This window comes from Natrix helvetica, assembly GCF_964273705.1.
Source record: "Natrix helvetica genome assembly, chromosome: 5".
Taxonomy (NCBI): Eukaryota; Metazoa; Chordata; class Lepidosauria; order Squamata; family Natricidae; genus Natrix; species Natrix helvetica.
Window position 1 is genome coordinate 29,166,814 of NC_138551.1, and position 126,396 is coordinate 29,293,209.

The 126,396-nt window shown below is 39.5% G+C and overlaps 1 protein-coding gene across 2 annotated transcripts; it reads right to left on the reverse strand.

Moving 5' to 3' along the window:
* Positions 1-1,364: 1,364 nt before the first annotated feature.
* On the reverse strand, positions 1,365-81,281 carry SUCNR1 (succinate receptor 1). Of its 2 annotated transcripts, XR_014175508.1 has the most exons (3): positions 81,128-81,281; positions 58,308-58,557; positions 1,365-4,308 (listed from the first exon to the last, which is right to left on the reverse strand). XR_014175508.1 is itself a non-coding variant. In XM_081954425.1 (2 exons), exons 1-2 carry the CDS (start codon positions 81,128-81,130, stop codon positions 77,690-77,692), a joined length of 948 nt encoding a protein of 315 aa, XP_081810551.1. In that variant the 5' UTR covers positions 81,131-81,281; the 3' UTR covers positions 75,902-77,689. The 2 variants fall into 2 exon arrangements, 1 of the variants encoding a protein (XP_081810551.1); XM_081954425.1 differs by lacking the exons at positions 1,365-4,308; positions 58,308-58,557 and adding an exon at positions 75,902-78,634.
* Between the last annotated feature and the right edge of the window lie 45,115 nt (positions 81,282-126,396).

Genomic DNA, 126,396 nt, shown 5'->3' on the forward strand with positions numbered 1-126,396 from the left:
CTAGAAGAATGATGTAACTTTCCACAGCAGTAGAATAATCAATGCTCTTGCATGAACGTAGCATTTATTAAAGTAGAACATTTGCTTTCAATCTGTTATTTTTCTCTAATAATGTTAATATTGCCATTTTGTCCACAACACTTTTATTCACATCCAGCTATTTTGAGAGTGTGCATAACATAAAGTTTTGCCTTGTGGCAGATAAGATAATGATAAATCATTCTGCACTACTAGAGGTGGGATTTTTTGAAGTTTATAAATGTTTATTCAATTTTATTTTAAGAAAATGTTTTAAGATGTGCTAAGAATCTCCTCTGGCTTATACATATTTTCTCGTTTGCCCACCTATGGAATAAAATACTGATTATAGAAATAGATTGTAGAATAATAATATAGATTATATTATAGAATGGAACTCATCACTGCAATCATGGGTTTATATTGCATAGTTTATTTTGCTCATGCGTTTTCTTGCTATGTCCTTGCTGACCATTCTCAAATGGAATAGAGGGGAGAGATAAATATTCAGAGTAAAAAAAATATTTAAATCATGATGCCATATTCATTTTAATTTCTCCTTTAATTTGTTCTAATAACAGGAACCATATTAGCTGACCATACTCAGCTCTTGATCCTGGGATGAGTATTTTAAGTAATTCAGTCCATATAGAGAAAATTATCTTTAAATACAGAATTCTTTGAATACAGAATTATTAATCACTTTTATAGCTGAAAAAAGTACCATAGTCTATTATGGTTACAATGGCCAGGCCACACAATAGGAAGGCAAATGACTATGCACAATATTAATTAATTGCCTGTAGTGTCTAATGATACAGCTTCTGGGGATTGGGATCCAAGTAACAACACACTTTTCTTTACACATTTGTGACTTGACCTCAAATTTCTGAATTGCCTTCGCTTCAGTGCAGTTGCCATTTTCCATTTCTCCCAAACAGAATTGGCTGTTGTAGAAGCCTTTCAGGAAATGGTTAATTCCTCTTGTTGCCTGAGTGCTTAGTATGTATACAAACTGTCTTAGATTACATACCCTTAAATAGGAAAAAAAACATTAGATTAGTTTCCTGTAATAGTTTTATGTAGCTTTTTCCAATGTAGTCCCTGATCAATCCAATGACTTGCAATTCTCATAATTTGCCTATAAAGGTTGGCTTTCTGTATTACTTCAGGCGTGGACTTGTTTATGTGGAATGGTAACGCATGTGGAATGATAACACAAATACATATAATAATGCAAAGAATTCCAAATTCAAATGAAACTAGAACTGTTTTTACTAGGAATTACGTATAATCAATTAGACACAACCTAAATCCAGAAGAAGACAAAGTTTATTTTTAAAGTATCACTGACAAGGGAAGTAGAGAAGAATGTTTACTTGATCATATTATAATTTCCTCTATCATGATTGACATAGAAACATTACTGCAGTTTATTCCCTTTTGAAAATTCTGGTCTGCTCATTATTTATCACAGGTACATTTTTGGCAAGATAAAGAAGAGAACAGAAAAGAGATTCTTATTTTTTAAAAAACACATCAAGACAAAATAAGGTAGAGTAAATGGTACCAAAAAAGGTTTTGCCCATTTTTTTAGGGAATCCATTTCACTGTCTCTAGGGTATGTGGCTTTGATGGGGCATCCTAGCACTGTTTGCACTAATCCAAAGATACAGATTAGTTGTCAATATTAACCGAACAGCCATTGTTCAAGTAAAATAAATAAGTAAATGAGTGAACTAAAAACAGAAGCATTTCCTTATGTTTTCAAACTTACAGTAATATGATATTCCTCCATTAATTTAATCAGAGCGTATAAAACTGCAGCAACAAAAATATCTTCAAGAACTGTGAAGTTCTAGTGTTCTTTCCAAGTTTCAGCTATGAGTATCCTAGTCATATATCTGTCTCCTATTTATGTTGTTTTGCTCCAGCATTGGGAAAACAGCCCTTGTAGGAAACGTGTTACCTCTTAAGCTGAAGAAGTTACTGAATACAACTCTTGTCCAAGTGTTTCAAAAAGGGCAACAGTACTACTGGTGGCATCTCTGTAGCCCAGTGTGACCTTAGGACAGAGAAGCCTTATTATTAAGTTCCTCATATTTTTCTCTGCTATGTTTCAAATGGAAATATTATACAAACATGTGTCTTATATTGTCCTCTCTTTTTGATAATGCACAGATGGTGTTAACCAAAAATAATTTGCATTGATCATCCAAGGAGCCTGAACATTTAAAGGTAAAAAAAGGGAAAGAAACAGGACTCTGTAGGTCCTATGAGGACATTTTTCAGAGAAAATGTTTGCTTAGAAAATGTCCTACACATAATACATACAGAGGGTTTAGTGTTGTTAAACTTCAACTATTTATTTGGACAAACATGGAATGGGAATTGAACTGCAGCAAATCACATTCCCAATTATAGCAAGAGAGGAATTTTTAAATGCTCTTAGTACAATCCAAAGCATGTAAACCCAGTAAGGTCATTTCAGTTCAGTGGGATTCACTCCCAAGTAATTGTGCTATTAGGGTTTAAAACTGTCATTTCTTATTCTTATAGAAAGTTATATCAGTGGCAGCATGTTTGTTTGCGTGTAAAAGTCTGTGACTTAGTCCCTGGGATTGCCAACAAAAAATATCAAGGCTTAGGTGGCAGATTTTTTTTTTAAAAAAATGTGGTTTAAAAGGCAGAGCCAATTTTACCCAATGGTTGAAGCACCAGTCTAGAAAATTGAAGACTCTGAGCTCTAGTGAGTGGTGGGAGAACCTGTTGTTAACTTTCTGAGCTGGTTGGTGAACTGGTTGTTGGAAGAAATCACTAAGGCAGAGAACTGGTTGTTAAATTATTTGAATCCCACCACTGGTTCTAGTTCTGCCTTAGCAATGAAAGTCAGCTGGGTGACCTTGGGCCAGTCACTCTTTCTCTCACCCAACTCACCTCACATGATTGTCATGGGGAAAAATAGGAAGAGGAAGGAGTATTAGGTATGTTTGCCACCTTAACTTATTTGTAAAAATAATAAAGATGGGGTATAAACAAACAAACAAGCAAACCAAGCAAGCAAAAGAATTGAAACCCATGAGCGAACTCTGATTCTTGTGGGTAGGGCCACAATTTAAGGTGGTAGGAATTGTAGCCTAATAAAATCGGGAGAGCCACAAATTCCCTATTTTACTCCATGTGGATGGATATACATACCGTCCTTTTAGTGAATCCAAAAGCCAACCAAACAGCACTTCTCTGTGTGTTGGAGAGGAGCTGTGAGTAAATATACCACTGTTTTTGATGACACAGTTTGTCTTTAGCTACAGGAAAGATATAATTTAATTGTCAGATCTGCTGACATCTTGATAACTTGCTTTTAAAATATTGGGTAGGAGAAAATATAAGTCCAATCTTATTGACACCTGGAAAGATTTAAACACAGTAGAATAAACCTTGTCAGATGACAGCATTATTTACTTTAATGGGTAAGCTCAGAGGGAAAGGGAGGAGCAATATTATTCATATCAAAATTATCTGTCTGTCCAATGATAAATTACGCAAAGTCACTCTGAAATAAATGAAAGTATGATTAAAGAAAAACTAAGTTTCTCTCTCCAAAAACAGACTTTGTGATCACTGCATTTGTAAAGAGTTGATATAATATTATGCATACATTTAAGGACTGTCTGAATTTACTGAGAAATAGGAACTTTAAGTCTAGATTAGCGCCATTTGATGTACATCATCTTTTTAAAAAACCACATGCATAAACTGCTTTTTATCTTGCATTTTTAAGGTAAGCAGGCAAACAATCTAAAGGGAATATTTCTAAGAGGCTAACAGGTAAAACAGTATCACAAAACCTTTTTACAACTCTCTGCATTAGTGAACTCTGGATAGCTCTTATAAAGTATTACATATCAAAAGACATCTTGTAGAATTGGAGAAAATTATACAAAAGGGCAAAGAAGATAAGGAAGGAGCTGAATCAATATGCTTTCTGTATTAAAGAGGGCACCATTGCAATTTACTAAGATATGTTAAACTAGAAAATCATGTTAACATGTCCAGATAATGCTTAATCTGAACACACAAAGCAACACCAATCTTTTGGAACACTGTAGTAGTTAAGATGTTGGTCTAGAAAGTTCAGGTTCAAGACTACTCTCAGCCATGAAAACACACCGAGTGTCTCATCCAGGCAGTCATCAGAAGTCGACATTGAAATGAAGGTACCAAAAAAGTACAAACATATTTTTATATCGTCCTTCTTGCTAGAAGCTGGCCAAGGGACATGGAAGATTCCTAAAATAAAACCATAAAAATATAGGAATGAAACCACTAAAAGCATGAAAAAGTATAATTACCAAAAATAATTTTGCACTGTATGCTTTTTGTAGAAAGCATTTTAGAACACATCTATAGGATTGACTGTAACAACTCTATTATATAATAATAATAATAATTATATAGCTATATTCTAAAACCCTATAATACTATAAACCTCACTCTAGCTTAGTGTTTCCCAAGCTTTTTTTCTTTCATTACCCAAAACCACTTATCAAAATGTCCTTTATTACCCAATGTACGTAAACCACTTTAAGTCAATTTAAATGTCCCTGTTGTGAATGGGTAATGGGTTTGTGTGCCCTAACCCAAAGAAAAAACACTTTTACCCAATTGTGAGTAATTTACCCAAGTTTGGGAAGTGCTGCTATAGCTCAAGGTCTCAATCTGTAGCACAATGCAGGTGCATGTTTATCATGGTCACCTGTCTGCTAGCAGCACTCCACTATAAGTGTCACAACTAGAAATAAGATCAGTTTTCCTTGTAGCTACTGGGATCACAGTCATTTGACATATAGGAAGTATTTCATTCTGTAATCAAAACAGCCAAAAACAGTGCGAGCCTATGTAAAAGTTGAATCACTGGTTTCAACTATTAAAATCCAGACTCACCTTCATGACTTGGATAGTATATTTGATAAAATCAACAAACTAGCCTAACAAAATAATATGCAAGACATTATTTTTTAAAGAATTATTAATTAGGGCGATACTCAAGAGAAAACTGGTGGTTGCAGGTAATTATGTATTAAGTGAAAAAGGCCCCTTACCAATAAGTATAGACAGAATTCAACTAAATAACAGGTGTCAAAAGGCCAGGGGACTGGATTTGGCCTATGAGTGCTTAGATCGCGGGGCCACCCTGGAAACAGTGACGGACTGGCCCGGGGTGCCTCTGCCAGTGAAAACGGGGCTCGGGAAAACTTCTGAACGCCATTTTCACTGGCAGATGGTTGCAGGAGGCCATCACAGCCAAAAACTGAGCTTGGGAGCTCATTTTTTCTGACAGAACACTTGTGGTGCCCCGACACAAGTGACATCAAGCTCCCTGGGCCACCCTGGCCAAACACCCTCTGGGCTCCAAGGTCACAGCCCTCAAGAATACATAATGATGGTTAAACATAAAGTTCATTCTCAAGTCTGAAAGGACAAGGAAATGTATCTCTTTCAAGAATGTCCACCAAGAGAGGAAAATAGAGAAATTGAGACGCTTTGTACAAAAATTAGAAAAACCACACAAAAAAATACAGTTTAAGTGGGAACAAACAAAGGTAATCCTGGCAATGTTCATTGTAGAAAATGTTCCTATAGAAAAAAAATAGGTAAAGCGAGTTGGAAGTCAATACATAAAAAAATTCTATATAGAGCCATTATATTCAGGAACCACAGAAATTATGGTACAACAAGCAATAGGCCAGCTATTAAACAGAAAACTATCAGACTCAGATGAAATGGCTATTGAACTGCTAAAGCTGCAGAAGAATAGGTATTAAAGTTTGAATGTCTTTATGTCACAAATATGGAAGAAAATTGGTCCAGGGACTGGGAAACACTAGTCTAAATACCTAATCTGAGGAAGGGAAATGTGAGAAAATTACTGGAAATTACTGTAAAATAGCACAAATTTCTCGTGCAAGCAAAGTTTTGCTTAACATCTTACACAGAAAAAAATGAGCTATACATGACAAGAACAAATGAATCAGTTTCATAAGAGGGAGAAGACCTTAATCAAATATCTAATATAAGGTGGATGTGATTCCCATTACTAGACAACCTAAGAAGTGTTTTAGAAGGATTGGCTGTCAGTCTTATTATGCTTGAAGTGTAAGCTGCATAAGGAATCTCTGGCGTATACTGTAAGCTTCTCCCACTATCAGCATATGTTGTATAGCATATCTATACATTTGTTAATACCATGTTACGAAGATCAATATGACTTAACAGTGCAAATATACAGCATTTTGCATTACTTAGCAAATGCTTGGAGTGCATCACTACAGAAAGAATTATAGATTTATCGAGCATGAGCAGCAAAAATATTACTCTTCATTGCTGAGAACATAATGCAGTTAAAAATCTTGGACTGACAATATGCAATTGTTTTTGTGAACTAGCTCTCTATTGATATGATTGGAAATCTGATCAATATTTTTCCTTATGGGCAAAGTTTAATGATGTACTGTACATGAATGTTCTTGTTTCCTTTTCTTTCTGTATTTACATTTTCTCCCTCCCTCTCTTCTCCCCTCCTCCTCTTCCTCCTCTTCCAAACAAGGCCTAGGATTGTGCAAGTGGAAGATGGCAGTGGTATTAGAAGGAATAAGAGGATACTGTTAGAGTTGAATTTGGTCAAAATATTTCAGAATAGATAAGAAAGTGAAGCAAGGATTATACCATGTCTGTATTTTATAAAGAACTGTAGGAATGGAAAATATGACAGTTGGAATCCAAAATGGAGCCTAAAATAATGTATGGACTTGAAAACAGTATGAACTCTATGGGATACAAGAAGAGCCAATTAATCAATTTTGGGCAAAATAAAGACTGTTGATTGATTATCTTTTTGGACAGTACTTTCCAAACCTGGGTGTTTTTTCTTTGGGTAATGATACACAAACCCATTACCTATGTTTGCTCCATTTGAATAGGGATTTGGCTAACTTGTGCAGGAGTTACCTCTGATTGTCTAAGAGTGGACTTGGAGAGGCGGCCATGGAGTTGGGCAATATGCCTTCTCCAATTCCTAACGTCCTCGAGCTCTAGAAGGTAAGAGCAAGGGCCGGTGACGCCTATCACTGTGCAGGAATCCACAGAGTTCCCCCTGTGTAGTTGTGGGTGTATACCAAATCCCCTATGCTAAATGTCCGAATCTTGCTTATGGAGTCTGGGGCCAATGAGGCAGAATAATTGGGGTATAGCTGGTCTAAGTGGGACCTCAGCCGGTGACCCATGAGAAGCTCGGACGGGCTTCTCCCTGTAGTGGCACTGGGTGTGATGTGCTGAATTAGCAAGAAATGGTCAACCTGTGTTTGCCAATCTCCTGGGCTAATCCTAGAGAGGGCCTCTTTTGCAGATCTCACCATTCTCTCCACCTGACCATTGGAGGCCGGATGGAATGGCGTGACCAGGGCATCCCTGAGCTGCTAGGAAGGTCTCAAATTGCATGGCTGTGAATTGGGGTCCGTTGTCAGAGACCAAGACGTCGTGCAGGCCGTGTGTGGAGAAAAGTCTCTGTAGCACCTTGATGACCGCTTCTGCCGTAGTTGAGGTCATCAGTACTACCTCTAAGCATTTCGAGTAGGCGTCCACAACTACGAGAAATGTCTGGCCATGAACTGGGCTACCAAAGTCAATGTGCACCCTAGACCATGGTGTTTGAGGTCGCTCCCACTCCTTAGCGGGCACCTCTGGGGGAGTTGGTCTGGACTCCTGGCACGGTGTGCAGGTAGCCACCCATTCTTCGATCTCCCTGTCCATGTTAGGCCACCACACGAAACTCCTAGCCAAAGACTTCATCCTGACAATTCCAGGATGCCCTATGTGTAAAGCATATAATACTGCAATGTGCAGTTTGGGTGGAACAACGACCTGGTCCCACACAGTAAACAGCCATTTACAACCGATAGAGCATTCTGCTTTAGGCAAAACAAACACAGGACTAGAAAAAAATACTATATTAGGGGGAATATAAGAAGAGGAAGAAATTGGACCAGATCAGGTGAAATCTACTTACTTCGCAACCAGTTTGCAAATGTGAGCATGCATACACCACCTGGCGCATGCGCAAGACCTTCCACGTATGCACAGAACATCAAAAACAACATGATGATGGGACGACTTCCGGTATCCGAGGGCGACGGACGCACGAGTCTGCTGTTCGCTTTTTTGGTGGGCTCCCCTTAAGCCTAGGGGGAGCACAGGGTGCCTTGGAGGGGCGCCTTGCCGTAGGGGCGGCTTGCTGGGACTCCCTGGAATGGCGGCGGCCACCGGGGGGTCTCCAGCTTTGCCCTAGGAGCCGGAAAGCATGGGGGGTATGCGGAATGCCACTGCGCGCCTTCGCCGAATGGAGCCTGGAAGGAAACGATCAATTTGAAAGACACAGCTGAAGTGCGGTGAGGTGGGAAGTCTCCCCAAGTCTTTTACTGTTTTACTCAATTGATGAACTGCAGCTTTCTTAGAATTTTGTTTCAACCCTTGGAAGAGTTAAGATTGGAAGGGGGGAATTTCCACCCCCCTCGGAAAAGCGGCACTTGCAAAATCTCTCCCTCTCACAGGAGAGAGAGAGAGTTAAAACCTTACTTTCACTTCCCCTAAACAATGGAAAAATAATTTTTGACCACAATTGCGAGAGAAAGGATGGTTGAACTGACTCTTCTCTAAACTATGTATGGGAACTTTGGACTTGTTGTTTCCTGACCACCTGTAAAGGCTGAGCCAAGATGGCCAACTTCCTCCTTCTTCTTCATCTTTATGAATGAGATTCCTTCCTTGCAAGATTTTATGGCTCTGAACTAGTCTCCACCCCAGAGATCTCCAGGAGCCTCCCTAAATACGTTTTTCCCTTGGATTTGGAATATTTTGATTTATCTAATTGATCTGCTGTTCCACTAGAAGATCTATTCTCCTTTGGATTTGCCTGCCTTGTGATCTCTACCAGCTGTGTTCTTCCACAGATGCCATTTCTTTGTACAGACTTATAACTATCTCTGAGCTTCATGATGGGTCCTAAAAAATTACCGCCTGGCAAGGCCTCTTTGGCTCCAACATCTTCTACATCCAGTCCGATTACTCATCAGTCACAATTGGAGTCTTTTTTACAACCTAAAGCCCCCGAAGAGAGTTCAAAGGACTTATCTATTCACCAGATGCTTTAATCTCTCTTAAAGGGACAGGACGAACTGAAAAAACAACTGACAGACCTAAATGATCAGCTCAGAGAAACACAACAACAAGCCACATGAAATGAGCAGAGAATAGGTGTACTGGAGGAGGGTGTGGTTGGGATGAGGGAGGAGGTTAAGACAATCCAAAGGGGGAGCGTAGAATTTGAAAACCACATTATAAAAATGGAATTTGAAAGGATGTCTTTTTTCCTTAGGTTTCAAAATTTGCCAGAAATTGAGAATGAAGATCTTAAGGAGATTATGACCACAATATTAGCAGAATACATCAATAGAGATAAACAACAACTCTGGTGGGATATTGACCTGATTTATAGGATTAACTCAGCATATGCAAGAACACACAATGTCCCAAGGGAAGTTCATAAATTTCTCAGAAAGACCACAAGAGATGAGGTTCTACGAGCTCAAAGGGGGGATGACTAAAATATAAAGATAAAGAAATAACCATTCTTAAACAGATTCCAAAGAAAGTAAGAGATAAGAGGAAGAAATATTCCTCTTTAGCAAAAAAATTATATAATAAAGGGGTCTGGTTTAGGTGGTTATTACCAGAAGGCATGTTGATTTTCTGGGAGGGCAGCAGAATTAGAATTAACACAGTTGTGGAGGCGGAGGCTTTCACTAAAAAACATAATGCTCTCCTAGATGAAATGGGGGATGTTACACAAGAGATGAAGGAGGGAGGAGCTGAGGCTCTTCCAGTAGAGGGGGGGGAGGATGCAACAACCAGAAGACTCAGGTCACAAAAGTGATTTGAAACATTATTGCAATTGTGGTTATAATGTACCTTCACGGAAGTGATACAAAAAAAATGATTGAAATATATTGATGATTTAGTGTTAAATTCAAAACTGCTAATATCTATTCAAATGCTGATGTTTTTCTATTTTTTTCTTTATTGTAAAAGTTGCGAGATTTGGGGGGGCTGCTTTCCCTCGCACGATGTAGCTATAAAATTTTTCTATAGCCTTTTTAACCGTTTTTCCCTGAAAAAAATTGTAAAAACCAATAAAACTTATTATAAAAAACAACAACAACAACATGATGATGTCCTGCTATCGAGCGGGCCCGAAAGGTAAGTAGAACAGCAAGGAAAGGGAATCCGCTGTGCCACGCGATTTAGATTAGTTAGAAAGCAGGATAACATGCTTTCTAGCTAATATAAATCGTGCATGACAGTTGATCATCAGAAATGACAGTTCACCCGAACCGGTAACATTTTTTACTATCAGTTCGGGCAAACCGGTCCAAACTGATAGCATTTCATCCCTGGACCAGATGAATGGAAAGAATTAAGGAGCTATGGCCTTAGAAGAGCTACAGATTGGAGATAGTTGAAGAGATTTATACAGGATGGACTGACATGATGGCACCTAATTAATTGAAATACTTTTTGCTTGCAATAAAGGAAGACTGAGGCTCAGAATTGCATCATTAGTTCCCAAACAGCTGGATCTCATTATTACCTGCAATAATTTTAAAGTTTTGGGGTTATGTTATTAATATTATAATAAACATTGGAACAGAATGATATCATACTTGTTTTATAAAATAAACCATTAAAATTGATTCAAAATTTGTAAGGCTCTGAGGGCCCCATAATACTGCCATCTAGTGATCGAAATGGGTGGAGATAGGCAATGTCATTGCCAGTATAAGCCTTATAGTTGGGTAAGTCTCACAATCGTAGCTAGTTAAAATTTCCATTTGCTTTAGTCATAAGCTATCAGTATCCTTTGCAAATAAATTCAGAGGGAAAAATGTAGGGAGAATTACTCAATTTATGAATGGCTGTAGATCGGCGGCACTAGGGATTTGAACCGCTGAACTGCCAACCTTTCTGATCAACAAGCTCAGCATCTTAGCCACTAAGCCACCACATCCCTTCTGAGCTCTTACATATGGGTATAAGTATAGTATAAATCTTTATTACGGTCAGATACCAGCAATACACATTACTTTTTACAATAAGTTAAAAAGTACTGGCATTAAGATATAATTAAAAGGTATTGACTTTAAAAATGGAAAATAACATACATGTTCTCAAATTGTTCGGGTTACTCCCTGGTTTACCTGGGTGCAAAGCCGATAAGTATGGGAGTAAATACAATGGTCCAGAAATTGTTAGAGATATGTCCAGATAATTGGTACAAGGTGACAACTATACTTCTATAACCAATTTTTTTCTTGCGGACATTGCAGCAGCACAGAACTTTGCCATGACATACGTGGTAGCCGAGTTTGTGTCCTGGAGGAGAAAGCCTAGATAAAAATTGTCTGCCCTCGCTGGCAATCTCTCTAATAAGTGCAGACCTACAAGCTCTGTATACTCACAGTGTAATAGAACACGTAAGATATCTTCCGCTTCTCCTTCACCACATATACAAACCCATTCTGCTATGGGTGTTCTCTTATACCTGCCCTGGAGGTGTGCTGAAGGAAGAATGTCTTACATATGGGCAAATTCAGATTTAATTTTTAATTAATTATTTAATATTTAGTTCTACAAGGTTTGCTGAAATCTCATATGATTTCTTTCTTTGAAAATAATTTACTTATAAGTTATTTACAGAATTACTGGAACGATATCTCAAATTTAATTGTACTCAGACCTCCTCAGGCCATGGTTTAAGCAACTTTGTTAATTCTGTAGCACCAGTCCTGTGAAAATATGTCATGACTAAAAAGACTCATTGGAAAATTTAAGTGTTATTCTGTTACTCTTAGTGGGAACAAGGATTTAATAATTCCATCTTGGATTTCTCAAATGAAATTAAAGTGCTAATTTCATATTGGTTGAGACAATGACTCATTCTGCCTTCTTATCAATTTCCCTTTAACAAGGCAGCCTAATTATCGTAAAAAGAAGCAGGGACAATTTAGGTAAGCTACAATTGCTTAATTGAGCAATCATTTGCACCAAATGGTCACAAATAAACAAAAGCATTAGATCACTGTAACCTGAGTCTTTTTTCATTAAAATAATAAGAATGAAAATTATCTCAGTGATGATATTGGACTGCATGAACTAAGAAAGTCCAAATTAAACAGAAAAACTGGACTACTTTATTTTTAAAACTGTTTTCTCATTTCTATATTTTATATCTTATTAGAACAAGGGTAACTTTGGACCCATATCTTTCATCTAAAGTTATATTTCTTAATGTTGCTTATGAAAATTATTTTTATATTAATAAAATATGACATTCTCATGAGATTTAAGGCTACTGTGTGCAGCTGCAAAAAGTTTGGATGATCAGTAGTTGGAAACAAAAACAATGAGTAGTTGAAAACAACTCCCTAGGGGAGAGGGAGCGGTTAACAAATCCAATAAATAAATAAAAATAAAATAAATAAAAAATAATTCAAACATTTAATTGAAAATATATATTTCACATAATAATAATATGATTCACATTAATAATATGATTATTAAAGTTAAAGTTTCTTTCAACAAACAGATCTGCATAGAATAATTTAGACTGTTCTTTATCTCCATTACAGTAAAATAAAAAAAATTGTATGTTGGAAACAATTCCATGAGTTTAATTTCTGAAGCATATAAATAAATACAAATACAATAGCAGAGTTGGAAGGGACATTGGAGGTCTTCCAGTTCAACCCCCTGCCTAGGCAGGAAACCCTATACCATTTCAGACAAATGGCTATCCAACATCTTCTTAAAGATTTCCAGTGTTGGGGCATATGCTTTGCAATGCAGCATTTTCAGATGTTTCAGTTTTAGTATGAATGCTGCCAAAGTGGGCACCATTTTCAGACATGAGAAATATTTCCTGATGACATTTATTGCGGCTTTCTAAGAATTAAAAAAAAAATCTCTAGATCCATAACAATGATTAATACTTCTGAACTGATCTCCAAATGCTAACTGAAAGGGAAAAATCCAGATGTTAAGTTTCTTTTGAATGTATTACCCTAAAATTGCTATGACAGTTACATTACACATAATGCTAAATAATTGGCATGTAATTTTATAAAAGATTTCCCATTCAGAGATTTTGTAAACCAAACCATTAAATTAAGAAATTAGTGTTGTAACCATTGCCTAAATAATGTTATCTCTCTGAACAACAGAACCTCATAGCATTCCTGTTGTTTAAAAGTATAACTGTGACACACTGTATACAATTTATAATCTGATAATTATAAAAAAACAATTTATACACTCATGCCATCATAAAACTCACTTAATTGGTAATGCCAGGTTATAATTTAACATTAGTTTAACTTATTTAGTTGTTCTGCCCATTTTGAAGAATAGCAGGGTGACAATCCTTTTACCCTCACTCATGCATGTGGGCTTGGCATAAATGTGCTGCAGTGCAGGTCAGTTGAACACCCTGACCCTATCTTTATTTCTCCTGTCACTCAGCATGGTCTTTCTATGTGATGGGTATGTAGGCTGAGATGCCTGACATTGGTTTTTGCCAGCTTTTAAGTTGCCCCGAAATGCTTTGTACAAGAAAAGCTGTCGTGGGTTATTTTTGAACATACATTTACAATCTTCTCAAAAATTGGTAGATTGCTATTTCAAAATACCAGGTCAGTAAGGCAATTGTATACATATTGAAGGGGTTTGATCCATCCCTTTGCCTGTCATTTCAGCTATTTACAGATACAGGTTTGTTGGTTTTGGAAGATAGATAGAGCTCTGTGCAAAATAACTGATAGATCAACGCAGTTGACAGGTCTGGGATGAAGCAAAGAGAGGCTGGAATATGGTGTATTAAGAGGATGTTTACCTCATCTGAGATTTTTCTCTTACCCACTGACCTATCACCTATCACAATTTTTGGATGCAGATTTACTCATCATCATAGGCCTGTATCCTAAAATATATCCAGGAACAAGTTATAGCTACAGTACAAAGATTGTGAAAAGCATTGGAATACTGCTTCTCACTACCTTGTACCCCATTGAAGGTAGAAGCAGAAACTAGCAAAACTCTTATCATTTTCCCTACCAGTCCCTAAACCTATAAATGTTGCAAACAAACAGCAGTTTTGGAAATGACTGCCAGCAGATGAGAGTACGCAGAGCAGAAATGTCCCATAAAAATACCAAAAATAAAGGTTGGATTAGGCAAAACGCCACTGCCTACCCTCCTGGAGTAATTGAGAGAGCATATCTTTGACCACTGGAAGCCTGTAACTTTCCCTCTTGGTTTCTTCAGACAGTAAGGAGGAAGGGAGGAAGAAAGAGATTAATGTCAGCAGCCTTTAAATAGCAATTGGTCTGTTCCCCTTAAGAGGTCATCCCTGGATCCAGAAGTATTAAACAATTACTACCTAGTCTCTAAGCTTCCTTTCCTTATTAAAATTTATTATAGAATAAAATACAAAGAAAAATTAAGAAAGAGAGAAGAAGAAAAATAAATAAAGATCCATTTGGATTAAGGTTTTTATTTATTTCTGTACCTTATTCTGATAGTTCATGCTAGAAAAGCACACTTCCCAACATATCAGTACCCTTGCAAGACAGAAATATCTAAGATCATGCTCATTGAAATCTGTGACTTTACAAGGGCATTCATTTGCATTCTGAGACAAGCAGAATACTTATTGCCTTGCAAGTTCTATCCTTTATTATATATGAAATGTTGATAGATACAAGCCTCAATGATTGGTACATATCACAGTTCAGTGCACATCATGTAGGGCACTGATGGCAAACCTTTTTTGGCTCACATGGCAAAAAGGGGGGAAGCGCAGGGGGATTGCGCATGGGCATTCCACATTCATAAAGGAATGTGTGACCCCCAGCACGCATGCGTGCATGACCAGCACTCCCTCCCATTTTTTGCATGCTTTTTTCGTCCTTTCCAGACTCCAGAGCCTTTATAGGAGCCTGGGGAGGGCGAAAACAGCCTCCCCGGTCCCCACCCAGAGGCCCTCCGGAGGCTTCAGGAGCTTCCATAAAGCCTCTAGAGCACAAGAAACCAGCCCTACAGGCAAACCAGAAGTTCAGGAATGGACTTCCGGTTTGTTCGTAGGGCCGGTTTTAGTCCTTTGGAGTCTTTAGGGGCCTTCAGGAGGCTTCCCTGAAGGCTCTGAAGGACGAAAAATGACCTACGAGCAAACCAGAAGTCACTTCCAGTTTGCTCATAGGGCTGTTTTTAGTCCTCTGGAGCCTTCAGGGAAGCCTCCTGAAGGCCCCTAAAGGCTCCAAAGGACTAAAAACGGCCCTATGAGCAAACCGGAAGTACGTTCCTGAACTTCCGGTTTGCCTGTAGGGCTGGTTTTTTGCACTCCAGAGGCTTCAGGGAAGCTCCTGAAGCCTCCGGAGGGCCTCCGCTTGGGGGGGGGAGAGCGGGGGGGGGCAGGCGGGTGGGGGGCTGTTTTCGCTCTTCCCAGGTTCCTATAAAGCTTCTGGAGCCTGGGAAGGGTGAAAAATGGCTTTAAAAAAGGCTGAACTCAGCTGCCTGCCTAGGTAGGGGGTTGGACTAAAAGACCTCCAAGATACCTTCCAACTCTGCTATTCTATTCTATTCTATTCTATTCTATTCTATTCTATTCTATTCTATTCTATTCTTATGGAGAAGCCATTTCCCCAAGTTCAGGATCTAAGGCAAAATGATCCTCAAGTATAAATGCCAAATTTTATTGAAGTGAAAAGAAGATAGTGCTGGAGGATTAAATGGCTTTGCAATGCAAGTCTTCTTGATTATTTTTCCAGAACCTGTTGAGAAGGTAAGTAATAGTTGATTGTTTGCTGATGACTTAAAGACTTAATTGGTTTGGAAGACACCAGAAAATAAATTGAACTGCAATCTGTTTCTGACCTCTTTACCAAAGATTGGGATATTTTAGGCTACCAGTATCTGTTTTCCTTTGCTTTCTTCCAGGCACTTAATGAGTATTCTGAATCCTTCTTAAAGTATGCTGTTTAGAATAATAGGCAAGTACTATCCTCAAAGGCAACATCAATTCTTATCTTTGAAGCCATACTGAATCAAGGAAATGTGTCCTCGATATCATAATTCTGAAAGTCACTTCATTATGAAAGTAATGTTTGCATTTTTCCTATAAGAACCATTGGAGACAATTGGATTCCCAGCTTATTTCTCTTTTTATGTCAGTTCCATCTCCTAATTGTCAAACTGACATTTCACTTATAACTTTGAAGAAAAGATGATAGATATGTTTGCAACAATAAGCCTTTTAAATTGAAATTCACATCTGTACAAAGGTCAGTTATCTATCATAGAATTTTTATGAGTGAAATAATGAAGTTTATTGAGGCAATTCCCCATTTTCTGCTTAGCACTGTGCTAGATTAAAATATTGGATAGTTGTCTAACATCTACTGTAGTTGAAAAAAATGATTATATCTTACCATATCCCTCAGCTTTCTCTAAACATACCCAGTTCCTTCAATCTCATTTCATATGATTTACTTTCTAATCTCCTGGCCATTGTTTTTGCCATTTGTTTAACTTGTTCAAGCTTATCTTAATCCGTTTTAAGTATTCTAGCTATGGACATAATACTGAAGATAAAATCTGACAATGCAGAAGAAAGTGAAATGATTGCCTCCTAAAGTCTGGGAATTAGAGAAGCAGATAAAACCTACCAGTAACATTGCATTTGCTATTTTAGAAGCCTATTATTAAGCCTAGCTATATTTACTTTGCTATAAGCCAGTGGTTCTCAACCTTCCCAATACCATGACCCTTTAATACAGTTCCTCATGTTATGGTGATTCCCAACCATAAAATTGGTATCTCGGTTCCCAACACCATCGAAAATATGTGTTTTCTGATGGTCTTAGGCGACCCCTGTGAAAGGGTCATTCGACCCCCAAAGGGGTCCCGACCCACAGGTTGAGAACCACTGCTATAAGTGCTACTCCAAAACACACACACACACACACACACACACACACACACACACAGATATAGATATAGATATTTGCTACACTAGAGATCTGATTTCTGGCTTCTGTTAATTACTGAATTTTGTTCAAGGTGCTTACAAATCAATAACTTTATAATCACTCACACTATATTGCCAGGATACTGTTAGAATATATACAGAAAAAAGGTACTAAAATTAAATCTAACCTGAAGCAAGTGTTGCTTATCTATCAAGATGCTCTACATGGTTGCTGCTTCTGAAGGAATTAAGTTGGTAACTTATATCCTTCTGGACTCATGTGTAGGAAAAACCATGACTCTGACAAGGGGAACCTTTTTCCTAATTTTGTGTACCTTTTCTAGGAATCATGTGGTAATTGTGGAGAAAGGTCATGTGCTACATAAAAAAGGCAGCCTCTTTAAAGAATTGCAGGTATATGGGTGCCTCCATGTACTCTGAAACACTATGGGGGCTCACACTCAAAGTACTGCCTAGTAATAGCAATAGCACTTAGAGTTACATACTACTCCATGGTGCTTTACAGCACTATCTGAGTGGTTTACAACGTCAGCATATTTTCCCCCAACAATGTCATTTTACTGACCTCTGAAGGATGGAAGAATGAGTCAACCTTGAGTAAATCAGGATCGAACTCCAGGCTGTGGAAGAGTTTTCGTGCAATAGTGCATTCTAACTACTGTGCCACCAAGGTTCCTGCATTAATGTTAGATTGGCTAGCTAGTCTGTTGTTTATCTTGCTTTTTCTTTGGTTTGGACGTAGAGTACATTTCTTCTCCAATTATTTGACACTTTGCTATTCTCTGGGACTTCTCAAAACTAATACATAGAGTTTCAGCCCAAGTAGCAGCACAGTTCCTCCGGTATACTGAAATAAAATTAATTTAGTCCTGAAAATCAATTTTGAGATTGATAGGTGTTTCCAGGTGATATTTTAAATCTGGCTGTTTACCTCTGATGTTCATAATCAACTGGTTGAATGCATTTCCTCAAAATAAGAATTTGAAGAGCTTTTTCTTTATTATCTGTTAGCCTTTTGCTGTCTACACTGAGCAGTTGCCCTATCGATTCTTTTATTTGTACAAGTAGTTCTTGACTTTCAACCTTTCATTTCGTGACTGTTTGAAGATACAACAGCACTGAAAAAAGTGACTGACCATTTTCCTCAATTATGACTATTGTAGTGTTCCATTGTCACATGATCAAAATTTGGACACTTGGCAATTGGTATGTATTTATGATTGTTGTAGTGTCATGGGATCATGGGATCAACTTTTGAGACTTCTGACAAGCAAAATCCCTGGGGAAGACAGAAGACAATGGTGTAACTATCTTAGCAGCTGTAGCGTTTCATTTTGTTTAGCAATATAAATTTTGGGCTCAATTGTGGTCATAGGTCAAGGACTACCTTAAAGTTAGTCCTTTTGTTTTACTTAGAATCTTTCAGTAGCTATAGCTCATTCTGTGTCTCCCCAATAGCATCAAAACCACAAGAACTACCAAGAAGGGCTTCTTGAAAGAAGAGCAGCACTGAATAGATTTCACCACTGCTCATCTTTCAGTCAAAATCTGCAAAATAAATAAATATGCACGGGGATACAGTATATCCTACAAAGGACATATGATTTTGAAAGCTGAGAGTGGAGAAAAGTCATTCTATCTTAAAAAGGAGTTTTATGTTTGGAATTTTGCAATGGGAAAATTATACTGTGTATAAAACAAAACATTTGGAAAAAGAATCATTAAAAAAAATCTGAAAGCTTTTACATTAAAAATGACATTGGAAAAAGTTGTATGGAAGCAGATTTTTCAAATAAATTTTAAAAAATGCATTAAAATGAAGGCAGCCTGGAATTCTTTCCTGCTATATTGACAGGAAAATGAATAGATTTTATATTGACCCAGACATCCATAATTAATAGATGCTAGTTGGCTATCTTCTTTTGCAGTTCAATACAAGTAAAGGTTTTTGCCAATCCTGGCCCCAAACATTTTGCTTCCAAAAGCAGAATCTAATGCACAGATTGTCCTTGTCATTAAGTAGCTGAAAGATGCCCTATGAAAGAAGATTTCTTAAAGATAAATGGAAACCATTAAATTTTAAAAAAATAACTTCATCAGTAGGAATAATCCTAGGTCAGGAAATCAAGGAGAAACACTCAGTTAAGTTGCACTCTTTTTTTCTTCCAAAGAAACTTTTTATGTTCTTTCTTTTTTCCCCCAGTGATGATCATTACTTGCAGTTTTGAAAGGTCACTTAAGAAGTATGTGTTAGCAATGACTATATTTCAGTAAAGTAATAGTTATACAGCACACTGGTAACTCATAATTACCATCTTGGATATACAAAACTCTATCTTTACCAATAAATTGAAAACCCCAATGGAAGAATATATTTGTATCAGAGCCAAAGCCAAAAATTATTCCACTTAAGTCCCAATATTTATATTTTAATTCTTTTAAATTAACTAGGTTTTATATATAGGAGTGAAAAATCAAGTAAGCTGTGGTTATATGATGTTTTATCTTTAAAGCGCTCCATGGCTCAGGACCTAGTTACTTGCGGGATCGTATTCTGCCCCATACATCCCTGCGACCAATCCGCTCGCACAGAGAGGGTCTCCTCCAGGTGCCGTCCACCAGACAGTGCCGAGGGGCGGCACCTAGGAGTAGAGCCTTCTCTGTGGCGGGCCCAGCCCTTTGGAATGACCTCCCTCCGGATATTAGGAATACCTCTGACCTCCGCTCCTTCCGTGTAAAGCTCAAGACCCACCTATTCCAAGTAGCCGGCCTAGCTCAACTATGATCTAACTATATCGCTCCTGACGGGTTTTTATTTGGGTAATTTAATTGTATTCATTTATTTAGGGGTTTTTAAACATTGTGATTTTAATTGTTTTTATTCATCAGCCCACCTCCTCCTTGTACACGTCTTGGTATACGTCTTTGTTATATGTATGTCTTGTCTAGATATTTATTTTATGTGTTTTATTGTACGCCGCCCCGAGTCCTTCGGGAGAGGGTGCAGCTAAGAAATAAATATTTATTATTATTATTATTATTTTATATCTGTTCTAGACAATTCTAATCAGATTGGGCAAGGACTTTTTTGAAGATCTAAATAAAATAGTTTTGAAGTTTATTTGGCAAGGAAAAAAAGCAAGAATAAAACTCAAGTTGCTACAAGATGCTAGAACAAGAGGAGGATTGGGCTTACCTGATTGGGAGTTACATTATCAAGCAACAAACCTGATGTGGATTAAGGAGTGGATAACACTAAAAAACTCTAGATTATTAAATGTAGAGGGTCATGATTTACTGTTGGGATGGCCTGCTTTTTAATAAGGGAATAAGGGAACTAAAGCACATGGTTATTTTAGAAGACATTATATAAGGGAGGCTTTGCTATTAAATTGGGAAAAGGTTAAAAGATTACATTACTTAAAAACGCCAGTCTGGATATCAACCATTGATGCTCTTTCATATCCAATAATATATAAAAAGGAACAAACAGTCAGGTATGTTGAAATATTGAATGCAGAGGGTGAACTCAAATCTATCCAAGAGTTGAAACAAGAAGGAATAGAAATGAATTGGTACTCATATGTGCAGATGCACTCTAGATATAATGAAGATAGAAAATCAAAAGGTCTTTATAACAAAATGACTGAATTAGACAAAATTTTAACAGGTACTGATGAAAAAGTAATTAAAAAAATATATGGATATTTATTAGAGGTTAAACTACAAGAGGAACAAGTTAAAGAAACTATGATAGCTTGGGGGGAAATTTTGGACATGGGATTGATTTAGAGAAATGGCAGAAATTGTAGTCACAAAATTATAAAATGATGATGTCAACTGCATACAGAGAATATTTGTATAAGATGTTTTATAGGTGGCATTTACCCTAACGAAAATTGCAAGAATGTCTAAGGATAAATCCGAAAAGTGTTAGAAATGTCATCAGATACCGGGTTCCTACTGCCACATGTGGTGGACTTGCATTGAAGCTAAAAGATACTGGACTAAGATTCACATGTGGTTGGAGAAAATGATACACAAACACATAGACCTAAAACCAGAGATTTTTTTTATTGGTAATTATACCAGAAACATACAATAAAGACTTGAAATATTTGATTATAAACGTTCTAACAGCAGCTAGAATCGTATTTGCAAACAAATGGAAAAATGAAACAATACCAAAATATGAGGAAGTTATTCGAAAGATAATGGAGTGTGTTGAAATGAGCAAATTGACATTTGAAATCAGAGAACAAGAAGATGAGCAATTTTATAAGATATGGGACTTGTTTTATCAGTGGTTGGACAAAAAAAAAACTGGAAATGAAAAATGTTTTATGTATGTTTTAATTGAAGGAGATAAGTAATAATACAATTATGTTGTAACATAATACAATTATGTTGTTAAATAGATTAATAATGATACAATGGAAGACCGACTTACATATGAATTGAATAATTTAGAATACTTTGCTTTAAAATGAAGGAAAAGGATAATAATGAATCTGTGTACATTTAATAGATGATTGGTAATATTATGTATAACCCTAGGTAGTGATGTATATTACAAAGATATTTTGTTGTTGATAAATAGTTTAATAAGGAAGTAATGAAAGATTGGTATATTTATGAAGCTAGCATTTAGAATACTTTATTTAAAAATGAAGGAACAATATTTTTGTTGGAATGTATGATATACAAGGACAACAATCAACATAAACATACTTGATGGATGATTAGTGGGACTATGAATAATTGAAAGTAGTGATGTATAAACATAAATAGTTTGAAAATTCTTTTACATTGTAAAAATAATTAGAATGAGATAAGTGATTACATAAAGGTATATTGTTATTAAATAGATAATTAAGAATGCAAGGGAATTAGGTTTGCTGAAATGAAAGAAATATTAACTGTAATTGAAGCACTTTTTATTAATGTCTACACTTCAGACAGACTTTTTTTAGACCTGGGAACTTGTATCACAAAGTACAGTTAAGAACAAACAGGGAAGGATATTTGCATCCCATTTTACATTTATAGTTACAGTCCGGAAAGTGCAAATTTGTCTATATTTACATTTCACAGTCAAATACAATATGAACATTTCCCCCCATTCCTTCTACTGCTGCAGCTACAACCCAATCAGAATAAATGATGCTCCATATAGACATTATATGACTTGTAGCTGTAATTTGGGATATACTTTTATCAAGGCTTTCCTTTTATATTCTTTTCATTTACTGTGATTTCAGGAGAAACCTTCAGTGTAGGCTTGCCAGAGTGCTATGAGAGACTAAACTTACTGTTTCTCTAATTGATGTCTCAGCTTTAGAAAAGTGCAATCTAATCTCTTGTTTCTTTCTCTACCTACTCACCTACAACAAGATTTGTACCGAATTTGAATTAACACTGAATATTGTTCAAGGTTCTGCTGATCAGCAGCTTTTTTAAAACTCAGGCTTGGCTAGATTTGAGCAAAGCAATGTCATCTGCAGCAGCTCATAGCCAAGTTGTTTTAGGATGGTGCCCCTTCTGTGTAAGCTTGCCATTGTTTCCTCTTCCACCTCCCCTCCTTCTCCTCTCCCCTCTTCTTGATGAGACAAGACTCTTGTCTTTCAGGATTGCATTTTGGGACATTGAAGATTGATTTATCTCCATTGGATAGGACTATTAGAGGATATTTGGTTTATATTATATTATAGCAATAGCACTTCATAGTGCTTTACAGCCCTCTCTAAGTGGTTTACAGTGTCAGCATATCACTCCCCAACAACTTGGGACTTCATTTTACCGACCTCAGAAGGATAGAAGGCTGAGTCAACCTTGAGCTGGTGAGAATTGAACTGCTGGCAGTAAGCAGAGTTAGCCTGTAATACTGCATTCTAACTATCGTGCCACCACAGTTCCTGTTTATGTTATTTAGATTATTATTATTTTATTATTTGTTTTTGTTGTTTAATATAATGTGTGTGCATGCGTATGTGTCAGTGGTGGGATTATTTTTTTTTACTACCAGTTCTGTGGGCATGGTATGTCTTGGTCGCCGTGGCAGGGGAAGGTTACTGCAAAATCCCCATTTCCTCCCAATCAGCTGGCACTTGGGAGGCAGAAAATAGATGGGGGCAGGGCCATTCACAGGTGGTATTTATCGGTTCCCCGAACTACTCAAAATTTCTGCTACCAGTTCTCCAGAACTGATCAGAACCTGCTGAATACCACCTTTGGTGTGTGTGTGTGTGTCTGTGTGTGCGCGCACGCACGCGCTGTTCCCAAGCTAGCAGAGGGATTGTACTAATGTAAATGTGGGTAATAATAATAATAACCAAAAAAACTCCGAAGAACAATGGATATTTTTTTAAAATTAGCATATGATAAAACAGTTTAATGAATTTTAAAAATGGTAGATATACATAAAACATTTAAAACTCAAGCTTATTATTATTAAAGACCTTATGTTTATGTTTTGTTTTGTTTTCTAGCCATGGTTAAAAATGCGTCTGTGATCCCTCTTTTTATCTGAAAATATTTTAACATATTCCACCAATTCAAAATTTCTTAAAATAGGCCCAATAATATCTGCCAAAAAATTCTAGTAAAACTCAGGGTAATTAAATATGACCCATAGTTTCAAGGTCAATGCCAGGGAAAATATCTTTGAGAGATGACCATCTTCTGTATAACATATTGGAGGGCAACATTGCCTTTTGCAAATGCTATCCTATATTTACTTAAATGTAAAGTGCTAAGGTATATAAAATGTGAAAACAATAGTTATAATTCATCCCAAAAATGAGGGCAAAACACAACACTTTGGCTTAATTCCTGTAATGGGCTGTCCCATAATCTTCGTTTCAAATAAAATAATGCCAGAGTCTATTCCTGGAAAATAAATGGTTGGCATCAATATCAATCTGACCAATCTTTTGAGTAACCAGGTTAAACCTTGTATCTGCAAATCAGTCATTTGGAATGCTATTTAGTAATTCTTCCTTGTTTTAGAAAATATATATATTTGTTTCAGAATATGTATGTATGTATGTATGTATGTATGTATGTATGTATGTATGTATGTATGTATGTATGTATTTCAAGCCAAGTGTTTGTTTCTAGAGAACTTTGCCCCATTTCTAGAAGAATAACAAAAATTAGAATATTTAAAAGAGCTCTTATTATTTTTACCGACAATTAGATTATGTTATTGACCACTGTGACACAAATTGGAGGCCTGTATAAGAATAGGGATAGACCATGTTCTTTCTCTTTTGAGTCAAAATGTCAAAGCATAGCCATCAAAGAAGCATTTGCTTTCAGAAGAATTGGCTTTAAATTTCTATGCCAGGACAGGGCATGTTATCCTAAGGATATCTACTTGAATATTTAATTCAAAGAAATAGATTGAAGAGATTCATCATCTTAGTTTAGCAATGTATTTTATGTAATAATAGTGATTGTATATATTCTACTTTTCTGAAGTAATAGAGTTCTATTAAAATGAACGTGTATTATTCAGTTGGGAGAATGAAAAATGCAATTATTGCAGATTTCTCCAAAAATAATTTAAATTCCAGTTGTTTTTTCCTCTTTCTTTTATATGCCACTTAGCTGACATTTTATTTCTCCCAACTGGAGTTAAAAAGAAATGTCATTATACCTATTTTCACTTTGTAAATGTAATTTTACACCCCCCCCCACCTCAATAGATGGAATAAAATGTCAAATTAATGATGCTATCGGAGCTGGGAGACAGGATTGATGGTACTTTAGTATCTATGCATAACATTTCGTTACACTGATGGGAGTGACAATATTGTCATTTTCTTGATGTCCCTCTTGAGGATAGGTCTGCAGAAAAGCAGAATGTCCTGGCAATTCTGTTAAAATACTAACAGGTTGCCTCAGGAGATATTCCTGATGGTAAACTTATTTTCGTAGTGGATCATGCAACAAAAGTATATGCAAAGAGATGAGCTAAGGAAAAGTTATATTTGAAATGAGTTTCATCTTTCATTGTTCAAGAACTTTCTTTAATCTCTGAAAATATAGGTTCAGTTAATCAAACACTTCTAGATTGTCTTATTGCTCTAGAAAGCAATCAGTTTGGATTTCCAGATCCTGTCATGAAATTTCTGGAGGAAATGTATCCTTCCTTAAACTATCAAACAAAATTAGAAGTCAGGACCTCATGCTAAATCCAGGATCAAGGAGCTGAAAATTGGAACAAAAAACAACCAAATGATATAGGATGGGACATATTGAAATTTGGAAATATTTTGATGTTCAAGTAAGGCTTACTTAGAACAGGAAGCATCTGCTTAAATAGATTGGATATTTGATTTGAATTAATGAGGCCTATAGAGACTGCAGTGTGCAGGTCAGAGGTTCACCACATAGGATAGTTATGTTCAAGCACCAGGAGATTTTAAAATCTTCACCACTATTTCATTTCACTTCACTTCACTTCACTTCTTTTCTTTTCTTTTCTTTTCTTTTCTTCTCTCTTCTCTTTTCTTTTGTAGGCATCAAAGTGGACTTTATTCATCTCAAAACTGCTAGAATAGCAGTTATCCCGTTAGCCTAGGAATTTGCCAATGCAGCTGAGCTGTAGACTAGACTCTGGGTGCTGATTCTAATCCAGAATGAACCAATTTGGATTTTTCTTCTGATCTATAAAAGAGGTTTTGTACCATCCAGTGCTGACTCTAAAACTTTGGAAATTATGGAAATTATGTCCATGTAATATATTAATCTTAAGTGTGATGCTCACTTTGGCAGCAGAGACACAAACCTAACTATAAATTTCTTCAGTTTCAGTAATGTGGGCAGTCCAACTGTGAGATATTTACTTGTAACAGGTTGCAGAAAATGACACAGACTAAACCATTTTACTCAGTAGTCCTTTCCAATTCTGTTATTCTATTCTATTTCCGCAGATAGATAAACAGAGATTTTATTAAACACTTTTCTAAAATTTAAAGCTTGAAGACATTAGAATACAATACATAGGGAGCACCTGAAAAATCAAAAAAGTGATCTTGACAGAGAAAGTGGTCTGTTGGTAACCTTTAAAAAAAGCTTTTTAATTTACTGTCATTTTACTCTTCTTGATTAATGTCTGTATAATGAAATGAAAGAAAACTGAAAAGCTAGAAACAATTAGCAACAGAAAATTAAACTAGATATTCTAAGAGGAGAGTGTAATAATTACATTTTAGTTGGAAATGAGTCAATTAGGGAAACACATTAAAATATATGAAATAACACGATGTCAGGTTTTTAGGCATGGGTGAGCAACCTTGTCAATTTTCATCCATTTTTAATCTTTTTTCTAGGCTTCTGAAAGTCTTCATGATAGTTGACATGAAAATATCACTATTCACATTTATTCACATATTTTGTAATGTTCTTAAAAGAGAAACAATATATAGACAAATAGAAGCTTTTTTTTTACATATAAAATTTCTGGCCCTGATATAATCACCTTGGATTGGGGAAACTTTGAAATCCTGACAAACAACTGTCAGTAGTAGCAATAGACCCAACCAATTACGCTATTATTCAGTCATTATTATTATGGTTGATCACACAGTCAGTCAGATGTTTAGACTGGATTTGACATTTTTCTCCATCTTTTCCCAAGAACCTGGGCTAGGCATATGTTGCTTAACAACAGGTGACAGAGAAGGCACCTGCTATATAAAACCCTTTAAATATATGAAGCCTGCTGTCATATGTTTGCAAGTCTTTTCTTCTGCAGGGTAGACATATCCACCACAAACTTGATCGAGTTTGTCAAATTCCTTTGTAGAGTTTTGTGTCACAAACTGGTCTCAGTAATCTAAGTATGATCTGACCAAGGCAGAATACAGCAGGACAATAAATTCTTATAAGCTGGACTCCATTCTCTCTTTAATATACTCAAAATAACATTTGCCTTTTAAATAACTGTTGCTTCGTGCATTTAATTAGGATTCTTAGATCTTTCACATTAAACAAATAATTTCATTTGTTTTCTTCACAGATGCATAGTTTCTGTTAGTTTAACCCATTCTTCAAGATCTTATCCAGCTATTTTAGAATATCCTGACTGAATTTTTATCTTCTAAAATACTTGTCACTCCATCTGGTTTTGTGTCATCTGCAAATTTGATAACATTCTCAACTTCTTCATTTAAGTCATTAATAAAAATACTGATCAACTCAGAGTCCAGATATCATCCTGTGGGAGCTCTACTCAGTTCTGTTTTCCAAACTGATATAGAACCATTTATAAGTACTCTCGGCAAAGCAATTCTGGCATAGTTGAAGATCCTTGTATATGTAAAGCTTAACCTTTATAATTGAGGCGTGACTCTTTCTTGAACATAAAATGTGAAATGTTTCCATGGATAACAGTGTGTGTGTGTGAGTGTGTGTTTGTGCGTGCGTGCATTGGACACATAACCAAACATACTCAAACAAGAATATAACTGTGCTCTTACTATTTATTTATTTATTTATTTATTTATTTATTTATTTATTATTTATTTATTTATTTATTTATTTATTTATTTATTTATTTATTTATTTATTTATTTATTTATTTATTTATTTATTTATTTAGAAAATAATCTGGGCACCCATTTTAAGCAAGTAACTCTGATGTTATCATGAAGGCTTCTCTTAAAGGAATTTTGTTCTTGGCAAATATTTTGATTTCAAAAATGAAGAAAGGTCCATGAGCTTCTAAAGATTTCATTTTCAAAGATTTCACACAATATTTAAACATTACCTTGATGTAGAATTTGATATCCTTTTTATTGCAGATCATTAAATTAATTAATCTTTGACCGATAATTGAATAACAGACATATCCTACACACACAATAATTCTTAAAGGAAATATTCTTTTAATAGATGGATACAATGGATAGCTTTTAATCAGTGGTGGGATTCAAATTTTTTTACTACCGATTCTGGGGGCGTGGCTTGGTGGGCATAGCAAACTTGACATGGCATGGCTTGGTGGGCATGGCAGGGGAAGGATACTGTAAAATCTCCATTCCCACCTCACTCTACGGGAAGGTTACTACAAAATTCCCATTTCCTCCTGATCAACTGGGACTTGGGAGGCAGAGAATAGATGGGGGCAGGGCCATTCAGAGGTGGTATTTAACAGTTCTCTGAAGTACTCAAAATTTCTGCTCCTGGTTCTCCAGAACTGGTCAGAACCTGTGAATACCACCTCTTCTTTTAATATGCTTTTTAACATACTGATGAATCTACATATATACAAAAAGGCACATACATCATGCTATATCCATATATTGTACATAAATCCCTTTCTATAAACTTATTCTAATAAGACACATTCTACAAATATTTCCTTACATATAAAAAGAGTCTCTCATATAATCTGGAGCCTTGATGTAGTGATATACTTCACTATTGATTCGTGTGAAATCTAAGACTGGAAACATTTGTCATATAATACAAATTATAAAGCTATAACACAATCAGAAGGTAAAACTATTTTTGAATTACTGAAGTGATAGATCCATAATTAGATTAAGATATTCAAATATTTAAGACATTTAAAAATTCTACAATGGAATATCAGAAATAAAGAAACCAAATGTCCAGAAATTCTGTCAGTCATATAGAACTCTTTATATTTATATAGAATTCTTTTTAGTTGAAGATAAGGAGAAAATGAAAATATAACGTATGACATCATGCAGCTATCTGAGCATTCTGGTGTTTGATTTAATAATAGATGACTTTTAGCTTTATTTTCTTGCATGTTGCCTTGAGAACTACTGCTGTTGAGTGATTAATGAATTAATGAATGTCAGAGCTAGAAAAAGGCCCTCAATTTATCTTAAATTGCCATTCAGTATGAAATAAATATACTTTCCATTTGTAGGTGTACAATTAGCTGACCTTGGTTCAGATCAGAAAAGAGGAGATCAGCAATTTCACAGTTGAGTTATTTTAGAACCCTTGGATGGATCCATCATGATCTGGTGATTTGTTACTGTGTAGACTTTCAAAATGTTCCTGAATATCTTGTCTTGTTATCTAAGTTTGCTTCAATTGTTCTGATTCTGTCTGTAAGAAAGTCAATATTGGTTCTATAGTAAAGACAAATGCAAAGAATTCATTGAGTTTTTTTGCAGTCTGCAGATCTTCCTTTTACTCCTTTGTCATTAACAACCCAAATACTTAATGATTTTTGTCAAATACTAAATGATTTTTGCAATAGTTTATTCCAGTCCTTTCTCATTTTTTCATTTTTTTCTAAAATTGCATTCTTTAAGAATTGTGTGCTTTATTTTGCTCATCTACTTAGATTGACTTTTTAGTTCATGAAGAAAAGCTTCTTACCTTTTTAAGCCATGCCAGCCATTTTTTATTGGACTTGTTTGATTTTACTTATTCATTCATCTGTTAAATTAATATGTTGTCCATGCCACTATCAAGCATCTCTTGGTGGCTTACAGTAACATATATATTACAATTAGATGGATCCCATCTCAAGAGGCATAATGTTCCAGTGTGCAATACTTGAGATTGTTATGACTTTTTCCTTACTTAAGTCGAGGAAAAATATGGAAGAGTTATGCTGGGACAGATTTCATGAAGGTATGGGAAAAAAATAGAGGTTGCCTGGCATGTTCATGCTGAGGTTACTCAGGTGTAGAAAAACCCTCACTCAGACATTACTACTGACTAAGCTGCAACAATCCAGACCACAAGCTAAAGCATGAGTTTAATGTTTGCAGTGTTAAGTGAATTTTCTGATTTACAACTGTCCAGCAGATTTATTTTCTGTTAGAGCCTATATAGGCTGTGAAAACTTGTTTCCCTTCCAAACAAAAACACAGGTTACAGGGACAAGCACACAAACACACAAACACAAACACACACACACACACACACCAAATGTGATCAGCACTAAGGTTATAGGTCATCCAATGAAGCTGATTGGAAAGAGATTTAGAACAGAGGAAACAAATTCTTCCTTGGGTAATTAATTAACCTATGGAATTCATGATCACAGACTGTTGTGATGGCCACTAAACTGGATAGTTTTAAAGGCATTTGGTTTCTCTTGGAAGCTAAGGCTATCAAGGTCTAGTAGTCTTGTTGACCAATGCCAACTTTGAATTTATTGATATCATGTGTCCAAATGCAAGAGGTGCAATAGTATGAGAAGAGCAGCTTATGATCATCCCAGACATCTAGATGGCCAAATGAGACTCAAAATGAGACTCATCTGGTGTAGCATTTTGTGTGCTTCATTAATAAGTATGTCATTAATGTGTGCTATGTTCTAATGGTAAACTACTTTCGTTACTTGAAATCATCAGTAGTTGAGCTTGACTTGAGGACTATTGTTATTTTAAAATATAACCCTAGACAAAGGAAGCTTTTAAGTGTGGAAGCCGCCAAGATTATAACATAGAACATTAAATAAGAGTTGGAATGGACGGTGGAGATCTTCTGGCCTATCTAAGTTACTATCTTTGATAAGTAACTTTTTAAAAAGTTCCCATCAGCTGTTCCATAGAAATGTAGTTTTCCTTCTTGAATTCAGAATGATTGAACAAATAAAACATTGCTGAACATTTCTAAAGTGGAGATTTTAGCAGGACAATTACATTGCCATATTCCTGTATTTCATTTCTCAGAATGTCAGACTGAAATAAGAAAGAATTTCAAGAAGCATAATCACTGGAATGGTTAGAGAAACTATAGTGCATAAGAGATCATGTGTTATATTTTGCATTAGCTACCTACCTCAGAAGCATTTTATTTCTGGAAAGTATATATCATTGCATCTAGCTTATTTCTACACACAGGATTTCTATACATAAGAACACATGTAATGAATTCTTGGTACCTTGAATAAAGCAAGGATGGGCCATGTGGTGTCCATTATGTTCACAGACATATCTCTTAAATTTTCTTGGATTTCCTGACCATTTGTAATAATTTAATTTTTGAAACTAGAAATCTGCCATACTGCAAAGGAAAGCAGTGCCAGTCTCTAGTAGCATGTTTATTTCCAAGAATGCCTTTGCTGCCCCTCACAGGCACTCATCAAAAATAAAAAGAGTAGCTTGCTTAAGTCTATCAGCCCAGGAAAATATATATAAATAAATTGAAGTGGTAGGAAGCCCTGGAAGAAGTGTTAAAAAAAAACAATCTCAGTTTTATTTATGACTAATGGCTGCTCCTGGTCACACCTAATACAATATCATTTTGGTATTCATAGGTCCCATATTAGACAATGATTTTGTTATGTGTACCCACAAGTGTGCCCACCTATTTAAAATGAATCTCAGCCACTCAAGAAGAGGATAAGAAACAACAAATGATTGGCTGGAGGAATGGAAGGATGATAGAAGATAGATAGATAGATAGATAGATAGATAGATAGATGATAGATAGATAGATAGATAGATAGATAGATAGATAGATAGATAGATGATATAGGTACTTAGATACATCGTAGTCAGATATACTATAATATTAAGCATTTATAAGCTGAAAATTATGAATAAAGTACAATGTAAATATAACCATTTATTCCTGCTTTGCTCCTCTCATCCTAGCCATAAGATTAACCATAAAAACATACACATGATTCTAAACAGATAAAACCTGTGATGACATAATAACCTTTGATGAATATTAAATTTGAATATTACACTTAGGCAAAAACAACAACAACAACCCAAGCACATAGAATAGGCAATATCTAGCTCAAAATCAGTAACTGTGAAAGGGATCTACAAGTGCTAGTGCAGAACCACTTATGTATGAACCAACAATGCACTGCAGTTGTCATAAAAGCCAACACAGTTCTAGAGTGCATAAACAAAGGAGTAACATCAAGATCACATGAAGTATTAGTAGCCTTTTATATTGCCTTGCTAAGATCTTAGAATACTGTGTCTAGTTCTGGTTACCACGATACAAAAAAAGATATTGATGGCAGAGAAGAGTAACAAATATTATTAGGGGTTTGGAAGCTAAAACATAGGATGCACAGTTGCAGAAAGTGGTATGTGTAATCCAATGAGGAGAAGGACTAGAGAGTCTCGATAGCAATCTTCCAATATTTGAGAGGCAAGAACAGGGATACAATCTATTTTCCAAAGCATCTGAAGATAAGACAAGAAATAACAGATGGAAACTTATCAAAGTGAAATCCAACCTAAAACTAAGGAGAAGTTTCCTAGCAGTGAGAACATGTAACTAGTAGAATGGCTTGCCTTTGGGAGTTATGAGTGCTCTATCACTGGAAGTTTTAAAGAAGAGATTGGACAGCCATTTGTCCAGAATGGTATAGGGAGTTGGGAAGGGTTGGACTAGAAAATCTCCAAGAGTCCTTTCTGTTCAGAGTGAAACGGACTGCTTTCACATGATGGTAAACTCTTCTTCTCTAGAGGTATTTGAACAAAAGCTGGATAGCCTTCTGTGAGGGATGTAGTAATCAATAGTAATTGATTCATGGGTGCAGAGAATAGGATGATAACCAAGAGATCTTCAAACCCATGCATTTTATGAATCCATGATAACATTGTTGAAGCCACTATTTTCCATATGACTAACCATTATAAACATGTCCTCAGTCCATTTTAAAGCAATGTAAACTATTCCCCATGACCATGCATTAATTATGTGCTAAGAGAAGACAGTTTATTTCAAAGCCAGTGCTATCATTAAGCATATATCTCAACAAACAGATGCTAAGTTGTATAGGGCAACAGCAGTGATTGGTCTCCAAACTGCTCCTTCTGAGCTACTCAGGCATGTTTCTCTATTAGATTAGTGAACTGTGTTCCATACAAATTGCCTTGAATCCCCAAGGATCCTGTCCTCACATCTGTGACTGCTGTATTGTTCCCAAAATGTAATACCATTGAATTAAGATATAACTTACAAATCCAATTGGCTTATTTGTTTAGAAGCAGAGCAGCAAAATATCCTCAGCCAGCCCTACTTTCTTTACCAGTTTTTTCCATTATATGATAACACATAATTAATAAATAGGAATGAATACTATAGATTTGGAATGTTGCCCCTTGGCAATCAGTACAAACAAAATATTATTTTTTAAAGTATTTTGTTTACTAGATTTAGAGGATACTTGATTGTCAGCAATTCTGGGCAGCTTACACATCTAAAAAGTAGGAAGCAGCTAAGTGAAAGAAAAAAGACTTGTACTGTACATTTGGAATAAAAAACCCAATACACCAAAAGAGAACTAACTGAGGCTGAATAATCACATTCATCCCAAGTCTGGGTGGGAAGCCAGGTTTTAGAGGTTTGAGGTATAGCTGCAGAATAGGATTCTTCAAATCTGCTAAGGAATGATATTCCAGAAGCAGCATCATGGCATAGAAGAATTCTTAGGTCCCTAGACCAGAATGGGACAACTTGCTGTGGCCAACTTCCCATGGGTGTCTCACTGCCACCCATCTCGTCATGCCCAACTTGCTGCAAGACAGTTGGTGTGGCCAACTTGTCATGGGGCAACTCACCACAGAATAATTCAATGCAATACATTTTACCCACCACTGTTTCTTTGACATTATTTTCATTGACAAGATGGAGATGGCTGCAGCAGGTTGATTGTAGTGAAATGGCCATTGTGAGTTGGCTGTAGCAAGTTGGCCACAAAGGGATGGCCAAGGTGAATTGGTCACAGTCCTAGACCCTTCCAAGATATGGTGTTATTTGATTGAAGAGATTGAAGCAAGCCCACTGTATTCAAGCATAGTGGCATGCAGAAACTATTAGAGAGAGGTAGTCTCTTAAATAACCAGGTCCTTTGCCATGATAGACAGTAACCAGCTACTGGATTCAGGTAATAACCAGCATCCTGAATTCTACTTAGCAGCCAACCAGCTATCAGAAAAACAGCAGTGATACATATTGTCTCATGATGTACCCATCATTGCCTGTGCTTTCCAGACCAGCTATAGCTTCAAAGCAGTCTTCAACGGCAGTTGCATGTAAAGCACATAGAAGTAGTTCAGTGTGAGTTGACTAGGGCATGAATGACTGTCTAAAGTGCCTTCTTTTCTAAGAATGAGTATAATTGGATTTGTGCAAGGCATTCCTGGTCCATGGTTGAGATGTACAAATAGGTATCATCTATGTACTGATCATACTGTCAAGATTTGAAGCATGCTTTTGCAACCATTATGACTACTCAGCTTGCCAACAAACCGGGGTGGGTGGGGAATGTAGACTCCAGACATCAAGAAGATGAGCATGAGAACCAAGGACACTCCAGCAGGTGTTTGCCAAAAGCCAGCCTTTTCTCACTACAATATTGTGAGGTGCTCAATTGGACAGTGTGACCTGCACTAATAAGGGGAGAGAGAATTCTATACTTTTATTTTGTGGGTTTGCATGGAAATTAGTTCAATCTGGTTTTGACATAATCAGTGCTGAAATAATGTACTCAATAAAGTTTTGCATTCAGAGATTGGATGGTCTTGCTTGTGCTTGCTTGGTTGGGTTCGTCAGTCAGAACGTTCACAGATACTGGACTTTGAACTGATGAATGATCTCACCCAATAGCTTCATATATATGTTTAAAAAGAGGGGCAAGATCATAGAATGATGATGTCACAATAACATCTTCCCCTTACCCCATTATCACAGACTGAAACCAACCACATAGGAAGAATCATCACAACACAAGGCCCTTTCTTTCCTAAGACCCATGGACAGTCCTGTATCTACTTTTCAAAAAGGTTCACATCCTCAACCTGTTTTAAAAAATATTAATTCTAAATCTGCCAGTCAATCAACAAATAACCCAGAGCCTTACTACTGTCAGACGATAAGAAAGAGTTCTTCCTAACCTCTTTGTCACTCCTTCCCTTGACTATTATTTCCCCTAAAGCTGTTTTTACAGAAGAAAGCACAACCCTCCTATCATTTTGGTTGCTCACAATGATCTGTTTTGAAATGAGGCAACCAGAACTTCCCACGGTGTTCCAAATACAGCCATACCACAAGTTTACATAAATATATTGTAATTTTGAAACTTTAAGTGCAGTGCTTCTCAACCTCAGCAATTTTAAGATGCATAGACTTTACACTCTGGGGAATTCTGGCAGCTGGAGTCTACACAGGTTGCTGAGGTTAAAAAACACTGCCCTAGCATATTTTCTTTTTCTTTTTTTTTATAGCAGCTATTTTAACAGCTAAGGTAAGATATCCTTTAATGTTATTGTCTTTAGAGTCCAATAGTTTTCATTAGGCCTAAATGCCATTTCTTTCCCATTCAGAGCAAAAGAATTAAGACCACTTGGAGAATGTTCTCATGTCTCCATTTACAGCAGAGGTGGGGGAGCTATGCCCCTTCTATGATTTGTGGCCTTCAACTCCCAGAATTCCTGAGCCACAGAGATGGTATTCAGCCAGTTCTGACCAGTTCTAGTGAACTGATAGTGGAAATTTTGAGTAGTTCAGAGAACTGGCAAATACCACCTCTGGATGGCCCCACCCCATCTATTAAATGCCTCCCAAGTCCCAGCTGATTGGCTGGGTCCTCTTTTGTTGCCCTGCAGAAGAGAACAGAGCTGGAAAGCAGGTTAGTGGGATGGGGAGGGAATGGGGATTTTGCAATAACCTTCCCCCAGGAGTGGTGAGGAAATGGAGATTTTGCAGTATCCTTCTTCTGCCATGCCCACCAAACCATGCTCACCAAGCCACACCCACAGAACTGGTAGTAAAAAAAAATTGAATCCCACCACAGCTGAACCAGCTCAGGAGTTCTGGGAGTTGGCTCAGGAATTCTGGAAGTTGAAGTCCACCAATCATAAAAGGGTGGTAATTCCTCACCTCTGATTTACAAAATGCCTGTGAATGTGCTATGGGGAAGACAGAATTAAAGTATTTCTAAGGAAAATATATGATTGTCTTATTGTGGGACTCCAAAACCTTCTATAAATTGGAGGCATGAAAAGTTATAAAATGCAAAATGTTAGATATTCACCATAAAAAGGAGTCTCTGTGGATTTTACTCTGGTAGCCATTGCTGACTGTAATGGGCGGTGTTCACCTCCATTTCACTTCACCATAAATACACCCCAAACTATTTTCAAAGTTATATCTCAAATCTCCACAGATTTTTGAACCCTCTGGGGCCAAAACTAGAAAAGACAAGACATTTTTTTTTTTTTTGGTAGTAGCATAAAGCACAAAACATGCAATTTTTTTAATGGCACCGTGTGTATTAATGAAAGATTAGCCAATGATAAATGGATACAAAACACACACATTATCCCATCTCAAGTGACTGAACACAGTATTAAATCATTGCAAGCCCAGCAATGGTCAAATGTGGCTATATAGTTGACATTTTAATAGGGGTAAGGAATCCGTAATTACAAAGTCAATGACACAGTCAATTAAAAACGATTGTTTTCCATTCCAAGCAATCTTATATAAGCAAGAGTGCAGATATATTGATGAAAACAAATTTGCTAATGCTGGCAGGGACACAGTATAAGAGACTATGACTAAATGTTTATAAAGGTAGTAGGTTAAATATATTTATATATCATTAGTTAGTCTTCTAAAACATAGCAACCCGAGAAAATATAATTATTATTTCCAAGAAGAAAGCAGTAATATTTCACAAGTTTTCTAAACAGGAGTATGAAAAACTAACATCTTAACCCAAGTTTCATCTAAACATAAAAATGATTGCTTCTATAATTTCAACATCACCAAACATTTCACCTCTTGTGGTGTTAACCCAGAGATGTCATGCCTTCCTTTAAATGAAAGCTAATATAGGTACATAAAAACTTACAAAAACAAACATAATTAAAGCCAGAGCTGTATTATGAATATTCCAAATATTTTTTACCCATTCACATTCAACTCCACATGAAAAAAGTGTTCAGTTAAGAAGAATATTGGTTGAACTTTTTTTTAAAGGACTCTACTTGTTCATCTGCTTTATTCCTAGCAGCAAACTGTAACGTCGGCCCTATGGTAGCAAAAGCAACTTTTTAAGACTGTTGCACCATACAGGTAGTCCTCCACTTATGACCTTAACTGTGCCCAAAAATTCTGTTGCTGGGTAAGACAGTTGTTCAGTGAGTTTTGTCCCATTTTATGACCTTTCTGGTCACAGTTGTTAAGTGAATCACTGCAGTTATTATGTTAGTAACATGGTTGTTATGTGAACCTAGCTTTTCCATAGATTTTGCTTGTCAGAAGCTCGCAAAAGGTGATCACATGACCCCGGGAACACTGCAACTGTCGTAACTACGAGTCTGTTGCCAAATCTCTGGATTTTGATCACATGAACATGGGGATGCTGCAATGGTCATAAGTGTGAAGTAAGTCACTTTTTTCAATGACATTTTATTTTTGAACCGTCACTATATGAACTGTTGTAAGTCAAGAACTACCTGTACTACCCATTGAAGCATACAGTTTATGAAAAGCAAAACAAAACAAAACATTTTGAAATAATTCTTGATATCAAATAGGCACTCAAGATATCAGTTCATGAAAGCTGAAAAAGAGAAGGAAACTATTATAAATGCAAGCTCTGCAAATAAATTAACTTGGTGCATTGTTTTTCTATATAACATCTGGATATGTATTCAGTTTAAATCAATGCTGTAGATTTAATTTTCACAGTTTTTAAAGTTCCTGCATATGTTTTTTTTTTTTTTTTTGCCTCTTGAGGAATGTACTGCAAAAGATAACACTTGTTTTCCATGGCTCCTGCTTACTCTGGAGAAATTAAGAACCATTGTGTGCTTTCAGAAGGAGGATTTCCTCTGTTAAATTTCCAAATAGAAAACAATTGTTCATTTTGATTTCTTTATTTGGATATGAACACGGTAACCTCCTTAAGCAGTTTGAGCAGAAGGACTGGGATTAAGTAGTTTGGAGGCTAATACAAAAAGTGCTACAGACATTTTTGTGGAGATGCATAATGGTTAAAGAAAGGACATGATGGCTCAATGGTTAAAGAAGCTTGAGCTCTGTGCAACAGGGTGAATGCTTGTTCCTTGCCCCAGGTCCTGCTCACTTAGTAGTTAGAAAGCATGGAGATCAAGCAGATTAACAAGTACGGCTTTAGTGGAAAGTAACAGCATTCTGTGTGCCTTTGATGTATAGCCATGGTGGCCACATGACCACAGAAATTGTCTTCAGACAACATTGTGTCCTTCCACCAAGAAATGGAGCTGAATCCCATGCCCTAGAGCCATGATGGTGAACCTATGACACGCATGCCACAGCTGACATACGGAGCCATATTTGGTGGCATGCCAACCGTCAGTTCTGGCGTGCATGAGCGCCAGCCAGCTGATTTTTTGCCCTTCTGGAGGGCCGTTGGGGCTGTTTTCCCCTCTCTCCAGGCCTCAAGAAAGCCTCTGGGGGCTGGGGAGGATGAAAAATGGCCCCAATGGGTCACCAGAAGTTTGGAACTGATCCATTTCCTGCTTCCGGAGAGCCTTTGGGATCCCAGGGAGGCTAATTTCACCCTCCCCAGGCTTCAGGAAAGCCTCTGAAGCCTGGAGAGGGGTCACACACAAATGTGGGGGGGGGGATTGCATGCAGATGTGCAGGTGGGTGGGGAGATTGAGTGGGCACGTGCATGCGATAGCACATTCACACGCAATTTAGGCACATCATAAGAAAAAGGTTCACCATCACTGCCCTAGAGTCACACACAACTGACAGCGGAGCATGTCCTTCTATTTTGCCCTATGTATACCGCGGACAGATCTAGGTTACTGTCTCTTCCTGAAATTGTCCCTTCTGGTCCTGATGGCTGTGATTTGTTTGTGCATTGCCTTGGGGATGTCTCCTCGTACATCACCTCTCAGGTTTCCAGGTTTTTCTTGAGAGCTGTGACCATTAGAGGAGAGAGCTGTAACCTCCCTTAGTTGGGCTTTTGGTGACTGGCTGCTGTGTCTCTTTTGTAGTGGTCGTGTTTTGGTCTGTGACTGTAAATAAAGTATTATTATAACTGACAGAGCAACCTTGACTTTTTAATAAAAAGATGTAAGTAGACATTTGATGACCGTATTAATACAAACACTTCACCAGGTTAAATAAAGGTCTAGTCATGGTATTCACACAACATAGTAAGCTTGATGAGTGTTCATCTGGATGTAATTGCTTTTCCAGGTTTAGTGTGTTGGGCAAAGTTTAGCAATTTAGTAAATCTAGAGTTCCGTGTATTGAAAAAGGGTAAATTCAGCAACATAAGCATGTTAAGCCAGCCAAAAGTTATTTTATCCCCATCATTAACTCAATCTAAAGCCAATTCCAAATAGATAAAATACTGAATTTCAATATTCCTTGGTACGTATATCCCCAACTGTGTACGGATATAGTGCCTCAAATCTATTTCAGTAAAAGCTGTGAACTTGCAAGATGATAGGTAGGATTTAAGAATATGCCACTGATGGCAAATTAAGGCACACAGTTTAACAGCAGTAGGTATAATTGAGGATACTTGACTTTATCTCCCAATAATTTTGTACTGGAGGATTTCTAAGTTGTACCTTCTGCTTTTAATTATAATCTTACAGATTTATGTAAAGCTATCAGGGGGTTCCAAATCATCCAAAATACCCGTAGCACAGTCTCCGTGTTTTTCTCTTTTCACCTGAATTTTATTAAAGTGTTTAAAATAAAGTTAACAAGTTTTTTTATAGGATAAAAAGCAAAAACAACGAAGTTGGAAAACTAAGAGGGAGAGAGAATGAAAAAAGAAATAAAGGAAGTAATGACTTTTTTTTCAATGCAACAGAATACCCAAAACAAAAAAGGAAATTACAATCTCAACCGTTCGCTTTACAGTTTACAACATTTCAAGCCATTTCTAATCATTTAATCATCAATACCTAAAATCAAAGTTTCACTTTTTTTCCTTTTAAGCAAAAAGTCCAGAAGCGGTTTCCAAGTAGAAAAAAACCAAGATAAGTTCTTCTCTTTAATCAAAACAGTCAATTTTATCATATCTACCAACTCTATCACCTTTACCACCCATTCTTCCATTGTGGGATTAATGTGCATTTTTTTCTCTTTTCATTATGTGCCAAGAGGTGTGCGCAAAGATTTGCCATTTCCATTGGAAAAAAAAAGGCCTTGCCTATCTCCACAGACAAGTCTAGTGGATGTAAAAATAACTGGAGTCTATAGGGCTGTGATGGCTAATCTTTTCCGGAGCGAGTGCCCAAAGTGCACACACGAACCCACAAAATGCAATGTGTGTGTGGCCCCCTCGCAATTGCCCTGTCCCTATGCATGCAGCCCCCCCCCCGTGCCCTATCTCCATGCATGTGTGTGTCAACCCCCCCCCCCCTGCATGCTCCCATCCCCACACATGCATGGCAGAGACCCGACGACCAGCTCGCCAGCGGGAGGTGTGCGCACTTGCACAGTGGAGCTGAACTAGGACAATGGCTCATGAGCCCACAGAGAGGGTGCTGCATGCCATATGCCATAGGATCACCATCACGGCTTTAGGGTTTTAAAATTGGTACTACCTTTTGGCTCACCAATCAAATGCAAATAAATAATTGCAGAATTTGAAAAAAAAATATTCGTGCAACATTGTAGAGAAAAAGTTTTCCAGACCCATTCAGGTTTTTGTTCCTTTTGGTGAATAGAATTCTGTGGCAATACTTCCACCAAGTGTTTGGCTTATGACACAAAAGCGTAACTTCATTACCGAAATAACCATTTTCTGTTTTACACAATACATTAAAGAATAAATGAAAGAAATGGCTAGGCTGGCTCAACACACTACCATTAAAAAATAAAACTCTGCCCAAGCTTACCATACAGATAGTCCCTGACTTACAACCTTACTTATTTAGTGACTGTTCAAAGTTACAACGGCACTAAAAAAAGTGACTTATGACTATTTTTCACACTTGTGATCTTTGCAGCATCCCTATAATCACATGATCAAAATTCAGACAGTTGGTAAGGGGCTCATATTTATGATGTGTTCCAGGATCATGTGATCACTTTTTGCGCGTTCCTGCTATGCGAAAGCTACATTTGCTTTATAACCATGTTACTAACTCAACAACTGTGGTAAGAAAGATCATAAATGTGGAAAAACTAACTTAAAAATTGTCTCACTTAGTAACAGAAATTTTGGGTTAAATTGTGGTTGTAAGTCAAGGACCACCTGCATTGTGTCAGTGCAAGTGTTAGCATGTGAACTTACCCAAATTTCATCAAGGCTGTTTTCAGCATGACTAAAACAGCTATGCATATTTTGTTTATTAAAAGATATGACAAATTTTATCTGTTTGCCATACAAGATTAATGAATAAAATAGGGCATTATTCTGTTTCATTTGATCTTCTGTGTGCAATGGACTAGATCCTAACTGTCAGACCATAAAGGTATGAAATTCATTGGGATCTAATTTGTAGACAACAGGCAATAAATGCATACTTTAAAAATGATTTTAAAATGGTTCTATGCATATTGAAGTGATAGTTTTGTTATTTTGTAGCAGAAAAATCTAATATCTGATACTATCAATTTAAATAACCAGAAATGAGTAGAATTTTTAATCCATATTTACGCATGATAAGAAGTAATAACTTGGATTCTTTATTACACTAACAAACCAATTTGTTTCTACTTGATGTTCCCTACTTAATATTGCTACAATTTGAACAGCTTGCTAATCATTAGCATAACTTTGCTTCAAAAAATCCTATTATGTTGCTTTGAAAACCTTTTTCTTATACTCTTTTATTCATATACAAGCTAGAAATAAGCAATTTTATTAATTGGCTGTGGCTGCACTACATCTTAATACAGCAAAAATCAATGTGTGGAGAAGAAATAAGCATGCTGCCTACTTACTGTTGCTTTTTTAATTAATTTTTGAAATGCAGCTTCCTCAAGAGACATCCAGCTTTATAGCATTTGAACTTTTTAAATGAACAGAACAAACTCTCTAAAGATTACAATAATTTGTATTTGTCTTTATCTACAAGGGGATACAATTAGATATTCCAAACTTTTAGATAATCACATCAATATAACAGACAGCATTTAACAATACATGCAAACTTAATTTGGTTCACTCATGTAAGCTGTAAAGAATTTCAGTATGCATGTATTAATCTAAATAAACAAAACTAAAATTATGTAGAAGTAGGAAAACTGGGACCAAGAGTATTAGATCAAAACAACTACCACAAAGTGCTTTAGAGATTTCATGGCTCATTAATGAACTTTTATATTGGGACTCATCATTCTTCTATTTTGACCTCATCATTACATACTAAAATTAGGATAATATAATAAAGAACAATATAGGAGGTTGAGAAAGCTTGTTGATCTGTTGGATCTGTTTAGATGTCAGGCAAGAGGATCCTGCAACAGTTACCATCTTTTAGAACTCTAGAGGGCACCCTAATGGTTCTGATCTATTCTACAAGATCACAATACATTTAGCTTTATGTGATATATTGTATTATGTTTATCAATCTGTCCTCCTGATAAACTGCTGGCGTCCAAGAAAAAGAAATGAAAAGGGGTAGAAAAAGAGAAAGGAGAATAATTTAGGATTTGGCCCCACTCTCCTCTGGTTTGTGCTTCACCTAATTTATCACAAAGGTATGTTGATTTTTCCTTAGCAATTGAAACAGTGACAGATTTGGCTGCTGAGTTCCAAGAAACCTCCCATCAATAGGGACGAGGACATTCACAATGAGAGGTGGAACTAGCAGCTAAAAAATGATCACAAGATCAAAAAGATGGGATGCACTTCTTTGGCTATACAGATGGATAGTTTCAATGGAAAGAGAAATCAGGTTCTCCATCTTTGCCAAGGAGTCAAGTTGTCTCTTAGCAGATCTCTTGCCAGGGAACGATGACTTAAGAGAGCCCAACAATGCTATCATTACTGTTAGCATATCTATCTGGGAGAAGTAAACTATATCAACTTGATTAAAATAAAAAGTATACCAGCAAACACTCTGTAGTGCAATAGGATACTGAAAGATACAATTCTAAAATACAGATAGGTTCCAATATGCAACTTCTTAAAAATTGCTTGTTTGTTTTATGTATTTATTTCCATATTTCATCCAGGAATATAAGCATGTGGTACATTGTATCACATAACAATGTGTAAAAAAAAAAAGTTAAGTAGCTGTAAACATTCAGCGTTTTGCAAATATCAATGTAGGGGATAGTAAAATATATACTCTGTCCTCTTCCTAAAATGGTTATTTACCTTGAAGTTAAACTTAGTTTAATTCACATATATGGATAAACGCTAGTGAGCAAAATTAAAAGGGAATCAAAAACATTATAATTACCCCTGCCTTTTCTGATATAGATCATTCATTAAGGTAGCTTGGGTTGTCTTCATAACAAAGCCCAGCCCAAGTGCAGTTTAAATTTGATGTTATGTCTGGACCATGATCATTCTCTTCTGTATCTTGTCTCACATCAGAAATCTGCAATGATGATAATTATTTTCTAATTTTGCTTTGTCCAGAATCCCCCATCCCATTCTCAGTGATATAGAATAAAATAGAATAGAATAACAGACTTGGAAGGGACCTTGATGGTCTTCTAGTCCAACCCCCTGCTTAGGCAGGAAACCCTACATATATAAGTAACAACCTTAGAAAGCTCCTTCACTTTCCTTTGGTACAATATAAGAAACAATAATGGGCAAGAGTTAGGCACACAAAATACTTACTTGAGTATTAAATATGATTCTGCATTTAAACTAATATTTAGCTTCTCCTACAATGTTTTTGGAAAACACTAAAGTAACAGAAACAATGATAACTAGAATTTATTCAGCCATTGCTTTCTCTTTTTCAAGAAAAAGTATGTCTGAGTTAGTATTCCCCTATATCTAATGTAGAATGTTATTCAAATACTTTTATATTCATAAATATGACCAAAGAAAAGCACTTCAATAGAATATAATAAATCCCTTGAAAAATCACATCAGAAGCTCTGTATAGTCATTTTCATTTATAAACATGCCGCAGTTTCCAAGAATTATATTTTCAGTTCAATGACATAGCTTTAAAAAACCATTTTCATTGTCATTATTACAATCAAAAGTGTTTTATTAATGGCGGTTGTCCGACAGACTCTGCCAGCAGGGCAAAAAGGACTTTTTGATTAATAGAATGGGTTCAATCAGTATACACCATAATATTTAAAAGTGATTTAGACAAAAATGAAGCCATCCTATCACTTACTAGTAAACTGCTGAGACTTTCTAGTTTCATTCCCTGAAGTACTTTAATTTTCTCTGCTATGTGTATTGATAGCCAAAGCTATCAATAGGACATAATTTTAACCCTGTGACTCCTATGTTCAATCCCATGTGTGCATCTGAGAGTGGGTATATTTTTAGCCTATAGATTGCTTTTTTATCCCCAAATCCTTAGTGTAGAAATGATGCCTAGGAAAGGATTTAGACAGAACATAAAAAGTTATCACAGGCTTTTTGTTTTCAGTGGGAGTCATGGCTGACTGAAGATACAGAGATGAAGACCGTTGTGAAGAATGAATGATCAGCGAATAGGCTGGTCCTTCACAACTCTCCAGAGATTTGCTGATGAATGCTCTGAATGACAGCTACTCATGAGTAGACCATTTAAGCAAACCTCTTACATGGATAGCAGCAGTCTCTCATGGGTTTGAATGCCAGTAGCCAAGGGAGATGGCATCTTTATTCTCAGCAATGGAGGAACCTTTCATGATGACACTAAGCCAAATGAATTCACTTTCTAATACATTTGGAAATGTTATGGATATTAGAAACCATTAAAGCTGTTAGTTTAATTTGAAAACTGGTAAGTTTTACGATCTTTCAATTTAAGAAATTTTAACAGAATAACAGAGTTGGTCTTCTAGTCAAATCCTGCTTAGGTAGGAAACCCTATATCATTTCAGACAAAAAGTTCTCTAAAAATTCTTTAAAAATTCCAGTATTGGAGCATTCACAACTTCTGGAGGAATTCGTTCCATTGATTAATTGTTCTGTCTAGAAATTTCTCTTTCGTTCTAGATTGCTTCCCTCCTTGATTCGTTTCTATCCATCACTTCTTGTCCTGCCTTCAGGTGCTCTGGATAATAGGTTGACTGCCTCTTCTTTATGGCAAACCCTTAGATGTTGGAATACTGCTATCATGTCATCCCTAGTCTTTCTTTTCATTAAACTAGACATTCCCAATTCCAGTAACTGTTCTTTATATGTTTTCGCCTACAGTCCCCAAATAAACAGAAATGTAAGAATTTAAAATACTATACCATTGGCAAAAAACAACAAAAAAGGAGTTTTGCTTTTAGAAAGTATTAAATAGATTGAGAGACCAGAAAAAATTAAGTATTGGTTCTTTTTGGTGTAAGATTAAAAAAAAGAAGCAGGTATATAATTAAGTCAAATACTTGTGTGAAATGACTGAAACAGAACTCAACCCATATTTTGAACTGAGGTTTGATTAACGTTGCAAGTATAAACTAGAGGGAACTAAAGGATGAGGCAGAAAAGAATGAAAGAATGGCTAAGTTGGCTATAATTTTCTCTTACTTTAAAGAGTGTTTTTAAACATGGACCGAACTATTAATAAGTAATATCTCAGACAGGATACAGATTTAAATCGATAAACTTATAGAAGATGAGAAAAACGTTTAAAAAAATTACCTGAAAGGGAGTTATAGAGCTCGATGGCATGAAAGACAATAAAATGGCAGTTACCAGAATGAGACTAGATAAGGCAAATCAAGAAAAGGATTTGGCCATGGAGCCACTGCGGCAAGAAATTCTGGAAGAAACATTTTTTATGATATTTACAAAATAGTTAGTGAAAGCTTTGAAAATTCATTTCAAATGCTGAACATGCTGGCATTCAGATCAAACCCTGGGATGTCAGATGAATGATTTAAAGATTGTACAGAAAGGAAACAATATAAAGTTGGACTATTTGACCAGGGATAAATCATTTGTTCAATATTTCTGGTAACTCCTGTTGGGTTTTTGCTGCATTAGGATTGGAAAAAATCATTTCTGAATTGTGTATAGATAAAAGTTAATGTATGGGGAGAAGAGGATTTTTTTTTTTGGTTGTAAATTTTAAAAAGTATGAAAAATTAGATTATGTTCAGTGTGATCAATGTTGAAAACCACTTCTTTATTATAGTCTCTGTTGTCTTTTATCCTCTTCTATCTTTTTTTCTTTTCTTTCCCCTGCTTCTTCTAGTTGAGCGCGCTTCAGTTTTCATTGTATTTGTTAAAAACTTCAATAAAATTATTTTAAAGAGTTATTGCAGGATAACAGTGCATTTATTTATAATTATCTCTAAAGCTACCCAGGTTCTTGGCAACTCAATCACAATGCACCAGAAATCTTTTCTTTCAGTCTACTGTTCATGTTAAAGCCTCTTGTTATGGCTCATGCAGCTGATACCGGTGGGTGGTAATGGAATAGGTAGGTGGGAGAATCTTATCAAAAGTCCCTTGCTGCTTTTGCAATTAAGACCTGTCCCACATCTTTACAGGCAGAATGTCCTAATCAGAATGTCTGGAGGGAGCCATCTTTGAGAAGGGAAGCAGACACTGCAGCTGTTATAAAAGTGACATTCAGAAATGTATCTTTACTGTAGCCAAATTTCTGTTTCCCCATCACATTTCAGTTCATTAATTACATAGCTCAGGGAGGCCTCATAATAGGCCTCTCCATGCATAGAACTGAAGCATGAATGAAACAAGTGGGATGGTACACAATGTCCTTCATTCCCATTTGTATTTGGTTTCCTGCTGGCCAGAAGTTGAATAGACGTTTCATCAAAGGAACTTATATTCATAAAATTACATCTGCATAATTTTTAATACCAGCAGAAATCCTCCACAAAATTTCGTGCTGCTATAAGCATAACAGTTGCTTTCCAACTCAGAAAATTAAAAACATAGATGTCCAGTAAAAACCACGACAATCTTATGTGCATTTGTGACATAATCATCACATCACACCAAGGTTGTCATAATGCAAAGGATCTGAAGCAGAGGTGGTATTCAGCAGGTTCTGACCAGTTCTGGAGAACTGTTAGCGGAACTTTTGAATAGTTCAGAAAACTGGTAAATACCACCTCTGAATGACCCCACCTATTCTCTGTCTCCCGAGTCCCAGCTGATTGGGAGGGAATGGGGATTTTGCAGTACCCTTCCCCTGGAGTGGGGACTGAATGGAGATTTTATAGTATCCTTTCCCTGCCATGCCCACCAAGCCAAGCCACGCTTACAGAACCGGTAGTAAAAAAATTGAATCCCACCAATGATCTGAAGTATATAATTAATATGATTTGTGTGATGACATAACAATACATATCATGGGTTCCTCTTTGTGCTTGCTGAAGATGCTCATGTACATGGATGGAGAATGGAGTAGACTCAGCAGGTGTAAAGATAGTTTTAAACTTACAAATTTGTTTAGTAATTGTTCAAAGTTACAACAGCACTGAAAAAGTGACATGACAAGTTTTCACACCAAAGCAGTATCAAAATTCAGATGCTTGACTACTGACTCATATTTATGATGATTGCATATTTATGATGTCCCAGGCTCATGTGATCACCCTTTGCGTCCTTCAGACAAGCAAAGTCAAAGGGAAATCCAGATTCACTTAATAATCGTGTTACTAATAACTGGAAGTGATCCACTTAACAACTATGGCAAGAAAGATCGTAAAATCAGACAAAACTCACTTAACAACTGTCTCGCTTAGTAACAGAAATTTGGGCTCAATTGTAGCCATAAGTTGAAGATTCTCTGTACTACGGTATATTGATCTTTGCCAGCATTGACCTTAGACATGAAAAGATATACAGTATCTTGCTACGGTATCAAATCATGCATTTTCTTACATGAGTCAATAGCAGCCAATACTTGCCAGATAGGGATATATAAATACAACACAATCCACATTTTTGTAAGCAAGGATACTTTTTTTAATTTAAAAAGAGACAGAAGAAAAAGAATTATTGCTAAGAACATAAGGAAATATAGGCTATTAATAATGCCTTAATCTCTTATTGTCCATAATAAGATGGCTTTCCTGAACAAGGTCAGGGGCTGGATTACCATTCATTTGGCAATCTATTCTTGGAATTGTAATATAAATGTACTGGGAGAAATCAGTGTCAAATAAGACTGATATAGCAGCCAAACTTTAGATCTTGAAAATATATCTCAAATACCTTTAGTGATAAAATACATGTCTATGTCTATGTTTAAGGATAAACATTTGTCAATAAATCTACCATATGTGGCCACTTATTGAACTGTACCATATTAGTAATGGAAGCAAGTGCAGTAAATATAAATCACTTGCAACATTTAAATAACTATCTGATGCAAGAACTCATGGGAGGCTGTCAGAAGAATAATTCTTAATGAGAGAGCAGTCTGCTAAACAAACATTTTCCAATGAAGATTTACAAGCTGTTCTGCTGGCTGTTGTTATTTATTATTTGTTTACTTAACAAAATTTCTCAATTGCCCCAGTCGAATGTCTCTAAGCAGCGTACGAAAGAATATCAACATAAAAGCAATTCTGAAAATTACAAGAACAGTCGTTAAATAATAAGGAAGATAGTTTCATCTTTCAATTAGGACTCAAAATCATTCAAGGGACATTTGAAAAAGAAAGTTTGGAGCGGTTTCTAGTTCCAGGGACAAGAGAGGCAGTCACAAGGAGAAGCATATTCCACAATGTTGGGGCTGCTATGAAAATTACTTTCTGGCCATAGCCATTTATTTCCCAAGGGGGCAGGATTTTGAGCAGACTCTTTCTAGGTGATTTGAAAGGTTGTGCAAAATAATTTGGAACAAGGTTTTCCCCAAGGAAGCTAAGAACCACATTGTAGATTTTGATATACATAACTGGAAGAAGCTGCGACAGTCTGCTCCTTGATTACAATAATCCATATTCAGATTAGCATTGCATGAGTCATCAAACTGAGGCCTGTCTTTCAGTTAAAGATGAAAGAGCCATCTCTTCCCAGTTACATCCGCTCATCCCACCAGGTCTGTCAGGAGAGGCATGTTGTGGAAATAACAACAACAAGAAACAAGTTTCTTCTCCCTCACTTAGTCCTTATATCTTTATTTCCTTTCCTTTCCTTTCCTTTCCTTTCCTTTCCTTTCCTTTCCTTTCCTTTCCTTTCCTTTCCTTTCCTTTCCTTTATTTATTTCATCAAGCATGAATTAGATAACAGATATATGTATAAACATGATTATGAATACATTCCTGCAAAAATATGAAGAACGGTTGCAGGAACTGGGTATGTCTAGTTTAATAGAAAGAAGGACTAGGGGAGACATGATAGCAGTGTTCCAATATCTCAGGGGTTGCCACAAAGAAGAGGGAGTCAAACTATTTTCCAAGGCACCTGAGGGTAGAACAAGAAGCAATGGGTGGAAACTAATCAAGGAGAGAAGCAACTTAGAACTGAGGAGAAATTTCCTGACAGTTAGAGCAATTAATCAATGGAACAACTTGCCTCCAGAAGTTGTGAATGCCCCAACACTGGAAGTCTTTAAAAGGTGTTGGATAGCCATTTGTCTGAAACGGTATAGGGTTTCCTGCCTAGGCAGGGGGTTGGACTAGAAGACCTCCAGGTCCCTTCCAACTCTGCTATTGTATTGTATTGTATTATTGTATTATGAAATGGATACAAATACAAGGGAATATTAGGACAGGGATGGTAGGCATTCTGGTGCGCTTATGCATGCCCCTTTTGTTATCTATATTATAGCTGGATGTTGCACGTCTGCAACATGCAGAGACCCTGGAGACATTGGAAGGAAGGAAGGAAGAAAAGAAGGAAGGAAGGAAGGAAAGAAGAAATAAAAGAGGAAGGGAGAGAATGAGGAAGTAAGTAAGTAAATAAGGAAGGAAGGAGGGAAGGATGGTCTCAGAATTATATCTGTTTATAAATTTTGTTTAAAGTCTTCAAAAATCTTTTCCCCCTCTTGCCTTCAATTCAGTTTTTATTTTATTAAATAGAACTAGATCCCCCCCCATTCAATCTTGTTCAGTTGTCTGCAGTTTTCTACACATGGTTTTTCAGAAAATTGCCACTACAACCTTCCTAGGATTGAGATAAAGCAACTGAACCAAGGCCACTAGATGGCTTCATAGCTAAGATGGGACTAGAATTTATGGTCTGCTAGTGTCTAGCCTGATGCCTTAGCTATTACTTCTGAACTGACAAAACTGAACAGTGCCCCACACAGATGTTAAGCAGCATACAGATTTGAAACATTTAGAAAACGTTCTTGTGCTAAGGGCCTTCTGTCATCTTAGGTATCTGTCAGCTCCGGCCAGCTCAGAGGCCTAGAGCTGCCATTCAGGGGAGAAGACTGGGCCAGCTGCCAAGACTCACCGTCCCACCTACACAAGCTGAAGAAACTCCTGCTAACAACCCATGATTAATTGCCGGGTGGTTTCGCTCTGGGTCTCAAGGTGATGGGTGTGCGCACACGTGGGGTGCGACTTATCTTAATGACCAATGTAGCTATAAAAGGTAGTGGGAAGCACAGAATGGCAGCTCTGACAATTTATTCATTGCCTTAGTGCTTTAACACTGACTAGTGTTAGTCCGTTCCCGCTGAAGGAAGAATGCAAACTGCATTTACAAACCATTTCTGTGTCTGGCTGGTTTCATTAACCCTTCGGAACCTGACAGCATCAGGTTCTGAAATATAGTCAATTCTAGGCCTTGATTGCTAGTTTACTACAGCTGGCCAGTTCTATCTTTGCTACTTTTCCATAACAGAAGGGTTTAATTTTGAGATATTAGATATGCCCATTTTACTGCTAGACCTCAAGTGTCTGCATTGAAACTAAAATGACTTGTAGCAGCAAAAGGCAAGAAGTGAATATGTTTCCCCTGATGAAAAGGTCAGAGAAAGAGAATTTTTCAAATTCTCATCTGCTGCCTTTAATTTTAGAACCATGTAAGAAATGTTTAGGATAAAATTACAATTATAATTACAATAGCAGAGTTGGAAGGGACTAGAAGAGGTCTTCTAGTCCAACCCCCTGCCTAGGCAGGAAACCCTATACCATTTCAGACAAATGGCTATCCAACATCTTCTTAAAGACATCCAGTGTTGTGGCATTCACAACTTCTGGAGGCAAGCTGTTCCACTGATTAATTGTTCTAACTGTCAGGAAATTTCTCCTCAGTTCTAAGTTGCTTCTCTCCTTGATTAGTTTCCACCCATTGCTTCTTGTTCTACCCTCAGGTGCCTTGGAGAATAGTTTGACTCCCTCTTCTTTGTGGCAACTCCTGAGATATTGGAACACTGCTATCATGTCTCCCCTAGTTCTTCTTTTCATTAAACTAGACATACCCACTTCCTGCAAACATTCTTCATGTTTTAGTCTTCAGTCCCCTAATCATCTTTGTTGCTCTTCTCTGCACTCTTTCTAGAGTCTCCACATCTTTTCTACATCGTGGCGACCAAAACTGAATGCAGTATTCCAAGTGTGGCCTTACCAAGGCATTATAAAGTGGTATTAACACTTCATGTGTTCTTGATTCTATCCTTCTGTTTATGTAGTCTAGAACTGTGTTGGCTTTTTTGGCAGCTGCTGCACACTGCTGGGTCATATTTAAATGGTTGTCCACTAGGACTCCAAGATCCCTCTCACAGTTACTACTATTGAGCAAGGTATCACCTATACTGTACCTGTGCATTTTGTTTTTCTTGCCTAAATGTAGAACCTTACTCTTTTCACCATTGAATTTCATTTTATTAGATAGTGCCCAATGTTCAAGTTTGTCAAGATCCTTCTGTATCTTAAGCCTATCTTCTGGAGTGTTGGCTATTCCTGCCAGCTTGGTGTCATCTGCAAATTGGATGAGTTCCCCATTTATTCCCTCATCCAAATCATTGATGAAGATGTTGAAGAGTACTGGGCCTAAAACTGAGCCTTGGGGTACTCTACTGCCAGTGACATGCGGTGAGGTTTATAGCTGGTGAGGCAGCAATTTTTTTAGACTTGTGGACTTCAACTCCCAGAATTCCACAGTCAGGCATGCTCAGTTGCGACCTGCCGCCCTCCGCCCTGGGATTTGGCCACGGCACCGCCTGCCAGAGCTGCGCGGAATCCGGGGTGCACTTCTCGGGCGAGGGCAGCACAGATGGGGAGCGGACGGAGCGGAGGAAGCCTCTCCCCCCCGCTTCCTGCACCCGAAAGAACAAAGGGAACATCTGCCGCCGCCCGGGCAATCTGGCCGGCCTCTCTCGCGGTGGCTCTCTGGCGCTCTCTGGCGGGGGCTGCAAGCACCGCAGGCTGGACTGGAGCCTCGAGTCTAGGGCAGCGAGTCATTCGATAGGAAACTTGCCTCTTGGAAGAAATGACTCGGCTTGGCTCCTGCTTTGTCTCTCCTGCCTCTTCACTTCTCCATTCGGTCGTTGGGCAGCAGATCGAAAGCGGGAGCCAAGCCGGGTCATTCCTCCCAAAAGGCAAGTTTCCCATCGAATGACTCGCTGCCCTGATGATGAGAGGTTAGGCTGTGCCTCACTTGCCTCACCTGACTGCATGTCACTGTGACCACTGCATACCTCCCTCCATGAAGATGCAGTTCCATTGAGGACTACACGTTGAGTGCGGTTGGTCAGCCAGTTACGAATCCCTCTGGTGGTGATGCTGTCTAACCCACATTCTTCTACTTTATCTAGTAGTAGGTTATGGTCTACCTTATCAAAAGCCTTACTGAAATCCAAGTAAACTATATCAACGGCATTCCTCTGGTCCACTAATTTTGTCACATTATCAAAGAATGCAATAAGATTAGTCTGGCATGATCTGTTTTTGACAAATCCATGTTGGCTTTTGGCTATTACTTTGTTTGCTTCTAGGTGTTCGCAAATTCGTTGCTTGATTATTTTTTCCAGAATCTTTCCTGGTATTGAGGTTAGGCTGATAGGTCTGTAGTTTCCTGGATCTAATTTTTTCCCTTTTTTGAAGATGGGAACCACATCAGCTCTTTTCCAGTCCTCTGGTAGTTCCCCGGTGTTCCAGGATCTCTGAAAGATATAATTCAGTGGTTCTGAGATCTCATCTGCTAGTTCCTTCAGAACTCTGGGGTGTAATCCATCCGGTCCTGGTGATTTGAACTCGTCTAGGGTAGACAGGTGCTCACTTACCATTTTCTTCCCCATTTCAATTTGTGTTCCTAATTTTGTGGTGCTGCTTTTGATAGGTTGGACCAGTGGTGGGTTCCTCCCGGATCGCACCGGATCGCGCGCGCTCCCTTTCAGCGCTCCACCTGGCTTGTGCGCTCCCTTTCAGCGCTCCACCTGGCTTGCGCGCTCCCTTTCAGCGCTCCACCTGGCTTGCGCGCTCCCTTTCAGCGCTCCACCTGACTCTCGCGCTCCCTTCCGGCGCTGAAACCGGAAGTACAGTTTTGCCCGGCCCTGGCGAAGCAACGACGCCTGTCTGCGCTCCCCCAGCTCGGCTGGGAACGGAGATGTTTCCTCAGCGGAGCGGAGCGCCTGAAAAGTCTTTTCAGGCGCTCCGCTGCGCTGAGGAAACATCTCCGTTCCCAGCCGAGCTGGTGGAGCGCAGGCAGGCGTCGTTGCTTCGCCAGGGGCGGGGCAAGACTGTACTTCCGGTTTCAGCGCCGGAAGGGAGCGCGAGAGCCAGGTGGAGCGCTGAAAGGGAGCGTGCAAGCCAGGTGGAGCGCTGAAAGGGAGCGCGCGCGATCCGGTGCGATCCAGCAGGAACCCACCACTGGGTTGGACTGTTTTATCCCTTTGTGTAAAGACAGATGCAAAACATGAGTTAAATAGTTCTGCTTTCTCCCTGTTGCTTGTCACCTTCTTGCCACTTTCTCCTAGCAATGGACCAATTGTTTCCTTAACTTTTTTCTTGTTTTTAACATGTTGGAAGAAGCTTTTTTTGTTAATTTTTACTTTTGTGGCAAGCCTTTCTTCATTGTGAGCCTTAGCTTTCCTCACTTCATCTTTACAGGCTCGGGCTATTTGCTGATATTCTGCCTTAGTTATGTCCCCCTCCTTCCACTTTTTATACTTACTTTTTTTGTCTTTCAGTTTGTCAGATAGTTGTTTATTCTACTTTATCTAGTAGTAGATTATGGTCTATCTTATCAAATGCCTTACTGAAGTCCAAGTAAACTATATCAATGGCATTCCTCTGGTCCACTAATTTTGTCACTTTGTCAAAGAATGCAATAAGATTAGTCTGGGATGTTTTTGACAAACCCATGTTGGCTTTTGTCTATTACTTGGTTTACTTCTAGGTGTTCGCTAATTAGTTGCTTGATTATCTTTTCCAGAATCTTTCCTGGTATTGAGGTCAGACTGATAGGCCTGTTGTTTCCTGGATCTATTTTTTTCCTTTTTTGAAGATGGGAACCACATCAGCTTTTTTCCAGTTCTCTGGCCGTTCCTCAGTGCTCCAGGATCTCTGAAAGATATAGTTCAGCGGTTCTGACATCTTGTCTGCCAGTTCCTTCAGAACCCTGGGATGTAATCCATCCGGTTCTGGTGATTTGAACTTGTCTAGGGTAGACAGGTTCTCACTTACCATTTTCTTCCCTATTTCAACTAGTGTTCCTAATATGATTTTTGTGGTGCTGTTTTTGATAGGTTGGACTGTTTTATCCCTTTGTGTAAAGACATATGCAAAAAATGAGTTAAATAGTTCTGCTTTCTCATTGTTGCTTGTCACCTTCTTGCCACTTTCTCCCAGCAATGGACCAACTGTTTCCTTAACTTTTTTCTTGTTTTTAACATGTTGGAAGACACTTTTTTGTTATTTTTCACTTTTGAGTTCTTTATGCAGCCATGCTGGGTTTTGGGGGGAGTTGTTATTTTTCTTCTTTATTGGTATTGTGCTAGACTGGGCTTTTGTAATCTCATTTTTCAAAATTTCCCAAGTTTCTTGAGTTGTTTTCCCCTTGATGATTCTCATCCATGGAATTCTTCCCAAGCTCTCTCTAAGTTTATTGAAATTAGCTCTCTTAAAGTCCAAGACTCTAGTTTGACTTTGTTCTACTACTTGTGTTTACATAATGTTGAATTCCAACATTGCATAGTCACTTGCCTCCAGGGTTCCAGTGGCTTCAACACCTTCTATCATTTCCTCTCTGTTAGTGAGAATTAAGTCCAATATGGCTGATCCCCTTGTTCCGTTCTCTACTTTTTTGGAAACAAAATTGACTGCTAGATTTGTTAGGAACCTGTTGGATCTTCCACTTGGTGCAGAGTTTGTTTCCCAGTTGATGTCAGGATAGTTAAAAGCCCCCATTACTATTGTGGTGTGCTTCCCACATACCTTAGTTAGCTGACTAGCAAAAAGTTCATCTACTTCCTCTGCTTGGTTGGTCTCCCCCTTATAAAATTGCTGAAAATTTGACACATTTATCAGATTTCAAGGTCTTCTGAACAGACTGTAGTTATTCATACATTTTATTGGGAAAGGGAGAATGGGAAGGACAAAATCTAGAAGGTTAGTAGCAAAATTAGGAACAATCATAAATCAAGGAGGCATAAAATATATAAAAATGTACGTATGCCAAACCTGAGAAGAGCTTTTTAGGGTGAACTTAAGATACTAGAACTAAAATGATTTAAATCAAACATTTAAGTTTCTCCTTGAATGCTCACTGAAAGAGTGGGAATTAGCCTTTGTTCCTCAGAGTTAATATGCTTTTACAGGTAGAGATGATAGAATGGGATATGTCTGCCCTACAAGTTCTACACAGACACTCTAGAGACACAAATACACATACACATACACTCATACACTCTCATAATTAAAATTATTAAGTGGATAAAAAGGCTACAGTAAAAACTCAGGTAGCTTTCTTCCTAAATTAATTAAATTTTACCATATGGAAGGGATGCACATGGATAGGGGCAAATTAAGGCTATACTTCCCTTTCAACAGTATGCCAAACAATTCAAAATTGATTATCGATTATGTGCCATCAAGTTGATTGTCAAACCTTAGCCACCACTTAGACCAATTTTCTCCATGTTTCTATCTTGGTCTTTCAGGTCTTCCAATGGGCTCTCATTGCCACTATAATGGACAATCCATCTTTCTGGTGGTCATCTTCCATCATTCTCAGCATTATGGCCTTTTCCAGATAGCTGGAGTGATCATTTGAGCTTGATCATTTGTGTGTTGAGTGAGAACTCTCAGTCTTGTTTAATTATCCATTTGTTTATTTTCTTAACTGTTCATAATATTTTCAGAAATCTTCTCCAGCACCAAAATTTATAACCAACACTGATTACATTAAATATCATATTAATTAATATATACTTTAATGTCAGTGACTACTTTGTACATATTGCTTTCTATGTATTCATAATATTCATAACTTTTCCTTTCTGTCCATGAAACATTACCATCTGGCACTAACCTTAAGGACCATATACAATCTTGTAGCTTTGGATTGTGGGTGTCCCCCCCCCCCCCGTTTATAGAATGACTTTTATACAAGTTGCCAAGCCAGCCTCAAAGAGTTATGATATGTCTTTGGCACTGACTTGGTGCTCCCTTTAATTGTTTACAATTAATATATCAAGCAATATAAAATCAAAAAATCCAAATGCTAGGAATGTTAATATCGGGGAGAGGTTGATGAATAAGTTTGGGGATGTAATCAGGTGTGCATAGAAAAGGATTTTATTATTTCTCCCAACCCTTCGGAAAACATCATAATTTCCAGAATATGTAATGTATTTTGATATGTCATCTATTTTAGCTTTAATAACAGTTCTTTTCAAACTAGCTGTGAAACAATACTATTGGCTGCAAATCCAACATTTCATTCTGTAGAAAAGAAGCATATTTCCAGCCTGGATCATGTTAAAAATGTGCTTGAAAATAACTGGGCACTTAGGAAATCATATGAAGCAAATGTCTGTAGAGAAAATGTTATTATTTGCAGTATTATTGAACAAATAATTGTTAAAGTAAAATGTTTTTTTAAAGAAACTTGCTGAGTCAAAATGACAATTTACATGGGTGGAACAAAGAAGTGGGAATATTTTATTTCTGGTTGGGCAAATACTTTTTCCAACTGCTGTTGAAGTAGGGGAAATGGCTGGTGTAAGCTTGATGTAACCCACTGAGTTTTACATCAGGCTTAGTGACTAGGCACCTTTTGATTGGGCTGTTTTACGAGCAACTTTGGATCCTAATATGCTCCTTCTTGTTCTATTGCCAGAGCTTAACACATCCTGCAGGAAAGACCGTTGAACGTAAACCTCTGTCTGTGGATAGGAAGAAATAAGAAGAAACCACACAAGTGGAGCAATATCCATATGCAACTGTTTCAACTTTCTCCGAGCAACAGCTGCAGGTGACAGTGTGGCCTGAGTGCCTAGAAAGAAAGATAGGAGAATACCCATCTTTAATCCTTGGGTTATTGGGGCTGAGCAGATCGTTGGATTCCGCATTACTGAATTTTCACAGAATTTCCACAGAATTCAACATAGTTTCTATATGATGATAGTGTCTGATGATAAATTATGATGTGGGACCACACAGGATGAGACTGTGGGATTCCATGAAAGATAGCTCGTCTTTTATTTTAAAAGCAACTATGTCTTAATAAGAGAATGGACTGAAGCATTGGGAGTCATAGCATTCTTCCTTTCCATATTTTTTTTCCAGACCAATCTCTATACTACTATTAAAACAGATCAGTGCCTGGGATGTGGTGGCTCAGTGGCTAAGACACTGAGCTTGTTGATCAGAAAGGTCAGCAGTTCAGTGGTTTAAATCCCTAGTGCTGCATAATGGATTGAGCTCCTGTTACTTGTCTCAGCTTCTGCCAACCTAGCAGTTCGAAAGCACATAAAAAAGGCAAGTAGAAAAATGGTGACCACCTTGGTGGGAAAGTAACAGCGTTTCGTACGCCTTTGGCATTTAGTCATACCATGGCCACATGACCATGGAGATGTCCTTGGACAGCGCTGGCTCTTCAGCTTTAATATGGAGATGAGCACTGCCCCCTAGAGTTGGAAATGACTAGCACATATGTGGGAGAGGAACTTTTACCTTTACCTACCTTTATCAGTGCTTGATGTAATGGACGATTCATATTCAGGGGGGGGGGGTCCTTGGTGCTCTCTTGAGCTTGATTGTTTTCTTGCAGGTTTTTCATTATCCAAACTAGGTAACACATCAGTGCTAGTCAGATTCAGATTCAAGTTACCTTCAGCCATGGTAGTTGGTGACTTTGAGCCAATCAGTTCTTCAGCCTAACTTACCTCACAGACTTGTTGTGGGGAAAGTGGAAGGAAAAAGCCTGTGAGGTCCTGAATAAAAGATGAGACACATCTGTAATTATCTCATTCTCATTTTCTTCCTCCCTTCTTCTCTCTAACTACCTACTTACCTGTGTGTGATAACTACCAATATGCCAATCGTTGGAACAGAAAACATGGGGTAAAGCAAAATCTCCTTCTACCTGCACTGTTCTACTAGCAGCCTAATCCTAATTCATTCTCCAAAGATTCTTGCTGATCTTAAGAAAAAATAAAATAATAATAATTTCAGAAGCAAACTTATTTATTCATTAACCAAATTTGAATATAGCTGTGCATCTCACAAAAATCGACTCTTGGAGAACATACAACAATCAATTAAAAAAACAAAACTCTTCCAAGGCCATTAATTTAAAATGCCATACATTTGTGCTTGTAAACTTTACACTACATTAAAAACTGCACTTAAGAAAAATAGCACAGAGGTCCGTATTCCTCCAAGTCTCTTCATTGTGTCCCAAATAAACAAGATGTAGTGCTACATTTTAGCCACACGAGAGCATAAAGACCACAGTTCTGGGAAGACAGTTTTACAGCTTCAGCCTCTCTTATCTTGAAGAGCCAGTTGCTAACTAGGGAGACCCAATTCAGTTTTAAAGCCTTGGCACCTGCTGAGGGAAGATCTTCTTCAAATATTGCACATAGCATTCTCATACCCCAACTCTAATCATGTATCTCAAAAGTATAATCATTATTTGAAAGCCACTGTGGTTAACTGTACTGCAAAGATTACTTCACATTCCTAAGAAGTAGTTAGGCAATTTCCTACTTGATACAGAGCACAGCTTCAAGCTGTAATAAACTGCTAAAGAAGATATTTTTTTGTATTCTTATTTTTTTTCTCATGTAAAAACATCTATGTAAGCAAGTTCAAAGGATAAAAAAGTGTTATGTTTCCTTATGATGGAAATGCTTTACTTGTTTATTACTCATCTATAAAGCAAAGCCTGGCTGTTCAAAAACACAATTTAAAGATTCTGGAAATGAGTAACTTCAAAGAAACAAAGACTGAATAATGCATTTTTGTTTCTATATATTCCTAGCAAGGGCATTCATTCTTAAGCTGATCATATGGGCATCCAAGGTTTATAGTATCCAAAATTTTAAATGAGTCTTTGAAGCTACTCAGTATAATATAGGGACCAAAAACACAGTCCCGTGTGCTGTGGCTGTTGATCCACAATAACAATTTCAACAGATTTCATAAGCTGTTGGCATTCTTGACAAGGACGCATTTGAGACCTTGGAGGTATGACCACTGCATACAAATTTATACTGCTCAATATATGAGACATGGTGGTAGAATAGTTAGAATGAAGTATTGCTGGCTAGCTCTGCCCATAGCCCAGAGTTCAGTTCTGGCAGACTTAAGGTTGACTCATCCTTCCATCCTTCCGACATTGGTAAAATGAGGACCCAGATTATTGGGGACAATATACTGACTTCGTAAATCGCACTGTGAGGAGATATATAAGTGTTATTGTTATTGCTATTGCTAATTATGACCTAGGGGCACTTTTACCAACTTAGATGGCATGATGGTATCTAGGTGTGAAAGGATGTTTTGCCCTGATCTTGTCCCACAGACCACTCATCACAAGATCTAAAATTGAGGGCACTTTTTTAGCATCCCTTGCTGCTAGCTTAAATAACTCCAATGAATGAGAGTCTGTATTATATCCACAGTAGCAGTATTTTATTCTACTCTTTTAAAAAGTTTCAGTTTTGGGGAAATACACTCCAATGTAGTTCTGAGATGGGGCAAGCAAGGCTTTTGTTTGGGACAATATATGGCACTCTGCCAGAGGTGGTATTTAGCAGGTTCTGACCAGTTTGGAGAACTGGTAGCGGAAAGTTTGAGTAGTTCGGAGAATCGGTAAATACCACCTCTGAGTGGCCCCGTCCGCATCTACTCTCTGCCTCCCGAATCCCAGCTGATTGGAAGGAAATGGAGATTTTACAGTATCCTTCTCCTGGAGTGGGGAGGGAATAGAGATTTTACACTATCCTTCCCCTGCCACACCCACCAAGCCACACCCACTGAACCAGTAATAATTTTTTTTGAATTCCACCACTGCACTCTGCCCTTTGTTTCAGCTCTGAGAAAATACAATTCCTCATTACCTCTACTGTATTTAAAGCATTTATTTTCTGCATTTCTAGCTTACCTTACCTATATAGAAGCAGCCTACAGTCCTTAAATTCATTTTGCTAGTTTCCTTTGCTTCTTTTTTTCCTCATTCCTTTCACCTGTTTTAGCAGGAGGCCTAAAAAATCCATTTGATTTCCACCCACTAAAATGAGTGTTCCAGAGCCAAATGCAGGCTGATCTGGGAGATTATTAATCACTTCACAATGTAGCTCCTTACATTTTGATAAATGAGCATGCAACCAAGAAGTGACTATTCAATGGCTCCAAGTACAGAAAGCAATAAATTAGCAGGTGAAACCTAGAGGTATTTCAAAGAGAAATTGACTTCTCCTTTTTTTGATGGCATGATTTCTATTGGAATTACACACTAAATGTCTCTATGCACAGAATGCAGACTAATCTAGTGATAAATGGCTCAGAGAATTCTTATTGACATGCACATGTGTTTTCTTCCAATTAGATGACTCACTACGGCACTGATAAATATTGATCTGGTTGGTTAATCACAGCAAACGAAACCAACTGGATAAAAAAAAAATTTAATCACATATTTTCTTCCATGTGGATATGTGTCTTGAGGATTGTTCATACAGTTGAAAAGACAACTCTATAATGGGCTAGGCCCAGTAGATTAAAAATAAATGTGTTTTTTATTTATTTCTTGTTAATAAACTTGATCGATTGTTTGAAAAATATGATAAATAAGCATAAGTGGGAAAATTGTGCCTTATTTTTCTTTAAATTAGTATTTGCATATTTATACAGTTTATCTATATTCTAATGTCAACACATCTAACAAATTCTGGAACTGAGATACATACCGTATTTTTCAGAGTATAAAACACACCTCCCCCCAAAAAAAAGACGGTGAAAATTTGGGTGCATCTTATACCCTGAATGTAGCTCCGCCCCCATCCCCACCAGACGCCAGAAATGTGAGGCATGGAGGCAGCGATGGTCTATGGCAATCCCTGCAGCCTGGAACAGCTGATTGGGGGTATTCCGGCAGTCCAATCTACCCACCAATCATCCGTGCTGAATCAGGCTGCAATAAGTGCTGAAGCTGATCTGTCTTGTCAGAGTTTGCAGCAGCAATCACATTCAGAAAACACAGCAACTGATTCAGTAGAATTCAAAATAATAATAATACACAATACATTACCAAAAGCAGGTTTTCCAAAGTAGCAGTAAATACAAACAAAAAACAAGTAGTTTCACTTTCAGTTCTCAGCTAAGCCAGGCTCCTTCCTGTCTACCTGCTCACACAACAAATTTCAGAGTCCAAATAACCCTCATTGGCTGACTTAGTTGCTATGCCTATTCATTGGCTGATCTTGTTGCCATGTGTCAGCTGAATATCATGGATTCTGGTAGGCAGAGGCAGAATATTTTTTTTCTTATTTTCCTCCCCAAAAACTAAGCTGTGTCTTGTACTCCGAAAAATACAGTACATAAATCTAAATTTAACTGAATTTCTTCAGTCTTTATCTTTTTGATAATTAAGATTTTTGTCTGTGTATCACATTGCATTACCATTGTACAGCAATATAAATGATCTTATTTCATCTACTAATTTAAGACATTTTTACACAAACACTATTGTGTATCAACTTGAAGAAAAGTTTGGTTTTTATATTGAGATCCAGTTTGGTCTAGTGGTTAAGATATCAGACAAAAAACTGGGAGACTATGAGTTCCAGTCCCATCCTGGGCACAAATCAGTGGTGGGTTCTGGATCCTGTTGCAACTGGTACAGTGCAATGGGGCCTGGCATCCACCACATGAACGTGTGCAGCGTGCACGCACTTGCATCCTTACCTCCTGCGACGCCTCTGAGACGCTCCAGCTGCTCGGCAGAATGTTGCTCAGCCGCCGTATGCTCCATGCACATGTGCAGAAGCGCGGAAAGCATGGAAGCGGTCAAATACAGGTAAGGAGGAGGGGGGGCTGGTGGGCCCTCTGGAGCACCGTACTGGAACGGTATTCCGGCAGGCACTGGTACGCCTGTACCAGGGTGTACTGCATGCAACCCACCACTGGTACAAACCCATCTGGATGATCTCTGGTTGGTCACTTTCAGTCCTAGGAAGTTGTAATGGCAAACCATTTCTGAAAAACCTTGCTAAGAAAACTGCAGAGTCTTGTCCAGGCTAAGAATTGGATATGGTTGAAAAGCAGAAAGAACACAGGGGTGAAATTCAGCAGGTTCTGACAAGTTCTGGAGAACTGGTAGTGGAAATTTTGAGTAGTTCAGACAACTGGCAAATACCATCCTGGCTGGCCCCAGAATGGGGTGGGAATGGAGATTTTGCAATATCCTTCCCCTGCCACGGCCACCAAGCCACGCCCACAGAACCGGTAGTAAAAAAAAGTTGAATTTCACCACTACACATATCCCAAGATGCAACACATTTACCAAGACAAATATTGGGTCTGTCTTTAATTCTTTTATTATGGTTTGTTGCAGTCAGCACAATATTTAGGCTTGATTTGGCTTTTTTTTAATCCACCCACCGAGTCCTTTCCTAGGACAGGGGTTAGGCAAATGTTATCATCATCATTATTGAAATCTACACCAAAAGAAATATTAATCTACACACAATTGTTCTTTTTCTAGATGTATTGTTAGGTCTGGTGAAGTTATGCCTCCTTCAAGTTGTCTCATAACACAGCATAAATCCAATCCTTGGAAGTAAAAATAACTAGCGATCTATAAAAAGTTACTGAATGCTCCTACAATGTAATTGGCTTAACCTGTTTGGACTTGGAAACAAGGCAAATTTGACTGGACCTTATTAATATGGATAGGATTCTTCCAGGGAATTCCACGTGGTAAATTAGATTGAGAAGTAAATGAAAAACACCTTGATAGAAGCCAATGGAAAACCCCTCCCACATTCATGCTAAGATAAGTGCATTGATGTGTCTATGAAGTGCTCTGGAGATGACATTTTTAAAATTTTTATTTACATAATCCACAGTTCCCGAATCTGTATAAGAGATATTCCACTTCACTTTGCTTGAAGGCCATATCAGGCTTTGCTACAGAAGAGAATGAGCCAAAAGTGTTTTTCTTTCTTTCAGGGAGATAGAATTATATGAGGTGAAATGAATGCTTTAAGCATCTGCAAGGTTTGAAATATTCATTTTGCCCTTTAAAATCCACCTCATTATAAAAACAAACCTCAATTTTTCCATAACAGCCATATACAAAATTTCATGCAAATACTGTATGTATTCTTTGTCCTGTTTGAGTGATGTATTTTCTATTATTTTCAACATGAATATTTCCAAAGCCAAGGAAAGAATTGGGATGCACTGAGAGCAAGGTTTAGTGACAATCCCAAAATCTTGAGCTGAGCACTTTGTTCTTTATCCTAGTCTAAAAAAAAACCTTATATCCTTTAAAGCTACCTTAATAAGTACTGCATTGATTCATAGCATTTGTGAATTTAATAGATGCCAAATATATCCTACTTCAGCAAGAAGGAGTTCATCATTCTACTCATGACTGGTATTACATAGAAATGAGTTCCAAATTACTCATAATTAGCATGACATGAAATGAGTTACAAATAATCCCTTTCTACTCAAAGATTCCATGACACTGACTTTCCCTTCTTCCTTTCAACATCTATATGATGCTTCAAGGCTTTCGGCCTTGTGTGGACTACAGAGATGATCTTACGTAGCAACTATTGGGGAAGCATGAACTTAGCCCAGGAACACATGAGAAAGAAACTCAAGTTTCCCAAGCTTTGACTCTTTTGTATTAGAGAGAAGCAAGGAGAAATCCAGTGATGTGCGGTGAGGTTCATGGCTGGTGAGGCTGGTGACGTCATCAGGAAGGTGGGGAATGGGACCAAGTGTGCTGGAGGCTGAGGCTGCCTCAGCCTCCAGCACACGTGATCCCATTCCCCGCCTTCCTGAGCGTGCTCCGCCGGCTCGCGCTCCGCAGTCCTCGAAAGCGACTGGGGAACGACGAGAACCTTCCCCCAGTCGCTTTCGTGGCTTCGTCATCTGGGAGCGCCGACAACATTTCTGCCTCCACAGGTCCCGGGCGCGGCCGGAAGGATGTATATAATATTATAATATATATATAATATATAGTATATAATATTATATACTATTATTTCATGAAGAGAGGTGAGGCTCTGCCTTCCCTGCCTCCCCTGACTGCACGTCCCTGGAGAAATCCCACCAGGCTTTGAAGATTCAGGTCTCATATAAATAAAATCAAGTAATGGTACTCCTGTGGTGTCTGTTTTCTTACCTGATTGAAGGGCTACCATTTTGAAGATAATTGCCCACATCCCAATTCAACTCTTCCCATTCGTACGGACAGTAGATTGGAATCAAACAGAATTATATTTCATGATGTAAGACTAGGCTGGTTTTTTTAAAAGTGTAGCATTAAGGACTAAACAGCAAATTTTAAGAGAGAGAAAGAGAGTGGGGAGGGTAGAGAAGAATAGGAAAGCTTTGGAAGCTAAACACTTTCTCTACTTATACTTTACCATTATAGACTTGTGGAACAAGCTTTATTTTGTCTTTTCATTTTTAAGCCTTTCATCTACTGTTTTCCTCTAGGAAACGGCATCAAAATTGTCTCAGAGAGTTATTGGAGTAGACTATGGAACAACGATAATACCTTCATGCTCTGCAACAGCCTGGCAGGGCAAGAGGACTAATGTTTTCCAGGAAACATAGCAGGAAAGTAATTGTCCATTAAGAGCGTATTAATTTTAACATTTGCATTTTGAAATGTGAGTTGTCACGTATGAAGTAGAAATTAACATTTGCTTTTTAAGTAATACATGGTGAGATCAATATTTTCTGATATGTTTCCCTACTATAAGTGATGAATGCCATACAATTTCCTAGTAATGCAATAACAAATGCTAGTCAATTGTTTCCACTTCCTATCTAGCATATACTTGCATAGGAAAGAGAAACAACAGTTACAACGTATTCCAAAAAATATTTCTTGCAATATTATTAACTAAATAACTCTGACTGTAGCCTGCTGTATAAAAATGATGACAAAATAAAAATAAAAAATTGCTTGGAAATTGCAGTGACTATTATTTCGGCAATAGAAACCACTCTTTGCAAACAATTTTAAGTAAGACTTCCAAGGAATTGGAAAATAGGAAGTGTTGCTATGACACACTGTATCTGAAGTTACCATGGATCAAAATATTCAGTTTGTTTTAAACTTAGTAGGACTTATCACTCACAAGCATAAATGTTTATCTTTATTAGGTCGAAGCTCTGAACAGTTTCATTTCATTTTTTTTTCTAAATTGCATTAATATGATGCTATAATTTACCGTAGGAAAAACCATTAATCTGGTTAACAGAAGCAGATTGGTGGCAGACTAGAAAGAAATTTAAGAAAACAGAAGGAAAGGATAAAATGATTTCATCTATGAAATAAGTCCATTTTTATGGTAAAACATGGTTTTCTTTTCCTTTTTGGAAACAACTGAAAGACGAAAACATAGTTACATATCTTGATTTTTTTTTGCTATAATATAAACAAATGCATCTTCTGATATTATCTCTTTTATGTGCACGTTGTGTAATTTTATTGAAGTTGTCCTAATTTTCTTCAGGGAGCTCAAGATTGCATGTTCCACTCCTGCTTTATCTTCACATCAACCGACAATGATTGGTTACTCTGAGAGTTTAATTAATCTAAGCTAATCAGAATTAATCTTGAAGAGTTAAGCAATATTGAGTATTTGGAGATGACACTAGTTGGAAATTTATGAGCTATTGGGTTAATAGGAAAGCAAAAAAAAATTCCAAAGAAGGTAGTGGTTAAACACTTCTTTATTTTTGCGAAGTGATGACTCACATAAAGGAGCAAATTGTTAGCCTTAATCCATACAAGAACTACAAAAGGAAGTCTGGACGATTAAGGAGCGTTAAAAAGAAATGTTCAGCTGCTCCTAATGCCATTTTTTCATCTTGATAATAGCTCTCCAACCAACACAATTAGGTTTTTCAGCATACAAATGTAAAAATATTGGATATCTGTGGTCAGGGATGTGTTGAATTCAAAATGCCTGGGATATAAATAAAAATATCACCTCTAATTTAAATTACACAAAATAGCAAGTTTTGCATGAACCCAGAATAGTATGAACCCAGCTCAATCAAAGTAAAACTTTCTATCTTATAAACCCTGTGAATTGTGATTTATTCCATAAGCCATGGTTAAGCAAACCATGATCTCATGTGTTCAGTCCAAGCAAATAAACAAGATTTTTGCACATACTATTTGAAGAGATAATTGAAAAATACTTTTCTGGGTGGGGAAGTTATCTTCTAGGAGAACCTTTAGACAATTGTCCCTAAATACTGGAAGCAAACCCTAATTTTTATTAGCCATCTTAGGAATTGACAGTGTCATAACATTCCTCCTCCAACTCCAGCATTAAACACCTAATGCATGAAACTAATCTGAAAGCTCTGGTGAGTGAAGTTTAGTAGAAGGAATGATGAAACTAACTGCACAGTAATTATAGGGAGTACTTGAAACCTTTTAAAATACTTTAGCAGTGAAATCTCTTTCCATCTTCTAGTGTTGGGTAGAGATATGGTACTTTTGAGAAAACAAATTAAATTGCCTCTTTTATACTTTTTTTCATTGCTGATCTCATTAGGAATAACAGCTGGTTTACCTCGTCTAGGTCAGAAGCTAAAGCATTGGTGTTTCTGGCTAACCAAATAATTTAGAAGAAACTGGAATCAGGTATTGTCAAGCATTCTCATTTCTCTGTACAAAGTAAAAACAAAGTAAATGATCACCAACTATATTATTATTGTTACTTTATATGACAGAAATAGAGTGTCCTAGGAATTTAGAATCTCACATTGATAGCATTGAAGAAATTGGAGTCTTGGTGATAATTGCATGACTTACTCTTGCAAGGTTCTTATCTGGTGGGTTACGACCGGTATGCCCCGATATGGGCATACTGGTGCTGGCTGGGAGCACCAGGTACCATTCCGGTATGGTGCTCCGGAGGGCCCACCTGCCCACCTGCGCTCCTTACCAGTATTTGAGGTTTTGGGGGCTTCCGCACACATGCATGGAGTGTATGGCGCTAAGCGACGCTCTGCTGGGCAGCTGGAGTGTCGCGGAGGCATCACAGGCGTTAAGTATGCATGTGTGCACTGCGCGCATGTGCATATGTGCTACACTCATTCATGAGGTAGATGCCCAGCCCCAGGCATGCAGAGGATTTTGGAGGCCTGCAGAGTGCAAAAACTTTTTTAAAAAATTTACCTCTTCAAAATCATGGTGAGTCTTATACTCTGGTGCGTCTTATAGTCCAAAAAGTACGGTAGTGCTTTAAAAGTCATTAGAAATGCTTTAAAAATGCTTTAAAAACAGCTTTTCAGAATGTTTTTTTACAACCTTATGATCCAGGGCTGGTGGGTGAGTAGGGGAGGGACAAGTACAGCAAGGACAAAGGCAAAATGGACTGTTAAATTGGCCACACCACCCAGACACTTGACCACCTAGCCACACCCGCCCATCCAGTTCTCACCCCCAACAGTCTGAGGGGCGGTGGATCGGCTCTTTGTTTAAAAAGTTTGAGGACCTCTGCCTTAGACTAATTGATTAAATTCATTTTTCTTCTTCCTCTATTGGTTTTGTAGGAGTCATCTTAGCTTTTCATCTCTAAAAATGCTTCAGTAAACCAAGGACTCAATCAGGATCAGAACATAGAGATGGCAAAAGAAAAGCAACAGTTTTGAGAATTTATATCACCTTTAGTTGTTAACTAAACAAGCTACAGAACCATAAAGTGCTAAGGACAGGCCATCCTAATCAATCCACTTGTCCCTCAGAGGTTTGACTAAATCATCACTCTCATCCAGGCAGGAATGATGAAATCTGTAGAAATAATATCTATTTCCACAGATAGTAGGTAAGAGGAATCCATTCATTTGTTTTCTTCACAGCAAGGAATCCTTGACACTGAAACTGAACAAGCATAATGACACCAGAGGTTTCCCATGTGACTTTTGAACAGCTTTATTTTAATGCTAGCCTAGAAACTGAGCTTTGAAAAAATCAAGATTCAGAATAATCTTGTCTTAATATTTCTTCTGAATGCTGAAGTGTGTCTCAGACCAGGAATCATAAATTCTGAACTTCAAATAATACAAAATTTAGAAAAGGACATAAGCTGATGTTTTATTGATATAAATAACTAGCTTTAAAATCCACACAAATAATTAAATCTATGCTTGTAGGATGATGTAACATAAATAACCGAAGATTGTTCCAAGTTATCCCAATTTATCTGTTGTCCTGTGGGCACCTAAATGCCTATACATATATTAACGTTAATATTCTCCCTTGGTTCAGGTTTGAAAATATTTAAATGACGAAGTCTTTTTGAAAATTGAGACCATTTTCCCATTGGAATATGCTGTATATCATGATAAGATTCAGAATAAGGGAAGACTAGAACTATTTCAATTAATGTGTGAACTGATGATGTTATCTATTTTGGCAGTGAAATGTCTGCAAGAAAACCACTAAGCTTAGGAAGCACCAAGTACCCCTCCACATATAAATTACAACTGGTCAGTTAGTATGGATCTCAATGAGATCAATCTAGGTTCTTGCACATCAGCAACAGAGGGAGGACTGTCATGATAATATATTCATATCAGTCTTATTGATCCTATTAGTGCAATGTTTTTGATATTTATAGAGAGTGATCACTTAAACCAGGGGTATCAAACTCGATTTCCTTGAGGGCCGCATCAGATGGTGTTTCATCTCAGAGGGACAGAGTGGGCATGACCAGGATGGTCATGTTGGTGGCGCCTGTGACAGCCTGAGCGCTCTGTCAGAGCAAATGGGCTCCCGAGCTCTGTTTTCAGCTGTGATGGCCTCCTGCAATCCTCTGCCAGAGAAAACAAAGCTTGGGAGGACTGCATACGGTCTTCCTACCCTCCGTTTTCAGGCACCGAGGCCCAGTTCTTTGCTGTTTCCAGGGCGGCTCCATGGGCCACATCTAAGCTCCCCGCAGGCCAGATCTGACACCCAGACCTTGAGTTCGACACCCCTGACTTAACCATTTAGCTTGGACCATGATCTGGATATGTGGAAATAATAAGGCAGCCATAATATAGAAGCCATAATATAGAAAGCATTATAAAAACTCAGAAATGATTAAAGTGGACATTCCCCATGGGCCAAAACTGTAAGTTTAATTCTATATAGTCCAAAAATGCTACAGCAGAGGGTGACCCTTATTCAAAACCAGAAAATGCACATTGTGTGTCTGAGGAAGTGGTTGGCAATCTCAAACCTCTGGCAGAGAAAATAACTGAAACCAGAATTTCTTGGCTTAACCATGAATGTAGACATGAACAAAAGGAACTGGCTAGACTAGTCAGACAAATGAAGAAGGATAAATCATTTTACAGGATAGAGGCGTTGACACTGGAAATACCAAACACTGATAAGGAGGAACAAACAGGATTACCATAAAAGCCAGTGGCAAAAATTAAGATGGTTGCGTTTCCAAAATAGTGAGACAGAATTCTGGGAACTACTTTCCTGAGGCCAGAAAGAAATAAAAGTAATCATAGAAGTACATATGTCACCCGAAGTTTGGATAGCTTATTTTAAAAATAAATTTGAACATGTTAGAATACAAACCAAGAGTTAATGGGAACAAGATTCATTAAAATCATCTTTAAAATTGTCCCCAGTAAGTGCTGCAGAAGTTAAAAGAATAATTTGTAATAGTTTACAACAGACAGCTGGCAAAATCTTGTGAGAGGACCTGTTACCACCAGAGATACTTAAGACATTCCCTGACTGATGGGTGCCTATGCTCACCTCCTTGCTTATTAGATCATTAACTTAAACCATTAATGTGATTGCCTTTTGTTTCTTCGTAGTGTGTATGCTTTTAAGAAAATAACAATTCATTTCACATATTTAAGACATGGTAGGGAAAGCTAGGGAGTACCAGAAGAACATCTACTTCTGCTTCATTGACTATGCTAAAGCCTTTGATTGTGTGGATCAAAAATTGTGCCAGGTTCTTAAAGAGGTGGAAGTACTAGACATCTTATTTGTCTCTTGAGAAACCTATATATGGATCAAGAAGTAACAATGAGAACAGGTCACGAAACCACTGATTGGTTCAAAATTGGGAAAGGAGTCTGGCAAGGCTGTATACTGTCGCCCTGCCTATTTAACTTATATACAGAGCACAACATGAGAAAAGCAGGGCTAGATGAATCAAAAGTTTGAATTAAGATTGCCAGAAGAAATATCAACAACCTCAGATATGCAGATGAAACCATTCTAATGGCAGAAAGTGAAGAGGGACTAAAGAGCCTCTTTATGCGGGTGTAGAAGGAGAGTGCAAAAGTTGGCTTGAAACTCAACATTAAGGCTCCAGCTGTTCCTCTGCTTCACTGCTGTCTAGTTCCAAAGGCAACTGAGAACTGCTAGACGGCCTTGGCCCCATCTCTGCCTTTGACGCAGACCCTTCGTTTGAGCCTTCCTCAGCCTCCAGGACTGGCCCATGTTCCTCCCCAAACTCCTCACTGTCCAACTCTGCTACCACTCTGCTGGCTGCTGGCGGGCTACAACAACTACTACTATATTAAGCTGGGAGAGGATTACAGTCCCTTCGGGGAGAGGGGGCGGTCTAGAAATCTAATTAAATAAATAAATAAATAAATACAATACCTGCAAAATTGCTTCCCTTCTACTATATAATTTTTTGGCATTTCACTGTTGGAAGCAAAACACTGAATCAGAATTGCTTGGAGCTCTTCGGTGAAAGGCAGCTGAGTTTTTCAGATGTCCTTATATGCCCTGGCAATCTGATTACCCACAAGAAAAGAATGGCTGGTCATAAATCAAGACATTCATCTGATTTATCAGAATTATGTATCCATACTCCCATATAAAATATGCATATGTTATGGACCATGGAGATGTTGATCTATTTTCTATGAACTTTAGATTTTCTCAGCTCTAGCTATTTTGTATTTAGCTTTTTGATTGTCACAAATTTAAATCTGATTGCATTATTAAAATAAGGTAACTCTAAATTGTATCTGTTATCCTGGGAGTCTCTTTCTCAATGTCAATTTATAAGTATGATTTTTTTTCCCAATCTGCTGTGAAATGAAAGTAATTTGTATGTGTTTAAAATAATTATTATTAATTCAAAGGTTCCAGCAGAAGTATATCATTTCATGATAGAATTTGATTTTCAGTTAGCACAGGAATCTTAAATGCAACTACATATAGTTAGCAAGCTGGAAATTAAAAGTTAGCATAATGTGTATATAACCAGTTGTGGCTTTCTCAATAATCTTTGGTTAAACAAACTGGCTTAAAACAATGTGCCAGTCCTGTCAAAGTAGAATTCTGAACTATACCTCGCACCAGTGTCTATTCGCTTAGTATACATTACCCACATTTTTCTTTTTCTAACCCTTTTTAATTTTGTATTAATCACTTCAGTGAATAGTTGAACTTCAATCCAAGTTCAAATATTCAGAGATGTACTGTATATATAGTAATACAGTGAGATACAACAGAAGTTGTTTCCACTGAATCTTTCTGTATATAAACAGATTACAGCACAGTTTAGGCCTACTAATTGGATATAAGAGTGTAGCCAAATGTAATTGTTCATTCAAACTGATAGAATTAATCTTCCTGGTTTTTACTTGTTGGCTATAAATCTATGCACTTCCTTTGTCTGGAAATAATTTCTTCCTATTATCTATTACTATCTTGCCCATATATTTCATTTATTTATTTATAAAAACAAAGGGAGCAAATTTTACTCCTTAATTCCCAAAGTGAAATTGGGTCTGACTGGGGAGAAGAGGTTAGTTTTTATATTACAAGTTTTCCATTTTCATGTTATAATTGCTCATAAAGCAACATTTGTCGAAAACCCATGAACAAAAAGATGCATTACCAGAGTTAAATATTATTTTCCAGAAGAAAAAAAACTAATAGCTGTATCAGTTTGACAAATAAATAAGGCTGCAGAATATGTTGTTTTTACTTACTTCAGGGCAATACAAACTTAAAATATTCTACATTTGTTTTAGCCAATATATGGTAGCCATAATCTACACTACCTTGAATTTCTAGATCAATTCATCACATGGCAGTCTCCTGAGCCCTCTAAGGAAGCGGTTCTCAACCTGTGGATCGCGAACCCTTTGGAGGTCGAACGACCCTTTCACAGGGGTCACCTAAGACCATATTTTCGATGGTCTTAGGAACCGAGACACCAATTTTATGGTTGGGGGTCACCACAACATGAGGAACTGTATTAAAGGGTCGCAGCATTGGGAAGGTTGAGAACCACTGCTCTAAGGTTATCAAAAATCAGTAGGATACGTTGCAACAATTTCACAAGAAAAGCAAGGAACACTGGCGTTTCAATGGTTCTATAAAAATAAACATCCCACTTCCATTTTCCACCAAACTGTGTAACTGTGTGATCTTGGCTTTGAACAGTGTTTGCAGAGAGAAGTTATCCTATTCCTCTCTGTCTTGAAAACCTCACTATCATTTCCTTTCTCCCTTACTTTGGAGTGAAAAACTTTAAAAAAGACAGAACAAATTGCCACCAATGGAGTTTTTGAAAAGAGCTACCCTTCTATAGGTGGCCCTCAACTTACAACCAGAATGGGACCACAATTTCCACTGCTAAAGGAATCACGTACAATTTTACAACCTGTTTGATGCAGTTAAACAAACCACAGCAGTTACTAAGTGAATCTAGTTTGCTTTGTTGGAAGCCAACTGGAAAGGTAAATAAATGCCGGTTGTCAATCCCACCAATTTTGTTCACATGAATGTGGGGATGTGGAGACAGTTATAAGCATGAGCACCAATCATAAGTCACTTTTTTTCAGTAACTTCGAACAATCAAATGGTTGTGGAATAGAGTAGCAGAGTTGGAAGGGACCTTGGAGGTCTTCTAGTCCAATCCCCTGCTTAAGCAGAATACCCTATACCACTTCAGACAAATGGTTATCCAATCTCTTCTTAGTAACTTCCAGTGTTGGAGCATTCACAACTTCTGGAAGCAAGTTATTCCACTGATTAATTGTTCTAACTGTCAGGAAATTTCTCCTTAGTTCTAAGTTGCTTCTCTCCTTGATTACTTTCCACCCATTGCTTCTTGTCCTGCCCACAAGTGCTTTGGCTTGACTCCCTCTTCTTTGTGGCAGCCCCTGAGATATCTGCTATCATGTGACTCCTAGTCCTTCTTTTCATGAGACTAAACATACCTAGCTCCAGCAACCATTCTTTATATGTTTTAGCCTCTTTATATGTTTTAGTCCCCTTTGTTGCTCTTCTCTTCACTCTTTCTAGAGTCTCAACATCTTTTTTACATCATGGCAACCAAAACTTGATGCAGTATTCCAAGTGTGGCCTTGCCAAGGCATTATAAAGTGGTATTAACACTTCATGTGATCTTGATTCTATCCCTCTGTTTATGCAGCCTAGAACTGTGTTGGCTTTTTTGGCAGCTGCAGCACACTGCTGGTAAATCAAGGATCTGTATTGAATGGAATACAATTTTTAAAAATAAATAAATAAAGGCGTCACGGGCTGTAGTGCCCTTTCTTCCCAGTAAAAAAAACAAAACAGAAAAGAGTTGCACACTGCAGTATCTTTGGTTTAATAGGTTCTGGAAAAAAAAATGAAATACTTCAGTTGATACTTATGCTTTCATTCCTAGTGCCACAATTATCTCTTTCAACATATTTCTTAACTTGTTTCCACTATTTATAAGACTTGTACCAGCACTTACTGTACTGCATTCGGTATTCCAAAGATAAAAGGAAATTATTTATAACTGTATCTGTGAATATTCTCTTTCGAAAGGTATTTTTTTAAACTTCCATTTGAACCACTGACACATGGCTTCCTGGTTTTATGGTGGGAGTATCTAACTGTGTCAACTTTCATGCTAAAGCAAATAGAGGCAATGCATTTTAAGTGGCTGAAGGAAGAAAAATCAGTTTGCCCAATCCATGGTGTTACCCCATGCATTGGAAATAAATAATGTTGTCACATTAAATGTGATAGTGCTAGCAAAATGATTTAGATGTAATTTGTAAGAGTTCATCAGCTGGATCGGTAACACACATTTTCAGTAGATAAATCCTTGCCATTAAAAAAAATAATAATCCTGCCATGTCTTTGAATTGTAGGGGCATAGATAAGCTAGTGTTGATGCAGTAGGTATCTTGAGTGCAGTTTGTATTTTTAATATATGTGCTTTGTTTACCTGTTGTCATTGAATCAACATTTGTGAGGCTATGTTTAAATATTTGTCAACCCGATTTAGGGTTGGGGTGGAGTGGGCTTGGGTGAGGGACATGGGTGGAACGTGGTGTATATGTGACAGGTGGCATAAGGCCAAGAAAGGCTCTATATGCACTCTACCAAACTATAACGATAAATAAACATCTTACCAGGTTTGAAGGTGTGTTAAAAATATAGGTACTGCTTTCATTTGATGCTTGTGTTCTAAGTAATAATAGATTTGGCATTTGGTATTTCTAATCTATTTCTAATCTATACCACATTTTTATTCACTCTGGCAAGGAGTTAAGAACACAAAGCTTAATTTAGAGGGATGAACCTTTGGATCTACGATACAAGATAGGAGAGATAAACAAAGCATTTCAAACAACTGGTATATACAGAATTTTGAAAACAGAATGTGCGCACAAATCACAAATTAGGGATGGGATTTAGCCACTATGAGTGGCTGCCATTTATTTGGAATGTTCAAATTTAGTCAATAGTATAGAATAACAGAATTTGAAGGGACCTTGGAGGTCTTCTAGTCCAACCCTCTGCCTAGGCAGGAAAATCTATACCATCTTAGACAAATGGTTATCCAATCTCTTCTTAAAAACTTCCAGTGTTGGAGCATTCACAACATCTGGAGGCAAGTTGTTCCACTGGTTAATTGTTCTAACTGTCAGGAAATTTCTCCTTAGCTCTTCTCTCCTTGATTAGTTTCCATCCATTGCTTCTTGTCCTGCCTCAGATGCTTTGGAGAATAGCTTGACTTCCTCTTCTTTGTGGCAGCCCCTGAGATATCAGAAAACTGCTATCATGCCACCCCTAGTCTTTCTTTTCATCAGACTAGACATACCCAATTCCAGCAATCATTCTTTATATGTTTTAGCCTCCAGTCCCCTAATCATCTTTGTTTTTTTATTTATTTGCCAACCATCTTATCTCAAAGCAACTCAATGTCATGGTGGGTGTGCAAAATAATGACTTTCTTCCTTTCAAAAAATTACCGTTTCAGTTTGTCTTTTTTCTGGGTAGATACAAATACTTATTAACATAGCAATTCTTTATTTATTTTAGATTTCACACTTCTTAAACACCCTCCACCCCACTTTCCCTCAGGCAGGTTCTAATTTGCAGCCACTTTTGTTTTCTAAGAATGCTTATGCACCCTAATGCATTTGGTAAATAAATAGGTTTTTAAAAGTGGGTCCTTTAGCAGCATTTAGAGATTAACTGTCACTTTTCTTTATTTAAAAAAAAATTAAAAATAATTTAAAAAATTGAAATCTAGTGATAAGAAAGCAGTTTGGTTGGATAGAAAAAGCTTTATTCATCAGTATGTTAGCTCTACCCCTGCTTCTTAAATTTGGATGTTAAGAAGGAGAGAAAGTTATAACAAGATTTTCAATCTTTTTCAATCTTCAGATAGCTACTTCTACCAAAAGCAAAGAACAGTTGTTGAAATGGCATATCACCGAACTGAAGAAATGTTATTTTCAACAAGATTTATTTAAGAAAATAAATACAAAACAAATGTATAAATACAAATATGCAAAGTTATAAATAAAATATCCTATTTTCACATTTAGAGTGCTCTTCTAGGCAATCAATGAAAAGTCATAGGCTCAGGGTAAAGTAACAAACACTGGCATCTGATATCTATGAAGCAAGCTCATATAAAAAAATACAAACAAACAAAAAGTGGTGGCAAGAACCCCAAATCTATTAAAATTATGAAAAAGTGATTTGCTTAACATAAAAAATATACAGTAATGGCCTATAAAGTGTCACTAAATTCTGTGCATCACAGAAAAATCCTTCTCTTCAGTAATTGCTTGTCTAATCCTCAAACAATACTCAGGGGGTTAAGTTGATTGAGAGGTATATGATGAAAGTTATTTAGATAACTAGTTCTAATTTATTTAGCGTTTTAAAGGCTAAATTAGTGCACAACCTCCTGAGTTTTTTTCTCCATCAATGTTCAAAATTCAATTGGATGAAAGAGAATTTGCTTTAACTCTCTTATTTCAAAGAAATTTGAAGAATTTTCTCCCATAGTCTAATACTCTTGCATTTATACATTTAAATACTTGAAATGGTATCCCGTTTTTCACCATACAAACCTCTCTTTAGCAATCAGCAATTTCCCACTTAAGACCCAATCTCCATGGGTAAGGATTTTTAAAATGCTACCATTCTAGTTAACGCTGGCAGTAATATTAGGCATAAGTTTGACTTTCTTTTCCCAGGCAGTCCACATGAAATACAACATAATCCAGTAATCCATCTTGGTATGTAATTCAGCTAGTATGGAACACCATTTCAAGTGTACGTCTTTCTGAAAAAAGAAGTTGCCGATCCACTACACAAAACTGATGAAAGTCACTTTAAGCTTCAAATACTATCTGGCCTTTAATCCACCTAACAAGATCCAAAGGTGTGCCACAGTACTTCAAGCTGAGATGAAATACTTGAAGAAAACAACAGGATTTGATGTCCACATTTAGAATCCACTTGAGTTCATAGACAATTGCCAAATTCTTAGTAAAAATTGTATCTTGTATCCCGTAAACTAGCAATTTCCATATCTCTCCAAAGACTTCATTGAAACTTCATTTATAGCAAGGTAGAATTCTTTTAAAGAAATGCCTTATGTTGATCGTGAGCGTCTCCCTGAATTGATCTCCCATTAAGAAATAAAAGAAGGGATTAATTACACTGTTCAAGAAGGCAATAGGCCTTGTTATTGTGTAAACAGATTTAATCAGGTTCTCTGTGCATTTGGAAGGCTCCCAGAATGATGCTCGGGAAGCAATTCTAACATTGCGCATGATGTGATAGGGAGCAAAGAGAAGTGAGAAGATACTCACTGCCATAATGATTAGCACGAGAGGCTTCTCAAGGGACAGAGTGGTGGTGAACTGCAAACTGTGGTTTATAAGGAGAGCACGAGTCTTTATGTAGAAAATCCACATAATGCACAATGGGATTATATACCCAGTGACTGTCAAGATCAGGCTGTAGATCAGGCTATGGAGTGCATCTCCTGAACTTGCGTAATCTAAACATGGGCTACTGTTGCTGATATTATGAGAGGTGATGAAGTAGTATATAGGAGACAGTTCCAACATAATCCAGATCCATATGGCTACTGAGAAAACAATAGCCGTGGCTCTCTTCTGCAGAAAGTGATTTTTGAAGGGATACTTCATGAGCAGATACCTGTCAATGCTTATAAATGTCAGGAAAAGGATGCTTGTGTACAAATTAAAGAACAGGATAATTCTGTTAAATTGGCACCACATGTTCTCATTTGTTCTTTTGGAATAACTTAACACAAGCCATGGAAGGGTGCAAAGGAAAGATAAATCTGACAGGATTAAGTTGATCAGGTAGATGTTGCTACTTTTCCAGGTCTTCCAGTAGAAAAGTGAACCCACACCAACAACAACGTTTCCAGTGAAACCAAAGATGAATTCAAGAGAGTACATGGTGGTAAGATAATATTTTTCCAGATGGTCAGGTAGCTTCATGCATTCTCTGGTGTCATTTTTGTCCTGAAAATATAAAACTGATGTAAATAATGATATTTTTTTTAAAAAAAGGTATTTATTTTACTATTCTGTAGAGATTCTCAGTCATCCAGGTCATGGTTGTCCCAAAGGTGCTTTTTATGGAGGCAATGGTGTTTTCTTATTTATTTTATTGTTTTGTCTTGTGAACAGTTGATCTCGAGATAGTCTTTACTCACATTTAAAGCAGTATTCATTGCAAGACTATTCTCAAGAGAAAGGAGAGCCTTCTGTTTCTCTTATTTACTTGGTTCAATGCAGTGGTGTAATTCATTTTTTTTTACTACCAGTTCTGTGGGCGTGGCTTGGTAGGCGTGGCAGGGGAAGGATATTGCAAAATCTCCATTCCCATTCCACTCTGGGGCCAGCCAGAGGTGGTATTTGCTGGTTCTCCAAGCTACTCAAAATTTCCACTACTGGTTCTCCAGAACCTGTCAGGACCTGCTTAATTTCACCCTTGGTTCAATGTCTAAAATAAGACTATCAAATTTGGTCTGCAAAAGTCCAAATTCCAGTTGATGGCATGGATATACAGATTTCTGTCTGTTGCCACTCAGTGGTCATTAAGATCTTTTCAGCTATATATTACAATTTCTCAGGGTCTTCTTTTATTTCCCATGATATATTTGTAAACAGAGAAAGTCCTTTTTAAATGAAAGTTATGGGAGAAAAATCTTTGCTGACAACTAAGACCAAAGCCAATAAATGTAGTGACTGACATGTTGAGAATTAACAAATACTTATAATTTGCTGTCACCAACCTTGTATTGAATTAAATGGCTGCTAGGAATTTGCACCTTGAGTCTCTGGTGGGGGGGGGGGGCGGGACAACTAAAGCAATGTTTTTAGGAAGGATGCAATAAAATACTCCCCCCCCCACCAAGATTTTCCTGGCTGCTGGATTCTGTGCCAATTACATTTTGGGACTAAATACAAAGGCAGTCCATGAAGCTACCATGGGGTGACATGGTGGCAGTATTCCAATATTTAAAGGGTTGCCATAAAGAAGATGTGGTCAATTTATTCTCCAAAGCACATGAAGGCAGGACAAGAAGTAATGGATGGAAACTAATCAAGGGGAGAAGCAACCTAGAACTAAGGAGAACTTTTCTGATTGTTAGAACAATTAATCAATAGAACAACTTGCCTCCAGAAGTTATGGGTACTCCAACACTAAGTTTTTAAGAAGAGATGGGATAACATTTGTCTGAAATGGTATAGGGTTTCCTTCCTGAGCACAGGATTGGACTAGAAGACCTACACCGCCCCGAGTCCCTTCGGGGAGAGGGAGCGGTTTATAAATGTAATAAATATAATATAATATATATACCTCCAAGGTCCCTCCCCACTCTGTTATTCTATTCTATTAGATACTATATAGTAACTCTGAGGATTACCTGTACGTACACCACAACTTTTAAGGTATTTCCTTCCAGGGAAAAACATGTCTCAACTGAAACTGATAATAGGAAATTCTATGGATTTCCTCAGCCAGCGCAAATTGAGATTCACATTTAGATATTCCTACAGACTTCAGGCTTATTGTAAAAGAATGAACAGTAGATGTACTATCTTTCCAAAATTGTAATTACTCACAGTAGATGTATCTATCTTTCAGGGATTCAGTTACATTCTTCATCCAACTCATTGTCAACACCAGCAGGTATTTGGAAAGAACTGAATTTTGCAGTTATTCCAGAAGATACCATGATAATTGGTATTGAAAGCCCATGATAATTCAGTCAAAGCTAACAGAATCCTGTGGCCTCAAGTGACCATCAAGATCATTTTAACCCTAGGCTCTGCAATAAACTCAATTGAAAATCTGTCAGGATAATTGGTCTACCAGTCAAATGTAGGTGAGGTCCATTGAATCCCATCAGACTTGAATCAGCTATCGGTAGTTTATTGGTATTTTGTTTCAGTAAGAATTCATGCAGCCAATCCGTCTAAATTTAACTCAAGACCAAAGAAAAGGATCAAAATATCAAATTTGATATAACTGAGAACAAGCGTTGATATGGATTTTGTAACAAAAGTCACCATACATGATGCCTTACTTTTGAAAATTATACATGAGTTTTCCTGAAGAAGACAATTTCAGAAAAGGCATGAATTAAACACGTGTGTGTGTGTGTGTGTGTTTGTGTGTTTAAATTCGGGATCTATTGCTAGAGTTTCAATATAGAACTATCTATTCATTAATAAGATAATTTAAAACTGTACAATCATTATGACTGAGGAAGCAGACTTTATCAATACTAAAAGCAGAACTATTATTTTGAAAAGCTGTTTACGCAGTTGTTTAATATTCAGAATAGGATTATTGTTTTTAGCTGATACCATTAATTTTAAGAATATAGGCAGTCATATATAATCACAGTTATAAATACAAAGCATTGAAAACTTCTCACAATACTGCAGATAATAACCTATCTAATAATTTGACATGATTCTTTTTCCTTTAAGGCAACTTACCATTCTCTAGAATGGGTATTGTCCTTGCAAGATATGTCTTGACCATGTTCTGAGGAATGAGCCAGGATAGAATGAAAACAGCCCAAGAGAAGACGCTATGCCTGATTTGCATACTGTATAGAAAGTGGTTAATGATTCAGTTGTTACTGGAAGTTTATTGGACTGAGCTAAGTAGGCAGAGTCACTGTAGCAAAAGTGTTGCAAAACTCATTCTGAGAACACTGGAATAATGAAACAAGTATTTGCCTTCTTTGAGCCACTAGATTCATAGTTAAAGGAACAAAATCCATTTATAAAAATTCTGCTTGAGCTGATCACACACACACACACACACACACACACACACACACACACACACACACAGTTTTTTCAATACCCAGAGAATATAAGAAGGAACTTTAAAAAAACATGCTCGTTTTTTTAATCAAACAAACATTGTGCAATTAGAATAAGAATTATTTCTGTCACTGAGTCATAGAATGAGATGCTAGATACCTAAAGCTAACTACCACTTCCTTATTTGCATTAGCAAACCTTTAGAAATTACCACACCTTCTATTCCTGTATTAAAGTTGCGAGCATGAAATCTGAGATATTTCAATAATTTAAAATTTCAGGAATTATAATCCAGGCTCCAGCATGACGCATCTGTATACTGAACTGGATGTTTATATTTGCATGAAAAATTCTTTCCAAATCACCCTGACAATGTCCTCATTTATTCAACCTCATTGTAGCAAATGTTGCCTGACATTGTAAGTTTGAAGGGCAGGTCTTTTTGACAAGTCTGAACACCTTCCTTATTCTACCATCAGTTCATAATGAAAATATGTTTTCCCATACTTTAATCTCATGAATACCCAGATTCTATCTATACCCAGATGCAGTTTTATAGCTTAGTATGTAGTTACATAAGATAATGTGGTTGTCTTTAATCTTGTGTCTTCTAGACTACAGCTTCCAACTGTCTCTGCCATTTGACTCAGAATTTGGGGAATGAAGTCACAACATACCGGGAAAGAATCAGTTTATGGAAAGTTAGGCTAACCTCTCTACATTACCGTTTTCCAACTTGGCAACTTTAAGATGTGTGGATTCCAACTCTCAGAATTTCACAGCAGCACACTGCATCCAGCATTCTGCTTTTAAAAATTACATAATTTTAGTGATATAATTTTGAGAGCCAGGAAATAAAATTGCATGCTGTCATAAAGAAGTAGCGTTGCTCATCTCTGGCCCAGGAGGTATATTTCAACATGCAAAGAGCTTTTAAATAATAATGAGGCTAAAATGCCATCAAATGTTTTCTAATCAAACATAACATGATATTCACCCTCATTAATTCCACTATTTCACTTTCCGACTGAAGAATGGTGATGAGACCTTTATTTGCATTAATTTAATATTATAGTGTTGGAGTTAGCTACTGTCTGTAGTTCTAAAAGAAAAAAAAAGTCTTAATAATGATCCATTGCTAGGAGTAATTCTCACAAGGGAAAGAGTTGCTTTCTATGGACACCATTTACTTACTAACTTTTTATTTATTCATCAAACAAAAATTACAAATTCAACAAACAAAATTAAAGAACTAAATTCTGACAGAGATAAAAGGCAGATTAGTGCATTTACACTAGGTCCCCTTAGGAATCTCTTAAGTATACGATGAGATTTACAGAAGTTAAATTGGAATTAAAACCATGAAAGTTAGTAGCTGAAACAACTGAATCGGCTAAAATATTCCAGACTTTGACAGTTCTGTTGCAAAAATCTTTGGGCTTTTTTTACAATCAAGTTTAAAGCAGTTTAGATTGAAGCACTTGTTCGCAAGCATTGCATTACGATTAAAACTAAAAAAAAAAATTACAGGTAAACATTACTATGTATAATTTTATATGCAATACCTACTTTTATATGCATTTTGATCACCATCCAGTCCAATGACTCCCTTACATGATATATAACAAAAAATCAACACATGACTGAAATATTAATAAGATAATTATAAGAACCCAAACTAAAAATTATTTAATTTTTTAAAAAAAATTCTAAACTTTAAAACTCTTTGTTCTGTGGGCTTTTTAAGTAGTCATTTGTTCATAATATTGAAGACAGCTAGCCAGAAAAATGTCACAAGACCAGCCCTGACTGATCTTTAAACAAGCTAAGAAGCACAAGCCTGAAAGTGTATTTGAAGACAACCTCTTGACAAAGCTATAAACAAAGCTAAACAAATTACAAACTAAAACCAAAAATACCAAAAAAATAGAACAGGCATTGGCAAATTATTATCATAATGTCACACACACACCCATAAAAAAATCCTACATGTCTCACTTATGCATTATTTGAAGTCAGCATCAAATGGTATTTACCATTTTATCCAGAAAAATCTCTCTATGGAATGGCACAAGAGACCCTGCTGAGACAGGATGGCTTACTCTGGCTGAAGAAATCTGGGAATTAAATTCCACACTTTTTAAAGTATCCAAGGTTGAGAAACACCTTTCTAGAACCTCCAACTATCTTCAGCCAGCCAGGCAACTCCCATACAGGCAGGCTATATAATTATGGTAATATTTTATTCCTCAGAAACTCCCCTTATCCTCAGAGAAAACTCTATTGTTCCCTATATGGATCTAGTCACTCAAGTAAACTGCAATTCCTAGAATCCTTAGCAGTGTCTATGCTGGGAAGGATATACATGTTTGTTTGTTTGTTTTGTTTTTATTGGATTTATATGCCGCCCTTCTCCCAAAGGACTCAGGGTGGCGTACAACATTAAAAAACACACATCCCAAAAGTTAAAAGAAATTAAACATATATCCCAAAAAAAAAATCGAATTTATGGAACAATACATTTTAAAAATGAGTTAAAATTAACAGGCCAGGACGGCTTGCTGGAGAAGCCAACTTTTTAGGGCGCGTCGGAAGGACCAGAGGTCAGGGATTATGCGAAGCTCTGGGGGCAGCTCATTCCAGAGGGAAGGTGCTCCCACAGAGAAGGCTCTCCCCCTGCGGGTCACCAGCCGACACTGTCTGGCCGATGGCACCCTGAGGAGGCCATCTCTGTGGGATCGTACTGGACCGTGGGAGGCTACTGGTGGCAGTAGGTGGTCTCGCAGGTACCCTGGGCCTAAGCCATGGAGCGCTTTAAAGGTTATAATTAATACCTTGAATCGCACCCGGAAAACAACCGGCAACCAGTGCAGGTCGCCTAAAAGGGGTGTAACATGGGAGCACCTAGGTACCCCCATGACAACACACACGGCTGCATTCTGGACCAGCTGAAGCCTCCGGGTGCTCTTCAAGGACAGCCCCATGTAGAGAGCATTGCAGTAGTCCAGGCGAGAAAGGACGAGGGCATGAGTGACTGTGCACAGAGCATCCCGATCCAGGAAGGTGCGCAACTGACGTACCAGGCAAACCTGGTAAAAGGCCCCCCTGGTCACGGCTGTCAGGTGTTCTTCTATACTAAGCCATGTATCCAGGAGGACTCCCAGATTGCGAGCCTTCTCTGAGGGGGCTAAAATTTCTCCCCCTATCACCAAAGATGGAACAAGGTGTACAAATCGGGATGACGGAAACCACAGCCACTCAGTCTTGGAGGAATTGAGCTTGAGCCTGTTCCTCCCCATCCAGATCCGCACAGCCTCCAGGCATCGGGACATCACGTCGAGGGCATCGTTTGGGTGGTTTGGGGTAGAGATGAAAAGTTGGGTATCATCAGCATGTTGATGATATTGTACCCCAAAACAATGGATGATCTCACCCAGCGGTTTCATATATATGTTGAACAGGAGGGGTGAGAGAACCAACTCTTGGGGCACCCCACAAATGACGCGCCTGGGGGTCGATCTCTGCCCTCCAGTCAACACAAACTGTGACCAATCCGACAGGTAGGAGGAGAACCACCATAAAACGGTGCCCCCCACTCCCAACCCCCCGAGTCATTGCAGTAGGATACCATGGTCGATGGTATTGAAAGCCGCCGAGAGGTCTAATAGGACCAGGACAGTGGAGCAGCCCCTGTCCCGGGCCCGCCAGAGATCATCGACCAACGCAACCAATGCCGTCTCCGTGCTGTACCCGGGCCTGAAACCCGACTGAAATGGATCCAGGTAGACAGCTTCATCCAGGTACTGGGGAAGCTGACATGCTCCCACAATCTCGACAACCTTTGTTACAAAACGAAGGTTGGAGACCAAACGATAGTTGGCTAAAGAAGCTGGGTCCAGGGAAGGCTTCTTAAGGAGGGGCCTCACCACCGCCTCCTTCAAGGCAGTGGGAAAGAACCCCTCTCTCAATGAAGCGTTGGTAATCGCCTGGAGCCAGCCTCGTGTCACCTCCCGGGAAGCCGAAACTAACCAAGAGGGACACGGGTCCAGCACACAAGTGGCAGCACTGAGACTCCCCATAATCCTGTCCATGCCTTCGGGGGTCACAGGGTCAAACTCATCCCAGATTGTCTCCTCAAGATTCATCCCTATCGGCAGTAGGATACCATGGTCAGAGTCCAAGCCTGTCCGGATCTGAGCGATTTTATCTTGCAGATACTGAACAAATTCTTCAGCCCTACCCTGCAAGGGGTCTTCCCCAGTTCCTTGGTTAAGTAAGGAGCGGGTCACCCTAAACAGGGCAGCTGGGCGATTATCTGCAGACGCGATAAGAGTGGAAAAAATGTTGCCGCTTTGCCGCTTCTATCTCCACTAAGTAGGATTTAATATGAATTCTTACTAGTGTTCCATCAGATTCGGACCAGCTGGCCCTCCAGCCACTCTCTAGGCGTCTTTTTAGGCATTTCATCTCCCGGAGCTCCTCGGTAAACCAGGGAACCATCCGGGATCGACACCAGGTCAGAGGCCACAAAGGCACAACGTGATCCAAGGCCCCAGCGGCCGACCTATCCCAGTCTTCCACTAGGGCTTTGGTCGAGTTGTGAGCAAGGGATTCAGGAAAAATCCCAAGCTCCATCAGGAACCTTTCGGGGTCCATCAGGTGCTTGGGGCGGAACCATCTAGTCGGTTCCCCCTCCCTGCGGCGAGGGGTAGTGGTATAGAAGTCAAGCCTGATGAGGAAATGATCAGACCATGACAAGGGTTGAATAGAAATATCCCCTAAATCTAGATCATTCATCCACTGCCCAGAGACAAAAATCAGGTCGAGCGTGTGTCCTCCATTATGGTTGGGGTCTTGAATTAACTGAGTTAGGTCCATAGCTGTCATGGAAGCCATGAACTCCCGAGCTGACTTGGACGTCTCGCCAATGGAAGGAAGATTGAAATCCCCCAGGACCATGAGCCTGGGGAAATCAACCGCCAATCCAGCTAAGACATGCAGCAGCTCCGGCAGGGCCGATGAAATGTAGCAGGGAGACAGGTACGTAACAAAAAGGCCCACCTGAGCTCCAAGGCCCTACTTCACAAAGACGGACTCACACCCGCCTATCTGAGGCGTAGTGACTTCCTGAGGTCTGAGACTTTCCCTAATAACCACTGCCACCCTCCCGCCCCTGCTCTGGGCTCTCGGATGGTGAAATGCCCGGAAGCCTAGTGGGCATAGTTCGCTAAGGGGCACACACCCCTCATGGCCCAACCAGGTCTCCGTAATGCATGCCAGGTCCGCTCTACCCTCTTGTATGAGGTCGTAAATGAGGGGAGCCTTATGTACCACGGACCTGGCATTAAGCGACACCAGCCGGAGACCAGGGCCCTGTAATCCCGAGCACCCAGGAGTGCAAGAGGGGCGATGAGGGTTGGAACGTGTGATCGCTCTTAAACAGCAAACCCGCGTCCTCCGAACATCATTTGGCCCTCAGCCCCCACCATATCTGCCTCTCCCACAAACAGTAGAGATGATGAACCCCCCCAATGGAATGGCTTAATGTCTCCCCCGGAATCTCAACCCTTCCTAGCCCTCCCAACCCGCACTCATTAGTTAGCTCTGGCCTGTGCCCTGACAGACTCCCCCCCAAGCCTGTCTGAGCCATCCGAATCAACCCCCCCTCCCCCCTTAAAATTTGGTTTAAAAGCCCCTGTAAAAACCCCTTAAGAAGTCTCTTCTTCGTGAACTTCCGGTTCCGGCGGCTACGGCGACGGGCAAGGACTTTGCCTGCTCCCGCTTTTTGGTGGGCTTCCCCCGTCTTCGGGGGGGCACAGGACGCCCGAAGAGGCGCCCTGCCGAAGGAGCGGCTCGCGGAAGGCTCTGGCACCGGCGGCGGCTGGTGGGGGCTTTTCCACTTTGCTCCAGGCACCGGGGAGCAGTTTTGGAGGACGCGCCTGCGTCTCGCCCCATGCCAATCGGAGAATGCAAAACTGAAGGAAGCAGCGGCGGTGCAGTGAGATGCTTCCTCTCTTCATCCCCTTACTTTTGAATGCATAGACTTTTCAGTAATTTTAAAAGTTAACCTTTTGGATTCACTCTTTGAGGAGCGGCTAGAGGGGAGGGGGATTCTCCCCCCCCTTGGACAAGCGGCCTGTTAAAATTCTGCTCTCGCCCCCAGGGGAAGGAGGAGGGGGGAGAGCCAACTAACGATGCCTCACCCCAGCAAAAGTGCTTTTCATGGGACTTAGATCCAGAACTTATTGATGATCTGAGAACACAGTCAAAGATAACAGAACTGATGCAACCTAAGACTACAGAGATAGACCTTCAACAAATGCTTCAACAAATTTTACAGGGCCAGGAGGAAATCAAGAAACAGCTAAGGGAAATGAAAGATGAAATTAAAGAAAATCAAGTTCAAATTTATAAGAACTCACAGAGACTGGACCTTGTGGAGGGTGGGGTGGCGGAGGCGAGAGGGGGGGTAGAGGCTTTACAGACGGGGAAACAAAGAACTTGATATCCAACAAATGAAAACAGAGTTTGAGAGAATGTCCTTTTATCTTAGATTTCAAAATGTAAAAGAAACAGATGGGGAAAACATAAGGGACATTATGACTAATATTTTAGCTGAATACATACACAAAGATAAGCAGCAGATGGAATGGGAGATAGATCTGGTCTATAGAGTTAATTCAGCATATGCCAGAACACACAATGTACCCAGGGAGGTTCATATTAAATTCCTTAGGAAAAGCACAAGAGATGAAATTCTGGGTGTACAAAGGGGGCAAACACTGACATACCATGACAGGGAGATAACCATTCTGAAGCAGATTCCCCAAAAAATTAGGGAGAAAAGGAAAAACTATTCGCAATTGGCGAATAAACTATACCAGAAGGGGGTGTGGTTTAGATGGTTGATGCCTGAAGGTATGCTGATATTCTGGGAGGAGACAAGAATCAGAATCAACACACCCATAGAGGCACAGGCCTTTATGGAAAAAAATAAAGCGAACCTAGAAAAAACAGAAGATACCACAATGGTCACACAGGACACGGGAGGGGCCGGAGCTCTGCCAGCGGGGGGTGAAGGGGCAACACCAAGAAAGCTCAGATCACAAAAATGAATAAGAAAACCACAATGTTATAAACAGACCAAAAGTAATAATGAAATTATATCTAGACTATATATCATAACTATATAAACCGATTGAAAATTATTTTTTCTAGAATTAATATGCTGATTTTTTATGATTATGTTTTAATGTTTGATATTTAGATGTAACCTATGAGTTTGGAGGGAGGAGGCGTCTGCCACACTTGCAACTGCCAAAATTTGTAACCATTCCACTTACCCTTTTCCTTATAAATGTTTTAAAAAACCAATAAAACTTTTTGAAAAAAAAAAGAAGTCTCTTCTTCTCATGCTACATGGTCTTATCCTACTCGTCTGGAGGGATCCAATATTGACAAGATAGGGGTAGCTAGGTAGAATGGGCAGATTCTTTGAAAACCTTCATATAAGAGGTGCAGAAATGATTCTTGGTAGTTGTAACTGTTTATTATTAACTTATCCATGGTTTGTCACAGAGTCATCCAGATATTTAGAGACTGGATTTGATATTTTTATCCACATATTCCAAGGACCTGGCATAGGACCTTGATGGTCTTAAAAGTATTGTTGTAGGATATAAGCTGTTCTAACTAAAGCTGCCTTTTGCAATTGACTGCTGGTGATTTTGTCAGTACCTATGGTGTTCAAGTGATTAGACCCAAAACACTTATTATTATTGATAATACTTTGGCTTTCTTTTGCCACAGTCATTCTACTTCTATTTGCAAGTATTTCTATTTTGTTGTCCAGTTCTTCTTCTATCTCATTAGGGGTTTGGGCAAAAATGTGAAAATGATTTCCCACAATCTTGGGAACTTGGAGATGTGTGAACTTTAACTCTCAGAATTCCCCAGCGAACAAGTACAAACATCTTCAAACTGCTAAAGACCTAGCTCTCAGCGCTCATCCAGAGCTCTCATCCAACTTGAAGCACCAGCTTAAGTCCGCCTGATAGCACAGCTACTTTTGGCTTTGTAGCCTTCATGTAGTGTGTGAATTTTGTCATTTGATAGAAAATGTCTTACTCTTCATTTTGCCATGTATGTGAATGAACGCCTTACAAGAATGGTTAGTCAATCCTGCTCATCTGTGTGAAAAACGCCACTTTACTTTCTTCCTTTTAAATTCAAGAGGGTTATGGTTTTAAATGTACGTTTAACTCAAAATAGTATTTGACAGGCTAAAACACAAATCTCCTTTAAAAGGGGGTGGGGTGGGTGGGATTGTCAAGCAACAAAGATAATGCAAGTGCATATCAATTGCCTGACAAAATCCAATTGACCAGGAACATACTTTTAATTTTTAAGATTCTTTTCAGTGATGAAAGAACCAGAGGTTAACAAAGAAAGACTACTGGAAATGAAACAGCTCTTCTAACTCTCCGTAATTCCTCATACTTTACCTTTTCTCTCAAATAAGCACACGCCTCAAAAACTGGATTTGCCACTTATGAAATATAGGATTATGTAACCGAATCAGGAGAGCTCATGTTCCCAGTTCATTAGAAAGACTTCTAGTTCAGTATATAATAATTTAAACCATTAAAACAGTGTGTCTTGTTTGCTATAATTATACAGTACTGTTACGGTAATGGACTTCTTAATGTTTCTTCCCCAATGATGCAAGAAACAGTTGCCTTACTCTGATACTACCATGTTGCTAATGGCATATCTACAGACAAATAGAAATTGTCCACAAATATAATACTACTGCTGGAAAACTGATGCAGGCATACATAAATACAGGTAGGTGGATCAGGAGTCGTGTTCACTTACCTTCCCTACTGGTTCGCAAATGTGAGCGTGCGTACCCATGCACTCACTTTGCTCACGCGTTCCCCCTGTGTGCATGTGATCAGCCTTCCTCACATGTGATTAGGCTTAAAAAAGGGTCTAAATGGGATGGCATAGAGCATTGCCACTGTAACTGAATCTATCTCTTTTGTTGCAGGTCATTCTCTTCTTTTTCCTTCTGCCTTTCCCAGCATTACAAGCTTTATAAGATAACTAAATAGGTCCAGTATAAAATCATTTAAAATAATTTAAATCTGGTATTTTGTGCATCAAATTAGAGTGATGCGGTGGCCTAGAGTTGGAGCTTTCGCCTCACAGTCAGGAGGCTGTGAGTTCGATCCTAGGTACAGACAGACATTTCTTTCTGTGGGCACAATGAGAATATATTTGCTGAACAAAACTGTGCATTGGCAACAGGAAGGGCATCCGGCCATTAAACATTCTGCTAGCTCCATTCAGTTGCCCAGACTCCACCCCAAAAGGGATTATAGGGCTATTAAAAGAAGAAGAAGAAGAAGAAGAAGAAGAAGAAGAAGAAGAAGAAGAAGAAGAAGAAGAAGAAGAAGAAGAAGAAGAAGAAGAAGAAGAAGAAGAATTTGGATTTATTAGCCGCTCCCTTTCCAAGTAGGACTCGGGGCGGCGTACAATGGAGCATAAGACATAGAAGATATATAACAGCACATAAACGTACATAAATACAAAACACACATACACGGAGGAGGTAACAAATTTCATCATTTAGACAGTTAAAAATCAGCATTAAAATACCCCAATTGTAAAAACCCAATATGCAATTAAGAATTAATATATAAAGACAATTTAAAAAACAGTTAGGAGGAATAAGAGAAATTACGATTGAGCCAGGCCAGATAATTGAAAGAGGTGGGTCTTCAGCTGTACACGGAAGGAGCGGAGATCGGAAGTAATCCTGATGTCACGGGGGAGGTCATTCCACAGGGCTGGGCCCATCACAGAGAAGGCTCTGCTCCTGGGTGTCGCCCCCCGGCACTGTTTGGCGGACGGCACCCGGAGAAGTCCCTCTCTGTGTGAGCGAATTGGTCGTAGGGATGTGTGGGGCAGGATGCGATCCTGCATATAACTAGGCCCTGTGCCATGAAGCGCTTTAAAGATCATAATCAAAACCTTGAAACGCACTCGGTAGACCACAGGAAGCCAGTGCAGCTCGCGCAGGAGAGGTGTTACAGGGGAGTATCTAGTCCTCCCCATAATCACCCGCGCGGCCGCATTCTGGACCAACTGTAGTCTCCGAGTGCATCTCAAGGGAAGCCCCATGTAGAGAGCATTGCAGTAATCCAGGCGAGACGTCACTAGCGCATGGGTGACTGTGCGTAGGGCATCCCGGTCCAATAAGGGGCGCAATTGGCGCATCAGGCGAACCTGATGGAACGCCCCCCTTGCCACGGCTGTTACATGATCATCCATGGACAGCCGGGCATCCAGGAGGACGCCCAAATTGCGCACCTGTTCCATGGGGGCTAGTTGGACGCCCCCGATGGCCAGAGATGGAAGTACCTGGTTGAACCGGGAGGCCGGAAGCCACAGCCACTCCGTCTTGGAAGGGTTGAGTTTTAGTCGGTTGCCATCCATCCAGACCCGTACGGCCTCCAGACACCGGGACATCATTTCGACGGCCTCATTGGGGTGGTTCGGGTGGAAATGTATAGCTGAGTATCATCAGCATACAGATGATATCCCACCCCAAAACCACGGATGATCTCGCCCAGCGGTTTCATATATGTGTTGAACAGGAGAGGCGAGAGCACCGATCCCTGTGGCACTCCACATGTGAGTGGCCTCCGGGTCGAACTCTGCTCCCCTGCCAACACACGTTGCGTCCGATCAGAGAGGTAGGAGCCAAACCACCGTAAAACGGTGCCCCTGACTCCTAGCCCCTCTAGCCGGTGCAACAGGATACCATGGTCGATGGTATCGAACGCCGCCGAGAGATCTAATAGGACCAGGATAGAGGAACAACCCCTATCTCTGGCCCTCCAGAGATCATCAACCAATGCGACCAAGGCCGTCTCCGTGCTGTGCCCGGGTCGGAAGCCGGACTGGCGCGGGTCTAGATAATCATTTTCCTCCAGGTGACGTGGGAACTGCTGTACCACCACACTCTCTACAACCTTCGCTAAAAAAGGAAGGTTGGAGACTGGACGATAATTGACTAGGTCCGTTGGGTCCAGGGAAGGCTTCTTGAGCAGGGGCCTCACCACCGCCTCTTTCAAGGCGGCCAGTAGAGACCCCTCACCCAGCGAGGCGTTCACCAGGCCAAGGAGCCAGTCACGCGTAACCTCCCAGGATGCCAGTACAAGCCAGGAGGGACACGGGTCCAATAAACATGTGGTGGGTCGCAGACGTCCACGCAACCTGTCCAAATCCTCGATGGCAACCGAGTCAAACTCCTCCCAAAGCGGTCCCTCAAGACTCGCCACGGGCGTCTCTACTGAACCACTGAAAGGGGCCCATCCCATCCGGATTTGAGCGACTTTGTCCTGTAGATATTTCCCAAACTCCTCTGCTCTGCCCTGTAGTGGGGCTTCCCGTGGTCTCTCAAACAAGAGAGAGCGGGTCACCCGAAACAGGGCGGCAGGGCGGTTATCTGCAGACGCAATAAGAGCGGCACAATGTTGACGTTTGGCCGCTCTTAATGCCACAAGGTACGTCTTCAAATAGGCTCGTGCCTGTGCTCGGTCAAATTCGGAACGGGAGGATCTCCAACGACTCTCTAGGTGTCTCTTGTGGCGTTTCATCACCCTTAGCTCCTCGGTAAACCAAGGTGCCAGGGTGGTTCGTCGCCGCAGGAGAGGCCGCAAAGGCGCCACCCGGTCTAGGGCCCTGGTAGTCGCACTATTCCATGCGTCTACCAGGTCCTCCACTCGGGGGCGGGTCAGGTCCACAGGAGGTGGCCCAAGTTCCGTCTGGAACCTATCTGGTTCCATCAGGCGCTTGGGGCGGAACCATCTAATACCTTCCAGTTCCGCCTCCTCGCGGCGGGGGGTAGCACCAGGGAAGTCCAGCCGGAGAAGTGAGTGATCCGACCATGACAGGGGAATAATGTCTAGATCCCCTATTCCCAGATCACTCGTCCACTGGCCAGAGACGAAAACAAGGTCCAGGGTGTGGCCTCCCTCGTGAGTAGGGCCCTGAATTAACTGGGTCAGGTCCATGGCTGTCATGGAAGCCATGAACTCCCGAACCCCCTCAGACGCTTCTCCCATCGACGGCAGATTAAAATCCCCCATCACTAAAAGTTTGGGGGTCTCAACCGCCACCGATGAGATCAGCTCAAGGAGTTCGGGCAGGGCCGCTGAAGTATAGCGAGGAGCCAGGTATACTATCAGCAGGCCCAACTGCCTCCCTGGGCCCCATCTCACGACGAGGGACTCACACCCGGATGTCTGCGGCACGGTGAACTCTCTCGGCTCTAAGTCTTCCCGGATAATCACTGCTACCCCGCCGCCCCTTCCCTGGGCCCGAGGCTGGTGAAATGCTCGATAACCTGGCGGGCACATTTCCACAAGGGGTAGACCTCCCTCGTGGCCCAACCAGGTCTCGGTTATTCCGGCGAGGTCCGGCTCCCCCTCCAAAATTAGATCGTGGATGAGGGGGGCCTTATTAACAACGGACCTCGTGTTGCATAACAGCAGTCTCAGGCCTTGGGTCTGTAGATCCTGACCACCTAGTATGCAGGGGTTGGTACAAACGACCGGGAATGACCAAAAACCCCGGTCTCCCAACCGACTACACGCTCTTAAACTGTCCTCGCACCTGCCCCTCCCCACGACCGTTGGTATTAAGGAGCCCGGCACAGGAATGCTATCTTCCCTCTCCTCCCCCACTCCGCTCCCTCCTCTTTCGACCACACCTAGGTGCCTGGCTCTTCCATCTCTCCTAACCGGTTCCCCCCCCCATCCCTACAACCCCTCCCCCCCCATCCTTATAACCCCTTACAACTTTTAAAAAACATTTAATTAAAAAACCCCTTAACGTGCGCTTCCTCCACCTCTCTGGGTTAATGAACCCGTCCTCAAGGTGGGCCCTTGAAAGGGCAGGAGGCCATAGCTGCGAGAGGGGGGAATCTCGTAGCTGTAGTAGGTCTAGCCTCGTATATAACATGATTAGACAGGGCCAAGTTCATCAAGTGGGAGCTGTAGATGTATCAGTGGCCACAGTTCCCCTTAAGGGGATGGTCTTGGCAAGAAGATAGTCCAGGCAGGGGGATAGGCTGATGGAAATAGTCCATATCTGGATGTAAATGCTGGCTGATGGAAGTATGATAAAATAGCCAGCTGGTGGATAAAAATTGCAGCTAAGAGGTAGTTTGCAATGGATGGTAAATCATAATAGATGGTAGGGCAGATAGCCCGTAGTAAGTAGATGGTAAATGCGTGAGTGGGGGGGGTAGTAGTGAGCTCAGCAAAACACCGGGTCTGACCTTCTGCGTGGGCCTCTGATGTTCCAGGCCTCCGATTCCATGGCCTGCTCTAGATGAAAAAAAAAAATCCTCTGTCCATTTGGCCACCCAGGTGTTGTTATTGGGCCCGGGAGGGCTGCATCGGCCTCCCTACGGCCTCCCTGCAGCCCTTCCCTCGTTCTTTTCGTAGTTTGGGCCGCACGGCTCTCCAGGGTTGCCACCATCACTCTCATGTCACAGGCCAAAAACCGCCCAGTCGCACAGTCACGCAATCACGCAGACCGCCCAGACCACCGCCGCTGTCCTCCACCGCTGTCCTCCACATCCTCCAGCCTTCTCGCCCCCCTCCAATCCAATCTTTACCGCTCCGCTGCTCCGCTGGCTCTGGCGCCCCGTTGTTCTGCCGCCGCTCGGCCGCTCTACCGCCCTGACTCCAATTCTGAGAGCGCCGGCCGCCATGCTGGTTTAAAACGCCAGCTGCCACGCTGCCACGCCGCGCCAACCGGTGCGCTATCTTCCTCCTGTCTGGCTGCCCGGCCGACCCGACAGGCCAGCTTGGGGCCAGGCAGGTGCCAGGATGTTTAGCGCCAAAAAACCCCGACCCTCAGGGTGGAAATGAGGGTCGGCAGCATCCCGCCCGTCAGGAAGCCCTCCGCATTTAGCGGAGCTCAGAGGCAGTCCTCCATTCCCTCCGGAAGCTCCTCCTCCTCCTACCATCTATTATGATTTACCATCCATTGCAAACTACCTCTTAGCTGCAAGAAGAAGAAGAAGAAGAAGATGATGATTTTGTGCATCAAATGAGAATTTTGGATTGAATTCCTCAATGGTATCCTTGTGTATTTTCGTTATCTATGGTATTTCAGGAGTTTTCTTAAGCACTAAAGTAGTTGTTAGATCGGGTAATGGGAAGGCACACTCAGGCTAAAGGCAACAACAGCTCTTTATTAGAACAGAACAAGTATGTACAATCCAGCAAAGGTTGACTCTGACAGCAGCCCTTTTATAGGAAACTGTCAGACCCTTCGACCAATGAGATTAAACCTCTGTTCCCACCAGAACAGAGGACCTTGTTGGAAACCACTATAACTGAAGTGATCATCTAACATCCCTCCCATCTTAGAAGGAGTAATCCTACTGGTTACGTTGTCACACAGGTAGGCGGGCTTTTTGGTAGCTCTGTCTGACCTGCACAGTTCAGTTGGAGGGTGTTCTTCAGACACGTCAGACAGACCTGTTTGCTCCGCAGCTCCACTTGGTGGAAGCTCCTGGAACCTTTCACAGGCCGCGGCTGAAGCTTCTAGAACCAGTTCGCTCGGAGCTCACTGTGGGCCTGCAACACAAGAAGCTAAGTAACCCTGTGACTTCAGGTTTGAGTTGGCTGTAGAAGGAGTGGCTTTGTGATCCTATTGGGTAGGGCTTTGGCTAACTCGTGCAGGAGTTACCTCTGGCTGCCTAAGAGTGGAGTTGGAGAGGTGGCCACGGAGTTGGTCAAAGTGCCTTCTCCAATTCCGACCGTCCTCGAGCTCTACAAGATAAGAGTGAGGCCCGGTGATGCCTATCACTGTGGCAGGGATCCACAGAGTTGTGGGAGTAAACTGAATCCCCTATGCTAAAGTTCTGAATTTTGCTTGTGGAGTCAGAGGGCGATGCAGCAGAATAGTTTGGGTGTAGCCGGTCTAAGTGGGATCTTAGCCAGAGACCCATGAGAAGCTCGGAGGGGCTTCTCCCTGTAGTGGCATTTGGTGTGATGTGTTGAATTAGCAAATAGTGGTCAGCCTATGTTTGCCAATCTCCTGGGCCCATCTTGGATAGGGCCTCTTTTACAGATCTCACCATTTTCTCCACCTGACCATTGGAGGCCAGATGGAATGGCGCGACCAGGGCATGTCTGATTCCCTGTGCTGCTAAGAAAGTCTTGAATTGCATGGCCATGAATTTTCCACAGATTTTCTGGTTCATTTGTTGAGAGCTGATTCCTCAGCTTTTCAGAGTAGCTTCTCCTTGCAGCCTTGATTTCCCTTGTTAATACATTCGCTCACACAGAGAGGGACTCCTCCGGGTGCCGTCCACTAGGCTGGGCCAGCGGGCGACGCCCAGGGGAAGGGCCTTCTCTGTGATGGGCCCGACCCTCTGGAATGACTTTCCCCCTGATATTAGAACAACCACGGACCTCCACTCCTTCCGTAAGAAGCTCAAAACCCACCTGTTTAATCTAGCCGGCTTGGCCTAATTCCAGCTCTCGCACCTCAGTCTGTATTTTTAAATTTTGGTCTTAGGCTAAGTTTTTAATTTTTATAAATTTGTACAGGGGTTTAAAGTTTAATTCGATTTTAACTATATTTATGATTATTTGTAAGGTTTTTAATTTGGTACCTGTACACCGCCCCGAGTCCCTTCGGGAAGAGGGGGCCGTCTAGAAATCAAAATAAATAAATAAATAAATAAAATTCCTGGCTTGATTGTACAGCATTCTATCTCAGTTCCTGTAGGCTTCCTCTTTGGCACAATGTAGCTTGAGCTTAGCTATGAACCAAAGTTTAATGTTACTGTACATGAGTAGGCTGTTGGTCAGCACACAATAATCCTCACAAAAACTGGTATAATGTCTCAGTAACAGTGAGTTTATCCAAGTCTGCTGAGGCAACTTCAAAAATGTTGCAGCCTGTGCAGGCGAGGCAAGCCTGTAGCTTAAATTTTGTCTCCTCAGTCCAAGACTTCATTGTTTTAACTATCGATTTTATGGTTTTAAGTCTTTGTCTATAAGCAGGTACAAGGTGAATCATACAATTATGGAAAAAAAGGTTATAAAAAAAGGTCAAGGATAAAGATCTACTATTAAGTTTTCTGAGCTCATTCTATAATACAATGTATATGTCAGCCAGCACAGTTTATTTTGTGGTGGTTGTTATGGATATGCCTTCCACCATTTAACTAACAAAATATAGACAATCAAGCTATTCATTACTAGAGACACAATTGCAATCATGTAATAAACATGCAATACACAGTTGAAAAGCAAATTACTGGTGCCAAAGGGTTGTTAAAACAGTTAAGTGCTTTCAGAATAATTATGGGTAACTATATGATGAATTGCTGTTTCTAGCAGTTACTGGGTTAGAGTCTTGTAGCCCTGAATGCTGATCATCTTGGCTGGGATTAATGACATATGGATCCAATATCTAAATGACCTCAAGTTCTCTAATTCTATTGTAAGGAAAACATAATAATCTACACAAATGGTAGGAGAAAAAAGAAAAAATCAGCATTAGATTGTTATATTTAGTGATAGCTCCATGCCAATGTCACAGCTAGGGAAACTCTTAAGATATTGCTAAATTAGATATACCATGTTTCTCTGGAAATAAGACAGGGACCATTTTCTTTGGAAATAAACACTTGGCCTTATTTTTGGGGAGCTCTTATTATTTTTGAGGTGGAGGAGGCGGTAAGAGTGGTCACTTCATGGCTGCTGCTGTGTTGCAATATTTTTGGGAGGGAGGGCTTATTTTTGGGAAAACAGGATACACTTCATCCATTTTAGCATTTCATCTTAGCCTGTGGAAGAATCAAATATGAGGAATTAATAAAAATTAGGATCTGATTTGTAGAGTATTGTAGGCAGTATTTTTTTCCATAAATTGTAGTGGTTTTGCCACTTGACCTCTTATAGTACTTTACTGGCAGTTAGAACAATTGATCAGTGGAACAACTTGCCTCTAGACGTTATGGGTGCTCCAACACTGTAAGTTTTTAAGAAGAGATTGGACAACATTTGTCTGAAATGGTATAACATTTCCTGCCTCAGCAGAGGATTTGACTAGAACACCTTCAAGGGCATTCCAACTCTGGTTGCTCTATCAGTGTTCAAGTACGACTGGTACACCCAGGTATGGACATACCAGTGCCTACTGGGAGCACCAGGTACAATTCTGGTATGGTGCTCCACAGGGCTCACCCACTCGCCTGTCCTCCTTACCTGTATTTGAGCCGATTGGGGCTTCTGCGCATGAAGCATATGGTGCCTGCATGACACTCCTCTGAGCAGCTGGAGCGTCGCGGAGCATCACAGGTGGTAAGTATGCATGCATGCACTGCGTGCGTGCTGCACACATGCATGTGGTGGACACCCAATCCCATTGCACCGTACCAGTTGCAACGGGATCCAGAACCCACCACTACAGTCTTGATGCAAATAATGATGTTTATGGGTGGACTTACAGCTACTGTTCTCCTGGGAATTCCAATTTAATTGACTATACTAGGAACTGAGCAACCATCCTAAGAGAAAGCACTAGTACTTCTGTATTGTTTCCAACAAAGTTGCCCGGGCATGTCCATGAAATCAGCAGCATTTGATCTCAGCTTGAAGGACATGTCACTTTAAGAACAAGGAGGAATGCTCTATCTCTTGCCTATTACCATGACTTTGTAAATATCAACCTTACATAGCTATTCAGTTATAGGATATTAGTTGACCAAAAAAAATGTGACACACAAAAAAACATCCATGTGGATCAATTAAAAAGTAATTGTGCTTTACCAATTTCAGTTAATTCAGCCAGTGCAGGACTTTAACTACAGAAGAAATTCTGCTTCTACGATTATAAAGTTGGCAGCACAGCTTTTATCTTCTGTCTACATTGGCTGCCTCTTTAATGCAGTGACAGTTGTCACGGAAATATCTGAAATCATGAAGATAAATGATAGGTGTCCATTGAAAATGTCCTTCAGGGCTATTTTCAGAGCATCATTATCCTTTGCCTTCTATGTAGAGAGATATAGCATGTGTATATAATCTCAAACATTGTAAAACATAACAGAGTGGTTTGCTTTTTATAAGAAAAATCCCCATATTCATTATTACTTCATTATGGCAGGCGTGGTTCTTGTAAAGAGATTTTACTTTACTCAGTAGCATCTTTCTGCAATGATCACCCATTAGGAAGTAGAGGATTGGACTAATGGTGTTGTTTAAAAAGGCAAAAAGGCTTCTAAATGCATAAACAAGCTTGATGAGAATGTAGTTGTGTACAGAAAGATCTCAGATCATGGTCTCAGATGCAATCCTAATATTGTGCATAATGTGATACAAAGGGAAAAGAAGTGAAAATATATTCAAGCCTATGACAAATAATGGTGATTTTGCATACATATATAGGAACCATTATCTATGCAAAAAGGCTGAAATATTTTGTAAGCCCAAATTAATAATAATATTTGAATATGACTCAGGAAGCCATGGGGGTGGGGGCGCTACAACATGGACTTGGAATATTATGTTGTTATTTAAAATTTAATCTTCAATTTGATTCACAGTCTGAGACTGATAAAAGCTTAACAATTCAAGTCCTAACCAAGAACCTAAGAGCTGCTAAGGTAATGTCTGAGTATACAGACAGTTCTGAGTAAGGTGTTTTTTTTTTTTTTTTGTAAAGTCAGAATATTCAGGACAAAATTTCCATGTATCTAAGCAACATTTTGGGTATTGCTTCAAAGTCTCTTATTACTATTGGTACATCCTCTGATTTCTTCTTCCACAATCGCTAAACTTCAATTTGCAGATCACAATATTTTGTTATTTTTCCTAGTTGTTTCTCTTCAATTCGTATATCACCTTATACTACAATATCAATGAACCAGACGTTTTTCTTTTCCATAACAGTGATATCTGACATGTGGGCCATATGTCTGTCACTTTGGATTCAAAAGTCTCAAAGGATCTTGACCTGTTCATTTTCAATAACTTGTCAGTTTGGTGTTCCCAGTCATTTTTGTAGCTTTTGAACCCGAACTTCTGGCAAAGCTTCAATGTATGATATTGGCAACTTGATCATGAGGTTGTAGATAATCAAGTTGTGAGATTTTGTTGCAACCATAGAGAAGGTGATCCACTGTTTTATCTTTCTTGTGGAATAAGCGAATTAATTGTGTATGTATAAAAATGTATAACATTATCAAATCCTGATGAAAAAATGGATATGATAGATAGATAGATAGATAGATAGATAGATAGATAGATAGATAGATGGATGGATGGATGGATGGATGGATGGATGGATGGATGGATGAAAGAGAGAGAGGAGATAGATTCATTTCTGCAATGTCCAATTACCCATTTTTAATAATATTTAAAAACACTGTCATTTTTTTCCAGATTTCCTAGATTCAATCATTTTAGCGAAATATGATGGTGGTCAAAGTCACAGAGAAACTGTTATATAAGTAGCAGTATGTTTGACAATAGTTGATAGGAAGAAATTCACACACTTTGCATTTTCATGTTGATTGTCAACTTTTATGTCTGTGGAGAGTCTCAGTCATCCAGGTTATAATTGTCTCAAAGGCGTTTTTTCAAAAGGCAACTCGACCGTTTGTTTTTTTTCCTGAGGAAAACATTTCACTTCTCATTCAAGAAGCTTCATTGGTTCTGGCAGGATAGTGTGGACTATGGATGGATTTGTTCTGACAGGATGGGGTGGGGGAGTTGGAAGGATTATATTTCTTTGCAAGGATCTGGTTGACTTTTACGTTTTTGAGCTAACACACAAAAGGAAACCCAGCAATCCTTCAAAATTGGCATTCTCTTTCTTATTGCTCTGGTTTCAGCCTCTTGCTGATTTCACTGGAAATGACTAAAAACCTCATGTTTGCTATGGCAATCTCCTTCAACTTAATTCAGTTGATTATGTGGCCACTTCATTTGCAACCTGTTAGTGTTTCTCAACTTCGGTCAGTCCAAGCTGTGTGGTATAACCCTAACCCTAACCCTGAGTATCCCAGCAATCCATGCTGGCTAAGGAACACATCTTAAAGTAGAAATGGTTGAGAACCACTGTTTAGGTAAAGAAACTGTATATGACTCTGTTGTTATGAAAAAGAAATATATTTATAGTTAGAGGTTGAGATTTTACATATGAAGCTTGACAGATAATGTGTTGTCATAACTTTGCCTTCATTGGGCAGCTGAACGGAATATCTTCCAGTTTAGATGTATTTCAGAATGAATAGTTTACAGAACAATTTGTTCTGTACAAGAAAAAGTAATGCTGATACTTCAGAATAGGTATATTCCCATTGGCGGAAAGTTTTATTCTACCTTTATGGGTTTTGACTCTTCCTGCCAAGATTTAAGCATTGTGCTATCATATTGTGTTTCCCCCAAAATAAGACAGGGCCTTGTTTTCTCCCCCCTCCCGAAATAAGTGCTTGGCCTTATTTTCGGGGAGATCTTATTATTTTTGAGGTGCAGGAGGCGGTGAGCGTGGTCACCTCATGGCTGCTGCTATGTTGCAATATTTTCAGGGAGGTCTTATTTTCAAGAGAGGGATTATTTTGGCGCAAGTGTTCAAAAGCCTGATTGGGTTGGAGGAGGAGCCAACATCGCGATGACACAGGCATGGGGTCTCGATTCTCGGAGACCGCAGCAAATACTTTTGCTGCTGGGTGGTCCAATCAGACCTAAACCGTCCCGCAGAGACGGTGAACAGGAAAAATACATCTTGCTGATCCCAGGGACATTGCAAAATTCCTGATTGATGCAAGAGAAGTTCTTCAAGTCGGCAATAAAAAATCCAGCCAAGGCTAATGTAGTCGGGGCGGCTCCAAACCAGAAGGATACGGAAAGAGGAAGTGTTTCCAACTGGTAAGGAATTTTTACCGTTTTAAAAGAGACTGCCTATAAAAAACTTAAAATTAATTTAAATTGGAGAGCAGAAGAAATAAGCAGTGGAATTAAGCATTGAATGGTTTTGGACAGTGGGTTATCTTACTTTTTAAATGCTATGTTCATGCGTGGAATTTATGCAAGCCTTTTAAAATGAATGGATTAAGTTTTCTTCTATTTTTTCTTTTATTATTCTTTGTAACCTATGGACTAAAATTCTCCTCTTTCATTACTGTGGGTGTTTTTCTAACTCATTCAAAATCGGACCTTTTTAAACTTGGAATATAAAAAAGATACAAAAAGAAACAAAGAAAATTGTAACAATAACACTGCTACTCGGTGGCTGGAGGTTTGTATATTGGAAATGAAACACTTTTACTTTCCTTACTGATTATCCTGGCTTGGCACTCCAAAGTCTCATTGTTTGTTTATAGAGAGTGATAAGAAGAAAAACATACAGATGTCCCTTTGAAGTATATCTCTAACCAGAGAAAAGTGAAAATAAAACTTTATTGTGAATTTATGCTTAATCTTGTAAAAACCTTCCAAGCCAGAGCAGCAGTGTTTGTTAGCTGGAGATAATGGCACAACTTTGACAACAGAAAGAAACTTGAAGCCTGCAAAAGATATTCTTAGAAATTCAGAAATTATCAAACACATTTGAGAGGACGGAGAAGAAGTTGGAAGACTTAGAGCATCTAACAGTAAAATATGATAAAGAAGTTGGAGATGTTTATCAAGTGGAAAAAGTGGAGGTTAGAATCCTAAGAACCAAAGAGGAAAATGACTATAAAGAAATTAAATCTGCTGATATTTATGGTGATTGGTTTGTGTCTGGAAATGGAAAGAGTGGAATACTGAAAGAGGAATTAAATGGAGGGGAACTCTACCCCAGATGGCAAGACACAGAAGAAGAAAAATCAAAATAATTTATGGATTTAAAGAGAGAAATTTTATTAGCAACATCATTGATAACACTATTGACAATTAAAGATAAGCTGATTAAGGAAACAGAAGAAGGGCAACGAAATTACATGAAAGATTTTATAAGCAATGAGTTGCCAAGAGGAGTCCATACAAATTTGATTAACAAGATGATTAGAGGACTGATACCACAAATGGCAGAAGACATGAGACTGTTTTGCTACTGGAAAGCTACAGGTTGATAGATAAAAGTGTATAATTTAAAACTAGTTAAACTAAGTGAAATTTAGTGACAATAGATATAGTTGATAATAAATAATAAATAATCAATAATCAATATAAATAATTGATAATGATAATAATATATACATGTGTAGTGTTATGATAAATAATAATTGGATATGAATATTGGATGGTACCCATTAAAGGAAGATTAGAAATCTTTTTGATTATACATAAAGGTTAATAAAAAAGAACTAAGTTAGATACAGTTAAGTCTTGATCATTAGGGGGAAAATGTTATGATACATGATATAGTCAAATAAAGGAGGGATAGTGATAACAACATATATATATATATATATATATATATATATATATATATATATATATATATATATATATATATATATATATATATATATATATATATATATATATATATATATATATATATATATATATATATATATATATATATATATATATATATATATATATATATATATATATATATATATATAAACATTTAAACTGAAGAGCGGGGACAGAGAATTAATAGATACAGAACATCTCTGTCCCCAGCAAACTAAAATTCATAGGGTTATAAATGCATGTAACATAGATGTGTGTGTGGGTAAGATTATCACTCCTGCTGTCAAGCAAAACCAAGCATGTAATAGTGATTGTCATACCATGTGCATGAATCACACAAGTGGCAAGAAAATAGGGGCAGTCAGGCATAATACAGGTTATGTAGACAGTAAACACAAGGTCAATCAAAATGGACTCAAATGTCTATATACCAATGCACAGAGTATGAGGAATAAACAGGGAGAATTAGAAATTCAAGTAAAAGAGGGCAGATATGATATTATTGCCATTACAGAAACTTGGTGGGATGAAACTGACAAATGGAACATACAGCTAGAAGGATTTAAATTATTTAAAAGAAATAGACCAAATAAAAGAGGAGGTGGAGTTGCACTATATATAAGAAATAACTATGTCTCTACAGAAATAGAGCACAACAACAATGAGAACTATCTTGAATGCATTTGGGTCAATATTAAAGGTTGTGGGGGAAATGACATTGCCATAAGTCTATACTACAGGCCACCCAACCAAGCAGAGGAAGAAGATGAACTTTTTGCTAGTCAGCTAACTAAGGTATGTAGGAAGCACACCACAATAGTAATGGGAGATTTTAACTACCCTGACATCAACTGGGAAACAAACTCTGCACCAAGTGGAAGATCCAACAGGTTCCTAACAAACCTAGCAGACAACTTTGTTTTCCAAAAAGTAGAGAAGGAAACAAGGGGATCAGCCATACTGGACTTAATTCTCACTAACAGAGAGGAAATGATAGAAGGTGTTGAAGCCATAGGAACCCTGGGGGCAAGTGACCATGCAATATTGGAATTCAACATTATCCAAACACAAGTAGTAGAACAAAGTCAAACTAGAGTCTTGGACTTTAAGAAAGCTAATTTCAATAAACTTAGAGAGAGCTTGGGAAAAATTCCATGGATGAGAATCCTCGAGGGGAAAACAACTCAAGAAGCTTGGGAAATTTTGAAAAATGAGATTAGAAAAGCCCAGTCTAACACAATACCAATGAAGAAGAAAAACAACAGCTCCCAAAAGAAACCAGCATGGCTGCATAAACAACTATCTGACAAACTGAAAGACAAAAAAAGTAAGTATAAAAAGTGGAAGGAGGGGGACATAACTAAGGCAGAATATCAGCAAATAGCCCGAGCCTGTAAAGATGAAGTGAGGAAAGCTAAGGCTCACAATGAAGAAAGGCTTGCCACAAAAGTAAAAATTAACAAAAAAAGCTTCTTCCAACATGTTAAAAACAAGAAAAAAGTTAAGGAAACAATTGGTCCATTGCTAGGAGAAAGTGGCAAGAAGGTGACAAGCAACAGGGAGAAAGCAGAACTATTTAACTCATGTTTTGCATCTGTCTTTACACAAAGGGATAAAACAGTCCAACCTATCAAAAGCGGCACCACAAAATTAGGAACACAAATTGAAATAGGGAAGAAAATGGTAAGTGAGCACCTGTCTACCCTAGATGAGTTCAAATCACCAGGACCGGATGGATTACACCCCAGAGTTCTGAAGGAACTAGCAGACGAGATCTCAGAACCACTGAATTATATCTTTCAGAGATCCTGGAACACCGGGGAACTACCAGAGGACTGGAAAAGAGCTGATGTGGTTCCCATCTTCAAAAAAGGGAAAAAATTAGATCCAGGAAACTACAGACCTATCAGCCTAACCTCAATACCAGGAAAGATTCTGGAAAAAATAATCAAGCAACGAATTTGCGAACACCTAGAAGCAAACAAAGTAATAGCCAAAAGCCAACATGGATTTGTCAAAAACAGATCATGCCAGACTAATCTTATTGCATTCTTTGATAATGTGACAAAATTAGTGGACCAGAGGAATGCCGTTGATATAGTTTACTTGGACTTCAGTAAGGCTTTTGATAAGGTAGACCATAACCTACTACTAGATAAAGTAGAAGAATGTGGGTTAGACAGCATCACCACCAGATGGATTGGTAACTGGCTGACCAACCACACTCAACGTGTAGTTCTCAATGGAACTGCATCTACATGGAGGGAAGTATGCAGTGGAGTACCCCAAGGCTCTGTTTTAGGCCCAGTACTCTTCAACATCTTCATCAATGATTTGGATGAGGGAATAAATGGGGAACTCATCAAATTTGCAGATGATACCAAGCTGGCAGGAATAGCCAACACTCCAGAAGATAGGCTTAAGATACAGAAGGATCTTGACAAACTTGAACATTGGGCACTATCTAATAAAATGAAATTCAATGGTGAAAAGAGTAAGGTTCTACATTTAGGCAACAAAAACGGAATGCACAGGTACAGTATAGGTGATACCTTACTCAGTAGTAGTAACTGTGAAAGGGATCTTGGAGTCCTAGTGGACAACCATTTAAATATGAGCCAGCAGTGTGCAGCAGCTGCCAAAAAAGCCAACACAGTTCTAGGCTGCATCAACAGAGGGATAGAATCAAGATCACGTGAAGTGTTAATACCACTTTATAATGCCTTGGTAAGGCCACACTTGGAATACTGCATTCAGTTCTGGTCGCCACGATGTAAAAAAGATGTGGAGACTCTAGAAAGAGTGCAGAGAAGAGCAACAAAGATGATTAGGGGAATGGAGACTAAAACATATGAAGAACGGTTGCAGGAACTGGGTATGTTTAGCTTAAGAGAAAGAAGGACTAGGGGAGACATGATAGCATTATTCCAATATCTCAGAGGTTGCCACAAAGAAGAGGGAGTCAAACTATTCTCCAAAGCACCTGAGGGCAGAACAAGAAGCAATGGGTGGAATATATATATATATTTGTGTTACAACCCCTGGTATGCCTAAATATGGGAGGAAGGTCACACTCCCTCTTTCTGTCCTTCGGCTTCATCACAGAAGACCATGCAGGCAGAAAACCATATTTTTATTTTTAATATTGCCTTTTATATTTGTGTTGCATTTGTACTGATCAGTACAAATACAACATATATATATATATATATATATATATATATGTATGTATGTATGTATGTATGTATGTATGTATGTATGTATGTATGTATGTATATATATATATATATATATATATATATATATATATATATATATATATATATATATATATATATGTACGACATAAGGAAACTGGATGTAAATTGTAAACAGTCATTTGGAAAGTAGGATTAGAATTTTTTGTTACTAAATAGTATGGATGTTTAGCTAGAATAGGACATAAGGATTCAGTGTTATTGGAGGATTTTAGAAATAGTAAATGAAATGCCAGTATGTGGTTATATATTAAATCTTGGCATATTTTATGATGAAGGATGTTTAAACAATTATAGTCAAATGAAAATGGAGGTATGATGATGGTAACATGTATAAATATCTGAGTTAAAACACTTGAGTTAATATGAATTATGGTTGATGACTGTGGAAGAGATGCACGAAAGCCTTTTGTAACCAACTGATACACTTTCTACAGTATGTAAAGAAGGAAGATTCTTTGTGTTGTGTTTGTTTTAAAAATTAAAAATAAAAATAAAATATTTTAAAAAAAAGCCTGATTGGGTTTATTATCCGGGGAGGTCTTATTTTCAGGGAAACAGGGTAGTAGTTTATCCACTATTTTAAAAGGAGCAGAATGGCATCTTTGAAGCTTATCTTCAAAGGATCATATTGGATTTTTTTTATCTTTAAAAACTAAGGACAAAAGAAGGTGGTATATCAATTACGTTTCCATATTGGTCAATGGAAGCCTTTTTGAAGGAACTCTGTGTATAATTACACTCAACAAATGTTGGTTGTTGAGTGTAGTTATACACAGAGTTGCTTCAAAAAGGCTTCTAAGATTATTTCAAAACAGTGGCTCTGGGAAATGCTTATAGACAATATGAAATTGGAATCTGATTGTCTGAGGATGCCATATATATTTTTAAAAATGCTCCAAACAAAAATACCCCTTCCCAACAACATACTGTTGTAGACCCGGCTGATACCTGGAATTTACTTTAAATAATATCAATTATTATGATTCTCATTTCAATAGATACAGAATAGTCCCTTGATCCCAAGGCACTGAAATGCATGAATAATAAGTTAAGCAGTATTGGAGGAAAATCTGGAATATATGAGACCGAATATGAATGTCAGGCCTGCAGAGATTCCTTTAAGAATCTTTGGCCTGCCACACTTTCTTATAATTTCCTATGTGTTTCATTAGTGTAGTAGTTGGGAGGGGGGAATAGAAAGGAATAGGATTGTGGAATGTATGTTGTCATTCTTTTATAGAAGCCAAGGTCATCTTTTGTCGCCGCACCTCGACACCTGACCGGAAGCAGAGGGGTGTAGATGCCAGCGTGGAAGATGATGATTGGAACATGTGATGAATTATGGGGTGTGGGGAAAGATATGAACTTTCAACTGGGTGAACCCACATGATGTAAAATAGAGTTGAAATTTCATAGCATAATGCCAACATGTCTGTCTTATTAAATTGGAGCTTTAAGGATGACTTTGCCTTGGAAAATGATTTAATTCTGCATGATATTTGGAACGTTGACAATAAAATGGGATCGAACAGGACCCTGCATTTTTCCCCACTCTAATTGCAGAGAGTAGATTACCTTCAGCAGTGTCTATAGTTTGCTATTATAATTGAGCAGGAAGACATTCAGAAGCTAACTGTGGAAATCTCATTCTTTAGAGGATACATTTTGTCAGATTGGTCTTAATTTGAATGCCGTGTTTTGGGAGGCATGATTTATGTGGTTTTTGGTCAATTATTTGCAATCTTTTCAATTTATGCTTCTTAAAATGGGAATTATCAAACTACCACCCATTATTCCATTTAATTAGTCAGAGTGGTATTGGCCAAATGGTTACAAGAAACCATTCATCCCATTTTTTGGGGAAAAAAAGATGAAGCATCTGCTACAATGCTGGACTTTAGTCAAATTCCATGCCTAAGAAAACTAGACAGTGACTGTGATCAATTGCAGAGTTATAACTAGATTAACCTCACTTGGATTTTTTTAATCTGTTACTAAGATTACTAGCAGTTAATCTGTTAAAATGGGATGAATCTGTATCAAATGAAATGTACAAATTGTGTGAAAAATGTGAAACCCTGCTTGGCAAAGATCCAAATCAAATCATTAAAATTGTGTGATTTATGTTTATGTGATTTTCTTTGTTCCTTTCTTTTGAAACAAAAGAACAATCTGGTTTCCATAGAGATGTTATTTGTAGCAAAGCCATTTATGTTTGCATACAAAAATCAAGGTTTCAGTCTCCATTGACCAGAGCAGACTTGCTGCAAATAGTAAAGCACTTTTGCTTGGTTTTATTGAACTATTTGTGTTTCTGACATGTGAAAAGATTCAATATGTTGATGGGGGATATTTTCATGATTTTTAGTAATTACTTCCATGTAGTTTTCTTGATCATATTATGGAAGCGATTTGCCATTGGTCTCTTCTGAGATTCCCTCCCCCCTTCTCTCCACCCCCCAGTTACCTATATTAACATAAAGGATTGCAGTATAATTAAAATAAATTAGTAGAAAATTCTGTACAGCTCTAAAAACAGATCCGCTATTTACAATAAGGCCAGACCATATGTTCTGTATCTGCAACAAACATTAACTAGACACACATTAATTATTGCAAACTTGCTTTCTCAACAGTAGTGTGAAATCAGTAAAAAAAACGGAGTAGCAAAAACAAGGCAAGTCCTGTTTTTTTCAAATTTAGCCCAGATGTTCAGGCTAATCAATGATATGGTGACATCAAACCAAGGTGACTTTTATGTGTTATTCAGCATCTGAATATTTGTTCCATTACTCCCCCATGTGGTAAGATTCAAAATGTTCACATTGTATTCTACAGAACAGCAGGCTAATTTAAATTTGGGCTGATAGATATTTCCATAACTCAGATGAAAGTGAGGAGGTGGTATGTTTGTTTGTTTTAGAATCTTGACCTCCAGTATATAAAAGGACAAATAATAATTGTATAGCATTCTATTCACAATCTGAATAAGAATTAATATATGGGGTGTGGGTGTGGGTATGTGTCTGGCTTAAGGAGGCATAGGTAGTTGATATCTAGAAACTTTTTCTTTGTTAGTTGACCTAAAGCTAATAAGATTAGGATTGAAAAGAAAACTAAGTAAACTTGTTTATTTAAAAAAAATATTTTGCTTTAATATACAAAGTGTGGGAGGGAAGGGAGAGGGTGAGGAAAAAATAGAGTGTGAAAATTTGGGGAAGCAGAAAAACAGGTAAAACAGGAAAGAAGAAAAACAGATTATGTTACATGCAGCATAGAAAATCCTTCAGCGTAATTTTTAAACACATAATTTGTGTTTAAATAATTTTTAAATACACAGAGAGCTGAGGTGGCGCAGTGGTTAGAGTGCAGTACTGCAGACTATGTCAGCTGACTGCTATTGCAGTTTGGCAGTTCAAATCTCAACTGGCTCAGGGTTGACTCAACCTTCCATCCTTCCAGATAAAATGAGGACCCAGATTGTTGAGGGCAATATGCTGACTCTGTAAAATGCTTATGGAGGGCTACAAAGGACTGTGAAGCAATATATATAAGTACTAGTGCTATGGCTATCATTCATTCTCAACGGGAATGATATTGACTTGTTTTTCCATTACACTGGTAGAGAGCCAGCTCAGGTACACAAAGCAAACATATACAGCATAGCTGTAATTCAACATAGCAATCTGGGATTGTACTCTCTTTCCAACAAGGAATAGCAATCTTTTTACTTCATCCCATGCTTGATAAATCCATAATGCTTCATAAAGTAAACTTCCAAGTTTGGTGTATATAATTCAAAAGTTTACATCATGTTATCTTTGAAATATGCATTGAGTTTTATATCACCTTATAGACATTAAACCAAAATCATTCAGTGGTGAGAACAGCCTATATGGTATAAATGTGCCCTCAATCATTTTCCAGGGTGCTGCTCTGGAGAGTCCAAGCAAGGGTTAAATACAGCTAATCTGCCCAGAACTGAATTGAAACTTTAAACCACGCCTCCTGTGCTGCTTATCTTCAGTTTTTTTCAATTCAGCTAACCCAGTGGACGCGCTTTAAGTTTCTCTTCAATTCTAATAGATTGCTTGGATTCTCAATTATATTACAGAAAGGAAAAGATCGTGCTATTTATTGGAGCAGGCTTGGTGAGATAAATTTACTTTATTCCTATTTGGCTTTTCTCTCACCCTTGGTCCTCCCGGTGTCCCGTTCTTACATGGGCCCTGCAGGGTCACAGACAGCTGTTGGGGAAGCGTGTGGGTCGGACTGCCAATGCCAGCGCTGCCGCAGCAACCCTGCATTGCCGCAGCAACCCTGCTGCGGGAGGAAATCCCCGCTGAGAGCCCCGTTGTCGTCATCCATGCTTTTTACAAGCCGGCTTTCGGCACTGCCTCTCAGGGCTTTCCTAAGTATTCCTTAGTATTAGCGGCAACTTTTAAAGTGTTTGGAGAGGCGGCAGGGAGTCTCGATCTCCATTTGTTTTGTTTTCGATTTCATTTTCGATTTCAATTTCGATTTAACTGCATGCCGCAGCTGCTGAAGCCTAACTCATAGCAGGAGCCGCGTGGAGACTTCATTGACCGGTTGGACCGGCAATCTGGGCCCCCAGCCTTTTGGACTGAAGCAGCAAGTGCTTGTGGTTGCCTGGATTGCAACCCTTACCTTCCTGCAGGCGCTGGGAGCTGGATTTGCTCGCCCCATAATCCTGCCTGGCAAAAACTCTTCCTGCAACCTTCTGTGTCTCTTCCTGAGCATTTTGGCTTGTGGTGGCTACTGTGAGGTGGTGAGTGGAGGTGGTTCCCTACCTGTGTCGTTTAAGGCCCTTTATTAACACCATGGCAGATCAGACCCCAGAAAACCCTGAACCAGAGCCTTCACCAGACAGGCTGGCAAGGCTGCTAGGGAGGCCATTAGAGGCACGAAACCTTATTCCAAACCCGGGCCTAAACAGGGATCGGGGCAGGATAAGGATGCCATAAGTCACCAGAAGGCCCTAGAAAAATATTTTTCCAAGGCCTTTCCAAGGCCAACAGGCCCAAGCTTCCCAGTTGGTGGACCCTCAGAAATCCTCCAGGGAGGTTGCCCTTGCCCAGGCCCAACCTATCTCCGATAGCAAGGGGGAAGGCCAGGAATTCTCGCCCACGGCTTCTTTGGCCATGGCAGCCTCACTGGGCCCCTCTATCGCAGATCAGGCTGACCTCTTCGCCTGTCCTTCAGACCTGGAGGAGGGGCCAGCCCCTGTGGGGCCCTTGGCACCACAACTTCCACCTCCCAGGCCCGGCCCCAGGCTTCGCCCAGTTGAGGACCAGGGGCCCAACCTTTCAGCAGAAATGCAAGAGGTCATCAACAGAGCTATTTCTCAGGGCATTGAAGTGGGCATGCAACAGAGAGGCAAACGCACTCACAAGACTCACCATCTGGAGCCCCAGGCAGCTCCCAGTATTGCATCCTTCTCCCAGCCTCCTCAGTCCCCCCATTCCTCCCTCGGAGGATTCAGCCTGGGAAGAGGAGGAGGACTTATTACCTAGGCAGGAGCCCAAGTTCTCGGGGGATGAAGGTGGTTCTTCCGAACAGCCTACCTTTTCGGGCCTATTTAAATTGACCAACTTCAAAACCATCCTGGACAAAACTAAGGTATAGATCCGCATGGGGTCTACCCCCTCGGCTGCGACGGCCCAGGACCCAGATGATCTATCTGGGGATCTTTTTGAGGAACCAGTGTCGGCCCAGGAGATAGTTCCAGTTCCCAAACTATTACTCAGCAAGGTCCAAAAGCAATGGGCACAGCCTGCTACCATGGCTACCCCCAGCAACAATGATAAGAAGCTTTATACAGTAGATGCCAGCCTGGAGGATTTGCTTAAGTTACCTCCAATTGATCTTCCCATAGTGGCACTCACTTCTACGTCCGTTCTTCCCCCTAACTTGTTAGAGGGGCTCAAGGCAGAGGGCAAAAGGACCGAGACTGCTTGCCACAAATCTCACCAGGCGGCAGCATGGGCGATTAAGTCGTCTGCTTCAGCCTCCTTCCTTTCCAGGGCAGCCCTGCTTTGGTTGAGGCAGTTGCTGAGGAAAATTCCGGCCAAGGACACCAAGTTGAGGCAGGATATCAATAAGATCATGGCGGCCACAGAGTACACCGCCGATGCCACCCTGAGCTCTGCCAAGTTTGCCTCCCGGGCCCTGGCATCCAATGTCACCACCAGATGCCTCTTGTGGTTGAGACACTGGAACGTGGATATGCGTTCCAAGTGGAAGCTTGTCACAGCCCCCTTTAAAGGGGACAAGCTCTTCAGGGAGGTCCTGGATCCTGCCTTAGTGGAAAACAAGGACAAGAAGAAGGTGATGCCATCGGTCTCTAAGAAGTCCGATCGGAAGGGTTCTAAGTCCTACAGGAGGCAGACCTTTCGGAACACTGAACCTTCCATGAGTTCCGCCCCATTTCATTGGGTGTATCCCCAGCAAACCGATCGGTCCCAGGACCGTCAGTCCTTTCGTGACAGAGGGCGACAACAACAATACTCCAAATGTCCCTTTCGGGGGGGATCTGGTTCACATCCCTTCAGGAAATACAAATGACCATCAACGGTCAGCTCCCATAGGAGGGCGTCTCCAGTTATTTCATGCCAAGAGGGAGCAGATCACGTCAGACCAATGGGTCCTACAAATGATCTGCATGGGCCTCACCTTGGAATTCCTTCCCCCCCGCCACTTCATCAGGTGCCCTGTCCCTTCATGCCCAGTCAAACGGTCCCTCATGGAACAGGAGATCAGGCATCTCAGGGATATCAGAGCCATAGAGGCTGTTCTGGCGGGTCAGGGGGGGACAGGATTTTACTCAATCCTGTTCCTGGTTCCCAAAAATTCTGGGGGGTGGAGGGGAATATTGGAGGTTAAACTATCATGTAACCTATCGAAGGTTCAAAATGCAATCCCTCCAGTCCATCCTGGGATGCATCAGGCTGGGGGATATATTGACATCCATAGACCTCAAAGAGGCCTACCTCCATGTACCTATCCACAAAGCCCACCACCGGTACCTGAGATTCACTTACGCAGGCTGCCATTACCAGTATCGAGCCTTGCCATTCAGCCTATCGTCGGCCCACAGGACATTTACAAAGGTCCTTGTGGCAGTGGTGGCCTTCCTCAGATCCCATCCAATAAGACTGCACTGCTACTTGGACGATGTCCTCATCCAGTTGTCATCCCACCAACAGGCGACCAGGGACCTGGAGTACACCATCCAGGTACTTCAAGACCACGGGTTCTCCATAAACCTGGAGAAAAGTCATCTTCTTCCAACAACCAGACTACAACATCTAGGGGCCATCATCGACACCGTCTCCTGCCAGGTCTTCCTGTCCCCGGAGAGGGTGACCAGCTTCAGGGAGTGGGTTGCACAAGTGCAGCGGTCGCCCCTAGCCAAGGTGGTTCAGCTGTCTCAGCTCCTAGGCAAAATGATCTCGTGCCTATCCATCATGCTTTGGACAAGACTCCACTCCCATCCGCTCCAGTGGCTCCTGATCCCTTACCAAAGGGCCAATGAAAGCAGCTCAACAAGGCTAATCCCAGTCTCCTCAGAGGTACGGCGTTCCCTCAGGTGGTGGTTGTCCTCTGCCCTGACAAAGGGGTCCCCCTTCAAAGAACCCGTCCATCTCACCATCACGACGGACGCAAGCCTTACGGCTGGGGAGCTCATTGTCACAGTCAACTGGCACAGGGTAGGTGGTCTCCTTCCAAGGCTGCTCACAGCATGAACTGGCTGGAGCTGATGGCAGTCAGGTTGGCCCTCCACCATTTCCAGTCCAGCATACAAGGGCGCCACATGAGGATACTGATGGACAATGTCGCGACAAAGGTGCACATCAATCACCAAGGGGGCACCCACTCCAGATCCTTGATGTCAGAGGCCAAACTCTTAGGACAATGGGTGGAGAAGTACCTCCTGTCTCTTCAGGCAGAACACATCTCGGGCACGACCAACATCCAGGCGGATTAGCTGAGCAGGGCCACTGTCGATCACTCGGAGTGGTGCCTGCATCCGCACCTGTTCCAGCAATTGTCCCAGAGGTTCGCCCGTCCGCAGGTAGACCTGTTCTCCACTGCATCCAACATGCACCTCCCAAGGTTTTTCATGAGGTTCCACGACCCGCGTGCCGAAGGAGTCAATGCCTTGCACTCTCCTAGGCCGCGGGGACTACTGTACGCCTTCCCTCCATTGCCTCTTCTTCCCAGAGTCATCCGGAAGATCCTGTTGGAGGCGGCGGAAGTACTGCTGGTGGCACCGTTTTGGCCCAGGAGAACCTGGTTTGCAGACCTGGTGAGTCTCTCCATCGAACCACTGTGGTGGATTCCTCCGCAGGAGATCTCCCTCAGCCAGGGGGCTCTCCAACATTCGGAGCCCCAGTGGCTGCAACTAGCCATCTGGCACTTGAGAGGGATCTTCTGAGCAGAGGCAGTCTCTCGGCCAAAGTGATCTGCACCATCCAAGCGTCCAGGTGTCCGTCCACGACCTGGATCTATGACGCTACCTGGAGAGCCTTTGCCAGCTGCTGCTCTGCTCATGGATCTTCAGCCTCGTCAGCCTGAGTCCCTGTCATCCTGGATTTCCTGCAAGATGGTTTGGACAAGGGCCTGGCGCCTAACACTCTACGGCGTCAGGTGGTGTCTATTTCCACCATTCTGGCTCCCAATGGTCATTCCTCGCTCGGCCGACATCCTACCATTCACAGTTTCCTCAGGGGTGCAACTAACCTGAGACCCCCAGTAGTTCACAGATATCCATCCTGGGACCTCAACATAGTGCTATGAGCTCTTATCGGCCCACCATTTGAACCACTTAGGACTGCCAGTCTCAAACATCTGACATTTAAGACAGTCTTTTTGGTTGCCATCACCTCAGCTCGTCGTATTTCGGAGTTAGCTGCCCTGTCCATCAGAGAGGACTTATGCTTGATTTGACAGGACAGGGTAATTCTCAGGCTGGACTCATCGTTCATTCGCAAAATCAACTCCTGGTTCCACCAAGCCCAGGAGGTGGTACTACCGGACTTCTGTCCGCATCCTAGGCACCTGAGGGAGAAACACTGGCACTTGCTGGATGTGCACAGGATGATTCACAGGTACATCAAGTGCACGGTGGGGTTTCGACGCTCTGAATCGCTCTTCATATCATTCCAGCCGGCTTCCCAGGGCAGGAAAGTGTCCTCCTCTACAATCGGTGGGTGGCTGAGAGCTTGCATCGCCCTTGCTCATGTCCTGCAGTCCCAACCTGTGCCTCACAACATTACTGCACATTCGACTAGGAGCGCCACCACCACGGCAGCCTGGGCGACCCAGGCTCCGATTGAGGAAATTTGCAAGGCAGCTACCTGGACTTCGTTGTCTCCATTTGTCTGAAATTATAAATTGGACACCTTTGCATCAGCGGAGGGGGCGTTCGGGAGGCGTGTTCTTCAAGGCATTCACACCAGCGAAGAGACTTTGAATGCTGTGGCTTCCCACCCTAGTGATAATTGGCTTGGGCATGTCCCTTGCTTGGACTCTCCAGAGCAGCGCCCTGGAAAATGACCATTGTCTTACCTGAAGGGTCATTTTCAGGGCGCTGCGAAGGAGAGTCCACCCCACCCTGGGGTCTGGCTCCGCTGGTGAGAGTTTCAAACGTTACGGTTCCAGTTGATTTGGTTTATTATTGACTTGTTTCCATTGTTGGACTTCTCAGCACGCAACAGTTCTACGTCTTCATTGAAAAAATCTGAAGATAAGCAGCACAGGAGGCGTGGTTTAAAGTTTCAATTCAGTTCTGGGCAGATTGGCTGTATTTAACCCTTGCTGGGACTCTCCTTCGCAGCGCCCTGAAAACGACCCTTCAGGTAAGACAATGGTTATTTTACACTTCCACCAAAATAACATAGACACAAACCCTTTAAACATTTGGCATGCACAGCACATATAAAAAGTATTATTTTGCTGATTGTTCAGTGCAGGGACACTTGTTCATATGATATGGGCTTGTCACACTATTTATTAGATGTGAAATTACTTTTGCTTTATATCCACATGTTTACAAAGTTTTAAAGATCTTCAACAGCATACCTAATATTCTTTAAGATCCCCAGTTGTTAATTTAATAAGAGATGTTCCAACTCTTCAATCCATAGTTCTTGCAAATAGTGATATCTACTTTGGAGATTCTGTTTAATTATTGATTAAAAAAATACTGTAGACTTACAAGTCTTCAAAGCATATTGTAACAGTGATAGTAATTTTGAAGTTTTAGATGCCCTAAAGGCATTTAGATCAAACTTTGAAATGAAGATATGTTGCAATTGACTAAACTGCCATTTTGAAATTTTAGGCAGTCCAAATTCTTCTTGCAAGAATTCAGATGGTTTAACTGAATAGCAATAACTTGAGATAAAACTTTTAACCATTAATGTGCCAAGGGCTTCTACCTCCCCAATTTATTTGCAATTTTTAAAGATGTAAGATTTAACAAAAATAAACAAAATAAACAAAAATAACAAAAAAAGCTTCTTCCAACACGTTAAAAACAAGAAAGAAGTCAAGGAAACAATTGGTCCATTGCTGTGAGAAAGTGGCAAGAAGGTGGCAAGCAACAAGGAGAAAGCAGAACTATTTAACTCATTTTTTTGCATCTGTCTTTACACAAAGGGGAAAAAAAACAGTCCAACCTATCAAAAACAGCATCACAAAAATCAGATTAGGAACACAAGTTGAAATTGGGAAGAAAATGGTAAGTGAGCACCTGTCTACTCTAAATGAGTTCAAATCACCAGGACCAGGTGGATTACACCCCAGGGTTCTGAAGGAACTGGCAGACGAGATCTCAGAACCACTGAACTAGATCTTTCAAAGATCCTGGAGCACAGGGAAACTGTCAGAGGACTGGAAAAGAGCTGATGTGGTTCCCATCTTTGAAAAAAGGGAAAAAAATAGATCGAGGAAACAACAGACCTGTTAACCTGACCTTAATACCAGGAAGATTCTGGAAAAGATAATCAAGCAAGGAATTAGAGAATACCTAGAAGTAAACAAAGTAATAGCCAAAGCCAACATGGGTTTGTCAAAAACAGATCGTGCCAGACCAATCTTATTGCATTCTTTGAAAAAGTGACAAAATTAGTGGACCAGAGGAATGCTGTCAATATAATTTACTTGGACTTCAGTAAGGTATTTGATAAAGTAGACCATAACCTATTAATAGATAAAGTAGAAAAATGTAGGTTAGAGAGCATCACCACCAGATGAATTTGTAACTGGCAGACTAACTGCACTCAACCCGTAGTCCTCAATGGAACTGCATCTACATGGAGGGAAATATGCAGTGGAGTACCCCAAGGCTCTGTTTTATGCCCAGTACTCTCCAACATCTTCATCAATGATTTGGATAAGGGGATAAATGGGGAACTCATCAAATTTATAGATGACACCAAGCTGGCAGGAATAGCCAACACTCCAGAAGATAGGCTTAAGATACAGAAGGATCTTGACAAACTTGAACATTGGGCACTATCTAACAAAATGAAATTCAATGGTGAAAAGAGTAAGGTTCTACATTTAGGCAAGAAAAACGAAATGCACAGGTACAGTATAGGTGGTACCTTGCTCAATAGTAGTAACTGTGAAAGGGATCTTGGAATCCTAGTGGACAACCATTTAAATATGAGCCAGCAGTGTGCAGCAGCTGCCAAAAAAGCCAACACGTTTCTAGGCTGCATAAACATAGGGATGGACTCAAGATCACGTGAAGTATTAATACCATTTTATAATGCCTTGGTAAGGCCACATTTGGAATACTGCATTCAGTTTTGGTCGCCACGATGTAAAAAAGAAGTGGAGTCTCTAGAAAGAGTGCAGAGAAGAGCAACAAAGATGATTTGGGCAGTGGAGGCTAAAACACATGAAGAATGGTTGCAGGAACTGGGTATGTCTAGTTTAATGAAAAGAAGGACTAGGTGAGACATGATAGCAGTGTTCCAATATTTCAGGGGTTTCCACAAAGAAGAGGGAGTCAAACTATTCTCCAAAGCAGAGGGTAGAACAAGAAGCAATGGGTGGAAACTAATCAAGGAGAGAAGCAACTTAGAACTGAGAAGAAATTTCCTGACAGTTAGAACAATTAATCAGTGGAACTTGCCTCCAGAAGTTGTGAATGCTCCAACACTGGAAATCTTTAAGAAGATGTTGGATAACTATTTGACTGAAGTGGTGTAGGGTTTCCTGCCTAGGCAGGGGTTTGGAATAGAAGACCTCCAAAGCCCCTTCCAATTCTGCTATGCTATGCTATGCTATGCTATGCTATGCTATGCTATGCTATGCTATGCTATGCTATTCTATGCTATGCTATTCTATTCTATTCCATTTCTTGTAAATAATTATAGAAATTATACTTGCATCCCAACATCTAAATGTGACTTGCAGCATTTAATGCAGGATATTTAATTGCAGTGCCCTGTTTCTCAGCTATAGTGACAATTATTATGATAATTTTCTCAACGGATGTATGTATTTTTATAGTGTTTTTAATTATTTTACAAATGTTCACCATCCCAAGTCACTTGGTTGAGATGGCTGGCTTTAGTAGTTAATTAATTAATTGATTAATTAATTAATTAATTAATTAATTAATTAATTAATTAATTAATTAATTAATTATGGCTTGTTGCAGAATCAGCCAGATGTTTAATTGGATTTGGCATGTTTGTCTACCTCCAGAATCATTCCTGTGGAGCTGGATAGATCAGTGTTGTTTGATGGTGTTGACGACATCATCATAGGATGTCAGTTGTTCCAAGTAAATCTGCCTTTTGCAATTGAGTAAGAGTGATTTTGTAAATGCCGATGGATGCCTATAGAGATTCTCAGTCATCCAGGTCCTGGTTGTGCCAAAGGTGTTTTTTCAAAAGGCAACTGGACCTTATTTTTTTTCTTGAAAACATTTCGCTTCTCATCCAAGAAGCTTCTTTAGTTCTTGGATGAGAAGCAAAACATCTTCAAGGAAAAAGAAGGACTAGATGCCTTTTGAAAAAGCACCTTTGGGTCAATGCTGATGGGATTTGAGTGGAGCTCCAGATGTTTTGGAATTGTACCTAAGGCAATTATTACTATTGATATTACCTTTGCTTTCTTTTCCTTACAAATATTCTACTTGTATTTTCAGATCTTTGCATTTTGCAATTTTTCTCTAGTTCTTTCTCTTTTATTCTGTTGTCTCCAGCTATTGCAATATCCATTTTCCAAACTTTTGCTTATCAACAATTGCATTCAAAATAGTTAGTGGAACTAAGACCTGATTGTGAGATCTGAGTTTGAGAAATCAAACTCCCTGCTCCAAAATAATTTTGATGAATTACTTCGTTTTTAACAATTGTATAATATCTCTCCAAAAGAGTAGATTCTTTAGATAGTATTTCTAAATGTAATGTAAAGGATAGGATAAAATAGAAAAATTATATTTACTTGGTATTGTGCACATTCCTTTTGTGATGAAAATATGAAGAATTCAATATATTTAGTATTTAGAAAAGAAGAAGATATGTAATCATACAGTTGAAATATTGAAGGACAGTCACACAGAAAAAGATAAAAGGAAAGGTAGAACATACAGGAGGGCATGGATGAGTATTTGATTCATTATGAGAGTTAACTCTACACTGAGCATTCTCAGGAGGCAGCATATGATGTACAATCACCATCCTCTTTTGTCAGTTCCATTTTCAGTAGCATCTCTAATGCAGACAGACTTGCTAGCTTCATAAAAATGATTTATTGCACTGGATTTATAGGATCCAAAGTGGTACACTTGGCACCCCCTTCCTTCAACTCTTCCCTGCAGACACTACTAAAATGGGACAACAGATCATTCACACCTATGTTCTGCTGTTTTCACTGTCCAGAAATACAAGACATAATTCTGCACCTCAGTAATCTACTAAATGGCAGAATTTATACACTTATATTTGATTAACTGAAAATAATCACAAGGCTGTGAACTCCATCAAAATTAACCATTCTTCGAAGGCCATGTCCTCTGATTGCTATAAAGACTCACTCTGTTCTATTAGGTTCTGATGATTCTTTATGTCTCTCTATCACTCTCTTTAATAGGCAAGTTTCAAGATTTCTGTCCAGTTTGTAAAACAATTCTGCTTAATACTTGGCTAGAGAAACTGCTCTATGCTGGGAAATTGAAAAATCCCCAAAAAGGCAATGAGAAAGTTCTTCTGTCATGCTTTCAGGCAAACTGCATGAATATTACTAACAAATACTGAGCTTTATTTTAAGGTATGTTTAACCTCATTGTCAATATCTACTTTTATTTTTATGCTTTACATGATCATTCCATACTCCTCGAGTATTTCTAACAGGCCTTGCAGTTATTCTCTATGGATCAGTGTTTACCGTGTGCATTGTTGCAATTGTATCTTAACATAATTGGACAGATGTTACACAGTATATGTGATCTCCGGCAACTACAAACATTAAGGTTAGGAAATACAAACAAGCCAGACAAGCCATTTTGCAACTGTACTATAGGTCTGTAATTATAATCATATTGCCAAACGCACAAACAGTGCCATGTAGGTCAGAGGTGGGCTGTTCCTGGTTTGGCCCAGATTGGGCGAACCAGTAGTGGCAACGGCAGGATGGTCTGCCCACCCACCCACCTGCCTGGATGCTTCTGTGCATGAACAGAAGCATCGTGCATTAGAACGAGTATGAGCGAACCGGTAGTGCCGAGTTTTGCAAACCACCTCTGCTATAGGTGCATCTTTTTTTTAAAAAAAAAAAAAAAATCCCTTCTCCAAGTTTTACATTATAACCTCCTTTTCTCAAAAGGAATTATGCAGTATTCCTAGGCAAACAAGAATTTTCCTTTGCAGAAATATTATCTTCTGAGATACATTTCCTGGAGAAATCTTTCAAATGCTACCATGCTGCATTATTTCTTGCAAAAAGTATTGCTTAACTGAGTAGGAGAAAACAAATTCAGGTTAAAACTGGGTTTTAGCCATATGGGGGCAATAGTATGAAAATAGGCTTTTCTTTGTTTGCCTTGTTCTTTCTTCTTTTCCAAATTGATGGATTAGGCGCTGTACCCACTATCTTGATTTCTGTCAGTAGTGTCAAATGATAGTTAGACATGATAAGCTGTGTAACTCAGTGATATCGCCTGCTTCACTGTTGACACTTGATACTGCAGAACCTTTAATGGATATGGAATTGAGCTCATGCTGAAACTGCTCATTCCCTGAAGCAGAAGAGAAGAAGCACTACTTTTCTCGCAAGTCACTTGTTCAGAGTTGCGTCTGGCTGTGAATGCATCACTCTGTTTCCTCTTCTTGTGGCGCTTTTCCCATCAAGTCATCATTACGAGTTATTTCCACTGAAGTCAGTTCAAGGGAGTAAGCATCCTCTGCTTGAAAATTGCTAAATGTCTTTTCTCATTCTGTTCTCCTTTTCTTTCTCATGTAACTGTTTTACTATTATTAATTTAAAAAGAGACAGGAAACAATATGTGTGTAAAGAGAAAAATGTATGAAGAGACTCAGAAGGAGAAAGAAAGGCAAGAAACTTTTATAATTATTGGAATATAGCAGGTGTGTCAAACTCAAGCCCGGGGCTGGATCCGTCCCATGGGGTGCTTTGTCCTGGTTCAGGGGGCCAAACTGGAAACAACGAAGGACTGGCCATGGTGCCCCTGCCAGAGAAAATGGAACTCTAGAGCCCATTTTTGCTGGCAGAGTGCTTGGGCTGCCACAGGCACCTCTGACACAAGTGACATCAAGCTTGCCATGGCCACCCCACCCATGCCTACTCTGATCCCCCAAGGTCAGACACAATCCTGATGCAGCCCTCAATTAAATCGAGTTTGACACACCTGGAAATATAGTCTTGATGGAATATGATCCTTATCCTGGAACAGCTTCACTACTGTGATATAAACAAATAAAATGGTGAAATAAAATATTATGATGTCGGTGGTGGGATATGACTGAATGTTTTCTTTTTAAATATGTTTAACTCACTCACAACAAACTTTCACCAGTCCTCTGAATAAAATGAATAATATGAAAAGCCTTGATAAAACTAATAATAGTATAGAAGCAAGACTGTATCATTATAACATCCAGTATTGGTTTTATACCAAGTCCAAATTCCATATGTTAGTACTTACATACCAGAAATCAATTGCAAAAGGAACATACGTATTAGAAAGAGATTGAAGAAAAATCTTAATATAGATGTGTGTAGAATATCAAATAATAATAATAATAATAATAATAATAATAATAATAATAATAATAATAATAATAATAATAATAATAATAATAATATTTATTTCTTAGCCGCACCCTCTCCCGAAGGACTCGGGGTGGCGTACAATAAAAACATAAAAATACAAGTATGGACAAACATACATATAATATAGACGTATACAAAGACGTATACAAAGAGGAGGTGGACAAATGGATGGAAACAAATTAAAATCACAATATTAAAATCCCCTAAATAAATTAAATAAATAAATTACAAAAATAAAAAACCCGTCAGGAGCGATATGTTCAGACTATGGTTGAGCCAGGCCAGCTACTTGGAATAGGTGGGTCTTGAGCTTTACACGGAAGGAGCGGAGGTCAGAGGTAGTCCTAATATCCGGGGGGAGGTCATTCCACAGGGCTGGGCCCGCCACAGAGAAGGCTCTACTCCTAGGCGCCGCCCCTCGGCACTGTCTGGTGGACGGCACCTGGAGGAGTCCCTCTCTGTGCGAGCGAATTGGTCGCAGGGATGTATGGGGCAGGATACGATCCCGTAAGTAACTAGGTCCTGAGCTATGGAGCGCTTTAAAGATCATTATCAAAACCTTGAAACGCACCCGATAGACCACAGGAAGCCAGTGCAGCTCGTGCAGGAAAGGTGTCACATGGGAGTACCTAGAACTCCCCATAATTACCCGCGCGGCCGCATTCTGGACCAACTGTAGCCTCCGGGTGCATTTCAAGGGAAGCCCCATGTAGAGAGCGTTACAGTAGTCCAGGCAAGACGTCACCAGCGCATGAGTGACTGTGCGTAAGGTGTCCCGGTCCAGTAGGGGGCTCAATTGGCGCACCAGGCGAACCTGGTGGAACGCCCCCCTTGCCACGGCTGTCACATGGTCATCCATGGACAGTCGGGCATCCAGGAGGACGCCCAAATTGCGCGCCCGCTCCACGGGGGCAAGCTGAACGCCTCCGATGGCCAAAGATGGCATTAATTGACTGAACCGGGGAGCCGGTACCCACAGCCACTCCGTCTTAGAGGGGTTGAGCTTGAGTCGGCTGTCATCCATCCAGACCCGTACGGCTTCCACACACTGGGACATCACTTCGACGGCCTCGTTGGGGTGGTTCGGGGTGGAAATGTACAGCTGAGTATCATCAGCGTACAGATGATATTCCACCCCAAAACCACAGATGATCTCACCCAACGGCTTCATATATGTGTTGAACAGGAGTGGCGAGAGGACCGACCCCTGTGGCACCCCACAAGTAAGGGGGCTTAGGGTCGACCTCTGCTCTCCTGCCAACACACGTTGCGTCCGACCGGAAAGGTAGGAGCCGAACCACCGCAAAACGGTGCCCTGGACGCCCAACCCCTCCAGTCGGCGCAACAGGATACCATGGTCGATGGTATCAAAAGCCGCCGAGAGGTCTAATAGGACCAGGATAGAGGAACAACCCCTATCTCTGGCCCTCCAGAGATCATCAACCAACGCGACCAAGGCCGTCTTCGTGCTGTGCCCGGGACGGAAGCCGGACTGGCGCGGTTCTAGATAATCATCTTCCTCCAGATGTCGTGGAAACTGATAAGCCACCACACTCTCTACAACCTTCGCCAAGAAGGGAAGGTTGGAGACAGGACGATAATTGGCCAGCTCCATAGGGTCCAGGGAAGGCTTCTTGAGCAAGGGTCTCACCACCGCCTCTTTCAAAGAGGCCGGGAGAGACCCCTCACTCAACGAAGCGTTCACTAGGCCCAGGAGCCAGTCACGTGTAACCTCCCAGGATGCCAGTACAAGCCAGGAGGGGCACGGGTCCAATAAACATGTGGTGGGACACAGTCGTCCACGCATTCTGTCCAAATCCTCGATGGCAACCAAGTCAAACTCCTCCCAGATCGGTGTCTCAAGACTCGGCACGGACGTCTCCATTGGACCACTGACAGGGATCCAATCCTTCCGGATTTGAGCGATTTTATCCTGCAGATATTTCCCAAACTCCTCTGCCCTACCCTGTAAAGGGGCCTCCCACGGCCTCTGAAACAAGAGAGAGCGGGACACCCGAAGCAGGGCAGCAGGGCGGTTCTCTGTGGATGCAATGAGAGCGGCACAATATTGACGTTTGGCCGCTCTCAATGCCACAAGGTACGTCCTTAAATGGGCTCGTACCTGTGTTCAGTCAAATTCGGAACGGGAGGATCTCCAACGACTCTCTAGGCATCTCTTGCGGCGTTTCATCACCCTTAGCTCCTCGGTGAACCAAGGGGCCAGGGTGGATCATTGCCGCCAGAGAGGCCGCAAAGGCGCCACCCGGTTCAAGGCATCGGTAGTCGCATTATTCCACGCGACCACCAGGTCCTCTACCCGGGGGCGGGTCAGGGTTGCAGGAGGTGTCCCAAGCTCCGTCTGGTACCTATCTGGTTCCATCAGGCCCCTGGGGTGGAACCATCTAGTGTTTTCTGGTTCCGCCTCCCCGCAGCGGGGGGTAGCACCAGGGAAGTCGAGTCAGAGGAGTGAGTGATCTGACCATGACAGGGGAGTGATGGTTAAGTCCCCTCCTCCCAGATCACTCAACCACTGGCCAGAGACAAAAACAAGGTCCAGGGTGTGTCCTCCCTCATGTGTCGGGCCCTGAATCAATTGAGTCAGGTCCATGGCTGTCATGGAAGCCATGAACTCCCGAACCCCCTCGGATGCTTCTCCCGCCGATGGCAGGTTAAAATCCCCCATCACTAAGAGTTTGGGGGTCTCAACTGCCACCGATGCGATCAGCTCGAGGAGTTCAGGCAGGGCCGCTGATGTATAGCGAGGAGCCAGGTATACTATCAGCAGGCCCAGCTGTCTCCCAGGGCCCCATTTCACAAC